Source organism: Gobio gobio (genome assembly GCF_949357685.1).
Source record: "Gobio gobio genome assembly, chromosome: 7".
Taxonomy (NCBI): domain Eukaryota; kingdom Metazoa; phylum Chordata; class Actinopteri; order Cypriniformes; family Gobionidae; genus Gobio; species Gobio gobio.
This window is the reverse complement of record NC_137103.1, coordinates 52,658,864-52,803,042: the sequence shown is the minus strand read 5'-3', so window position 1 is coordinate 52,803,042 and position 144,179 is coordinate 52,658,864. Positions and strand designations below refer to the sequence as shown.

The window sequence follows — 144,179 nt, the reverse complement described above, 5'->3', positions numbered from 1 at the left end:
GAAGGTGTGCTATGGTATCTGGCACCAAGATGTTAGCAGCAGATCCTTTAAGTTCTGTAAGTTACGAGGTGGGACCTCCATGGATTGGGGGTCAGCATGGGCACCTTGTCTAGTCTACGCCAGATACCTTTCTATCAGAACCAGCATTAACTTCTTGAGCAGTTTGAGCTCCAGTAGCTCGTCTGTTTGGTCGGACCACACGGGCCAGCCTTCACTCCCCACGTGCATCAATGAGCCTCGGCCGTCCATGACCCTGTGGCCGGTTCTCCACTGTTCCTTCCTTGGAGCACTTTTGATAGATACTGACCACTGCAGACCAGGAACACCCCACAAGAGCTGCAGTTCTGGAGATGCTCTGACCCAGTCGTCTAGCCATCACAATTTGGCCCTTGTCAAACTTTCTCAAATCCTTATGCTTGCCCATTTTTCCCGCTTCTAACACATCAACTCTGAGGACAAAATGTTCACTTGCTGCCTAATATATCCCACCCACTAACAGGTGCCATGATGAAGAGATAATCAGTGTTATTCAGTGGTCATAGAACACAGAACAGACATCTAGCAAATCAGAAATCCCACCCTGCAAAAATATAATATATTTTTAGTATGAAAATATAATATAGTAATATAAAATAAATTATAATATAAAAAGTATACAAAATATGTGAATTGGTATGTTTTGTCTGGGCACAAAGAAATGTAGAGCTGAGTGTCCTCAGTGAAAACTAATGCCATGCTTCCTAATGATGTACAGGATGAAAAGCGACGGTCCTAGCACTGAGCCTTGTGGTACTCCATACTGAACTTGTAATCGATATGACACCGCTTCGTATTGATTGCAGTAGTTCAACACTTATGATTACAGTAAGTACAGTAGATTGTGGAACCATTGGCCTCTACGATCAACTTAGCTCACGATTGAGAAACACAGCCCAGGATATTTGAGGACTATCTCTAAGTCCTCTGCTGCTTGCTGTCAGAACTCCTCTCGCAGCTTTAGGCTAAGAGTGCTGCTGTATCCCTCTGTTTGATCTAACAGGAGAAGAGAAAGATCCCCGCGGTGCCTAATGGAGAGCTGGCAGAGGCAGAGGAACATGGTGGACACGGAGGCCCTGAGCTGCAGCGCACCGGGAGGTCAGTCTGGAGTGTGTGTGTGTGTGTAGACACATCAGTTTGTGTGAAACCCGTCGAAAATAAAAAGCATAAATTAGATCCCTTTTAGAAGGAATGGAGATGTTTGCAGAAGTCTTCTGCTTTTTAGATATTTTTTCCTGTGTCCAGTTTTCAGAAGAGATGTTAATATAATCTTGCACTGCACTGACACTATCGCATGAGAACATTCGTGTACTGATAATGAATGACCGTATTGTCTTTGGTAGAGCTGCTTTATAGCTCAATCAAATTAGGTTCATACCTGACAAATTTTGCGACTAACTGTTATCGAACTGAATTGAAACATTGAACTTATTCGAGCTGAATAACAACACTGTTGTCTTCTGTAGAGCTAATTATAGCGGAATTGAACTTATTTCATAATTGATTAATTTTACACAGTTATTGAACTGAACTGAATCAACACTGAACCGAAATGAGCTGGATAATGTCCTTTTTGTCTGTTTAGATCTGCTTTACAGCAGAATTTATCTCATATTTGATGAAGTTTGCATCATTGATGCAACACATTGAAATTTAAAAAGCATACATAAATTCAAAGCACAATGAAATAAAGCCACAACACAACGGAAATGCTCCCGGCCACTAGGGGGCTCTCAGAGTGTGGTAAAGTTAGTTTTCCTTGCCATTGTTCTATAGATTCGCCAATCTTACAAATATATAAACACTACGATCAGTTTTAAGTGTGCAATTGTATATCGACATAGAATATTAATTCAAAATCACCTACGTGCATTATAACTGCATATTTATATTTGAGAGCGCTTTTACCCGCTACCACGGCACATGATGCCTAAGGGAACGTCTGCTAATTTCACCATGTGGTTGAAACATATAATTTGTATGAACTAACATTAGTTTTTTATTTTCAAATTCCAATGTTGTGTTGTGCATTACTGAGTCAGTTTTACCAATACAATCAAGCTGTGGAATTTTAACATGTTTTTAAATGTTAAAAGTAATTTTAATTCATACAAATTATACGTTTCAACCACTTGGTGGAATTGGCAATATAAATATGCAAAAATATGCATAAATATTTGAATATATATTCCATGTCGATATACAATTGCACACTTAAAACTAATCGTAGTGTTTATATATTTGTAAGACTGGCGAATCTATAGAACAATGCAAGGAAAACTAAGTTTACCGCACTCCAAGAGCCCGGGACTGGTCGGGAGCCTTTCCGTTGTGTTGTGGCTTTATTTCGTTGTGTTGTGAACTTGTGTATGCTTTTTAAAGTTCGTTGTGTTGTGCCCTACTGGGCCACCGTAGTATTGTATAAAGCGTCTCGATAATAATTCACATCAGATTCTTCACAGCTGTTATTCACTTTTTGTTGTCTATTCTCCTATTTCTTTAAATTAATATTAAGATAATACTTAAACATAACACAGCCATATTTCCACTAAGTCTCATGAACTATGAAAAAGAGAAATTAAATGTTCTGGTAACACTTTATAATAACCATAGTGTAATAAAGTATTTTACAAATAATTTGCGAATAATGAATTAATCGTTTATAAACTGCATTGTCACTGTAATTAACAAAGTGTTATTGTTTAATTAACTCATGTGTAAAAAGTGAAATAATGCTTTGTTAATAACTTAATAACTAACAGTAAATATTTCTCACTTTAGATCAGGTCACGGAAAATAGGAAAATGACATTAATCAAGTGCTTTAAACCAACATTTATTAGACATTAATTTCATTATTATTAATAGAGTTCATTAAAATGTTTAGAAATATATCCAAAGCTAAACACAACCACTTAAAAATAAATAAATCAATTTAATAAATAACGATCACGTTGTTAAAATACACCTGTAAGGATTAGGGGTAGGAAATACATTTTTTTTTTTGCAGTATAAAACTCATGGAGAGTTCAGGAAACTGTGTGTGTGTGTGTGTGTGTGTGTGTGTGTGTGTGTGTGTGTGTGTGTGTGTGTGTGTGTGTGTGTGTGTGTGTGTGTGTGTGTGTGTGTGTGTGTGTGTGTGTGTGTGTGTGTGTGTGTGTGTGTGTGTGTGTGTGTGTGTGTGTGTGTGTGTGTGTGTGTGTGTGCTTAATGTATTTATAAACATTTTAAGAAACACTAAATATGAATGCAATTAATGTCTAATAAAGGTTGGTTTAAAGCACTTAATTATTGTCATTTTCCCATTTTCCATGCCCTAATCTAAAGTGAGATGAATAAATTGTTAACAAAGCATTATGTAACTCTACATATGAGCTAGTTAAACAATAATAGTTTCTTAATTACAATGACAATAAATGAAAAACTCACTATTTGTATATAGTCTATTAATGTAACTCTTAACTATAAACGAATAGTTTGCAAATGATTTGTAAGTACTTACACTATAGTTACAATAAAGTCTTCCCAATGTTCCTCTCAGAGACCGAACGAGTGTAACCGGCTCACCGTTGTGTTCATAATGACAGGTAAAGGACATACAGTAATAATGCAGATCAGCTAGGATGATGGTTTGATTGTCTTCTACAATGTAAGAGCCGTGCCACTGAAGACCAGGTTTTCAACTCTCCAGTGAACTGGACAGATGCCATGTTTGACATTTGGTCACACTCTTCCTGTTGAGTGACAGTTTTCACAACTTTGAGTGACTTTCTCTCTTCTCACAACAATAATCCCCTTCTGTTCTCAGATGGCTCTTTTCTCCCAAATGGTCATATCTGATCAGCCCTAATTAATATTTCTTTCTGGGTGAAGAATTCTGCCTTATATAGTATGTGTATGTGCACAATATGTGGATTATCTGTATGCATGGAGTACCTGGACGGTGTGCTATGATTTCTAAATTGTCTTTCTAAACGACAAATGTGCACAATACTGAACTGCTCTCGACTTGACATTACATTTCCAGTGTGACAAATTCACTGGACCTAATATCTGCTGTGATTTTATCATCTCTTTCTTGAACTGGACCGCCAAATATTTATACAAAATTAAAAGTGTTTTTACCATTTTATCTTTTCACAACACAGATTGCTTCAAAGCAGCTTGAAAATTAATCTAAAATAGCATTTAAAATAAATAACAAGCATGATTTCATCTCTTAAATGTCTTATTGTGTGTTTTGGTCATAATTTAGAGTTTTTCAAATCTAGTTTCAGCTTTGTATCTCATAATTAGGACTTTTAATCATAATTTAGATTTTTAAGTCATAATTTTGACTTTAAATCCAAAATTTTGAATTTGTATCAGAATTTTTAAAGTCCTAATTTCAACTTTTCATCTCACAATGACATTTTGACTTTTTAATCTAATAATGAGGACTTTTAAAATCATATTTTCAACATTTTATCTTATAATTATGACTTAGCATGTCGTATTTTTTAATTTTTATCTCACTATTATGACTTTTAACATCAGATTTTTGACTTTTGATTTAATAATGAGGACATTTAAAATCATATTTTCAACATTTTATCTCTTAATTATGACTTTATGATAATGGAAATGAGCTGATCAGTAATATAGTTGAATATTTAGTGTCCCCAACTGAGCAAGCCAAAGCCAACATTTATACTACATTGATTTCAGTTTGTATATATTTATACATCATTTAATTGTGGTAAATTTTGAAGGTTTACTGTTATATATTCTTACAGACAATGAAGTTGTATTTAGCATGTACTAAAATAAAATTTAAAAAAAAAATATATATATATATATTTTGTCCCTGTGACAGTGCAACTGTTTTTTCATATGCAAGATGTGCCAGACTTGCTGTGAAACAGCACTTGTCAGAAAACCTGTGACTTATTGAGAGGAATATTCCACATATGTGTCGAAACATGGAGAGAAAAAAAATCCATCCTCCAGCCATCCTATAGATAACATTATTTTTCTGCTTAGGAAAATGATGGTAGATGACGCGTGACTTGCAAGAAATTCTTTACACTGTAAAATAAAGAAGAAAAAAGAACAGAAATAATAGTTCGATTTTTTTTATATTTTTTAATACTGTAAAAATACAAATCGGCACTGGTCAGAAAACCGTGGCTTAATGCAAGGAATATCCCATGTGTCGAAAACTGAGAAAAAAACGCCAGCCATCCCATAGTTAGTTTTTTTGTTGTTTTTTTACCTAGGAAAATACTGTTAGCTTTGCAACAAATGATCTGTAATTTTTAGGTGCATTAATGGATTAGTTCATCTCAAAAGGAAAATGCCCTGATAATTTACTCACTCCATCTTATCCAAGATGTTTATGTCTTTCTTTCTTCAGTCGTGTTTTCGGAAGAAAACATTCCAGGATTTTTCATCATATAATGCTTTTCCATTGCTACCAAAATGTTGCTACCAGAATGTCGTCCACATCAATGCAGTTTCAAAGCGCTTTGAAGTGCTTCAAATGGTACTGCGCGATCCCAGCTGAGGAATAGAGTCTTATCTAGCGAAACCATCGGTCATTAAACCCCTTAACTGTCACCGTACCGCTGGCAGGACACCTGGAGCTCTTTTTTTGATCGCCTTTTATCCGTATCATATATTTTAGTAATTGTCATAAATTAGGTATCATTTGAAAGCTTACGAACTCAAAATTCATCCTGTGAAAATCTTTTTGAAATCAGACGTTGCGTTACCATGGAAATGGTACTCTAAATTCTTCTAGTGGGCTCCTCCCCTAGTGGGCGGCGTCATGTTTCGTACAATTATTTTAACTACTTTAGAATCAAAATCTTTTCTAATCTTGACAAAACACATATCGTCGAAAAGGTCTGTACGAAAGGTATTTGGTGACTGTTCTGTGATGGAAGTGATATTTGGACAGAAATTTACAGGAAACTGCATCAAAAAAACAATCAATGGAATGTGACAACCGGTTTTAGTTTTAGCTTTAAGTTTGGATAGTGCATTTTCATGACTTCTCAAAAAGGGGGGTGACAGTTAAGGGGTAATATAAATAAAATTAATATATTTATTTTTATACTTTTTAACCTAAATTGTTCATCTTGCGTAGCTCTGCGAGGTGCTAAGATGCGCAAGATGAACAATTTAGGTTAAAAAGTATATATATTGGACAGTATGGAAAACGCAAAATAAATTTAAAAAAAGAAGTGATTTCTAAATTTACTTTGACTTGTATTTCATTGCAGACAATATGAACACAAAATATTTCATGTTTTGTCTGGTCAACTTCATGTCATTTGTAAATATGCATCCTTTCCTGTCATTCAGACCTGCAACACATTTCAAAAAAAGTTGGGACAGGAGCAATTTAGGGCTAGTAATGAGGTAAAATGGTTAAATAATGATGTGATTTGAAACAGGTGATGTCAACAGGTGATTGTAATTATGATTTGGTACAAAAGCAGCATCCAAGAAAGGTTTAATCCTTTAGGAGCAAAGATGGGCCGAGGATCGCCAGTTTGCCAACAAGTACGTGAGAAAATTATTGAAATGTTTAAAAACAATGTTCCTCAAAGAAAGATAGGAAGAGATTTGGATATTTCACATTCCACAGTGCATAACATAATTAAAAGATTCAAGGAATCTGGAGGAATTTCAGTGCGTAAAGGACAAGGGCGCAAGCCTAAGCTGAACAACCGTGATCTCCGATCCCTGAGGCGGCACTGCATCAAGAATCGTCATTCATCTATAAGCGATATCACCACATGGGCTCAGGACTACTTTGGCAAACCTTTGTCAAGTACCACAATACGTAGTTATATCCACAAATGCCAGTTAAAACTGTACTGTGCCAAAAGGAAGCCCTATGTTAACAGTGTCCAGAAGCGCCGTCGACTTCTCTGGGCTCGGAGGCATCTGGGATGGACCATCACACAGTGGAAACGTGTACTGTGGTCAGATGAATCAGTATTTGAGTATTTTTTGGGAGGAATGGACGCCGTGTGCTCCGGACCAAAGAAGAAAAGGATCATCCAGACTGTTACCAGCAACAAGTCCAGAAGCCAGGGTCTGTCATGGTATGGGGTTGTGTCAGTGCCCTTGGCAAAGGTAACTTGCACTTCTGTGAAGGCACCATTAATGCTGAAAAGTACATAGAGATTTTGGAGCATAATATGCTGCCTTCAAGAAGACATCTTTTCCAGGGACGTCCATGCATATTTCAACAAGACAATGCAAAACCACATTCTGCACACATAACAAAGTCCTGGCTGCGGAGGAAGAGGGTTCGGGTACTTGACTGGCCTGCCTGCAGTCCCGACCTGTCTCCAATAGAGAATGTGTGGCACATTTTGAAGCGCAAAATGCGACAACGAAGACCCCGTACTGTTGCCCACCTTAAGACTTGTTTGCAGGAAGAATGGGACAAAATTACACCTGAAACACTTCATCACTTGGTGTCTTCAGTCCCTAAACGTCTTTTAAGTGGTGTGAAAAGGAATGGCAACATTACAAAGTGGTAAATGCTTTACTGTCCCAACTTTTTTTGAAATGTTTTGCAGGTCTGAATGACAGGAAAGGATGCATATTTACAAATGACATGAAGTTGACCAGACAAAACATGAAATATTTTGTGTTCATATTGTCTGCAATGAAATACAAGTCAAATTAAATTTAGAAATCACTTCTTTTTTCTTTTTCTTTTTTGCGTTTTTCATACTGTCCCAACTTTTTCTGATTTGGGGTTGTATATATATATATATATATATATATACTGTATTTAAGATATTTTGCAATCTGTCTCAATAATTGTGACAATATTTTCATGAGAATTAAGCGCATTTACCCTCCAAAACTCCCATTACTGTCATTCATCTCAATATTTTATATCTGAGTATCTTTTTAATTCCCATTATTCTCATTAATATACTGTAATAACTGAAAACTGTGGCTTAATGCAAGGAACATTCCATATTCCTCCAGCCATCCCATAGTTAGGAAAATATTGTCAGAAGTGTGATTTGCAAAAATAAATTGCACTTTAAAATAAAAAGGAAATCGTTGGAAAATGAAGCCTATTTTTTAGGTGCATTGAGATTGTTTTGCAATCTGTCTCAATAATTGTGGCAATGAGAATTAAGCTCCAAATTTCCAGTAGTCATACATTTTGATATTTGACATTTTCATTTCCATTATTCTCATTACTGTAATACTTCCGTAACAATACATTACTGTAAAAATGACAATTTAAGTAATACAATTTGTAAGGAAAACGTGTTTAATTGTCATGAAAATGATTGTGTGTGTACTGTAACGCGGCTCTGATTTGAGTGTGAGCCAGTTCTGCAGCTCAGACGGCAGTAATCTCGTGTGTCTGGTGTGTTTTGTCAGGTTTTTTGGTGGATTTGTTATGGATGTGAAGAGGAAGGCTCCACACTTCCTGTCGGATTTCACAGATGCGCTCAGCCTGCAGTGTTTGGCCTCGTTCCTGTTCCTGTACTGCGCCTGCATGTCCCCGGTGATCACTTTCGGAGGGCTGCTGGGAGAAGCCACTGAGGGCCGCATAGTAAGAGCACTGCAGCTTCTTCACCTGGGTCTGGGTCTGTGTTTCGTTCAGAATCATAGAAACATGTTCTCTCGTCTTCCCAGAGTGCAATTGAATCTCTGTTCGGAGCCTCCATGACTGGGATCGCGTACTCTCTGTTCGCGGGACAGCCTCTCACCATCCTGGGCAGCACTGGACCCGTCCTGGTGTTCGAGAAAATATTATTCAAATTCTGCAAGTATGTGTAAAGCCATTGCTCTGCTCAGTGTAAACGCTTTATTCAAATGAGTCGCACAATTCAAGAAAACCATTGATATTGATTGGTTTTGATCATTTCGTTCTATTCTCTCTGTCTCTCGTTCTGTCTGACGCTGGCGTTATATCTCTCGTTCTATCTATTGTTTTATCTGTAGTTCTGTCTATTTATTATTCTATCATTTATCTCTCATTCTATCGTTTACCTCTCTTTCTATGTCTATCTATCTATCTATCTATCTATCTATCTATCTATCTATCTATCTATCTATCTATCTATCTATCTATCTATCTATCTATCTATCTATCTATCTATCTATCTATCTATCTATCTATCTATCTATCTATCTATCTATCTATCTATCTATCATCTCATTCTATTGTTTTATCGTTTATCTCTCGTTCTATCTATCTATCTATCATTCTAGCTTTTTATCTCTCGTTCTATTATCTAGCATTCTATTGTTTATCTCATCCTATTTATCGTTCTATTGCTTATCTCTCATTCTGTAATTTTATCTCTCGTTATATCTATTGTTCATTCTTTCTATCCACCCATCCATCCACACATCTATCCATCCATCCATCCATCCATCCACACATCCATCCACACATCCATCCATCCATCCACACATCCATCCACACATCCATCCATCCATCCACACATCCATCCATCCACATATCCATCCACACATCCATCCATCCATCCACATATCCATCCATCCATCCACATATCCATCCATCCACATATCCATCCATCCATCCACACATCCATCCATCCATCCATCTACACATCCATCCATCCATCCATCCATCCACATATCCATCCATCCATCCATCCATCCATCCATCCATCCACATATCCATCCATCCATCCATCCATCCATCCACACACCCATCCATCCATCCACATATCCATCCAAACATCCACCCATCCATCCACACACATCCATCCACACACATCCATCCACATATCCATCCATCCATCCATCCATCCACACATCCATCCATCCATCCATCCATCCACACATCCATCCATCCATCCACACATCCATCCATCCACACATCCATTCATCCACACATCCACCGATCCATCCACCGATCCATCCACACATCCATCCATCCATCCACACATCCATCCATCCATCCATCCATCCACACATCCATCCATCCACACATCCATCCATCCACACATCCATCCTCACATCCATCCACACATCCATTCATCCATCCATCCACATATCCACCCATCCATCCATCCATCCACACATCCATCCACATATCCATTCATCCATCCATCCACATATCCACACATCCATCCATCCACACATCCATCCATCCATCCACACATCCATTCATCCATCCACATATCCTCCCATCCATCCATCCACACGTCCATCCATCCATCCATTCACACATCCATCCATCCATCCACACATCCATCCATCCATCCATCCATCCACACATCCATCCATCCACACATCCATCCATCCACACATCCATCCATCCATCCACACATCCATCCATCCATCCATCCACCCATCCACACATCCATCCATCCACACATCCATCCACACACCCATCCATCCATCCACACATCCATCTACACATCCATCCATCCACACATCCATCCACACATCCATCCATCCACACATCCATCCATCCACACACCCATCCACACATCCATTCATCCATCCATGCACATATCCACCCATCCATCCATCCACACATCCATCCATTCACACATCCATCCATCCATTCACACATCCATCCAACCATCCATCCACACATCCACACATCCATCCATCCACACATCCATCCATCCATCTACACATCCATCCACATATCCACACATCCATCCATCCACACATCCATCTATCCACACATCCATCCATCCATCCACACATCCATCCATCCATCTACACATCCATCCATCCACACATCCATCCATCCACACATCCATCCATCCATCCATCTACACATCCATCCATCCATCTACACATCCATCCATCCACACATCCATCCATCCACACATCCATCCATCCACACACTCATCCATCCACACATCCATCCACACATCCATCCATCCACACACTCATCCATCCACACATCCATCCATCCATCTACACATCCATCCATCCATCTACACATCCATCCATCCACACATCCATCCATCCACACATCCATCCATCCACACACTCATCCATCCACACATCCATCCACACATCCATCCATCCACACACTCATCCATCCACACATCCATCCATCCATCCACACACTCATCCATCCACACATCCATCCATCCACACATACAAACTGTTCAGTACTCAAAGTACATAAGCCTGTGAACCTGCAGACTGTGTTAATGTGCCGTCCTGACTCGCGGGTCTGTCTTTAGGGAGTATGGGCTGTCCTACCTGTCCCTCAGGACGTGTATCGGGCTGTGGACGGCGTTCCTCTGTCTGCTGCTGGTGGCCACTGATGCCAGCTCACTCGTCTGTTACATCACACGCTTCACGGAGGAGGCCTTCGCCTCGCTCATCTGCATCATCTTCATCTATGAGGCCTTGGAGAAGCTCATTCATCTTGGAGAGACGTATCCCATCAATATGAACAACAATCTGGAGAAACTCACCACTTACAGGTGAAAACTCAACTCAATGAGGTACAGAAGGACATGGACACCAAGATTATATAAACAAGCAAGTTAAAGGATGCTTCTGCTCTTGTAGATGTTCCTGTATTGAGCCTGCAAGCCCCAGCAATGCCACCCTTCTGTACTGGGAGCAGAACAACATCTCGGCTCCGGAGATCTTCTGGGAGGCTCTGGAAGTTCAGGTCAGAATCCCTGTCCCAGTTTACAACTGATATTAACCCTATAATGCACACATGAGCATAAATACTACATCAAAAATGGCTGAAAACCTATTGCACTCAATTTGTGTTTGCTCATAGTTCTGAATCTGATCTAACATGGTTTTGTCAGCTTTTTGCATTGAAATGTCACTTTTTTATGAAACTTACCCACATTCAAGTGTTGATAAAAAAAAACATTTTTGTTTGTTTTGTTTAAAAGTAGAGGCTCTGTTCTTTATTTTGACATATTACATATTCATGCAACACATTTTTCTGGGGGCCATGAACATTTTGTGAAAATTATAAAAAATGCTGCTACTGGCTGGCAATTAAAAAAAAAAAAATGCATGTGGGGAAAGAGTTAAAAAAAGTCTTAATTCACCCTTACACAGATTAAAGACTTAAAAATGTTTTAACACTCTGGTGGTCTTCACATGGCGGATGGACATTTTTGTTCTTATTTCAATTAAATGGCTGCTATATTATATTTTATTTTCGATAATGTTTTTTATTTCATATTTTGTATTTTTTAGGGGATTTTATGGTACTAAATTATGTTATAATCCCTTTATTCACTTTTTGAGCATAGACCTGAAAATTTCCAACTTAAAAGGTCATAAATCTAAAGGATTAGTTCACTTTAAAATTAAAATTATACAGAAGACGGAAGATAGATATTTTACTTTATAAAGTTAAAATATGATTTTTTTTTTTTTGTACAAAAAACGCTATTGTATAGGGTGTGAAAATTGTACAGCTGTGGTATTTGTATAGGTTTATCTCAATTTAGGTTTAGGTTTAGCTATATATTTGTGTTTTAGCTCAAAAATGGGTTGAATACATGCGGTTCATGTCTTCTTTAGTCGGTTGGCGCTTTAGGTTTTTTACTGGCACACGTCACACACACATTTTGCACTGCGGAGTGTTGAGACATATTTGTGCCCATATGTACATTTTATGTCTGTATGTTTTATTTTTAAATTAATATTTTCAAAAATTGTATGATGTTTTTGTAGAGTTATTATTACACAATACTTTTTTTGATCTTTTTGAATCTTGCCCCCCTGACAAATAACCCAAATTACAAAAAAAAGACTAAAACTAACACACTGTAAAAAAAAAAAAAAAAAATCAGGTCTCGAATTGAACATTTTCTAGTGACTGATCACATCTACATTTTTCAGTTGGCCAAATTGAATCTCTGTGAATTGATGCAATTTAATTCAAATTAAATTTTAAATTAAATTTGGCCAACTAAAAAAGCAAACGCACTTTAAAAACGAATTAAAACTAAAACGAATTTGAAAACAAAAAGTAAAAACTAATGAAAAATGCAAAACTATAATAACCTTGACACACACATTTTAAAATATTAAAAATAAAAGGATTCCTCTCTGGAGAAGCGTACAGTCTTTCCGTTCGCAAAGTCCGCCATGTAAATAGCGAATCCACCATGGTGCGAGTGCAACTGGCTTTTAAAGGGAATGGGAGATGAGACTCTGATTGGTTTTATTGCACGTTATGCCCCAAAACACACCCATGACTCATTAAGAGACTAGGGACAACCGTTTTAGACCATGTGCCTGGTTTACCGACCGTTATAAACTATAAACTAGCAAAAGTGGATTTTTTTGAGTGCACTTGCGCCGTCCGCTTTAGACCATGTGCTCAGATCATTAAAATAGGGCCCTATAAGTGTGACTATTTTTTCTGGACCATTTAACCTTTTCAAATCATTCCCATGATTTTTTTGGTGTTCACACAGTAAGTGTTAAAACCTTTACTAAGTTTTGTACCATTTCGATGAAGTTTGTTTTTTGTCCGAAGAACACCAAAGGGTTAAACCAGAGTAAATTAATTAAATTCATAAAGTTTTGTCATTAAATGTTGCATACACTGCAAAACATAAATATCTTCCTCTGTATTTTTGTCTTGCTTTCTAATAATAATATCTAAACATCCTTTAATCAAAATAAATTTACTGACATGCAATTGTAAAATGTAGTTTTGTTTTTTTAAACAAAATTAAGTAAGTTTATGCCTAAAAGAGCAAATATCTGTCGAGTTGAAAACTTCAATTCGATTTTTGAGCTTATTGGCAGATCTTTGTTCTTGTTTTAAAGTGCTGGGCATCGATTTAAAATTTTTTTAATTTTTCCCAATTTCAACATTTATTAGGCTTTAAAAAAACAACTTTTAATTTAAGTGAACTTAAAACAATCTTTACATAAACCCAAAATAATAAATGTTATATTTACCCATGGCCTTCCCTGTTAGACATATACAGAAATGTAATAGTTATCAAACACCTTTCTTACCTGCATAAATAATAAATGAAATATAGATGAATCATCATTAAAGCTACACTTTTCTCTGTTCCCGTTGTTCTGTGATGAACATTAATGACAGGCATCATCAGTGCTGCTGTCACTTTAAGAACAGCCGCGGATCTCACGCTGTCCCGCGCATCTCATTCCTCACAACTCTTTAAGTTCATTTAAGATGTTTTTTAACTAATTTAAGACTCCTGATATGAGAATACTCAAAACCCTCTGTGTTAATGTTTGTTCAAGAGCAAAAGAGAACTCGATGTGAGCAGGAAACTGACGAGAGTCTATCTATGCGTCGAGTGTGTGTGTGCGTGTGTCTGAGTGTCCCTTGATTAGCTGACATGAGACGCACACACAGACAGGACACTGACTCACAAACACAGACACACACACACACACACACACACACACACACACAGACAGGACACTGACACACACACACAGACACAGACAGGACATTGGCATACAGCGCGCTCTCTTGTGTCTTGTCGCGCTTGGATGCATTTACATGAATAAGAGCGTGATCATGTAACGCTAAGCTGAAAAAATTAATCGCCCGCGTTAACGCGCTAATTTACCCAGCCCTTTTTTAAACATAAACTCATTTTGATGCGTTTCACAGAAAAAGACACTCTTCATATTTTGTCATTTTGCATTTTAAATGCATCTTGATTTAGGAATCTTTTTTTTGTAAAATGAATGAAAGAGAAATTGATGTCTGATGGAAGTTATTATTGTGTTTCTCCCTACATTAAGAGAACATATTGACATATTGTGTCCCTTCAATTTATCCCTTAAAATGTCTTTAGTTGGTCTTAAATGTACCTTCATAAAACCTGCAGAAACCCTTTTAGTATAACTGTAAAACATCCATTAAAAATGGCATTATTTTTTCACATGTCAGGCTTTACAGGGTTAACATCGTCTCAGGCTCTCTAACCAGAACACTTTTTGCAATGTACATATCAAACGCATAACTTTGCATAACACGTGTGCTTTATTTCAATGGGAGGATCTCTGGTTTGTGACTATATACAAAGATAAAATCATCAAAATCCAAATATTCACAAATGTGTTGTTTCGAGAATAATGCTCATTGTTATTTTAGATTGCATCAAATTCACATAGTGAAAAATGTCTCATTTGAGACTGTGAAGGAAATGTGAGCTGTATTCGACAGGATTACATCTGTTAAATCATCATCAAAGATAAGATCATTGCTGCTGCTGGTCTTTGAATGGGCAAGAGTGGCAATAACAGCATGTGGAGCAGATGCCTGTTCGTGTTTTGGAAATTCATAGCATTTAAAGGAACAGCTCATCCAAAAATGAATCACTTGTTACCATGTATTCATCCTCATGTTGTTGTGAGTGAACTATTCAAGTAAAGAACAAGTCCTTTTCATTTCAGGACTGCATTGAGAAGAAAGGAGAGTTTGTCGGGTCAGCCTGCGGGCCTCATGGTCCGTACGTTCCCGATGTTCTCTTCTGGTCTGTAGTTCTCTTCTTCTCTACCGTGGCCATGTCAGCGTTCCTCAAAGAATTCAAGACCAGCCGCTACTTCCCCACCAAGGTACAGCATTCACTGCTCGACGGCTCTTTGTACATTTGTGGATATTTGTAGCCTGGCGCCCTCTAGTGTTAGTGTGAGGTGTGTGCGGCTGCTGAAAGAGGGAAGAACATTTGTAATCCGTGTTTCCTCCAGGTCAGATCCATCATCAGTGACTTTGCAGTGTTCATCACTATTGCTACGATGGTTCTGGTGGATTACGCTCTAGGGGTGCCTTCAACCAAACTACAGGTCCCTAATGAGTTTAAGGTCTGGATCTATCTATCTATCTATCTATCTATCTATCTATCTATCTATCTATCTATCTATCTATCTATCTATCTATCTATCTATCTATCTATCTATCTATCTATCTATCTATCTATCTATCTATCTATCTGTCTATCTGTCTGTCTGTCTGTCTGTCTGTCTGTCTGTCTATCTATTTCTGTGACTGTCTGTCTGTCTGTCTGTCTATCTATCTATCTATCTATCTATCTATCTATCTATCTATCTATCATCTATCTATCTATCTATCTATCTATCTATCTATCTATCTATCTATCTATCTATCTATCTATCTATCTATCTATCTATCTATCTATCTATCTATCTGTCTGTCTGTCTGTCTGTCTGTCTGTCTGTCTGTCTGTCTGTCTGTCTGTCTGTCTGTCTGTCTGTCTGTCTGTCTGTCTGTCTGTCTGTCTGTCAGAACTTTTGGCGGTATTCTATTCTTAAAAGTAGATGTATATTACAGTTTTTCTCAGTCGCTTTGGTACATTTCTCAGATCAGAATTGAAATTCTCAAAGCTACCTGTTCAATCTTCACATCATTGTGTCACTTGTGCACATCAAAAAAGCAGTTTCTCATTTCTTTGAACAAGTTGCAAATGCTTTGGTACATCCATGCAAATGATTATGTACAATTCTCTGCTGTTTCCTACATTATCAGTTGCTTATGTCATGTTGATCAAAATGTATTATAATGGGTCTCTGTTGAATAGTCTCACCCCTCACAACATTTAGGCATTAGTTCATAGCAGTCTTTACATGCAAAATGGTTGAACAAGTTGTCATAAAATGTCAAGCATATTTCTATACATTTCCATTAGACGTTCACATTTCTACTTTTGTTTTTTTCTTCTTTTTTTTTCTTTGTGCTATGCAGTGCTGTCTTTTCCTTTCTGTATCACAATGACATGGTCTGTCAGCAAATTACAGTACAAACAGTAAAAGCATAAATGTGAATCTTGTCCAGTCTCTTGCATTCAAACTCCCACATACACTAAGGTGTAACCCACAATTTACAATAATTGTCATCAAAACTTTAGCCATATTTACATCAGAACATCCCTCCAGTGTACACGGTTATATTGACAACATGACTAAGCAATTTGACCATCTTAATTTGACACAATGACACAAGGACTTGTCATTCTGATGGCACTGACATGTTCATTGACACAGATATTTACTTTTGAGAGATGAACTAAGGATTTTGAGCAAGAGACTGGCTTTTGCAGGTAATCCATGGTGTTTTGCTATTTGTACGAATTGTTTTGAGAAAGGCACTTGCTGTTTTGCAAATGTCGAGGATGATTCGAGAAATGTACCAAAGCGACTGAGAAAAACTGTAATAGACTTGATAAGAATAGATGTTGCCAATTTAATTTATTCTTGCAATATGTTTTCAGCCAACTCGTGACGACCGTGGGTGGTTCATTAACCCTCTGGGTCCAAACCCGTGGTGGACGTGTGTAATTACAGTTCTTCCCGCTGTCCTCTGCACCATCCTCATCTTCATGGACCAGCAGATCACAGCTGTGATCATCAACAGGAAGGAGCACAAGCTGAAGGTGCTGCTACTTTCATCTACACAAGTTTTGCAGACGAATTAAATGAGTTAACCCTTTTGTTTAACGTCTTGTTCAAACAGAAAGGCTGTGGCTATCACCTGGACCTGTTCATGGTGGGCGTGATGCTGGGCGTTTGCTCTCTGATGGGGCTGCCGTGGTTCGTGGCAGCGACGGTTCTGTCCATCTCTCATGTCAACAGTCTGAAGCTGGAGTCCGAGTGCTCGGCCCCCGGAGAGCAGCCCAAGTTCCTCGGGATCAGAGAGCAGCGGGTCACCGGCCTCATGATCTTCGTCCTCATGGGCTGCTCCGTATTCATGACCTCAGTGCTGAAGGTCAGGAGCTCAATGATCAACATACTTTCAATAAAATTTAGATTTATGGGTGATCTACTTGTGATCCGGTCGACCAAAACACACCATAAAGTCCCACTGAAGTGCCCTGAAATGCTCAGTATTATTCAATGTGTTGATGTAATTTCACTGAAACAGGAAGACAGGGCGGGGCATATTGAATAGCTCCTCCCCTTTTTTAAATAGCCAATAGCGTTTCATTTATATCACAGCTCGTCCAGAGCCATTGAGCTCTGTAAAGCCGCAGTTTCCTCCTAATCTCTAACCGTTTCTCCTCCTGATATTCTCCATATCGCTTTAAAATATAATTCTGTGCAGAATTCGATCACATGATCCGCTCTGTGCTATCGTGTCTCTGGACCAGAGCTGCAGCGATTCATGTGACGCTAACCAGACTTCATTCGCCTCAATGGAAAGCATATTTACACTGTCTGATCGTTCCCTATCTCCTATATAGTGCACTATGTGCCATTCACCATGTAGAAAATAGTAAATGTGTGAACAAGTGACCGATTTCAACCGCAGCTTCAGCATCTACAGTGAGGAAAATAAGTATTTGAACACCCTGCTATTTTGCAAGTTCTCCCACTTAGAAATCATGGAGGGGTCTGAAATTGTCATCGTAGGTGTATGTCCACTGTGAGAGACATAATCTAAAAAAAAAATTCCAGAAATCACAATGTATGATTTTTTTAACTATTTATTTGTATTATACAGCTGCAAATAAGTATTTGAACACCTGTCTATCAGCTAGAATTCTGACCCTCAAAGACCTGTTAGTCTGCCTTTAAAATGTCCACCTCCACTCCATTTATTATCCTAAATTAGATGCACCTGTTTGAGGTCGTTAGCTGCATAAAGACACCTGTCCACCCCATACAATCAGTAAGAATCCAACTACTAACATGGCCAAGACCAAAGAGCTGTTCAAAGACACTAGAGACAAAATTGTACAACTCCACAAGGCTGGAAAGGGCTACGGGGAAATTGCCAAGCAGCTTGGTGAAAAAAGGTCCACTGTTGGAGCAATCATTAGAAAATGGAAGAAGCTAAACATGACTGTCAATCTCCCTCGGACTGGGGCTCCATACAAGATCTCACCTCGTGGGGTCTCAATGATCCTAAGAAAGGTGAGAAATCAGCCCAGAACTACACGGGAGGAGCTGGTCAATGACCTGAAAAGAGCTGGGACCACCGTTTCCAAGGTTACTGTTGGTAATACACTAAGACATCATGGTTTGAAATCATGCATGGCACGGAAGTTTCCCCTGCTTAAACCAGCACATGTCCAGGCCCGTCTTAAGTTTGCCAATGACCATTTGGATGATCTAGAGGAGTCATGGGAGAAAGCCATGTGGTCAGATGAGACCAAAATAGAACTTTTTGGTCATAATTCCACTAAACGTGTAAAGACCTAAACCCAATAGAGAATCTTTGGAGGGAGCTCAAACTCTGTGTTTCTCAGCGACAGGCCAGAAACCTGACTGATCTAGAGAAGATCTGTGTGGAGGAGTGGGCCAAAATCCCTCCTGCAGTGCAAACCTGCTGAAAAACTACAGGAAAACGTTAACGTTTGACCTCTGTAATTGCAAACAAAGGCTACTGTACCAAATATTAACATTGATTTTCTCAGGTGTTCAAATACTTATTTGCAGCAGTATCATACAAATAAATAGTTAAAAAATCATACATTGTGATTTCTGGATTTTTTTTTTTAGATTATGTCTCTCACAGTGGACATGCACCTATGATGACAATTTCAGACCCCTCCATGATTTCTAAGTGGGAGAACTTGCAAAATAGCAGGGTGTTCAAATACTTATTTTCCTCACTGTATTTATAATGAAGGGGCGGGGCTTCAGATTCTAGAGAGCATTTGATTGGACAGAAAATCTGATGAGAAGCTGAAGAGGGATGTCATCAAGTCATTGATCCATATTGGCGGTTTTGAATGCTTATATCTTCTAAATGTGAATTTTGTCATTGTTTTGGAGCACACTAGCTTATAGATAACAGTAAGACAAACATATTCATACTAAAAGCCAAAAAAACTTGATTTCATGGGGACTTTAATACCATGTTTAAACGGGGCCAAAACTAAATTATGACTCTTTTTTGCACAAAAACCTGCACTAATATAATAAGAGGAGAAAAATGAATAGTAACAAAAAATGTTGTATATTGTCTCCTTAGTTCATCCCAATGCCGGTGCTGTATGGAGTTTTCCTTTACATGGGCGCATCTTCACTGAGAGGAATACAGGTAAAAACACTACAGACAATGTCTGTTTATCTAACACTGTCCTAACCAGAGGCGAAGTGATGCTGCGGCGTGAAAAAACAACAACATCTATTTCATGTTAATCAGAGGTTTTGCCCTAACCAGCTACAATTCCAACTTTTTAAACTTGAATTGAAATTTTACTTTTTAGTTGTTAAAAGCTCCACAGCAATATTCAAAGCAGTTTGTTATTTTTGATATTATCATTGAGATAAATAGTTTTAATCATATTTCCATTTTGATTTTTAGAAATAAAAATATTATTTAAAAATAAATATGCAGACTGTCATGTACACAGGAGAAACCATTAAACTTAGCATATGTGACCAGTCACGGAAAGTAGGGACACAAGTCAGCAGCACAACTTTCGAGCTAAATGAGAAAGAAGCATTTTTTTTTCTCCAAAAAATATTAAAAATCGCTTTTTTGCAGAATCTGTTAGTTGAGATCACGAAGAAGCCTCTCCGTGTTTGAGATAGCAGTATTGGTATATTTAAAAGCATACACTTTGAGGTTGAAATCTGTTTGTTTTTCGGAGATTCTAGCATGCAGCAGGGGCGTGTTTCTTTTGTTATTACCCCCACCCTCCAAGGGAAGCGTGGCTCAGTGTTTCCAGGTCCGCAGTTGGGCTACTTCAACACTGTTACCGCGGGCTGTTTTTCATGTCCGCAGGTTGAAGCGACCCCAATTATGTGATATTTAGCCCCGGGAATGCAAATTTTACCGGAGAAGCCCCCCTGAAACACGATTGGGCTTGTTTTGGGCTAGTTTTCAGTAGCAATTGTTTGGGTTTTGTTGTGAAAACCTGGCAACCCTGGTGGCTGGCCGCGCAGAGATCTCTGCTGGCAGTGCTAAAGCAATAACGAGCAGCTGATACGAAGTGCAAACCTCCCAAATGATAGTCTGAAGCAGTAAAGAAGCAACACGATCATCTTTCCCTTGTGCAGAAAGAGAGGGCTGTGTACAACGACATGACTGAAAATAAACATACATAGGTCCTTGAAAGTGCTTGAATTTATTTTGTGCAGGAAGTTTTCTGGAAGAAATACCATATTATTCTCTCCGGTCCGATAATGTGTTATTTCGCCAACACTTCGTGGACTATGCTTGATTTACGTTTGTTGCATTTACGGGTTACGTTAAAGGGATCCCATGGTGTTAAGACATGTGTGGCTTAATATAACATAAATTATGTATCTTACTGAAATATGTTGTAGAAAACCCATGAAACATCTGCGTGATTTTATATTTGGACCATGGGCGGCGCCATTTTGTTTGCGCTCTAGGTTGATGACGTAGAATGGTTGCACTCTGCAATCCATTGGCGCTACCCATAGCTATTCTTACCACAACACACCTCGAAAAATGTGTCAGAGTAAAATAAAACCAATTAATTGCTTTGCAATTGCATTTAAAACACACTCAAACACACATGTGCACACAAACTCTCTCTCAAAAACACTCATACACACCAACAGATTGGCGCGCGCTCACACACACACACACATCTGACAGACTGCTGTCTCAATCGAGATCGCGCACGCGCCCAAACACACACACACACACACACACACACACACACACACACACACACACACACACACACACACACACACACACACAAACACACACACACACACACACACACACACACACACACACACACACACACACACACCTGACAGACTGCGCTGTCTCAATCGAGATGTTATGGGCTGCCCTCGTCAGTCTCCACGACAGGGGCTGAATCTGAAATTGCCCCCTAATTCACTATTCCCTAGTCCACTATTACAGTTCACTTGATGAGGGAATGAAAACGAGTGAGTTAATTCGGACAGCTGTTGTGTGTACATCGGCTGTACACTCGTTATTGCGTTGCAGTGTGAGATTGAATGAATGCACTCAATAACCACTTTCGGACACCACTAGCTGTCCCCTCAAATATTCCCTATTTGAGGGTATAGCGCGATTTCGGATTCAGCCAGGTAGTGCTGGCCTGCCGAGTTGGAACCAGGTGACAAAACTAGGCAAGTCAACCTCAAGTATAACATTACAGCTGTTTGAGTGTGTGTGTGCGCGCACAGTGCGTGGATGTGTGTGTGTGTTAGCGCGCGCGCCGATCTGTTCTGTGTGTGTGTGTGTGTGTGTGTGTGTGTGTGAGAGAGAGAGAGAGAGAGAGAGAGTTTGTGTGTACGTGTTTGAGTGTGTTTTAAATGCAACCACAAAGCAATTAATTGGTTTTATTTAACTCTGACACATTTTTCGAGGTGTGTTGTGGTAAAAATAGCTATGGGTAGCGCCAGTGGATTGCAGAGTGCAACCATTCTACGTCATCAACCTAGAGAGCAAACAAAATGGCGTCGCCCATGGTCCAAATATAAAATAGATTTTTTTAAATAACGCAGATGTTTCATGGGTTTTCTACTACATATTTCAGTAAGATATATCATTTATGTTATTTTAAGCCATACAAGTCTTGACACCATGGGATCCCTTTAAGTGTTTCCCAGGTGAGGTACTTTGTGTTGTACGTTGCCATGATGTTCATGTGCGCACAAAACTATACTGTACCTCAGCGTTTCACAGACACACCGTGAAATATTGCAAAAATAGACTGGTTACATGAGCCTAAGCTCTTTTCAATAAAATCCATGCAAAAGTTAATATCAGACCATTTTAGAATACAGTATAGGATGTACCGAATATTCTTCAGTTTTATGCAAAACAGAAATATGACAAATAAAATATCAGACCTCTGTCATATGGCCAAAAATAAATGCAAAAAACCCCCTGGAAAATCCTTGAAAGGTTCTTGAATTTGAAGTTAACCAAGCTGTGGGAACGCTGTATTAACAACTATCCAAACTGTTTTAGACCTCAAAGAGTCTTTGTAGGCCTATGTTACCCTTAAATGTCAGAGAAAAGAACAAAATATAGAATAAATATAAAAAAATATATAGAATTCTATATTTTATTCTTATAGAAAATTGTACTTTGCATATTATACCATAAAAACACATAATCATAGTTGATTTTAGTTTGTCATAGTTGATCATAGCTAGAGATGAAATGGCATGAAAATTTCATTTCATGATTATAGTGACCAAAATGATCACGGTTATCACAGAATCCTGTTCAAAAAGTCCTAATGCTACACAATGCATCCCGTTGGGTCTGTCGTTGCTATGCAACCATGCAGCTTTACAGGAGGGAGCTTTACAGGGGGTATGGCTTATCTAAATGAGATGTAAATGAGCCCTATTGTCACTCCCAGCAGGTGAGAACAGGTGAGAACTGCAAAATGTTTAGAGGTCGTTTTCTCACTAAGGCCTGTTCACACCGGGGCGATTTTCGCACGCGTTTATCGCCGACGTTTAACGCCTCGGGACTAAACAATGGGCGCCAATGTGAGTGTTCACACCGACGCGCAAAACGCCAGGCGTAAAAGCGTAATTTTTAAAAAAACGCCTCGGGTTCGTTTTTTTATTTTGACGCGGCGCGTAAAAAACTGTCCGACCAATGAGATCGGCGCTTTTGTTCACGTGCCTGGAGCTGCTGAAGTGACAGTAAAACACGACTTGGTGGCGCTCAAGCACAAAACGGTCTTGCCGAGCACACATTGATACGACGAAGAAGTAGTAAGTAGACAAAGAAGAAGATGAACTGCTAATGCTGCTTGCCAGTTAGCAAAAAGTGTGAGAATGGTTTTGTCCATATACATAATATGTCTATGGTTTTGGCAAGCACGTAAATACTGTCTCTCTTCTCCTTCTGTGTGACAAGCGAGTGTCAGAGGCTTAAAGTGTCGCAGCACCATCTTGTGTACCGGGAGCGCATCGACTGAATGTGCACGTTCACTCGGCGCAGCGCCAGTGAAAATCGCTTGGGTGTGAACACTCAAGACGCGCCGAAAAACGGCACGAAAAATGCTGGCGATAAGCGCGCGCGATATTCGTCCCGGTGTGTAAAGGCCTTTAAGGTTTTTTGAGTGCCTACTTTCAAATGGCCACACTTTCTCCAAATATTATCAGATTTCCATGTGTTACACATCATTGGAAAGCTTGGAGACTACACTTTCAGAATCTGTGAATAGCTCAAAATTCCCCATAACCGACTTGTGTCCCTACTTTCCGTGACTGGTCACATATAGGAAAATGCACATTGAGCCACCCATTGCTCCATCAGCCCATTTCACAGTGTGATTGCTTGGCCGCCACAGAGAATGCGTTAAAGCAGACCTGAAGCCTTTAAATATGATGCACTGACCTGAGGAAAGCCAAATTTTAAACACTTTTTCACTGTACCAGTCTTTTTTATAGACCCTTGAACTTGGCAAATAGGACAATACAGACAGCCATATTGTGCCATCAGCCCATTTCGTGTCATAGTTTCACCGCCACCAAAAAGGATGCATTAAATTGGACATTAGGCCTTCATATTAGAGGTACTACCCTAATGAAAGCCCAATTTTGAACACTTTTTCACTGTACCAGTCTTTTTTATAGACCCTTGAACTTGGCAAATTGGACCATACAGACAGCCATATTGTGCCATCAGCCAATTTCCTGTCATGGTTTCTCCGCCGCCACAAAGGATGTATTAAATTGGACACTAGGCCTTCATATTAGAGGTACTACCCTTACGAAAGCCAAATTTTGAACACTTTTTCACAGTACCAGTCTTTTTTATAGACCCTTGAACTTGGCAAATAGGACAATACAGGCAGCCATATTGTGCTATCAGCCCATTTCCTGTCATGGTTTCTGTCTGCCGCTACAGAGGATATATTAGAGGTACTACCTTAAAAGCCAAATTTTGAGTAAATAGATCTCTATTAATTCATGAGCATCCATGCTCTCGTTTTCTTCATAGTAAAATGGCAGTGACACACAAAGGAAATAGGTTATAGTATCTAAAACTAGAAATTGTAATGTGTAAGCGTGCAAAAAATTCCTGTGTGCATGTGAATAGTTTCTCAAGGGCACGAAAAAGTTCTGTGTGTGCATGCAAAAGTCTGTATATTTTTTATTTATTTATTTTAAAATGGCTCAGGCTCTGTATGTTGTCACTTCAAGAAAATCAATGAGAAAAACATATAAAACAAATAAAAATATTTACAGATTACTGTACTATATACCAAATATAAAGCTGAAAATAAGAATTATTTATGTGAAATATGGTCTGAAAATCAACAGAGAAGTTTGGAAATTTGAGTCTAGTAAAGTTATTTTAAAATGTAAAATGTGTAGGAACCCCTTTGGATGTTTTTTGAGGCCCTCTGGTTGAAAACTGCTGCTCTAATATACATATTTCTCATCATCTTAGTTTTTTGATCGTTTGAGGTTGTTCGGGATGCCGGCCAAACACCAGCCAGACTTCATTTACCTGAGACACGTTCCGCTCCGAAAGGTTCATCTGTTCACCATCGTCCAGCTCAGCTGTCTGGTTCTCCTCTGGGTCATCAAAACCTCCAGGGCTGCCATCGTATTCCCCATGATGGTAAACATTTGACACACTAAACCTTATTATACTATTGTTAATACTTACCACAGTATGCAAGTGTATACAACTCATTTTATCCATCGTTCTGTCGATTTCTGAAAAGCTTGGCAGAGAATTCTTGTATCAAACCAAGTTTATTTACACTACCAGTCTGGACATGTATATATATATATACACAATCTCCTCCTAATCCATTAAAAATGTATAGTTTTAGCTTTGTGAAGAAATTCACAGGCACAGAACTAATCAGAAGGTCATGAAAGCATCTAGTCAGTCAAGCTTGTCTAAATGTTTCTCTGCTAGTGTAATTGCCTCTCTTAACTGTTTTGATTAATGTTCTTCCTGTAATATGTGATAATTGAATTAGTGATCTGCTCCTGGCAGGTGTTGGCGCTGGTCTTTATTAGGAAGCTGCTGGATGTTTTCTTCACGAAGAGAGAGCTCAGCTGGCTCGACGACCTCATGCCCGAGAGCAGGAAGAAGAAACTGGAGGACGCTGAGCATGAGGTGAGCTTCACCATTTATTATCTCATTGTAACATTCACTGTGAACATGCACTTGTAATTTGGATGCAAGCAGCAATTTACAAGGTCCATAACAGAACAGAAAGAACCAATGAAATACACAGATGTGCCATCGAAGAGTGGGATTTTAAAGGCAACGAGAGTCCTTTGTAACAGTTGAAGCGCCAGCTATGGCCTGATGTACATAAAAGTTTCCATGCTTCTTTAGAATGATGTGAATCATGTGCACACTCAATTTTGTGAAGTTCTACGCAAAACAGACAGGAAGAGGGCCCTTTCAGCCATTTCATGGGATTTGCCATAGAAATACAGTATTTTTACATCCTTTTAACAGTTATAGCGCCACCTATGGGCTAATCTCTATAAAAGTGTCCAAGCTTCTTTAGAATAATGTGCTGCATGTGATCACCTGAGTTCTGAGGTTTCGATTTAGGAATGATAGGGTATTGGTTAGACTTGGCCAATCTCGTTCTCTAATGCTGCGTTCACACCAAACGCGAATAGAGCGTCTGGAGTGAGTGATTTCAATGTCAAGTCAATGGAAAGGCGCGTTGACGCGCGTCTGGAGGTCCTGCGGCGAGATAGACGCGTTTCGCGCAATGCAATGGACGCGATTCCGCCTCATTCACGCGTCCAGTTCACGCGAATTGAGCGTCTATCGTCAGTCAAGTTCTCTAATGCTGCGTTCACACCAAACGTGCATAGAGCGTCTGGAGTGAGTGATTTCGATGTTAAGTCAAAGGAAAAGCACGTTGACGCGCGTCTGGAGGTCTTGCGGCGCGATAGGCACGTTTCGCGCGACACGATGGACGCGATTCCGCTTCATTCGCGCATCCAGTTCACGCGAATTTGACGCAAATTGGGCGTCTATCGTCAGTCAAGTCTATCACCACTCACGCTTGTTACGCGCGAGTGGTGCTTTTTGTGCATTCACGCATTTGAAGTGAATTTGCGTCTGACGGCCTAGATGAAAAATTTTAACTTTGGCGTCAATTCGCATCACGTTAACCAATCAGGAGCCTGCTTGCTGCTGTCACGTGGTAAATTTACGTGATTTGAAACCCTGCATAATTTAAAAATACTACTAGTGTCAAAAAATTTAGTTTTAAGACTTTTTCAGGTGAGAATGTAGTTTAAAGCTCAAATCTGTGGTTTATTTATAAAGAGAGCGCCTATTTAAAAAAAAATTATCTTGTGTTTTTGGAGTTGAGATCCAGGCGATCACTGGGCGCTCAGCGCTCATTAACCCCGGCGAGGGCAGCCTTTCCTCTGCCAGTCCTTCTGGCGTCTGCCTCTGGCTCTGATGTTAAACATGAGATATAATTCATCTTGTGTAGATCTAACGGGCGATCTTTGGTGTCATGAATCTATCATTTGTTGTCTGCCAAATCGTTTTGACTGAGGGCAAAGAGAAGTTTCATAACTTAATTTTTTAGGATATTTAAATATACATGCAGTGAAGATAATGTAGGTAGTGCATTGCCTGGACCACATTTGTGTGGCTATTAATGTTTAATATTTTTTTTTAATGAAAATTAAAAGAGGCAGAGTGGTGTTTAAGACATCTATTTCGCTTAAAACGCTCGATTTATACGCGCGACCAATTTGCGCAGCCAAGGTTACATTTTTTTTGATAACTATTGACCTAGAGAGTCCCGAGAATTGTGTGGTTTTATCGAGACTGAGCCAAAAACCTAGGACTAGTTCGCAAATATTCTCCAGTATTTAACGAACATTTTGATTGACAGTGGTGGTCCCAGAGGCAAAGTTGCTCAGAACAGGAGTTCTTCCATGTGGTATGAAGGTTGTGGGGGTGTGCGAAGAATCGTGTGGTATACAATCTTTTACACACATGAAAAACACGAAGGTGCCCCCTGGTGGCCGATTTCTTTCAAATTTCTCACAGGCCATGATTCAAACAGGCCCAGTGAGTTTCGTTCCAATCGGCCTCCGTTAACCTTGTCTGATAGCCGCTTAAACTTCATTGGCCGCTATTTTTCAAGATATGCAAATGTCCTCAAAGGCAGTCTAGGCACCTTGGATGAAGACGCAGCATACCAATTTTCAAGTAAATCAGACTTAGGCCCCGTCCACACAGAGACACGTTTAGCTGTATACGTAAAAATGTTGTATCGTATCAGCATTCGTCCAGACGGATCCGACGTTTTGAGAGCCTGAAACCAATATTTTTTTAAACCGGTTCCCAGAGTGGATAAATCTGAAACCGACACCCTTGCGTTTTCGTGTGTACAGCCAATCCGTATATTTTGTGAAACGGTGATGTCATCACACCACGGCTGAGTCCGAAAATCTGGAAAATGCTGCCTTCGGAGGACACATTTCAGGGCAGGAAGGCACCAAGGCACGTCCAAATATAATGTTAGCTTCACTTCCTTTCTCCTGAGAGACCTTCATCTGTTGATTTTTGAAGGCAGCATATTTGTATCCTTCGCTGCCTTTGATATCCCACAATCCTGTGCCTTCCATTCGGTGACAGTTGAGCTGGGAAAAAAAAGATGGCATCCGAAAGTTGCGTTTGCTGGTCAGTTTGTGTGTAAATGTAAATTTTTTTTCCCAACATTTTCTACTTCTGATGTCATTTCTAGAGAGATATTGCTAATGTAGTAATTAAATATTTGTTTAGTTCTCACCAAAGCTCTCTCTATTTTGCTGTAGATCATTAAACTGTTACACTGCCTTAAAAGTCTGTCCGAAATCAGTTTCGTGAGGTGCCTTCATGCACAAACGCTGCCTTACAAGTCATTGTCTGGTAAGGCAGCGAGGCAACGAGTCACTGCCTAGGTTTTCGGACGCAGCCCATGTCTCGCGCATGCTCCAACTCTTCTTCTCCGCTTTTAGTGTATCTCTGTGGCAGAATTTCAGCACCACATACTGGTCTGGCATGTATACTACATCGTTTTGAGTTGGTTTCAGTGGTTTCGTGTGTCAGATATTTCCTGAGACGAGGGGGAAAAAAGATTGGATAGGGAAAGCTCTGGCTTTGTGTGGATGTGGCCTTAAGGTTGCAGAGTTAAAGCCGTTTTAATGTTTTTTCCATGTTATAGCGCCAGCAAGTGGCCAGTCTCTGCGTCCTTTTTCACTCGACCACAGAATGAGCTCTTACATATGTGTGCCAAGTTTGGTGAAAATATCTATAGCGTCATAGCGATTTTAGTAAAAGTGGCTAAACCCACTTATAATGTTTTGGTGGCCCTTAGGGACCGTGAACCGAAATTTCAACTATTGACAAGACATTTCAGAGAATCTTGCTGCACAGGTTTGATGCTGATCCTTGGAAAATGTAACAATTACAAAAGGGTTTCAGTGCTAAACGCTTGAACCCCTAATAATAAGCAGACCGGACACACATTCATATTCACGTTGATTAGACATTTTTCTTGTCCAATTAGTAAAAAACAACAAATACAACAATGTTAATGAAATACTCTTTAATATTTGTCAACTATTCCTTCACATGTAGTTAGTTACAGTGAGGAAAATAAGTATTTGAACACCCTGCTATTTTGCAAGTTCTCCCACTTAGAAATCATGGAGGGGTCTGAAATTGTCATCGTAGGTGCATGTCCACTGTGAGAGACATAGGGCCCTATTTTAACGATCTGAAACGCAAGTGTCAAAGCGCGAAGCGCAAGTAACTTTGTGGGCGGGTCTCGGCGCTGTTGCTATTTTCCCGGCGGGATAAATGGCTCTTGCGCCCGGCGCAAATCTAAAATGGGTTGGTCTGAAGTAGCTTCATTATTCATAGGTGTGGTTTGGGCGTAACGTGAATAAACCAATCCGAGCGTCATCCAACATTCCCTTTAAAAGCAGGTGCGCAAGTTCCATTATGAATTGCTATTATTATGGCGTATTTACCAGGCGCACACCAGGAGCGGTTCACAGCCGAGGAGACTGATGTTCTTGTAAGAGCAGTGAAAGACAGAGAAGTGAAGTCGTAATGTTGTACATTATGGTAAAGGTGATTTCACAGTCATTTTTTTTTCTTCAGTCTTTCAGTTTTTTCAGTTTTTCAGTCGATTTTTTTTCCTGGTTCTTGACGGACAAACCAATTTGTCAGATGTCCTTATATACATATATGTCTTGCCACTATTGGGCAAACAGGTCTTATCCTTAATTATTACAATTAGCCTGAATCATTTGTAAGCTAGATTTATGCCTATTTTTTAACATCTTCGTGGCACACCACAATGATTTCCGTCATCTCATGTGTTAATATTTTTTTAGTGTAACAATTTATGATTTGCAAAAATAACTGTTGCATCTGTGTAGATTACATGAGCAAAGTGTATGCGCGTTGTGCACGCTATACATTATGGTCAAGCATGCGCCCTTAAAATAGCATAATGAACAACGCGCAACGCGCCACTGACTTTAGACTAGTTTTTTTCTGGTCAGTGGCGCAATTGTTTAATGGAACAGCAAAATAGCACCAGGGATTGTTTGTGCCGGAACACGCCTCCTTTTTTGCGCTGAACCGCCCAGGTAGCGCAAGTTCATTCACTAGTTTAGCGACGTGCTTCTGTGGAGGGAAAAGCGCGCTTTGCGCGGGTGCAAAATAGGAATGACACATGCGTCGGTGTACAAAGTCAATTGCGCTGGGTGCAAGATAGGGCCCATAATCTAAAAAAAAATCCAGAAATCACAATGTATGATTTTTTAACTATTTATTTGTATGATACAGCTGCAAATAAGTATTTGAACACCTGTCTATCAGCTAGAATTCTGACCCTCAAAGACCTGTTAGTCTGCCTTTAAAATGTCCACCTCCACTCCATTTATTATCCTAAATTAGATGCACCTGTTTGAGGTCGTTAGCTGCATAAAGACACCTGTCCACCCCATACAATCAGTAAGAATCCAACTACTAACATGGCCAAGACCAAAGAGCTGTCCAAAGACACTAGAGACAAAATTGTACACCTCCACAAGGCTGGAAAGGGCTACGGGGAAATTGCCAAGCAGCTTGGTGAAAAAAGGTCCACTGTTGGAGCAATCATTAGAAAATGGAAGAAGCTAAACATGACTGTCAATCTCCCTCGGACTGGGGCTCCATACAAGATCTCACCTCGTGGGGTCTCAATGATCCTAAGAAAGGTGAGAAATCAGCCCAGAACTACACGGGAGGAGCTGGTCAATGACCTGAAAAGAGCTGGGACCACCGTTTCCAAGGTTACTGTTGGTAATACACTAAGACGTCATGGTTTGAAATCATGCATGGCACGGAAGGTTCCCCTGCTTAAACCAGCACATGTCCAGGCCCGTCTTAAGTTTGCCAATGACCATTTGGATGATCCAGAGGAGTCATGGGAGAAAGTCATGTGGTCAGATGAGACCAAAATAGAACTTGTTGGTCATAATTCCACTAAACGTGTTTGGAGGCAGAAGAATGATGAGTACCATCCCAAGAACACCATCCCTACTGTGAAGCATGGGGGTGATAGCATCATGCTTTGGGAGTGTTTTTCTGCACATGGGACAGGGTGACTGCACTGTATTAAGGAGAGGATGACCGGGGCCATGTATTGCGAGCAGGGGCGGACTGGCCATCTGTGTGATCTGGAGAATCACAGAACGGCCGGTACTCCAGGACGGCCGGCGGGCCAGCCCACCACGCACCACACACGCATTCATCACCTGTTTTTTCCCCCCACTAATCTGTTTCACACTCCAGTACTGTAGATGGCAGCAATGCACCTTTAAGTTGGATGCCAGCTGCATTGGCCGTGGCCGCCAAGTAAGGAGAAGACGAAGTGGAAGAGTAGGAAGAAACCAACAGCAAAGATAGAGTTAGATAGAAGAAGCATAGAAACAAACAAACAAACAAATATGCATAATGCGGCCGTGGGTAAAAAACGTAAAGAAAAGGGTGGGGCTGAGAAGGCGAGAGAAAAAAAATTGCGGAATTTAGATACTGAAGCCGCTAAATATCGCAAACTAACTGAAATATTTAGGAAGTGATATTCAGGTTGCTACATTTTGAATAATTACAATAGTAAAAACAGCTTAACTTCAAAATTTTAGCTGTAAAATGCCACACGCAGTAGCTAATATTAAGAAATATGTTGTGCTTTTACTTTTAAAAATGTTGGTAACGTTACAGTTAATGCTTACAAACTTTGAAGATTTTGAATACAGAAGCTACATTTGTAATGGTGTATTTTCATTTAGATCTGGTATTATTATTTGTGCAGTAAGATTAATTACTGCATAAATTAATTAAGATTATTAAGTAATAAATTCATTTTAAGACAGCATGGAATAGATTGTATAATATGCTGTTATATTGGAATAAAACTGTTTTTTTTTTTTGCTTTTTTTTAATCCATTCCATCATTTGTTTATTCAGGTTGAGCTTAGACCAAGAGCAAAGAAAGACACCCACTCCAGCTCAACTTTAAATGACTTTAAATTAAAGTCTTGTGACACTCATGCCAGGCGTTATTGTTGTTGTTGTCGAGTTTCCGCGCGCCGATTGCTTTGGGCCGGGCCTAGTCAAAGTCCAGGGCCGTCTTTTAGTCCCAGTCCGTCCCTGATTGCGAGATTTTGAGGAACAACCTCCTTCCCTCAGTTAGAGCATTGAAGATGGGAATTTTTTTTAAAAGATTATGTCTCTCACAGTGGACATGCGCCTACGATGACAATTTCAGACCCCTCCATGATTTCTAAGTGGGAGAAATAGCAGGGTGTTCAAATACTTATTTTCCTCACTGTATATATCCAGATAGCATGCAAATCATGTTTTAAACGCTCCCCCCAAAAAATCCAGGAAAAGAGCTGTGAAAAAGAAGCATTTCACACACAATTTCTCATCTGTCACTCAAACTGGCCAGCAGTTCTGAGCACTTATTTTTTATATGGTACTTTTGTTGCTAGGCAGCGTTAAACCATCACATAATTGAGATTATTACATTTTGTCACTGAAATAACCCCCATGCAGAATTTGTTGACTTTTTGCCACACAGCGACAAAGTCCTAGCGGTTTGTAAGAAGAAAAATAGATAATAACCTGCGACGAAAACATCACTGTTTGGACCCCTAATAACTCAAGTAATTAGTATTTGGAAGAGGTTTTCTATATAACTGAATGATACTGTACAACATGACTGCTGGTTGAGTTTATTTATATAAGCTGAATGAGAGGAAAAGGCTGAGTTTTTTGAGATCTCGCGGAGGTCCTGCTTTAATGAGGAGATCTGATTTGTGCTCCAGTTTTACAGTTTGTTTTTCCTGCATTCAGAGACTTTCTGACCCCCTGGCAAATAATCTCATGTTTTACTCTTGCTAAAATTGCCATGATACGTTTCTTATAGAGAGACCCCGATTCACCCACCTCAGTATCTCAATGCATTCATTTCATGCCAAACAAATGGAACATGAATTGATCTGCCAAAATGTCCTTCAGCAAAGTTATTTAATCTCAAAGGGTCTCTGAAGTTCTCTTTGGCTGGACGGGAATAAAACTCTCTCTCTCTCTCTCTCTCTCTCTCTCTCTCTCTCTCTCTCTCTCTCTCTCTCTCTCTCTCTCTCTCTCTCTCTCTCTCTCTCTCTCTCTCTCTCTCTCTCTCTCTCTCTCTCTCTCTCTCTCTCTCTCTCTCTCTCTCTCTCTCTCTCTCTCTCTCTCTCTCTCTCTCTCTCTCTACTCCTTCTCCCTGTGTTTACTGCCAGGAGGAGCAAAGTATTTTGGCAGAGGAAGAAGGAATCGTACAAGTGCCATTGGAGGGACATTACAAGTATGGACCAGATTTTCCTAACTAATTCTCACAATAGCAAGCAATACTAGTTTTTGTTGGCTTATTAAAACAGTAAGGCCGTAGTTACAGTGATATCCATGGGTTCTGTAAAACACGACTTTGAGTGCAGTATTTTGTTTTGTTTAAAAAAAAAAAAAAAAACAGCAATAGAATCAGAATGTGCACAAACACACACTCTTCAATGAGGTTCAATATAGAACTCTACACTCTAAAAAAATTGGGTTGAAAATGGACTAACCCAGCGATTGGGTTGTTTTAACACTAGAACCGCCAGGGGTCGCTGTATACCTAAAACCGCCAGCGGGTAAAATTTACCCATGCAGATTATTACTGTATTGATACGGCTAAAAAACGTAATATATCACTGTCTTCACAAAGTAATGTATAGAGTCATGAAATGATTATTTTTAGTCATCAACTATGTTTTTGTCTTGTTGTTTTATGCTATTTTAAGCAGACTACACTAATCACTTTTTGGTGACTATAGGCTAAACCAGCCGGCAATGACGACGAGAATTAGATGGAAATAAATACATATTTGGGTGGTGTAATATTATAATAAAATGTCATTAATCGCATATTAAGATAACCCATGTTATTTAAATGACTAAAATACCCTAAATAGACAATGAAGAGCAATAATAATTCACAGCACTGCATAAGATGCATGACAACTTATGATAAGGATAACATCCGAATTCAAGCGCACAGTTTGACCTAATTCATTATTCATTTGTATAGTTATATCATTTATAATTTGAATAAGAGAACAACACCAATAAACTTGGGATAATCATGAAAATTGTTTTATTCATTCCATCATATCGTTTTTTTTTTTTTCAGGAAACGGGTAGACTTGAATAAATAGCAACACAGTAGCAAACAATACTCAATACAAAATTGCAAAACAAAAATTTATAATTAATCCAAAGTTTGAACATTTATAAATAGGCTAAAACATCTTTATTTGACGTGCGTTGTGTGACTGTTTACAGTAAGCCGACGCGTTGCTCAAACACAGCACGAAAATAGAGGAGTTCTATAGGGGTAAATTTGACCCGCTGGCGCTTATAGGTATAAATGCCCCGTTTTTAAATCTGGTTTTATCTAAACAATTTTTAACAACAGGGGATTTTAAATAACACAGTTTTAGTAAAAGCCAGTGACTGGGAGACTTGGATATTTTATTGGAAATCTGTTATGTACATTTGAAAAACAGCCATGGGTAAATTTTACCCATTGCGGTTCTAGTGTTAAGCAAACATTTAACCCAACCGCTGGGTTAAAACGACCCATTCACTGGGTTAAAACAACCCGATTGCTGGGTTAGTCCATTTTCAACCCAACTTGGGTTTTTTAGAATGTAGTGTTCTTGACTCCATTTTAAAGAATCCTTGATTGAAAAAAAGGTTCTATATAATGAGTAATGTCTTAAATTGATGCATACTTTCATTTTAATTGGCTATTTAAATGTTTTATGCTTATAATTCATTAAAAAAAAAAAAAAAAGATCCAGTGGGATGTTCTACTGTATATATGAAGTGCCTGACAAAACCAAATCATAATGAAAAACTGCCCATGTGCAGACTCAGCGATTGGCTCTTTTATTTAGAAGGCGGGGCTTATTCCGCCACTTGTGCATCCCATTCATAGTAATGTTAGTGCATCGTCTTTGTATATCTAAAGCCTTTGCTATGAGTTCCAGACGCTCTAGGCACTTATAGTACATACATATTGTACATACAGTATATACACACGAGAATGGAGAGAAATAATAAAAAATTTGAATTAAATAAAAACGTAATACCCCAGTTTCACAGACAAGATTTAAGCTAGTCCCAGACTAAAATGCATGTTTGAGCTGTTTTAACTGAAAGCATCTTGCACTGATATATCTTAAAATATGTCAGTGCCATTGTTTCGTCTCAAGATACACACCATAGCACGTTTATAAAAACACTTAAATGTCCTAATTTAACTGAGGCCTAAATCTGGCTTAATCTAAGCCCTGTCTGTGAAACCAGGCCTAAGTAATATAAATCTATAAATTAGATAGAAGTAGAATTAAGGTTGCAAATCGTCAAGTAATATGTTTGAAAAAAACCACAAATGATAAATATTAAAGTGCCCCATTATGCTATTTTAAAGGCTCCTCATTTGGTTTTGGAGTCTCCTACAACAGGTTCACTCATTTTCTCATAATAGACATTGCACATCACCACAGTGTTCAATGATTCTCAAACAACTCGTCTGATGAATCAGTCGCTCTAAATCCCTCCTTTCCACGAGTCTACTCTGTTCTGATTGGCCAGATGGCCCAGTCTGTTGTGATTGGTCTACCGCATACAGCACGTATTTCGAAAAAAAACGCCCATTATCATAACTGAACTTCAGCTCCGGAGGCTTCCTGAAGCTCAGCGATTGCACACCCTGTAAAGATATTAATGATGGCGTGGATTTTACCACATTAATCCGAACGCGAGTCCGATGATGAAACATTGAAACTAATTATTCAACCCGAACCTCCATCGCAAGGACGACTTGAGCAGGAGTTTCTCAGTGATACGCTACTCATGTTGCGGTTCATTATGAGATGTTGCAGCTGTAATTCCTCACCATCAGCATTAACAAGAGTACGTCCATCAACAAACCCATGTGTGTATTTCTCATTTATTACACTCAAAACAATTATTTATGATGCTGTTCACTTTATTTAAGCAATTCATCTTGATTTAACACCATTATATTAGGTTTCTGGTTCAAATGTAATTGATTCATGTTAAACTGACTTAAAACCGTTACTCTTTGACATAACTTGATGTTTTCATTTTGAAATAACATGTTTCAATCAAGTAACCCAAAGAAATAAGACTTTCACTTCCCATCATGCTTTGCAAAGGGGCTGAATTCGGAGACTAAATGTTTAAATAAAGTGCAATTTGATGCATTTTTAACAAGATGAGGAAATTTAGAGACTTTTTAATGCTTAATATTTTGTTATGTTGGTATTTAAAAGTTTGTGTTATGTTAGTGTTTTTGGAGGTTACTATTGTGGTGAAGTGTAGAGCATGTGTTTGGGGTGAGAACCTACTAATAACTATTAAAGTTGTTTTAATCATTTTAAAAAACTACTCTGGGCATGCCACGGATGTAACAAAACCATCTTCTGGCTAGCCAATAAAATCTGGTAAAAGGTTTTGTAAATGCTCTCAAAAGCTATTTTTTGAATTAATGTAATTAAATCATGGAAAGGATTTCCATGTGATTAAATGGCTTTCTTTCAGCATTAAGCACTTTTGTTAGGCTAACCTAAATAAATTAGTTGGTCCAAAAAATTGCAAATTAGTTGGGCTGACACTATTAAATTAAGCTGTGCCTAACCATAGTAAATAAGTTGAATCAACCTTAATAAATTAAGTTGACCCAACGTAAGTACATCAAATTGGAATAAAATAATTGCATAATGCTGAAATAAAGCAAGTTAATCATGTGGAAATACTTTCCATGATTTTTTATGTTCATTCAAAGAGTTATTTTTTTGAGTGTTTGGTGCACATGCGGGAACTCTAACAACAACAGCGCATACGAATCCCGCGTTGAACTCTGAGATTTGAGAAGTAGACGTCAGTAAAATGACGTTTGAGGGCGGGTCATGTTGTTCGCAAACAGGTGGGCATTATGCGAATGTCTTTTCTAATGAGGTAGAACCGTAACGCTGTGAGATTCGAAACACAAACGACTCATATAGACGGTTCAGAGTCGATTCTTTTGGGAGACAATAACTTTATTTATCGCGCACTTTCGACTTTACAACTCTGCACAAACCGCTTTATTACACACTGCATGAAAGGGAATATTCGAAAAACCATAATAGGGGCTCTTTAATAATCAGACTAAGCAATTGTCAAGCATTCACTATTATGTTACAAGTTTTGAGTCGGAATTTTGTATTTTATGAATGTTTTCATGCACACACCAGAATATTAATGTTAGATTTCATGTTATGTTTATGATGTTTTTATTGGACATTTTCAGAGATGATCCTTCTACTATCAACATTACTGATGAAATGTCCCGAGGCTCCTTTGGAAGTACTTGGAACACCGTCAACTCCAAAAACGACCCAAAAAGGTTCTGATTCGTTTTCATGTGAAATGTTTTTCTGCAACCACATGATTTGAAGAATCATTCTGGTTTATGGCACTATGAGTTACATGCTGAAGTTTATGATTTATAATCAGTCCTTTATGACTGTTGCTTGTCAGACTGTACTAACATGATCCCCCCATCATGTCACACTGTGGGATCTCAGTTTGTACTGCAGTCGGTTAAAAATGGACACATGCAAGAAGACTCATCCCGAGTTTAGTTCGGATGGCAGCATAAACCCGCCCACAGGTCCAATTCTCGGCGTCCAATGGCAGGGGGAAGGTGTCTCTGCGTGTCACTGTCTTTCCTTTTTCTGCAACAAAACAAGATTCATTTAAATACATTTCTTTTATATGTGTTTACCTCGTTATTTAATCTGACTCCATTAATGAAAAGATTTTCCAAATATGTTTAGTAATTTAGAAATCTGAATAAACGTTTGGAATTATTCTGATTTACTCTGACATTATTTCTCTCAAGTAGATTAAGTGAAGACGTACACTCACCTAAATGATTATTAGGAACACCATACTAATACTGTATTTCAGGGGTTTTCAAACTTTTTGTGTGTGTGGACCACTATTTGTAATCAAAAAATTTTGCACAACATAACATAACACACATAATAAAATGTCTACACACAGTTCTACCTGAATTAATCCGCACCTCTAAATAGGCTTACTAGCACTTAAACTAACTAGTCATCACATCAGTACAGCAGGCTTGTTAAAAGAAAGTTTACTGCACACAACGGCTGCCACATATTTAATTTATTTATTTACTCAAGCGCCCGAGGGCATAATCAGGTTAATTTGAACAACAGGCTTATTTCCATAGCAATGGAAAAGAACACTTGGATAGTCAACATTTCAAAACCTTTGGCATTTCTGAAAAAAACATTTCAGAAACACGAGATCAAGAAACTAAATGGAAATTGAAATAACAGGTCTTATTCATTCCATTTATAAAACTGCCTATAAAGGCTATGCATGTGATGTGACGGTACTAGACTTCTACTGCTTTAGCAGTAACGTAGCGCCACCTACAGATGTCGATTCTATTACTTTTTTGCTTGTGCAGTATTCCTGGAGCTTGCTTTTGAAAAACTCGACTGTCTTGGACTTAAATTCCCCATGCCTGGTTTCCAAATGCCGGCGAAGATTTGATGGTTTCATGCTCTCGTTAGCCAGTGCCTCGTAGAAACAAATGCAAACGGGCAACGGCTCGTCTTCGGGGCCGGTGTAGCTGAAACCTAATGCTAAACAGCTTTCGCAGTATTTTCTCTTCACCCTCCTTTTCTTTGTTTTTTTATGATGAATCTGGCTCATAGATGCATCCGACTCACTGTCAATCTCTTCATTTTTTGTAACTTCTGCCTCTGTCTCTTTTCTCTTCAGAGAACCTGTTGCTATCCACCGATCCATAATGGCACTGAACTTTAACGTCACGGCCGAGCGCCACTAGCCTATTTTAGTAATCGCACAATAACTTGACAATTTAATACAAATGTTATATCAATATAGGCATACATATTCTGTTTACTTTTTATTTTTTTATGGGAATTTTCTGGTAAAATGAAGGTAAAAAAAATATTATTTTATTTTATTTTGCCTTTCCACGGACCACCTGCAGTACCCTCACGGGCCACTAGTGGTCCGCGGACCACAGTTTGGGAATGACTGCTGTATTTGACCCCTTTTCGCCTTCAGAACTGCCTTAATTCTACGTGGCATTGATTCAACAAGGTGCTGAAAGCATTCTTTAGAAATGTTGGCCCATATTGATAGGAGAGCATCTTGCAATTGATGGAGATTTGTGGGATGCACATCCAGGGCACGAAGCTCCCGTTCCACCACATCCCAAAGATGCTCTATTGGGTTGAGATCTGGTGACTGTGGGGGCCATTTCAGTACAGAGAACTCATTGTCATGTTCAAGAAACCAATTTGAAATGATTCAAGCTTTGTGACGGTGCATTATCCTGCTGGAAGTAGCCATCAGAGGATGGGGACATGGTGGTCATAAAGGGATGGACATGGTCAGAAACAATGCTCAGGTAGGCCGTGGCATTTAAACGATGCCCAATTGGCACTAAGGGGCCTAAAGTGTGCCAAGAAAACATCCCCCACACCATTACACCACCACCACCAGCCTGCACAGTGGTAACAAGGCATGACGGATCCATGTTCTCATTCTGTTTACGCCAAATTCTGACTCTACCATCTGAATGTCTCAACAGAAATCGAGACTCATCAGACCAGGCAACATTTTTCGAGTCTTCAACTGTCCAATTTTCATGAGCTTGTGCAAATTGTAGCCTCTTTTTCCTATTTGTAGTGGAGAAGAGTGGTACCCGGTGGGGTCTTCTGCTGTTGTAGCCCATCCGCCTCAAGGTTGTGCGTGTTGTGGCTTCACAAATGCTTTGCTGCATACCTCGGTTGTAACGAGTGGTTATTTCAGTCAAAGTTGCTCTTCTATCAGCTTGAATCAGTCGGCCCATTCTCCTCTGACCTCTAGCATCAACAAGGCATTTTCGCCCACAGGACTGCCGCATACTGGATGTTTTTCCCTTTTCACACCATTCTTTGTAAACCCTAGAAATGGTTGTGTGTGAAAATCCCAGTAACTGAGCAGATTGTGAAATACTCAGACCGGCCCGTCTGGCACCAACAACCATGCCACGCTCAAAATTGCTTAAATCACCTTTCTTTCCCATTCTGACATTCAGTGTGGAGTTCAGGAGATTGTCTTGACCAGGACCACACCCCTAAATGCATTGAAGAAAACTGCCATGTGATTGGTTGATTAGATAATTGCATTAATGAGAAATTGAACAGGTGTTCCTAATAATCCTTTAGGTGAGTGTATGTTACCACAAATCTGCGTCAGGCTGAGTATCAGACCAAAATACAGTTGAGTGGAGCGTAAAGCACACTAACTGAGATTCTGGAACTTTTGGCACTAATTCAAGTGTACTTAGACTGTGAAGACTAAAAAGGGAATTTCCGTTTAGGACAACAGTAATGTTGATTGACCAACCTAAATAGGGTGAGTCTTACCTCTGTTTAAAGTAAAGTTATTCTAGCTAAGTGTACATGGGAAACCATGTCATGGCCATCCCAAAACTACTATTAGAGAAAGTATTGGTCGACTTATAGCTATAGTAGTGGCCGTGACCTCTGACTAGAGATAATGTTACTTTAATTTAACTGTACACAGATCTATGGGGACTAAATAAAATACTTTCAGAGAAAGCGGCACTCTAAACTATAGTCAATTACCTCTGTTTTAGTGACCGAAACTGACGAGTTTGCGATCGTGAGACCCGTGTCCGGCCGGCACGAGGACCTCAAAGCGACATAGATTCCTAATGAACGAGTAAAATATTGAGTAAAGATAAATAGAGTAATCAAACGTTTATTCAGATTTCTAAATTACTAAACATATTTGGAAAATCTTTTCATTAATGGAGTCAGATGAAATAACGAGGTAAATACATATAAAGAAATGTATTTAAATTAAAGGGATAGTTCACTCAAAAATGAAAATTAGCCCATAATTTACTCACCCTCAAGTCATCCTAGGTGTATATGACATTCTTCTTTCAGACGAATACAATCTGAGTTATATTGCAAAAGTCCAGGCTAATCCAAGCTTTATAATGGCAGTAATAGTTGCTCTGTTTTTGAAGTCCATAAAAAGTGCATCTGCCCATCATATAACTGCTCCACACGGCTCTGGGGTGTTAATAAAGGCCTTCTGAAGCGAATCGATGCGTTTGTGTAAGAAAAATATCCATATTTAAAACTTTATCAAGTAAACTTTCGACCGACCGCCTTCCATGTTCAATTTATAGAAAAAGTGTTGAAAGTTCCCCTGCCGATCGAAAGACTAACACAACCAGGTCCGCTCGACATGACGACACGTACACATCTTGAGTTTCACTTTCAACATTCAACACTTTTCCATGGAAGGCGGTCGGTGGAAAGTTTACTTGATAAAGTTTTAAATATGAATATTTTTCTTACACAAACGCATCGATTCGCTTCAGAAGGCCTTTATTAACACCCCAGAGCCGTGTGGAGCAGTTATTTGATGGACAGATGCACTTTTTATGGACTTCAAAAACAGAGCAACTATGAATCAAATTCTAATGCTTGGATTAGCCTGGACTTTTGTAATATACCTCCGATTTTATTAGTCTAAAAGAAGAATGTCATATACACCAAGGATGACTTGAGGGTGAGTAAATTATGGGTAATTTTCATTTTTGGGTGAACTATCCCTTTAATCTTGTTTTGTTGCGCAAAAGGAAAGACAGTTACACGCAGAGACACCTTCCCCCTGCCATTGGACGCTGAGAATTGGACCTGTGGGCGGGTTTACAGCAGCGTTCACACTTATTCAAATGAACCGCACTAACGGAGCAATCGCACCAGGGCTCGTTTTAATCCAACCAAACATGCCAAGTGTGAACACACCCTTAGTTTTCTGTGCATTCACTTTTAAAAAAAAGGAAACACGTGTGTGCAAACATGTTACATATTGGTTTTTTTAATCCATTTATTCTGCGTGATAATAATAATGTATTCTTTCTTTTCTCTTAGTCCCCTTTCCTAAGCATGTAGATGCTGAGTCCCCAAAGGTAAGTGTTCTCATAGCAACATCCCACGTCACTTTAGGATCTCATCCCGTCTTTCTTCGCATGGCAACAAGTATTTTGACCAAATTGGCGGCGTTGATTGTAATCCATCTGGAACACACATTTACCATTATGTGTCTCTCCAAGAATGTTTGAATTCACCCCAATTTTCCCACCCAGTTAGTCAGTCGAAAACAATAAATCATTCACATCTCTCGGTATGTGTCAGACAAAGATAGACAGCATGTGATCGTCTTTTGTTGTTGTTGTTGTTTTTTACTACTTGGACAAGAAAAAAGTCTAATCAGCCGTGAACATAAATGTGTGTCCGGTCTGCTTATTATTATCATTATTAATTATTATTAAGATCATCATGTGCAATGAATTCAGATGGAAATATTCTGCACATCAACTCCCTAAAAATCACCAGTTGTTTTCCCCTTTCGTTTTCTTCATAGGCAGTTGAACATTTTCTTCAATAAAACGTTCTGATGCATCAACAAAAACCAGCCAGCTCCAAGATAAATCAAAATATTGTAAACTTTGATTTGAAAACAACAACAACAAATGCATAAGACTTACATTTGTATGAGGAAATGAACTACATCCAACGATGCATTGCATGTGACTATCTAATTAGCAATGAGGGAACAATATAAAACCATTGACTTAATGAGTCTAAAATGCCACATATTTGAAGTGCATTGCACAATATAGAAAATATGTAAGCATCCTTCCCTCGGGTCATTTCGACCTGAAACTAATTTTTAATTTAAAAAATATATATTTTAGTTTAGTTGATTTGTGGCGTCTACAGGAAGACTCATAGCTAATGATTGAAAGGTTATTATAGCATAATTAAAAATCAGTTTTTCTATGGAAGAATATGGTACGTCTAGGAAGAATTGGATTTTCCAAACTGATAAACATTCAATTAATACAATCATCACACACCGAACAGTTGCTGTTTATGTTAATTTGGGGAAACTAATGATCCTTTTGATGTTATTTTGCAGCCTGTCTAATAAGAGAGTGCACAAGGAGCGTCGATGGAAAGAAGAGATATGGGAAAGTCTTATCTGATACACTGTGTACACACACACACACACACACACACACTTGCACGTACATACTCTCTCTCTCTCTCACACACACACACACACACACACAAACACACACACGTCTGGTTTACTATCTTTGTGGGGACTCTCCATAGATGTAATGTTTTTTATACTGTACCAACTGTATACTCTCTCCCCTTACACTAAACCTACCTATCACACAAAACTACAGGCATTTTTACATTTTCAAAAAACTAATTCTGTATGATTTATAAGCTTGTTTTCTCATGGGGATCTCAATTTAGGTCCTCACGGTGATACGCGTCCCCATGAGTCAGTGTGCATTCAGGTTGAAGTCCCCACCGGGATAGAACATGAACACACACTCACTCACACACATTCTTGTACATCTATCTTTGTGAGGACATTCATTGACACAATGCAATCTCTAGCTCTTTACCCTAACCCTGCCCATCACAACTAAGTGCCTAACCCGAACCCTTTCCCTAAACTTACTCTTAACTATAACCGTATCCCTAAAACCAAGTCTTGACCAAGCGGCAACCTCCCGCAGTTTCTCTTGAAGCCAATACAGAAGTGACTTAAACTGCAATTCATCGCCTGGCCACTAGAGACAGACTCCAGAAGGAGCAGAATCTCATTGAGCTCATGTTAAAATGCCCAACTTTACAGCAGAAAAAAACATGTTTACAGTCTGGGACAAACTGTGGTTTTGGGCTATACAGCTAATTTTGCCCTTCATTACAACTGTGAGGGGGGAGAATTTTTTATAACTCATTCGTTTACATTATTTAAAGCATTACGTTTCTGCATAATTAAGGGCGTGGTCACTTTGAGTGACAGGTGGATTGCTGTTTGTTTGCTGTCTGTTAGTCATCACGTCACCTCAGCTCCACCTACGTCCCGCCTTTTTGCCCATTTTCTGTTATCTGTCCGGAAATGATGCGCTGCCAAGATCAACCCTACTCAACGCTTCAAAACTGCCCTTCAGAACCCTATGAGTGACGTCACGGACACTACATCCATTTTTTTTACAGTCTATGGTCTTGACCCTCAAACAGGCCTTTAAAGAGAGCCATTCCTAGCCTTATTCCTAAACTATTCCGAACATTATACCTAAAACCAAGTCTTGACAGGCCTTTAAAGGGCTCTCAGAAAGTGAGGACCGCCAGAATGTCCTCATTTTACTCTCTTTGTCTTCATTCCTCTGGGCTAAAACTCAAACCGGTCCTCACAAAGATAGTTGAACACACACACACACACACACACACACACACACACACACACACACACACACACACACACACACACACACACACACACACACACACACACACACACACACACACACACTAGGAATAGTTCATAAAAAAGAAGAAAAAAAGACACATTTTCCTTTTTAGACGAACTATTCCTACATTGGTGAGTTGCATTAACAGCTACTATGTTAAGACCTAGAACTAGGGCTAATCAGTCTTACTTTCCTTATTAAAATTAGACCAATCTACGACTTAAAAAGTTATGACCAGTCCAATTTGTAAGACTAGTCTAAGCAACCGGCCACAGATATAAATAATGCGAAAATACCCCCGTACACAAACTCCAGCCCGAACCCAACTCCTGAATGAAAACCTCTCATTTGGTGTTATGCTAAAAACATTATTTGCTTCATGAACAACTTATCCATGAGTTTTTACAGATTTAACTAACGTCTTGGGACATTACCCAGCATTTTCGTCCTTAAAGTATGGGTAGTTTACATATAAAGCTCCTGGTCTCGTCTTGTGTTTCTGTATTTTTAAAGTGCATCACAATGCTAAGCTTGTTAGCTTCTAGGTATAAAGCCTGTACATACATAATAGTATTACCAGCAAATAAAGCGGAGACATTGATTGCTTGTGTGTGTAAGATGAGGAGTACGTGTGGCTGGATTTTAAACTTTTATTTTAAATGCTCTCTGATGTATTTTATATGTTTTGTATTTTTGAAAAAGTGTTCCTGCACGACTTTCACACCCCTAAAGGTGCAGTTTTAAACAAACGTGTAGACAATATCTACAGTAGGTGAGAAATTAGTTCATTTACAGGTTCACTGTAAGGCGATATATATCTAAACCAAGGATATTTTTCGGCTTTTTGACGATATATTTAGACGAATATTGACACCATTGTGTCCTCAAACAAGACACTTCACTTCTCCAGGCTCAATATTCCTGCAGTCACTGTACTTACAGTAAGATACTTGAATAAAAAGCATAAAAACGTAAGTTATTGATATACCTGCAAGTATCATAAAATTGCTGTATTTTGCTATCTTTGCATTTATGCAATTGATAATTAAATCTTAATCATAGAATATAAATTTTAGCGAATAATATTTTTTTTGCAATTATTTGTACTAAGAATGCTGCTTGTGTAAATATTATTTCCATCTGACTTGTCAAGAGTTCATACCTCTATTTTGAAAGGCTGTATGTCGATACCCACAATGCCAAAGTGTAGATGTGTTTTCATGCTAATAATGACGATGGAAAGACATGTGAAGTCATAACAGTAAACTGTCCCCTCGCAACGATTGTCTGTATTATCTCTTAAGCAATTGAATGCATTGATGCTGTACTGTAAATGCGTCTTCAGACACAGATTGCATTCCCTTTTCATAAGAAAAGCAATAGAGTTTTAGAAGTGCGGGTCCATCAAATAATGATTTGTTGCATGTTGAGTTGCGCACACAATGACCTATTTCCATTTAAAAACCTGTAACTTCTGCCATTTATATTCCTATAGAATCATGCACTGTAATATTATAACCATACATTGATTCTTATGTTTTGCTCTTATATTTGTTTTTTATGGATTATACACTCTAAAAAAAATGTTGGGTCGCTTTAACCCAGCGTTTGGGTTAAAGGAACACTCCACTTTTTTAAAATTAGCCTATTTTCAAAAAAAGTGCCGCGTTCCTTTAAATGTTTGCCCAACCTGCTGGGTAGTTTTATTTAACTCAACTATTGTTCAAAAATTACTGTATTGCTTGCTTAAAATGAACCCAGAGCATGCTGTAAATTAACATTTATTGATATGTTTAATGTTAAATGAACAGTACACTCTAAAAAATGCTGGGTTAAAAATAACCCAAGTTGGGTTGAAAATGGACTAACCCAGCAGTTGGGTTGTTTTAACCCAGCAATTAGGTTGTTTTAAGTAAACATTTAACCCAACCGCTGGGTTAAAACAACCCAATCGCTGGGTTAAAACAACCCAAGTGCTGGGTTAGTCTATTTTCAACCCAACTTTGGTTATTTTTATCCAAGTATTTTTTTATAGAGTTTATTAATAAGTTTAATGAAAAATAATTAAACAATTCACATTAAATTGCTTATCAATAAATGTTCACCTTTTGATTATTATTGTTGCCTCTAGTAATTATGTCTGATTTTTCATTTCAATTGTACATTTTGGGTTCATTTTAAGCCAGCCATATAGTAATTTTTAAACAATAATTGGGGTAGATAAAACTGCCCAGCAAACGTTTAACCCAACCGCTGGGTTAAAACAACCCAATTGCTGGGTTTGTCCATTTTGGGTCTTTTTTAACCCAGCATTTTTTCGAGTGTAGCTTCACACTCTTGGTTTGATTTTATCATGCTAATATTTTCACAGTTTATTCTGACTAAAGCTCAAGTCCTATTATATTAATGGAGTAACACGTCTAGTTCTTTTGACTGTGTTGATGTTTGTGTAAATTATCTGGAAAATCACTATATCCTCTGTGTGTCTGCGTGGCGTGACTTTGGGATCTTTTAACTGTGCGCTTTAATTGTTTTTAGGGGGATATGGCATAAGTATCCTTCATTTGCACTTGTATTTCATGAACTGAGAACTGGATGTAATTCGATTTTTCTGAAGTTTTTGTTCCTGCTATTTCTTCTACAGTGAAATAAACAGCTCTGCCATATGGATGTGTCCCTGCATGAAGTATATCTCATACCATGTTTCCGTTATTTACAGGGAGAAGAAAAATGCATAACAGTAGAGTCAAAATCATATATCAGTCTGACATAATCTATCGCTTTTTCTCCACTTCTCACATGAGACGGCTGGAAATGACATAGTGTTACTATTCTCAAACACTGAGATGAATCTTTAATAAAGTCAAATACACAGACATTTCCTCTCTCTTTCACTCTCTAAAAGTGTCTTAAACATACCATGCCAATAAATTACTGATTTTGCTCATTTATTCAGAAAATAAAAGTTTACATTTTTACTTTAAAGATATTAGACATGCAGTATCAGAAGGCATTACATCTGTGAAAAAAAATCAACATACATTTGTATATAATTAAAACAGAACATGATTGCTGATGTTACATTCACACACAGCAGCTGAATAAATGAATGTAGGCCTATATAAAAAATGATATATCTTATATTTATATATATATATATATATATATATATATATATATATATATATATATATATATATATATATATATATATATATATATATATATATATATATATGTACATCGATATATATGTAACCGTTGCAATATGTAAAAGACTCTAACTATAAAACTATAATGATATAGTGAATGTAGCTTATGTTCAAATGTTCTGTAACAGGATCAGGCCGCCCATTTACCTAATCAGAAAGGCTCACTGCCTGTCAATCATTTAGCACCTCGTGTTTGCTGGCATGTGTATTTGGAGGCGGGGCTTGCAGAGGGCGTTCCCCATTGGCTAAATGAGCCGGAAGTTAGCACCACCTGTTACCTGTTACCTTGCTCGTTACTGAAGGAGTTTTGTTTGTGGAGTGAGAAGACAATTTAATCGTTCCTGTACACTTTAAATCACGAAGGTGAGTTGCAACTTGTTGTTATGGTTTCACAAAGACAATATATTATTATTGGACAAAATGTGTTTGGCTTACATTAAATTCCATAACATACAAATTAAGGTAACACTTTACAATAAGTTTCATTAGTTAAATACATTAGTTAACATGAGCTAATAATGAACTGCACTTATAAAGCATTTATTTATCATTGTTAATGTTAATTTCAACATTCACTAATGCATTATTAAAATATTGTTAACATTAGTTAATGCAACATGAACAAACCATGAACAGCTGTATTTTTATGAGCCAACGTTAACAAAGATTAACTAATGCTGAACAGAGCTGTTGTTCATGGTTAGTTCATGTTAACTAATGCATTAACTAATGTTAACTTATGCAACCTTATTGTAAAGTGTTACCAAAACTAAATTTCTGAATGTCCCATAGACCTGCCAAGCTACATTCACTACTGAACAGCAAATGCATACATATATACAAGCTCTTTAACGTGCTTTAAAGGGTTAGTTCACCTGATTTACTCACCCTCATGTCATTCCAAACCTTCTGAACACAAATAAAGATCTTTTTGATGAATCTGAGAGATTTCTCTCCCTCCATTTGACTGAGATCATGAAACGTATCCTTAAGAACTGAGCGGTTTAGTCCAAATATTCTGAAGAAACACGATGGCTTTATATGATGAACAGATTGAATTTAGGATTTTATTCACATATAAACATTGATCAACTCACACATCAGTTGTGGTAAACGGAAGCTCAAGCATGTTCACTTGACTTGTGAGAACCAATGAGGTTCATTCTCGTGTTACGCAGCACTTTTTTAGCTTCTGTTTCTGTTCGCTGATCAATGTTTATAAGTGAATAAAAGCCTAAATGCAATCTGTTCATCATATATAAAACGATTTGAGTCTCTTCAGAAAATTTGAAACTAAACCGATCAATTCACATGGATTAGTTTGGCAATCTCTTTATGAACTTTTTGAAGCGTTAAAGTGGTAGTTGCGTAGCTGTCTGTGGAGAGACTGAAATCTTTCAGATTTCATCAGAAATATCTTCATTTGTGTTCCGAAAATGAACGAAAGTCTTACGGGTTTGAAACGACATGAGAGCGAATAAATGATGAGAGAATTTTCATTTCTGAGTGAACTATCCCTTTAAGGTAATATCAGGGGTAAAATTATAAATAAATATATCTATTTTATTTCTCTCTCTCTCTCTCTCTCTCTCTCACACACACACACATACTCACAGATATTGGGTTTTCATGTTTTATGGGGACATTCAATAGACATGATTTTTATATACTGTACAAACTGTATATTATATCCCCTAATCCTTCCATCATAGTAAACTTTCAGATTTTTTTACATTTTCATAAAACATCACTTTTTGATTTATAAGCTGTTTTTCCACATGGAGACTAAAGAAGTGTCCCCACAAGGTCAAGGATTTCGGATATTGCCATCTTTGTGGGGACATTTTGGACCCACCCCACACACACACACACACACACACACACACGCATAAGTATTATAAAAGTAGTTCGCCGTACATCAGTCCTATGTAGCTTGAGGAGTTTTTAAACTGGCAGGCAAGATTTTGTCATGACGAACAACCAGCGTTACGTGTATTGAGTATATTTAGGTTCTTCTCTTTTAAAAGGGGTGATTGTGTTGGCTTGATATTTAATGTTTTTTTTGGTGAACAGATGGTTTGTAGCATCAGCTGACAGCTCAGAGAGAGACCTGCTCCCAGGACGGACTGCATCTCTGGCACCAGTGCCGTTTCTCTCCTCGCTGAAGGACCGGAGACGTGCGGCCCCAGGATGCCCGACAGTGCTGGATAATTGACACATTTCCACAAGGCTTTGGTGACTCCCATCTTCTGTCAGTGTCATGTTAGATACGCTAAGGTAAGCAGAAGTGACACATCGGGCCAGTTTAGAGCGCTGAGGTAAGTTCTCCTCTGGGATTGTGGAGGAAGATCATTGGAAAAGGTAGTTCAAGCTTCACAGAGAACGCCGAATTCTGTTTGTTATACTGACAGAATGATTGAAGCCGTTTGACATGTGGCTATTCTGTTTGATTGCAGTTGTTTTCCCACATGGATTGTGTTTGATTTGCAGCATTTGCTTGCATGTCATCTTGACAAATAGCGTTTTAACTGCTTGTGACGTCTGATTGTTGTATGTTTTCTCAAAGGGACAGTGAGGTATACGTGTCTATGATTCTTTTCGTATGCTGCCTTTTAAGTGAACTAAAGGTTATCCTTTTAGACTCTCTCCAGACTCAGTTTTTACATTGGACATCAAGTGCCAATCCAATACAGGCGCAAAATAATTTATCATTAAAACTAAAGTAAACGTCCTAAACTATATGTAAGATTATTACCATGACATAGATTGAACAGAAAATTGACCATTTTGGTTATTAAATATCTTGATATTTTAAATGTCTTAAATTTTCAAGTATTAAATAATACCAGAAAGCCAACAACTGAATACACAATGCTTGTTCAATCCATTTTAACCACTTTTATCCTCAACTGAGCCTGGGTTTTTTTACGTCGTCTAGGTTGTATTTTCGCTCAAAAACCAACAGACCATGTGCTTCATTTGAAGAAAGATTTATTTGCATGATTGGATGAAACTGACAGCACTTGTCATTTATAAAACAGAGTATCGTAGAATATCAGAGTTATGCAGGGTAGTGTTTATTTCGTCCTCACTGGCGTTGCCCTCTCCCCGTTTTCAGCCAGGACACAAACTCTTTTGCCGCCTGGTCCTGCAGGTAGGAGCTGACATCACTGGTGTATGTGCCGTCTGCGTGGCGTCTCGTGGGAACTCTGGGGGAGAAAGGATGATTAGTTGGAAAGACTGATATTCTTTGTGTCCAATAAAAAAAAAAAAGATATACAGCTGTCAAATCTAACATAAAACTGTTATTTATATATATATATATATATATATAATATATATAACATCAATGGAATCAGCTTTTTTATTCAGCTTTCAGATGATAAATGTAATCTTATGACTGGTTTTGTGGTCCAGGGTCACATATACATATACATATACATATACATATACATATACATATACATATACGTATATGTGTGTGTATATATTTGTATATGTGACCCTGGACCACAAAACCAGTCATAAGATTACATTTATCATCTGAAAGCTGAATAAAAAAAGCTGATTCCATTGATGTTTGGTTTGTTAGGATAGGACAATATTTGGCTGAGATACAACTTTTTAAAAATCTGGAATCTGAGGGTGCAAAAAATTCTAAACATTTCTTCTAAACGAGAAAATTGCCTATAAAGTTGTCCAAATGAAGTCCGTAGCAATTCACATTACTACTAATAATACACTGGGTTAAAAACAACCCAAGTTGGGTTGAAAATGGACTAACCCAGCAATTGGGTTGTTTTAACCCAGCGGTTGGGTTAAATGTTTGCTTAAAACAACCCAATTGCTGGGTTAGTCCATTTTCAACCCAACTTGGATTGTTTTTAACCCAGCAGTTTTTAGAGTGTACCTTTTTTTTAAATGTATTTACAGTAGTAAATTTACAAAATATCTTCATGGAACGTGATCTTTACTTAATATCCTAATGATTTTTAGCATAAAAGAAAAATGAATAATTTTGACCCATACTAAATTATTGCCACAAATATACCCTTGCGACTTATGACTGGTTTTGTGCTCCAGGGTCATGTGTGTGTACACACTACTATATTTATTTACACACACACACATATATATTGTAAAAACACAAACGTTTATGTTCGATGCAATTATTCGTGATTAAATGATTTGATAGCACTAAACAATACCCATTTATACTTCCGTTCGAAAAGTATAACAGTATAGACATTTATAATGTTACAAAATATTTCTATTTCCAGTAAATGCTGTTCTTTTGAACTTTCTATCCATCAAAGAATCATGATTGTTTTTTTTTGCGGTTTCCATAAAAATATTAAGCAGCACAACTGTTTTCAACATTAATAACGATAATCATAAATGTATCTTGAGCATCAAATCATCATATCAGAATGATTTCTGAAGGATTATGTGACACTGAAGACTGGAGTAATGATGATAAATTCAGCTTTGATCACAGGAATAAATTACATTTTTACAATATATTCAAATAAAAAGTTATTTTAAATTGGAATAATATTTCTCAATTTTACTGTATTTTTAATCAAATAAATGCAGCCTTGATACTTCAAAAACATAACTTTTGAATGAGTGTTAATTTACTTTTATTTAAATGAACACCATTTGGTAATTTTATTTTCAATACAAAGCATTGTTAACCATTCTAATGCTGCATTCATGTCATATGGGAATTCATTGAATCCCCAATGAGTGAAAAACACATTTTTCTATTTTCATAATTACATTCATGTCCAACTTCTCATGCTCGACGATTGAAATGTCACGTTAAACAAAATGATAATACTTAAAGTTGTTGTTAAATATTTAGCAAGAGCGTCTGAACTCACCCGCTCCTTTTGGAGTTCATTAACCACTGAACGAAGTCTTGTGCTCTCCTGGTCTCCAGGTATTTACTGTAATCGTTTGAGAACGTGCCTTCTGAATGTCTCTTCATGTTGTTTACTTCTCTTGGGTCGTTAAATAGTGCGTCCTCGGACATAAAGCTGAAAGTCAATGTCAAATACGTCATTCTCCAAAAAGAGCACGCCTGGGTCACATTTCACCCCAAATCAAAAAGAAATAATGCATTCACAAATGTTTTGCACTATTTATATGACATTTCACATAAAATGTTTGTTGAATATTTATCTGGGATGTAATAGCCTGTGGAGCTATACAATTGCACATTTCACAGCATAATTAGAAATAGTTTATGGCATTTAGTTGTCATTTTTGAGGTTAATTGTGCCCCAGGTTGTGTTTGATTGTAAAGGGAACCATCAAAAATTGCTCTCACCTGGCGTTTTCTTCCGTGTCTTGTATGGGAATCTGCAGGCTGCTCTGGATCAAGATGAGAAGTAAAAGTCCAATGAAGGCGTAGATCCGTACCATCATCTTACCTGAGGATGCAGAGCGAACAGACACTCAGTAAAGCGTTCATGCATTCTACCTGTAAAGAGACCGAATGGTCTCGGGCTCACCTTGATTTTTGTTGGGTCGTCACGGAGAAATATACTCAACGATTTTGATGTTGTCTCGCTGATTTCACCTTCTTGGCTCCCAGTGCGATTTCACAGTCCCAGCCTGATGTTCGGAGTCTTATATAGTGATGCCCAGGTGGCATGATCCACACACACACGCACACGCGCTCTTATTAGTTTCAATCCATTAATCTCAATGCATCAGTGTATTTGCACTGTGAACCTGTTTAAAAAGAGAGCTTGGGAAATGGTCAAACAAGCCAAAAAGTCACTTAAGGGAAAAACCAAACATGATTTTGTCCTGTTTTGGAGAAGTGCAAATAATTGCACAAGTAGGCTTCTTTCAGGATGAGACGCATCCAGTCAGATTTCCAGGAAGTGATGTTTGTGCTCTGCAAAGATTTATCTTTTTTGTGAGAAATCAATTGAAATATCCTTTCACAATACAGGGAATTTTACACCATATTTTTATATTTAGGAAAATACAGTGGCTCCAAATATTTGGAGATGTAAGTCACACTTAAAAAGGTCTGAATGGCATTGCATTTGATAACAAAATATGAAATAAAATGCTGCAGGATAGTTTTTGTGTCTATATACCTTTTAGGTTTTGTCTATCATGATCTTTAACTGTGTAGAACATCAATTCTGTTCTATTTGTTTTTTTTTGCATATTTAAATTTCTTTATGCTATGCATTGATAATAGAAATGTTTATCATAAACTAAAGTTTTTCACTGAATGTCCTTTTTAAATACTTCCTAAATTCTTTGGATATTAAGTGTTAGTTACCGTAATGTCTCACCGAGATCAATGCAATTACATCTAACTCTATTTTATTTAAAAAATAAATAAATAATAATTTAAATATTAAAATGAATAAATAAATAAATATATATCTATTTATTTATTTACTTTTACTTTTTTCTTTTGTTTATTTAAAAAATAAAATGGAGTTAGATGTATCAATATTAAAATAAAATAAAATTTATTACATAGGTTTAAAAAAATATTTATAAAATAAATACAATTTAAAAATAAAATTTAAATATTTTTAAAATATAAAAAAACTAAAATGAATAATTTAAAAATATTATTTTTTTATTTTATTTTTTTACTTTAAAAAAATAAAAATAATTGTATTTCTTTTTTACAGTTCATTCCTCTGAGGATTCTAAATAAAACTAACAGCAACATTATGCTTTGGTCTGTTTATTGCACCACCGATTATGCCTTCAAAGTAGTTACGCACACACACAGTGGTTTAGGTCCAAAAAGCTGGAAAAAATAAATAAATGTAAATATTGATTTGAGGAGACGGTGAAGAGAGAGAGAATTAGCATTATGTTGAAAACGGGTTTCTTAGTGGAGCGCTGCCTCAGACAATGTTCATTATGCAGAAATATATTAATATTTGACTGCTAAATGATGCAATTAATCAGCATCAATCATTCCAGAGATCCATGTAATATCATATATGATCAGATAATGACCACTAAACTGATTTCCAACATAGATGTGCTGTGTAAAACTCATAGTATGAAATTGTCGCATAATTAAATAAATGAAACTCAAATGTTTTGTCTTTATTTATTCGTCGAGTATAGCTCTGTAAAAAGTGTCACCGAAGGTCCTGGTTTTGCTCTCATGATTGGCTGATTGCACATTATTTCATAATGTCTCTTGTCTTAATGTATGTGTGCTCTATCTCTATCTCTATCTCTATCTCTATCTCTCATTAGTAATCTCAAATTCAGAAAATGTTTGAAGACATTATCTGTGCTCTCGGGCAACATCCATATGGCATACATTTCAATAGTTCAACCAGCAGGTGGCACTGTTCACATACCATGATATGTATGAATACACAAAGTCTAATGTTTGAAATGAAACTCAAGGATTGTCAAAACAATGAAATGAAACAAGAGATAGAATTATGCAGTGAGTTTCATGAGAAACAAATTCAGTCCAAACTTTGGTAGTGTATAATAATTTATAATACTCAATGTAGCATGTTGGTTGAATGTAAATTCACTCAAAGTTGTCATAACTCAAAATAATTGACGCAAACTGTTGTTTTTTTTGTTGTTGTTGAGCCAACATTATTTTTTAGAGTGTGTAAAAATTATTCTGAACTGTTATGAATGATATAACAATGATTTGATATACCATTTTACTTTATGCAATATGCGTGAAAATAGGGCCATAAATGCCATTCCCATCCTTTGCAATGCATCTCTAATTTGAATAGTAATGTGTTCTTGGGGCAACATGTAATGCAAGATTATGTGTAAGAGTTGGGAGTAATAATTGGGAATAATTTTAAATAAGAATATCTCATATTTCATAGGAATATTGGTATATAATTTCTTTCCCTATTCACTTCTTGTCTCCCTAAATGCCTGATAAACATGCTTTGAATCCTGGTGCCATGTTGATTTATGACACCATTTGAAAATTAGTCTGATTTAAATGATAATTACAAAATATGATCATATTTCGATAAGAGTGCTATATTTGATCATTCAGTACATTTACATGGACAACAATAGTCCGATATTAACCTGATTAAGACAATGCTCTGATAAAGAAACTACCATGTAAACAGTGATTTCTAATGATCTTAATCTGGCTGAAGTCGAAGTAAACACAAATCTAATTAAGACGTGGAGTATTTCTATTTTAGTTGCATTATCGAAGTGCATTTTAGACATTTTTCATCATTGTCATGCTTAAACACGGCCACTGTTCTCGTAGCTTTTAAGTTTTTAGAGAACTCCATGGATTCAAAATACTTGTTCAGTGCATTTTAGACATGTACACACCTTAATCACACCATTAATGTCGTGTAGGAGTTTTTGCGACAGGACGCATACGCACACGGCTGTGGTCAACCATTTGACGACACCAGTTCTTACTTTGTACTGTCATCCAGTAGCTCCGAGTTCGTCGCGGTGGCAGAGGAGGCCCATTGCTGGAGAATTTGTACCTGCCGTCGTCTATTTGCACGTAGAGCATGACAAATAATGAACTGCACTTGAAGCTTTCGCAAAATTTTAAAATCAAACATTCAAGACTGAATATGGTACCATAACTGGAGGGAACGTCGGACTGTGTTGCATGGGCACGTAATGACGTGTGCCATTAATCGATCCATGTTCTATAACATGTAAAACGGGAAAATGAACGGAATATTCTAAAAGCAACTCATGTAAACACCTTATTCAGAATATTGTCTTATTCAGATTAAAGGGATAGTTCACTCAAAAATTTGAATTAGCCCATGATTTACTCACCCTCAAGCCACCCCAAAACAATGGTAGGGGAAACACTGTGTTCTACTGAAGAAACAAAGACACCTACATCTTGGATGCCCTGGGGGTAAGCAGATAACCATCGTTTTTGGGTGAAGTATCCCTTTAAGGTCCATGCTGTCCATGTAAACGTAGTAATTTTTAAAGACCAAAGAGGAGTTGTCATGGTTAAACCTCCAAACATTTGGTATCATTTTGGTAAAGCCCTAAATGTGCTCTTTACAGGACAGCCAGACTTAAAACCATGTCAGAGAAATTGGCTAAAATATAATGTCCTCTACAGAGGAAAAAACTCCATTGCTGGATCTCAGGAGGATATAAAAATCATCCAGACGTAGAGTTCCTTCACACACAGAAGTATTTTTAATTTTGTTGAGTTTTCAGGATATATGAAACTTGAGTCAGAAGAATAAGGCATCCAAATCCAGAATATTTCAGTTGATCAGTTTTCTTACAGACATGCTCAAATCACACATTGAAGTCAGTGCATAAACACAACCGCATAAACTCTATGGATTCCACAATCAGTTTGTAAATGTAGAAATATGAAACGTGACAGAAGACTACATTCATATCACTTTACATTCATGAAGCAAGTTATCACAGCAATGTGATTTTAAAAAAACAACAGCTAATGAAAATATCACATATAAAGCAATATAAAAATAACAATATAATCAATGTCATTGACTCTATACAGACTAACATGTAAAGCATCTTTCATCAACAGTGTTTTGGGTCAATGTAAGAGGAACATGTTTACATAATGCATCAATATGTTCATTTTATTTTTTCTCAGCGAAGCAGTTCTGCAGAAAATGGTTCAAGTGTGTGTAGAGGTGGTAACGTGCTTTACCAGACAGCCCGTGATCCTTATCGGTGTACCACTGAAAAACATTGAACAGTTAAATATGAGTACATTTTTAGAGCTCCATGTTTCTCACCTTCATTCACTAATACTCACCATTGCTTCAAAGTCCACTTGATTGTCCACCAGGGCCTTGGCAATTTGAGCAGCCTGCTGAAAGTGGACGTTATCTGGAGTAGTCAAAACAGCAAGAATGTCAAGAAAACCCTTAAAATGCTCTCAGATAAAAAGGTACAAAAGCGGTTACTGAGGCAGAACCCTTTTAAAAATGGTACCACTCCCAGACCCGGTTCTACGGTGCTAAGCACCCTCAAACGCAAGCAAAAGCACCCTCAGTTGATACTGTAATAGTATACTGGCGAAGCAGATTTGCAAATTTGTGTCCGAGCTCTGGAGTGTCAAATGCATCTATTGACTGTGTGTTTTTGCAGCGGTGAGATAATGTAGCCGATGGCAGATAGTTGTTGATCTCTCGAAATCGATTAGAATCTGCCAAAACAGAGTCAAACAGAGTTTTTAGGCTATTCAGTGCTGAGTTAATAACGATACTAAGTCAAGACACGATGTAAGTAAGAGATTTATTGTTGACAACTTCATTTTTATAACGGAACTTTGTGAGATCGCGATGAACTGACAAAGCAACAGCATTTTAGTGATCGTAGCGATCTTGGCTCGCTTTCGAGGCTACATAACATTCATTGGATAAAACTATTGTTGCTAAGAGGACCGACGGCCAATTGCATGCTGCAACGTTTCGGAAGTTACGTCTAAATATAAATGCCACTGCACAAGACAGAAATATCCTCCTGAGACCCAGAATAGAGGTTTTGCCTCTGTAGAGGACATTATATTTTAGCGAATTTCTCCGACAACATGCACAGTTTTAAGTCTGGATATTCTTATGAAAATATTATTACACGTCTTTTTACATGACATATCGTCCAACAACAAATTAGATGGTGTATAGATGCATTGCCTAGAATGGGGATGGCATTTATGGCCATGTTTACACGCATATTGCATAAAGTAAAATGGTATATAAAATATTAAAAAAAAACTTTAAGCATAAAAATTGATTGGTAAATGAAGAAAAAAAATCCTGTTTGGCTATTCGTGCCTTTTAATTTTCTCAATAAATGGGTTCTGGTGTCCTCTACAGAGCAGAGGATTTAGCATATAACATGGGAATGAAAAAATATGTATCAATTAGTTTTTTATGTTCAAAACAGTGTAATGACCGGAAAATGACCTTTTTTTTTCTGGTTCTCAGGAAGATGACATGTTAAAATACTTGTAACGTATTAAAGCAATGTAAAGGCAGACTAATAGATTCATAGACAATTTGTAGCAAAATATTTCTTAAATTCCAATTATTGGTAAAAGTGATGACTTGTAAATAAATGATCTTGCATTTCTCACTGTACACTGCTATGGTTGCTTAGCCTACATCTGCACTTTAGTAGAGCACCCTCAGTAATTTAATTCTGTAACCGGGCCTGACCACCCCAATGACAGCTTGTACCTTCAATCTGACTCTAAATGCATATCTGTAAAGTTCACATTGCTGTTTTGTCTTGTCTATTCTCAGGTTTAGATCAAATTGTGTTTACCGTCTGCAGTCCCGTGCACCAACATGTATTGACCCGGCTTGAAATTGTGTGCCCTGTCGGTCACTGTTGAATTCTGCAAACAAGCAAATCAACCAAATAAAAATGAACCAAAACTATTGATCACTATTCACAATCCGAGCATGTGTTTTCCTACAGATGAACTTACTTTATATCTTTCCGCGTTCTCCTGTGGACGATGCATGTATCTCTCTGTATACACGGCATCTGTGAAGAAAGCAGTGTGTGAGTTACGTTTGCTAAATTGTTTGTGGTTAATCTATATCATAAATCTGAAAAATCCATACCATAATACTCCCACTTTGCAACGGGAGCCACAGCAATTCCACATTTGAACAGTCCACTTCCTGATCCCAGAACCATGGACGTCACATAGCCGCCATATGACTGAGCAAGACAGATGTTTCAGAATTAGTGTGACGGTTATTTGACCTTAATGAGAAAACCGAAGTTCATCAAGACGAAATTTGAATGTTGGTTTTGATATAATTTTATGAAAGTTTAAATCTGTTTTAAAGACTATTGACATTTGAAGCTCATTTATGTCGTTAAAATACTCCATTTAAAGGGTGTGTGTGTGTGTGTGTGTGTGTGTGTGTGTGTGTGTGTGTGTGTGTGTGTGTGTGTGTGTGTGTGTGTGTGTGTGTGTGTGTGTGTGTGTGTGTGTGTGTGTGTGTGTGTGTGTGTGTGTGTGTGTGTGTGTGTGTGTGTGTGTGTGTGTGTGTGTGTGTGTGTGTGTGTGTGTGTGTGTGTGTGTGTGTGTGTGTGTGTGTGTGTGTGTGTGTGTGTGTGTGTGTGTGTGTGTGTGTGTGTGTGTGTGTGTGTGTGTGTGTGTGTGTGTGTGTGTGTGTGTGTGTGTGTGTGTGTGTGTGTGTGTGTGTGTGTGTGAATTTTAGCGGCATCTAGTGGTGAGGTTGTGTATTGCAATCGCTCACCCCTCCCTTTCTAAGCACACATAGAAAAACTACTGGGGCCGACACATGACAAAGATGTCGTCGTCTGAGACAGCAGAGAGTATCTAGCATTCTGTAGAGAAGTGTGTCCCTTTAGGGCTACTGTAGGAACATGACGGCGCAAAATGGCGACTTCACTGTAAGGGGACCCGCTGTGTATGGAGATAGAAACGCCTCATTCTAAGGTAATAAAAGCATAACGCCTCATTATGTAAGGTCTTTATACACCACTGAAAACATAGTTATGTATATTATATTGCACTTCTGTCAATATATCCTCATAAATACTACACACTGCACCTTTTAACGGTCTAAATGTTTTGGTAAAATACTTGACTCTAAATGCTACTAATGCCTGGGGCCTATACCATGAAGCCGGTTTAGCTGGCTAGCCAGATACGTTTAAGCTTAGTTTGTGCTAATCCTAGGTTTTAGGTACCATTGAAGTGGTTTAGCTTTTAGCAGTGTTCCTCTCCATAGTAACTTATACTCCATGGCTAACCTGCTCCAGGGCAGGTTATGTTCTGGATAAGAGATCTCAAACTGAAATTAGACCAATCAGCTGTGAGCAAATTGACACACCTCTGATGCAATAAAGTCACTCCCCCTGTTTCGTCTGACTTCTAACAATGCTTATTTATAGTAATAATATATTTTTTTTTTGGGTATCATTTATGTAATTATTTTACCCTTAATCAATAACATGTATCATTTTAGTTAATCAATCATTAATAGGCACTTAGTTAAAATTAAGATACTGTAAATAGCCTATATAAAGGTCATACAAATAAGCTTTAAAATCAATAAATAAAGTTATAAAAATGACTACATGTGCGCTTCAATGTTCAATTCTCTATATATCAACTAACTTCATAACTTTTACTTGCACTGACATAGTAAGATTTTTCTTTAAAGGTCCCATGGCATGGCATTTTTCTATTATTTATAATGTTTCCTGAGGTGTACTTATATTGTTAGTATGAATTTTACATCATAAAATTTCATAATTTAGAAATAAAAGGCATTTTTTCTATACTGCTGTTTGCCCTGTGGCTGAATGCCCTGTTACAAGAGGCGTGTCTGCTGTGAGACTTCAGTAAAAACGCCCACTGTTGTGATTGGCTGACATATTTGCATTTGAAATGAGCAGAGGGGGCGTGGTTTAACGAGGTCTACGAGGCACGAGCTGCTGCCAGAGAGACGGATGGACCTGAGTTCACTTCACATCAGTTCTGTCAGTCTCCGTTCAGTGACTGTTGTAGTTACAGCATATACTTCAGGTTATTAGTCTATTTCTAGTCGGAGGGACTGTCACTCATGTCAGAAAGTTAGTAACTTTAGTAAATTATGGATCAGCACTGACTGGAGACGCGAACTGTTTAGAACGATTCAGTCCGATTTGGTGAACTGATTCGGTTCACTAAAAAGAACTGGTTCAAAAGAAAGATCGTTCGCAAACCGGACATTACTAATGTACCAGAGACTGAGCTCAGCGATTGCTAACAAAGTTATTTATAGTAACTACTGAGTTATGAGAGCGATGTCAGCGCGAGTTTATTGTGTTTGTATTTGAGAGTTCTGAATAAACACGAATCCCAGTCACACCGAGTCCGTCTTCATCATTACCAACTTTGTAACACATGCAAAGTACCATTACAGCTGTCGAGATGAACGAGTTACGAGTAAGTGTTGATAATAGCATTATTTTTAGATATGTTCCTATTATATGGAAAGCGTCAGTGACGCGCATTGAGTTCACAGCGCAAACAAAGACACAACAGCAGTAATCGAATGTAATCCAGTTTATTGTGGGAATAGCTGGCTAGCCTAGCCGGATACCCTCACGCTTGCCCCCTTCTGCTTAATCTCACGCCGCGTTTGGTGGCTCCGCTGTGGGCCAGATGCAGTACTGATGTTGGAGGCCGAGCCTCGGCGTGTGTGAGGTTTATCTCTAAAGATGTTACTCTGCTGATGTTGAGCAGAAACGACTGTATGCACATTGTAGAACAGATAGACGCGACGAGGACGTACAAAAACACTGACTCACAAGATAGAAAACACGAAAACACCGTTCTATCGGGAGAGAGAGAAGCCGCAGCATGTGCACGAATAATAAATAATTAGCTACACATAAGAAATCACTGATCACAGATCAGAAGGAACTGAAAAAAGACTTCTGTTTTCATTTGTACATCCAAACACTGAGAAACTGCCAGCGTTCACTCGTTCACAACCCATGATCTCTCGAGCGCTTGCATGGGCGTGCCAGATTCTCTGGGTGGAGGAAAGGGAGGAAACCGTTCCTGCTTGGACGTCAAACCAGGAGACTTCAGGATTGGCTCGTCTGGCCTGTCATTTTCTCAAAGGCAGAGAAAGACAGCCAGAACTCGGGTTTACACCGAGCAACATTTCTATCCACTTGGGGACAATATTCAGGCTAGGGGAACTCATATTAATGTTGAAAAACCTCATAAAATGAAAATTTCATGCCATGGGACCTTTAAGTTGTCCTCTTTCGTAGACAGCTCTTTTCTTCTTTCTGTGTTAATTTCTTTAAATTCTTAATATTTTTCAATCATGTAATATTCTGCAGAAGAGAGAAATGAATCTCGCTGCTTCTCTCGCAAGAAGTGAATCGGTTTCACTGATCCACAGCATGTGATTGGCTGTTCACTACTGATGTCACAGCTAAACTCAGGATCAAAGCCTGAGTAGACAAAGAAAGCTGATGATCAGCATATGGAACCAACAGAGCCTGAAAAGATCGGTTTGGTTTTGTCGAAACTAATTCTGTAACCCTGAGTTTGTTAAACTACCATCATGGTACAGGCCCCTGGAGTACTTGGTTTAGTGTGTTTGAGGATTGCTAGGGTGTTTTGGGCTACTTCCGGGTGGTTGGTATAATATACTATGACTTTTACTATGGTATACTATACTAGACTGAAAATTTGTGCAGCGTTTGTTAGATACACTCTACTGGTCAAAAGTTTGGTTTTTTGAAAAGTCTCTTCTGCTCACCAAAGCTACAATTTCAAATAATTGTTTTCTATTATAATATAATTTTAAATGTAATTTATTCCTGTGATCAAAGCTGAATTTTCAGCATCATTACTTCAGTCTTCAGTGTCACATGATCCTTCAGAAATCATCCTTTGATGCATGATTTGATGCTCAAGAAATATGAATGATTATTAATGATGAAAACCGTTGTGCTGCTTCATATTTGTGTGGAAACTGCCATACACTACCATTCAAAAGCTAGGGGTAAAGTTTTAAAAAAGAAAATAAAAATAAATTAATATTGTATTCAGCAAGGATGCATTAAATTTAGCAAAATTGACCATAAAGTAATTTTGAATGCTGTTTGAAAGAAAGATATAATAATTTCTGTTCAAAGAATCTTGAAAAAAATGGTTTCCACAGAAATATTAAGCTGCAAAAACATTAACCCAACCTTTTCAACATTGATAAATAAAAATCATTATTAATAATTGAACACCTATAATAATTAGGCAGTAAATCATATTCAAATGATTTCTGAAGGATCATGTGACCCTGCAGACTGGAGTAATGATGCGGAAAATTGAGCTTTGATCACAGGAATAAATTACATTTTACAATATATTCAGACAGTAAACAACAGTTATTTTGAATGGTAATGTCACTATTTTTCTGTGTGTATATATTATATATACACTCACCTAAAGGATTATTAGGAACATATTTATGCATTATTCATTAATGAGAAATTGAACAGGTGTTCCTAATAATCCTTTAAGTGAGTGTATATATAATATATATGTAATGTAATATATATATTACATTTTATATATATATATATATATTACATTTTATATTACATTTTATATATATATTACATTTTATATATATATTACATTTTATATATATTACGGCTGGGTATTGACACACATTTCACAATTCGATTTTGATTCACAAGCTTGCAATTTGATTTCGATTCAATATTGATTATATAGGGAACAATACATGGCAAATTTTCTCAAGGAAAACAAATCTCTTAACTAATGTTGTAAACTATGGGAGTCAGTTGTATGATATGTAGGCCATACAAACATTTAAATTAAACATTTATATATATATATATATATATATATATATATATATATAAAAATAAAACCTTGTATTAAAAGTTTCACATCTCTTCCATGGTTTGGCATTTTAATGAAAGCATTGCACTTACCCAACCCCACATTGCAATTCTGTCTTTGTCAATGAAACCCATCTCAATGAATTTTCTGAAAAGAAACACAGTCACAAGAAACGCCATTATTGAGATATTCCAAAACAAAATGAAGACATTTGGTATTCTACATCTTTTGTAGGTGACAGTTTGTCACTTTTCAAGTTGCTTCCAGTCAACTGAACTAGTGCTTGACCTCTATCAACCTCATTTGACACATGCTCCATGACAAGCTTGTTCCCTCTTCGACTCGCGTCTGCCTCGTATCTCTCATCCGTCTGTGAGTGTTAAATGATTCTACATCATCACCGCCTGAATCACGAGCGTGTGCACATCGTTCCCCTCCGCCTCACCTCACGGCCGAGATTTGATCTTCCACCTCGTACGTTCCCAGCCGCTCGTAGATGGCGTGCATTATCTCATCACCCTGGAAACCACTTCCCCTGCCGTCAAAGCTGGCGATGACCACCTTCTCTGTGCTGCACAGGTACGTGGCCCACTCCAGTCGAAACACATAGTCTATGTTCTGGCTGGCTGGTCCGCCATAACTTTAATGTGACAGAAAAACACAGAATTAGACATATGCTAAAAACACAATGTCACGAATCAAGATTTTTTTTTAATAAGGCAGCAGCTGTTTGGTGCTATTTTAAAGGTGTACTGTGTAAATTTTAGCGGCATCTAGTGGTGAGGTTTTGAATTGCAATCGCCCACTGTTCACCCCTCCCTTTTGAAGCGCATAGAGAAGCTATGGTGGCCGACACAGGACAAAGATGTCGTCGTCTGAGACAACAGAGAGTGACTAGCGCTCTGTAGAGAAGTTTGTCCCTTTAGGGCTACTGTAGAAACATGGTGGCGCAAAATGGCGACTTCACTGTAAGGGGACCCGCGGTGTATGGAGATAGAAAGGACTAATTCTGAGGTAATAAAAACATAACGCCTCATTATGTAAGGTCTTTATACACCACTGAAAACATAGTTATGTATATTATATTGTATTTCTGTCAATAGATCCTCATAAATATTACAAACAGCACCTTTTAAGTGCAAATAGCAATAGAGAAGTGTAAATGGCATGTTTTTGTTAGCGATAACTGCTATTTACACTAGGGGCCATATTTACTAAACAGGGCAAATTGAAGCAATTCCCAAAAAAAACATAGATTACAGTGAAAAGTTCTGCGTGTGATCTACCGACTACCAGTCCCTCCAGAAAAACGCGATTGTGCGATCGCGTGATTTAACGCATAATCAGCCAAAGTCCGCATTTTTTCAAATACGCCGCACTTTCGCCGCATAAATTGCCTATTTCCGCGTGCAAAATATGCGGGGCTATCATGATTTCATAATCCCCGCATTTTCGTTGCAAAAAAAGTAATGTATATTAGCAGAAAGTTGAAAAATTTTCGTTTACTTCACACAAGAGCCGCCATTTCCGCCTATTGCCATGGGAACGTTTTGAAGTGACGTGATTACCCGACGCGAACGTCATCGAAAAGCTTCAAACCCCGTGGAGAAACCATAGATACCGGTGAAACCATGAAGCACAAACTCCCATTGGCCAACAAAAATAACAGCAAAAGAGCAAAGCAGTTTCCCTGTGTGCTGACTGATTTCAAAACACAGCTTTGAAGCATTATGAATCAATGAGTTGATTCAGCGGTTTGAAGTGTTATGAATCAATGAGTTGATTCAGCGGTTTGAAGCGTTATGAATCAATGAGTCGATTCAGCGGGTTGAAGCGTTATGAATCAATGAGTTGATTCAGCGGTTTGAAGCGTTATGAATCAATGAGTTGATTCAGCGGTTTGAAGCGTTATGAATCAATGAGTTGATTCAGCGGTTTGAAGCGTTATGAATCAATGAGTCGATTCAGCGGGTTGGATCGCCAAAGTCCCGTATTTCAGCAGTTTGACACGCGATCCGAATCATGAATCGACTCGATGATTCATAGCATCATGATGCTGTGTTTTGAAATCATCACTATATAAGTCGTTATTTAGTTTTTTTTGCACACAATAACTATTATCGTCGCTTCATAAAGTTATTGTAGAACCACTGTAGTGAGATGGACTTTGTAACGACGTCTTTAGTAGGCTACCTTTTATGGGTCTTGAGAGTGTACATTGTGCCAATGGAGGCGTTTCTGAGCCATCGGAATTCAACTAAAATATCTTAATTTGTGTCCAACAACATAAAGGGAAGTCATTAATGACAAAACTTTCATTTTTAGGTGAACTAACCCTTTAAGAGATTGCACTTTGTGCATTGGAAGCACTCAAATGTCTGTTTTGTATAGCGACATCTGTAAAACAGGAAGTTATTAATTTTTTCAGAAGTTGTAGCATATTCCTTTTGTAAAGCTACAGAACTTGATTGACTCAATGTTTTGTAAATTTGAGCCATTATTAAGGTCTTCAATAAAACAAGATGAGAACTTAAATATTCCAGCACTTTCTGTGATGTAGTGCTTTTTTTCTCTTTCTCATCAAACCGCAGTTTTTGCAAGTTCCCGCAATTTTATCGCATTTTTTAAGAAAACGTGCCGCATAATCAAGGATTTTTGCCCGCAACAATCACAAAAAAGCCGCATTTTTCTGGAAGGACTGGACTACGTGCAAATTAAAGAAGACATGGATTATTTCCATAATGACCAACACAAACTACCAGTTAGCATCTGGTTTAAGTCGTGCTTTTTTGGGGCGGTAAATAATGGCACAAACATCAGTAACTTGACGAGTAAATCCTTACCTTAGTAAATCACCATGCATGATTCATTTAAATGCATGATTCATTTAAATATTCTTTAGATGGTAGCTTGTATGAGCTAATTAAAAAAAAAAAATTTGTTTAAATTTGTAAATTATTATATCCACTACTGTTTTGAAGTAGTTTTTTTAAAATAAATTAACAATTTTATTCAGCAAGGATGCACTAAATTGATCAAAGTTGATGGTTTCTGCATGCTTACAAAAATTATATTTCAAATATATGCTAGCATTCTTAAGCTAGTTTCCACATTAAGTAACACAACTGTTTTCACCATTGATAATACAAATAAATGTGTCTTGAGCATCAAATCGTCATATTAGAATGATTTCTGAAGGATCATGTGACACTGAAGATCAGCTTTGATCACAGGAATAAACTACATTTTACAATATATTCAAATAGAAAAGTTGTTTTAAATTGTAGTAATTCATATTTTTGATCAAATAAATGTAGCTTTGGTGAACGTAAGAGCAAAAAAAACTTGCAGAGCACAAACCTTAGAAGGGTATGAGCTACGAATAATTTAAAGAAAAAACACAAATGTCCATTTATAGGTTCCGTTAAAGGTGCAGTTTGTAATATTTATGAGGATCTATTTACAGAAATGCAATATAAAATACATAACTATGTTTTGAGTGGTGTATAAAGACCTTACATAATGAGCCGTTATGTTTTATCACCTTAGAATGAGCCTTTTCTATCTACATACCGCTGGTCCCTTACAGTGAAGTCACCGCCATGTTTCTACAGTAGCCCAAAAGGGACAAACTTCTCTACTGAGCACTAGTCACTCTCTGCTCTCTCAGATGACGACATCTTTGTCCTGTGTCGGCCACCGTAGCTTCTGTGTTTTCAAAGGGAGGGGTGAGTGGTGGGTGCTTGCAATTCACAACCTCACCACTAGATGCCGCAAAAATGTACACACCACACCTTTACGTATTTTTTAGGCCAAAAATGTAACTCACACTTGAATTAGAAGAGGATACTTTTTGGAGGAGTCAAAATTTGGTGGGAACATCATCTGATACCAGAGGTCTGGAGAGAGATAAACAACACAAACAGCTTTAGAAAAATATGATACGAAATCCTGTTTACTTGGAATACTTTAAAATACTGGACATACTGAATCCTGCGATGTTCATTGTGGCACGTTTGATGGTTGGCATCAGAAGCTCAGTAGTCAGAATTTTTTCCAGTTTCTTATTGTCCTCAAGGACCTGAATCTCTAATAACGATACAATATATATATACATCAGTTTCAAAACATTGGAAAAATAACAGCATACTGTACGAGTTTGAACAACTAGAAGAATATTAAATGAAGACCGATATGTAATTTATGTCAACTCTTCCTTTATGTAGCTCATGTTGTAAAGGGGTTGCATTAAAGCGATACCAGCACAAACCTTTAGCAGGCTCTCTGTTGTCCATCAGTGTAAACAGCGGAAGCCCTGGCCCTGTGAAATCAGCAGCATACAGTTACCTCAGTCACCTCAGATCAACCACGGTATCGTTCAGGTGTTTGTTTTGAGTGAATCGCACAGGCGTGAAAGCCTGTTCACTAACCGTAGCAGTCCATACGGAAGAAAGAGGCGTTCAGGCTGAAGTAAGCCGAGTTATACTGACACCTGTCCTGGTACAGTGAACAGGTGAGGCACTCGGGGGCAGAATGACCACTCTTGCTTATAGAAATCCTGAGAAAATACGTCACTGACAATTAGTAATGGGAGCCATTAGACAATTCAGAACAAATTGATTCTAGTAGCTTGTTCTGTTTTATTTTCACTGTGTTGTTGTTGTGTGGTCTTGTGCTGTTGTATTAGCTATATACAACACACCGATCAGACTTCCTAATATTGTGTTGGTCCCCCTTTTGCTGCCAAAACAGCCCTGACCCGTTGAGGCATGGACTCCACTGGACCCCTGAAGGTGTGCTTCGGTATCTGGCACCAAGATGATAGCAGCAGATCCTTTAAGTCCTGTAAGTTACGAGGTGGGGCCTCCCATGGATCGGACTTGTTTGTTCAGCTCATCCCACAGATGCTCAATTGGATTGAGATCTGGGGAGTTTGGAGGCCAAGTCAACACCTCAAACTCGTTGTTGTGCTCCTCAAACCATTCCTGAAGCATTTTTGCTTTGTGGCAGCGCATTATCTGCTGAAAGAGCCACAGCCACCCATGAAAGGGTGTACATTAGTGATGTGCGGGTCGTCTCATAACCCGCGGGTGACCCGCGGGCGGGTTAAGCAATTTTCACTTATTTGCGGGGTGGGTTGGGGCGGGTCATTAAAAACTAAATAAAAAAAAATCGATGTATGTTGCCTGCAATAGCCTATATTAAGTAATGACGATTTCAAAACACGACCTCATGAAGCTTCGAAGCGTTATGAATCAGTGAGTCGAATCCGCAGTTTGAATCGCCAAATTTCAGCAGTTTGGCGGTTTGACAGGCGATCCGAATAATCATTCGGCTCACTGATTCATAACGCTTCGAAGCTTCATGAGGCCGTGTTTTGAAATCGTCATCACTATATAAGTCGTTATTTAGGGGTTTTTTTGCGCACAAAAACTATTGTCGCCGATTCATAAAGTTATTTTAGAACCACTGTAGTGAGATGGACTTTGTAACGACGTCTTTAGTGCCTTTTAAGGGTCTTGAGAGTGAACCGTGCCATTGAGCCAATGGAGGCCTTTCAGAGCCATCAGATTTCAACTAAAATATCTTCATTTCTGTTCCGAAGATGAACGGAGGTCTGACGGGTGTCGAACGACATGAGGGTAAGTAATTAATGACAGAATTTTCATTTTTGGGTGAACTAACCCTTTAAATATTTGAGAGTACAATACGAAGGCCATAGCAACGTAACTTGCGTGATGTCCCCACACGTCATCAAAGCTGCGCGCCGAGCAGCTCCCACCACCGGCAGCCACGACAACAAAAACGGAGAGTTAAAAGTGAAGATGGAAGACGAGGTGCGGGAGAATCCACAAGCCCATCAAGGCGAGCGCACCTTCAGCTGCTGGCCGGGTGCTGGAGTCTAGCTGAAATAGATTAAACCCCGGTACAGTGGACGCCATTCTTTTTTTGCACAGCGAACGTAAAAACGCTAGATTAACATTTCCGTTTAGTGGTTATGTAGCTTAGGCTGTAAACTGCCTTACAAATCTGAATTAAAAAATAGTTAAGCCTATTAGATACAAACGCTGCTTTGTTGAAAATTAAAGGTTGAAAATTTTTATCATTATCTTGTTATTAATATGACCTGATTTATGGTTCATATTCATAATAATCGTATGGTGTTGCCAGTTTACAGGGCGATGTTTCAAAGCACTTTCAGAAATAAAGGCTGTTTTCATGTACATTACAATGGTTAGTATGTCTATTTAATGGTCGCGGGTGCGGGGTGGGTTTTAAAATGGTTACACTGGTGCGGGCTGGGGCGGGCCAAATCATTTCATAAAAGCGGGACCCGCGGGTTGGGAAAAAAGCCGACCCGCGCATCACTACTGCATATGGTCTGCAACAATGCTTAGGTAGGTACCACGTGTCAAAGTAACATCCACATGGATGGAGGACCCAAGGTTTCCCAGCAGAACATTGCCCAAAGCATCACTGCCTCCGCCGGCTCGCCTTCTTCCCACAGTGCACCTGGTGCCATGTGTTCTCCAGGTAAGCCACACACACGCACCCGACTATCCACGTGATGTAAAATAAATGTGATTCATCAGATCAGGCCGCCTTTTTCCATTTCTCTGTGGTCCAGTTCTGATGCTCACGTGCCACTGTTGGCGCTCTCGGCGGGACAGGGGTCAGCATGGGCACCCTGACTGATCTGCGGCTGTGCCGCCCCATACACAACAAACTATCAGAACATTTCTATCAGAACCAGCGTTAACTTCTTGAGCAGTTTGAGCTCCAGTAGCTCATCTGTTTGGTCGGACCACACGGGCCAGCCTTCGCTCCCCACGTGCATCAATGAGCCTCGGCCGCCCATGACCCTGTGGCCGGTTCTCCACTGTTCCTTCCTTGGAGCACTTTTGATAGAGACTGACCACTGCAGACCGGGAACACCCCACAAGAGCTGCAGTTTTGGAGATGCTCTGACCCAGTTCAATCTGGCTCTTGTCAAACTCGCTCAAATCCTTACGCTTGCCCATTTTTCCTGCTTCTAACACATCAACTTTCAGGACAAAATGTTCACTAGTAGCAATTTCACTTCAATGCACTTTCTCCTACCTATACTTTGCATTAGTTTGTTTTTGAGGCATGTCGTTTGTGCCATATCTGTGCAGAACGTGTCAAGCATTCTTTGATTGACACATCATCAGAGGAATGTAGACATTCCAGAACAACTAATGAATACATCCGTCATGAAAAATACAGGAATTGTAAATAGCAAGTGGCTTGAGGGTGTTGTGATACCATTGTTGAAGTATAGCAAAACAAATGACTATTTTGATATTTAAAATATTCAAATAAAATCCTGATACAAGGGATAAAAGGTATTTTACTTGTAAAGGTTTCTCTGTCCAGGTTTTCCCATGTGTTCATTACTCACGTAGTATCTGTGGAAAGAGCAGATTTTAGATGCGTGCAGGAAAGTTTGTGCATGAAGACACGTGAGAAGCTTGTGACAAAACATACGCATTTCATACGCACATGGAATCTTTGGTTACTTTTGAGACGTATATCACTTCCCATTTGCCTGAGGTGACGGGTGTGGCTGTTCCCTTCAAAGAAAACAACACAGTTGGTAGACCAACAACTTGCTAAGCTTGTACTACAGTGTTTCTTTGTCTATGCCTTTTAACAGTTATTGGCCAAAGGATATAGCACATTATAACCTGTAAAACAATGTAAAGACATCTGGAATTTGCACAATAGATCACAACAGTGACCGTCTACTCTTTCAGCGGCATTCGTTCTAGATGTATTCATTCGTTCTCTCCTTGGGGATTTCATAATACTTTTCAATAAAGAGTTCAAAGACATGATGATCCAAAACATCCAGCTCTGAGATTATTCACAACAATCTTCCTTTTGCATTTATATAATTACAACCTCAGAGCTCATGGTTGGTCTGTTTTTGAAAGGTTAATAAAAAAAATAATACATTACTTACAGCATTCACATAGTGGAGATGTTTATAACCCTTGTCATTGCTCATAACTTTGTAAAAACTCTTGTTATTTGCAGCAAAGTAAGGAGCTGAAGGAAAGTACTGTGAGGGGAAACAGAGCATTATGTATTATAAGGTTTCATGGCAGCATCTTTAGTGTAAATCAGGACAGATTGAAGAACTCACCCGTCCAACCCATCCAGTTTTGCTTTTTTGCTCAAATTTCTGTAAAAAAAAAAGAATACTTAGTTAAATCCCACTATTCAAATAGCTGGATCGGCTTGAGGTCATATTAGGGCAGTTGTTCTTAAAGTTTATTAAATGACGTGTCTGTAGATACGTGTGTGTAGTCTCTTCCCTTACTTATAGTTGAGTTCACAGCACTTTTGTATGTATGACTTGTGTGTCAGGGATGAACTTTTCATGAATAATGAATCAAAAATCAATCTGTTTCTTACAAAGTGCTATAATAAGGCTTCAGAAGATTAAAATATATATATATATATATATATGTATATGTATATGTATATGTATATGTATATGTATATGTATATATGAATGACTGAATGTTTGGAATGGCATGAGGGTGTGTAGACTTTTACTGCTATATTATTTATCAAAATTGAGAAAAAGGAATTAATGCAGTTCATGTTTTCACTGTTGCTGCTGAAAGAAAATGCATTTTTTTCATTATTATTAAAAAAAAAGGATAAAATTACTTAATCTATTTTTTTAACCCTATGCCAATGTCTGCAACAATCTGATTAATTCATAAAATAAAAAGATTGTACAACAAGATTGTCAGTGATTTTTGTAAATTCGTTCTAACCTTTTATATATCTGATAAAAGTACAAAGAAAAATTTTTTTCAGCTGCCAAATTAATTGTATTTTGAAAATATATAAACAAATTTTGATTTTGATGGCTGCCACACACTCCAAAAAAAGTTGGGACAGAGGCAAAATAAAATAACTTATATCTAGGGTTGCCACAATTCTCAATATAATATTGAACCGTTTGTTACGGCATTCACGGTTCGGTTTTGCATTTAATAATAATTTTTTTTTTTTTACAAATTCTATCATTTGCCTCCATCCCAATATACTGAACAACGCAACATACATTCAAATCACACGTTAGTGGTGGAGTTATACTCAGGGAACACTATAGTTATTCACAATCACCAAAGTTCATTATTTACATGCGTTTTAAAGCCTTGCCGGTTAAACATTTCATTTGCGTGCTTATGCAGTTTTAACATGCGCCTGTCAAACACGTGATTACTGGACTAAGTAGTCGTCTTACTGCGCTAATACTGTCAAATACACACAAGGTTAACATAAACACAGTCGGTTATGTCTAAAGTGAAAGTAAAATCGCGTGTGTCTATATTAAATTGACAGCAGCAGCCTAGTGAACACGCTGTCCTTAAAGGCACAGTTCACCTCTAAAATTGTATCATTATTTACTCCCTCTAATATTGTTCCAAACCTGTATTCATTTTTCGATGACAGAATTTTCATTTTTGAGTGAACTATCCCTTTAATGTTAATACAACAACAAAAGTCAAAGAGAAAATCACTCACTGCTCTCGACTGAAAAACGAATACAGTAGCTTTAATAAGAATCAATGTATATTTTATAGTGAAGTCTATGTAGTGTTTTATTTTTACATTTATTCATTCAATTTCATACTTAAATGCTGCTGTACAGCTCTGAGCAGCCAGTGTAAATCTTTATATATATTTATTTTATATTATCCAATACACTAGGAATGTGTACAAGTTTTTTTTTGTTAAGTTTAAGTAAGGTTTTTCAATTCTTTTAAGTAAAATAAAGAAATATACAAAAAATAGTCTTTTTTCTCCTTAACCTCTTGCTGTTCCTCTCGCTTAAGAATAGAATAACAAAAAACTGATGTAACAAGCCATCAGAACCAAACCGAACCGAAAACCATGGTTAAAAACCGAGGTATGTATAGTTGCAGAGAGAGTTTCAGGCTTGCAGCCGACAAATTGTGTTGTGGATTTACCTGTGTGATTAGCCATGGTTCTGTGTGTTGTAAAGGGCTGTGATAGTAAGTCGAAGGTGTAACTACCACCATGTTTCACACAATACCAACCAATCATTGCGCCGCTGCAGCCATGGTACGGCCGCGAAGATCCGCGACTATTACGCAGGAATGAGAAAGTAGTTCCTAGCCATATAGGTGTAGAAAATCGCAACTTTTTATTTTCTGTTTGTCTTAGCACACAATGTAACTGTAGAAGAGTCAAGTTTTAAATAGGAAAAATATTGAAAGTGTCTTTGGTCATTTTTTGAATGAAATGCTAATGGACTGATTAGAATCAATGATGTATGCTAAGCTATGCTAAAAGTGCTACCACCAGATACAAAGATCGGCTGAATGGATTCAAAAACGGTAAAACTCAACTCAACTATTTTGCCTAATGAGCCTATTTTCAAAAAAAGTGGAGTGTTCCTTTAAATATAGCCATAGTGCTTGGGAGTAGAAAACCTTTGTCACTTTACTCAGTCTGCCTCTGCATCAAGAAATGCAACTTCAATCTCTTCGATCAAGCTAATGTCAATTTTCTACAGATGCCACTGAGTTCTCTGGGCCCGAGCTCATCTCAGATGGTCTAAAACACAGTGGAAATGTGTGCCGTGGTCAGATGAGTCCACGTTTCAGCTTGTTTTAGGGGAAAACTGACAGAGTTCTCAGTCCCAAAGATGAAAAGGACCATCCAGACTTGCATCAGTGACAGGTGCAAATGCAAATATCTGTCATGGTGACTTGCATATGTGTGACGGTATCATTGACAGAGAGGCATATATTAGGATTGTACAGAGACATTTACTGCCACCAAGATGACATCTTTTCTGGGAAGCAAGACAATGCCAGACCTCATTCTGCACATGCTACAACACAGTGCTTTTCGGTGCTCTACACCTGCAGTCCAGATCCGTCTCCTATTGAAAATGTATTGCTCATCATGAAAATGAGAATCAGACAATGACGACGTCTTGTCTAGCGATATTGAGCAAAAATTCAACATGCAAAACTGCAACAACTAGTATCCTCAATTCCCAAACATTTAAAAAGTGTATTAAAAGGAAAGGTGATGTGACCGTGGTAAACATGCCTCTGTACCAACTTTTTGGGAGCCTTGCAGCCATCAAAGTTTGTTTACATTTACAAAATACAATTAAGTTAGTCAGTGAAAACATTTAAAAACTTTTCTTTGTACTTTTGTTGGTCAAAGAGAATTAACATCACAGATTCTTGATTGTATTACATTTTACAACATGTCCCAAATCTTCTGGAATTGGGGTTGTATTATATCTTTGCTTGGCCAGACCAAAAATAACCAGAGAATCACTGCCTCAGGCAATCACAATGTTGATTCTCACCAAGCTTTCTTTCCAGTTGGTGCCATCGTAGTCGTAGATCTGCAGAAGGACCCGGTCCTGTCTGCGCGGCAGCCATTGAACAGCCAGTCGCTCGTCTGTGACCCAGGTGACTGTGCTCAGATAGTGATCGCTGGGAAAAGAGCAGAATAAAAATGTCATTACGCTGAACTCTAATGCTTATGTTTCAGATGTGAGGCTGTGGCAAGCAGGGCGGGGCCGAGAGCCGTGGGAACGGAGCAAGGGCGCAGGCACAAGTGCTAAAAATGCAGAGTTCACACTGCCCGATTTTGACTTGCGAAATCGCCCACAAATGCCTGAAATCGTAGGCAAAACAGTGCTCGTTCACGCGAGTGACAATCACGCAGTGTGAATGATCAAAGACGCGTTCAGAGAGACTCGGCGACGAGTTGCAGACACCCGTGAGATATTTGGCATGCTAAATATCTGGACCTGTCGGCGATTCAAACTGCTGTGTTAAATGTGTTCTGACTGAAAAATACATCGCCGATGACCTAGAGCCAATGAGAGAGCAAGATGCAGGGCAACTGGAGGTTCGGGGAGGAGTTATAGACCAGAATATCTTTATTTTAATAGATATATTTACAATTATATCAAACAGAAACAAAGCAGAAACATTTGCTTGACCAGCCGCAACAGCAGCACATTGCAAAATTATTTATTTACCTCCAACTCTCTTTGCAGAACGCACAATCCTTGCTCCCCGTGTCTCCCCAACCATTTCCTCCGCCATAATTTTATTTCATAATTTCGCTGCAAATCAGTGCACAGACAATTTGGATCGTGAACTTTCTGCTGTCTATATTTTTAATAACAATTCCAGTCTCGTGTGAGAACTCCGGTCTGACGCATGTTATCTTGCGTTGTTTCCGTGTCACTTCTCGCATGTTTGATTGTGTAACATAGTTTGCGGGCGGGACGGAGTTGTCGGCGATTCTTCCTCTTGTACAGTTATGCAGTGTGAAACCTCCTGTCGCCGATCCATCGTGCAGTACAGTGTGAAGACAGCAGTGACTGAATGCTACCCCAGATAGTCATGCAGTGATCTGAAGAGTTTGAAAATCGTGCAGTCTGAACTCGGCATACGCCTCACCTGCCCGTCACACCATCTCACGGTGGAGCTCCAGAAGTATAAAAGGAGGAGTAACGACAGTGGAAGACAAGAGAGGATCAGGCCTGGATTTGCCAATGTAGCAAAGTTCGTTGATAGGGGAAGGAGGCGGGAACCGGCAAGCGTTCAAAATAAACTTTAAAGGGTTAGTTCACCCAAAAATGAAAATTCTGTCATTAATTACTTACCCTCATGTCGTTCGACACTCGTCAGACCTCCGTTCATCTTCAGACACAAATGAAGATATTTTAGTTGAAATCTGATGGCTCTGAAAGGCCTCCATTGGCACAATGCACGGTTCACTCTCAAGACCCTTAAAAAGGTACTTAAGACGTTGTTACAAAGTCCATCTCACTACAGTGGTTCTACCATAACTTTATGGAGTGACGAGAATAGTTTTTGTGCGCAAAAAAAACCTAAATAACGACTTGCATAGTGATGACGATTTCAAAACAATGCATCATGAAGCTTCGAAGCGTTATGAATCAGTGAGTCGAATCATGATTCGGATCGCGTGTCAAACCGCCAAACTGCTGAAATCTTGCGATCCAAACTGCTGAATCGACTCACTGATTCATAACGCTTCAAAGCTTCATGATACCGTGTTTTGAAATCGTCATCACTGTGCAAGTCATTATTTAGGTTTTTTTTGTGCACAAAAACTATTCTCGTCACTCCATAAAGTTATTTGTAGAACCACTGTAGTGAGATGGACTTTGTAACGACGTCTTTAGTACCTTTTAAGGGTCTTGAGAGTGAACCGTGCATTGTGCCAATGGAGGCCTTTCAGAGCCATCAGATTTCAACTAAAATATCTTCATTTGTGTTCTGAAGATGATCGGAGGTCTTACGGGTGTCGAACGACATGAGGGTAAGTAATTAATGACAGAATTTTCATTTTTGGGTGAACTAACCCTTTAATATCAAAATAAATAACTACAAAATGAGAGTAAACAGGCAGCCCCTCATGGAAGATTGCCGCATATAAACATAATAAACGTGACAACATAAAGTCCAGGCCTGGTCCTCTTTTGTCCTTCACTGTCGTCACGTCAACCGTGAGACTTGAGAACAGTGTGTGGTGCAGGTGATGCTCATTAACACTTGCTCCATTCCCACGGCTCTCGGCCCCGCCCTGCTTGCCACAGAGGTTTTGTGTGAAAATGAAACTAGAAACATAAGAGGGACACACCCTGATATGACAGATTTTGGTACTGCCACTTCTGATTGTTTGGATGGATTTTCGACATCAACCACAAACAGCTTCGCTCTGGGAATAACAGAGCCTGCCTTTGTAAGCAGAACAACAGTTTAGTAACAAAATTAGATTTTGAATGAAACTGTAATACAAGAACAACAGAGATCTATTCCATGCAGTTTTTTTGAATACTACATTTTATCATACAAGGTAAAGGTTCTTTATTGGAATCGATGGTCATCAATTTGCACAGAAGGTTATTTAGATTTTTCTGATTTTATTTTTAAAATGTTCTTCCCACTAAGAAAAAAAGGGTTCACTTAAAGGTTTTATGGGGAACCCAAAAAGGTTCTTATATGGCATCAAATGAAATGTATAGCAACTCATAATGTAAAATCTGCACATAATGTAATTTGTAGTACATTGTCAAAATGTAAAAAAAATGTTAAGCTCATAATGTAATAACGATTTTTCACATAACCTATAGTTATTGTATGAGAAATTGTAGCAACTATAGCAACTTATAATGTAATCACAGTTCATAAGGTAATGCCAGAACATAATGTTAAAGTTAAGCAATTACACATTGGCATGCAATTACAATTATGGCATTGCATAGGTGGTAATTTCACATTAATTGTGCAGAAGTTTTTTTTTTACATCACAAAATCAAGCTGTTTTAACAGGGGTGTGTAGACTTTGTGTAACCACTGTACATGTTTGTACGTTTAGGTTTTGATGCAACTTGTATTAAAGTGAAGAAATGTTTGCGCTCCATGCTGCCCTTGGCTGAAGCAGATAACGCAATCTACACATTTCTATATTGATACTGTGAGGTTTTTTTTGTTTTTGTTTACAGCATTTGTACACAGTTGGTATTTAAAAGTATGTATCATATATAAGTGGTAGTATCAGAAATCTACACTGTAAAAAAATATCCCTTGGTTTTACTCAAAAAAATCAAGGCAACTATTTGCATCAGACTTCTAAGTATTTTGAACTAATCTAATTTGTGTTTGACCAAATAGACTTTACATGTTTTCAACTTGCACCCTTAAAGGGTTAGTTCACCCAAAAATGAAAATAATGTCATTTATTACACCCGTATGACGTCCGTTCATCTTTAGAACACAAATTAATATATTTGTGTTGAAATCCGATGGCTCAGTGAGGCCTGCATAGCCAGCAATGACATTTCCTCTCTCAAGATCCATTAATGTACTAAAAGCGTATTTAAATCAGTTTGTGCGTACAGTGGTTCAATATTAATATTATAAAGCGACAAGAATATATTTGGTGCGCCAAAAAACTAAATACTGACTTATCCAGTAAACGATGAGGAATTCCAACTTCTGTTTAGATGCTCTCATGTTTGGGTCTCCATAGGAACACAATGTCAAAATGGGGTTAAAAGAGCGTCTGAATTAAATAAACAGAAACTTTTTGAACATTACTAAAAATAAAAATGTGCATGGTTCAGCTGTGCTGTTGTTGACTGCTACATAACAATAAACTGAAAAAATTCTTGGAAAGTACGTGTTTTGAGCACCAGTGAATCTGAAGAGAATGTCCATATATGGCACCGTATGCCTTGCATTTTATGCTAGACTGGCAAGAGAAAATGAGCATGGCTTGCAGCACTTAAGGTAAAATACTCCTAAAATAAGGTATATATATTTATGTGCTCTAATCATTTTGAGGACTAAATCCCACGAACTTCATCCCGATCAGGAGCTGCTTGTAGGATATGAGCGCTCGTGTTTTCAGTGCAGGCAGAGACCTATACTTGGCTAACTTCGGAGAGCTTTGTCTCTTCTACACACTCATTAAACTTTGACGGTTGAGGCACTAACAAAAGAAAGTCATTGCTACACTGTAAAGTGGTGGCACTATGGAGCCATGTGCTTTTTAAACCATTTTCATTGGTATAACATTACATTATCAGCTCGGGAAATACGCTAATTTGACTAGAAACACAGAAGAACGGAAATGTAAAGCATTATTCCAATATTAGTCGGGCGAGATTTCGAAACACTGCTTCATGAAGCTTTGGAGCATATTGAATCAGCGGTTCGAAGCGCCAAAGTCACGTGATTTCAGCAGTTTGCCGGTTTGACACGCGATCCGAATCATGATTCGACTCGCTGATTCGATACGCTCAGCAGTGTTTTGAAATCGGCCATCACTATACAAGTCGTTATTTAGTTTTTTTGGCACGCCAAAAATATTCTCGTCGCTTATTAATATTGAACCACTGTACACACATTAACTGATTTAAATATGTATTTAGTACATTAATGGATCTTGAGAGAGGAAATGTCATTGCTGGCTATGCAGGCATCACTGAGCCATCGGATTTCAACAAAAATATCTTCATTTGTGTTCCAAAGATGAACGAAGGTCACCAGGTGTGAAATGGCATGAGGGTGCGGAATAAATTACATTATTTAAGTTTTTGGGTGAACTAACCCTTTTAAGTAATTTCAACACAATTTTCCTCGTAAATACAACTCAAATACTTAGTGTAGCAGAAACATAATTCAACAAAGGGCCAATAAAATTAGATGTAAAACTAACTCAAGTGAATACACTTATACGACATGCAATAGTTCTATTTCACTATATGTAATAAGCAGTATGCAGTAGAGACGAACCACAATACTGCTATAAACAGTTTCTGATTGAGCAAAGCAATTCATGTGATGCACATGCCTAACTTCAGGCTCCACTCGACACCACCACAGTAACCCACATAACGCCAACATGACAATTACGTTTCCAAATCCCAACTTAATAGAACATTACACAATAATAACAAGCCATCTGCTTAATTTATCTTTCTTAAAAACATATGAAGATAAATAAATTCAAAATTTTTCTCTTCCAATTAAATCTCCCTCAAAGCATTCTGGGAACTAGAAATCTCCTTGCCCCCAGTAAGTAGATTATACACAATAAAATTAAGTTGTGATGAAATGTTTGTTTAAATATATAATAATGATCAAGCAGCAAACATCCTTGAAACAACAACGGTCACGCCTGATGTAGACTACGCTGTTATAAAATTACTCTAAAATATGAAATGTGAGAAGAATTGCTTGATTTATACGGAAAAATACGTCATCACCACGTGAAAAGCTTCATTGCATCAGCCAAACCCAGCAAGTATATATAACTTAAATAGTATGTTGTCTACAAAGCCTTGTCTACATCACTCAGGATAAGAAGTGCGATATATAATTATAAAAAATAAGTTTTTGCTACAAATCCAAATTAAGTGAGCTACTCAAATTATCCAAGTAAAGTAACAAACAAAGATTTATTTGTAAAAAATAATTATTTATTTTGTTACACTTACAGCCTCAATGATTCATTTTTATGGTGTATTTTGTAGGCGGGTTAAGACTGAATTTTTTATATTTATATACCAATGCTTTGTTTAATAAAATATAATAATAATAATTGCATGAATATTTAAATGTTGTATTTCACAGGTAGTTTAAGACTAATAAAGATTTTAAAAAATGTACTTTAATGGAATACTAAAATGTTATGTTTTGAAAGCTACAATTATGATATGAAAAGTTTGTAATGCAATACATTTAGTAAATACATTTAGTTAATAAAGCTCAAGATTTTATGTTTTGAGAAAATTATTCATTATGAATGTTTTATAACAATAATAATGTAATACTTATTACATTTATGTGCAGTTATTACATTATGAGTTGCTACAAACACCCTTTTAAGACCTTTATTCTTAAGAGTGGCATTGTAAAGAGAACTTTAATATCTTAAATGCTCAGTAAAATTATCTTTGCATGAGAAAAATAAGAGTGACTGTTTCACTTTGTAATTAATTTTTAACTAAATATATAGCAAGATTAATAAATAAATAAAAAAGTAAGCCCTGTATTTTTTCTTCCTGGCTACAGATTTTGAATTAAAATGTTCTAAAAGTTTTGTTATATGGTAAGGATACTTTGATACATATAACGAATGGTCCTTATACTAAATGATAATGGGTAGATTTGTAGTAATCTGTAAATTATCAAGGAAAATTAGAAAAATAATGACCATTGGTGGTTTTCAACGTCATACAAAAAAAGTCATGAAACAATTAAGTGTCATTGTTGGACAATGTGAAAATCTATGAAACAGTTGGATATTTACTTTTGGGTAGGGGATGAATTCTGTGGTGGGGTACTGGTCATTTCCATACAATGAGTATTCAATGGTGTGAACTCCAGTGTCATTAATTTGTAGATAAGCCAGATATTTCCCCTGCGGAGACCACCAAATGGCTTCGTTGGAGGCAAAAACCTCCTCTATTGAGTAAGAAAAGATGCAGATGGATTAGAATGAATGCATAGACACATAAGAATATGTGTGTGTGTGTGTGCATTAGATGAAATTACCTTCATAGACCCAGTCTGGTACTCCATTGAGAATTGTATTGTATTTTCCATTTTGTGTGACTCGTACGGCCTCAGCAGTGGCATTCGTTTTGAGGTAAATATTATAATCCCAGACGTAAGCCTGTGGGTGATGTATGTCATTAGCATTCACAATATCATGAAATGATTAAAATCAGTTGAATGTTGATTCCGTTCAATAACAGTGTCAAGTCCTCATCGAATGGTGTCAATGCAGTCAATAGTATTACTGGTTATTAAAGGGATAGTTTACCCAAATTAAAATGTCATTAATTACTTGCCCTCATGTCGTTCCAAACCCGTAAGACTTTTTCATTTTCATAACACAAATTAAGATATTTTTAATGAAATCTGAGACCGACAACTACGCAATTACCACTTTGACGCATCAAAAACTTCATAAAGAAGTTGTAAAACTAATCAATATGAATTGAGAGGTTTAGTCCACATTTAAACATTCAACTCGCACATCAGTTGTGGTAAACGGAAGCTCAAGCATGCTCGCTTGACCTGCGAAAATTACTGAGGTTCATTCTCGAGTTACGCAGCACGTTTGAGCTTCAGGAGAACCAATGAGGTTCATTCTCGAGTTACACAGCACGTTTGAGCTTCAGAGAGAACCAATGAGGTTCATTCTCGTGTTACGCAGCACGTTTGAGCTTCAGGAGAACCAAAGAGGTTCATTCTCGTGTTACGAAGCACATTTGAGCTTCAGTGAGAACCAATGAGGTTCATTCTCGAGTTACGCAGCACGTTTGAGCTTCAGAGAGAACCAATGAGGTTCATTCTCGAGTTACGCAGCACGTTTGAGCTTCAGCGAGAACCAATGAGGTTCATTCTGGTGTTACGCATCACGTTTGAGCTTCAGGAGAACCAATGAGGTTCATTCTCGAGTTACGCAGCATGTTTGAGCTTCAGAGAGAACCAATGAGGTTCATTCTTGTGTTACGCATCACGTTTGATCTTCAGAGAGAACCAATGAGGTTCATTCTCGAGTTACGCAGCATGTTTGATCTTCAGAGAGAACCAATGAGGTTCATTCTCGTGTTACGCAGCACGTTTGAGCTTCAGGAGAACCAATGAGGTTCATTCTTGTGTTACTCATCACGTTTGAGCTTCAGAGAGAACCAATGAGGTTCATTCTCACACGTCAAGCTTCTGTTTATGTTTGTTGATCAATGTTTATATGTGAATAAAAGCCTAAATTCCATCTGTTCATCATATAAAGCGACCGTGTTTCTTCAGAATATTTGGACTAAACGCTCAATTCATATGGATTAGTTTTATGATCTCTTTATGAACTTTTTAAAGTGGTAGTTGCTCAGCTGTCTGTGGAGGGGTCCGAGAGCTCAGATTTCATCAAAAAGATCTTCATTTGTGTTCCGAAGGTGAGCAAAGTATCCAGCGACTCATTGGTTCTGGATACCATCAACTAGCTTCGCTTCACCTTCTTCGCTGCTCTGGTTGGTTGTAGCACTATCCTATTGCGTGCAGAGGGAATTTGAAAGCCAATCGTTTATCCCGCCCCTCGGATTGAGCCCTGCCAATGGTACCAACATCTTGACGTGGGTCTGGCTTGTCAGGCTTAACACTTAATGACATTTTAATGACAAATTCAACTTGTACCACTGAAACAAATTCATGACATTATAATGGCCGCAGTCAACATCCATACCAACCACATGACAGTTTAATGTTAACCCTATAAATCTAAAAAAAGTAGTTTCTTAAATTTGATTATTGATCTGCTATGTCATGTTTATGACAGATTTATGACCGGTTATGTTGTCTTGGTAATGTCAAGTTGTCATGACAAAGACATCTCAATGTCATATTTGCATTAAAAATGACATAATTGAGCGAATGACACTTAATGACAGTTGTCATAAACATGCATACAAACTCCTTATATTCATGACGTGTCATGTCATGATTATGAAGGTGTCATGTCAGTCTTATGCACACCCCTTCAAGTAAAGTGTAACCATGTTGGCTAGTAATGGTAGGGTTATACATCGACAATTATTGTAAAGTGAAAATAATAAAAGATGCATAAGAAATAAAATTAACAATAAACAGTAAAAAAAAAAAAAAGAATTATAATTTACTATTTGTAACTCACCAGTTTGTTTCCTGTGGGTGCACAAACTAAGAGCTGTGTAACAGGTGGAATCTGAAACTTGGAGAGAAATTCCCTGAATCCAACAGAAAACAAGACACGTCAAAGTGAGTATAACAGTTGTTGGAAGTAATATATTAGTAAAGTAGTGTGCTACAGTGTTCAGTGAGATAAAAAAACGATGAGTGTTTGGTGCTTCAGTGGTTCTTCAGAGGTGCTACATAGCAACTTAGTCAAAGAACCGGTGAAGATGGTGCTATATAGCACTAAAAAAGGTTCCCCTATGATTACGAGCCAAGAACCATTTTTTGGTGCAATATAGAACCTTTTTTTTTTTAGAGTGTATACTGTTAAAAGCTGTTGAAATGTTCAGGACTTTCCAGGGGCGATTCTAGGATTTCAGCCCCCAGTGAGGGTATGAAAAAAAAAATTGGTAAGACTTTAGTTCAGGGTCCAATTCTCACTATTAACTAGTAGCTTATTAGTATGCATATTAGGATATTGGCTGTTTATTATTTTGTTTCGGGGGCATGGCCCCTTGAGAAAATGTTGATTTCTATGATCTACATATGTGCATTTTAAAATGTTCTGAACGCCAAAAAATTAGATAACAATAGCTTGAAAACCATGGCAGATATGACTGATAAAGTTTTTCCATTTTTGTCAGTGAAGAAAGTAAACATATGTTTAACTGATATTTATGTTTTATGAATCATTTTCTAAGGCTAACAGGAAAGCCAGGTAACTCATTCAATTAATTCACAATATGCACACATTCATTACTATTAATCTTATGTCTCATCTGAAGAAAACAACTTTGTTAATATTTCTTGTTTGTTAATTATATTATAAATGACATTACATGGGCCTATTTCAAATCAAAATGGAAATTAGAAAAAAGTTTATTAATTTTTCTGAATATTTTGTCATTTGTTTAACATTTCTGACATTCCAGTTTCATATGTTTGAACGGTTAATCACACATTTTTTAGGGGGGCTGGACAGAAGTTTGAAGCCCCCCTAAAAAGGGCCTAGTGACGGCCATGGGACTTTCCCAAGCAGTCACAATGATGTTTCCAAGTTTTCCATATATTGTCCTATATTCTGACAACCCTATTATAGTAATGTAATACTAAGTGAATAATTTCCAAAGCTACAGCAAATAATCTTTACTCACTGAGACTCCATGTTGTAAATATGGTAGGAGGCGTTGAAGGAGTGTCGCCATTGCTGTTGAAGCATTTCAAGCATGAGATGGAAATTTCAGCAAGAATCTGCACAGTATTAATGTCTTTGGGTTATTTTATAACTGCAGTCAATTTACCTTTGAGTAATTGCTCTCAAAGATGACGTATTTTCTATCTGCTGACAGTATGTAATCTGTGGCATCCACTTGGGCCTGTAAATCAAATCACAGTAAATGAGTTGAATTTCATGCAAGTTAAACATAAGAAACGAGTGGCTGGCAACATGAAACGATATCTGAGGCTCTTTAATGAGAATTTAAAGAAGGACGACTTTGTGAAGAGACATTCAATCACTCAAACATAAGGCAACCTACAAATGTTGAGTTGCTCAGGTACATCAAGCTTTCCTTCGTTTCAGCATTGTGCAAGTAAATATGGCCTTCGTTGGTTTTGTGGAGGTATTCATTGTCTGTTGGAAAATGAGACATGCAGTGTATGTGTCAGGGTGATTTAGAGGTCATTACAAAAAAACAGGGAGCATGTGAAGTGGCCTCGGGTGTCGTACCTGATATCCAACGGAGGTTGTATGTTTTATACCTGATGGTATCATTGTAAAAATCATCAAAAGAATAAGTTCTCTTTAATGCAGAGTCATCTCCTGAGAACACAGTCAAGGAAAACAGAGTGTATGTTTCAGTTTAAAAATGTAAAATATATATAGATATATATTTCAGGTTATGACATTCCCACAATTTCTTTGGTATTCACATGGGGGCGCTAAAGATTTTTTTTCTTTTCATTGAAACCATAGAGTTTGGAAACATGACTTTGTACTGTTTTTGAAAGGAAGTCTCCTATGCTCATCAAGCCTGCATTTATTTGACCAAAAATACAGAAAAACTGTAATATTCAGAAATAGTATTACAATTACTTTTTAATAAAACTTTGTAATTTTTTCCTGTGATCAAAGCTGCATTTTCAGCACCATTACTTCAGTGTCACATGATCCTTCAGAAATCATTCTAATATAATTTATTATCAATGTTGGAAACAGTTAATATTATTATTTTTATAACCTATGCTTTTCCCAGGATTCATTGATGAATAAAAAGTAAAATAAATAAATAAAAAGAACAGCATTTATTTAAAATATAAATATTTTGTAACAATATATTGTTCAAAAGTTTGGGGTCAGTCATTGTTTTTCTTTCTTTTTTTGAAAGAAATTAATACTTTAATTCAGCAAAGATGTGTTAAAGTGATAACAAGTAATGGTAAAGATTTATATTGTTAGAAAAGATCTCTGTTTTGAATAAATGCTGCTCTTGTTTTTTCATCAATGAATCCTGAAAAAAGTATCACCGTTTCAAAACAATTATTTCCAACATTTGATAATAACTGAGTATCAAATCATCATCATATGATAATGATTTCTGAAGGATCATGTGACACTGAAAACTGCAGTAATGATGCTGAAAATTCAGCTTAGATCACAGAAATATATTCCATTTTAAAGTAAAATAGTAATATCACATTGTAATATTTCACAATATCTACTGTCTTTTTCTGTATTTGTGACCAAATAAATGCAGCTTTGATAAGCAGAAGATCTTTTAAAAACATTAAAAATAGTAATTATTCCACACTCTAAAAAATGCTGGGTTAAAAATAACCCAAGTTGAGTTGAAAATGGACTAACCCAGCAATTGGGTTGTTTTAAAGCTACACTGTGTGATATTTTCCCCCATCTAGCGGTGAAAAGGTATATGACCATCCAGTGAATATTAGTTTCTGTTCCTCTCAATTCCGATTTCGTTTTAACTCCTACGGTGGCCGATTTAGTCCAAGATTAACATGGCTTCCAGTTCGACCTGGTCCACATTCGACACGGTGCCATCGAGTGTTAAAACGCGAAAGGCGAAGCTTGAATTTACGGGTATGTCCCTCTTTGGCTAATGTACTTTCAAGATGGAGGGGCAACATGGTGACCTGCATTCGAACCCCTCACCCGTATGTATTTTCAATGGCATATTATAAACTTACGAGAATACTTTATTACTTGAAAGAAGTAAATGTACATTAATGAGCACATATTTATTTTTTGAAAGAACTAAGTGTTTTAGCTAAGAATAAACTAAAAAAGTTACACAGTGTAGCTTTAAGCAAACATTTAACCCATCCGCTTGGTTAAAACAACCCAATTGCTGGGTTAGTCCATTTTCAACCCAGCATTTTTTAGAGTGCAGAGACATGTTAAGAAATTGAAGAAAAAAAACATTATGCAGGAGATCGACACCCCTCAACAGATGGTGCCTTAGGAAATTACCTTTACAACAAACTTTTGACATTAGCATGACTATAATCTTACAAAAACACCAAGGTTTTCCCCCGTTTGAGGTATAGACACACCATACTTGCTTTTAAGTGATGTTTCTATTGATTATTTCAAATAGAAGCAGATGATGATCCCACTCACTGTTGACGTAAATGGCCGTGGGAATAACGATGAGCGTGATGACGACAACCGCCCCGATGAGCGCCACGCACACCTTATTACAGCCCTACAGGTGAGGAGAAAAACACATTCTGGTCAAAATCACACTGTAATTGCTCAGGAGATCACACAAGTTGCGTTTAAACAGACACACCCAGCTGTTTCTTTTTTAACCCAAGTCATTTGTTTGGTGCAAAACGCCACAATCGTGAGGAAAACAACAAGTAGTACTGACCATAATTGCGCAGGAACTTTTAAAAAGCGCATCCAATCTCCAGGAATCCGCCGAGTGAGTCTGCCCTGAAGCTGAACCGCGTTAGTGCACGAGTTGGACAGACAGCTTCTCTTTATTCCGTCCGTTTGCAATTTTCCAGGTTATAAATGTACTTCCTCCGATGCATCATTGAGTCTGGAGCGAGGGAACGGTGGCGAAACTTCCTCAGAATCCGCATTCCGCGCAACTTTCCATCGGAGTGCGTTCAGGACGAGCTTCTCTCCGCGAGCGCCTGTGAAACTCTGTAGTGTCGCTGCACAGCTGCACACACACACTCTATCGCCTCTCACTGACTGCACCACATCTGGAGGGACACATCCACACTTTCATTTCAGGGAAATATAGTGAATGCAAAACAAGGGCGAAATTGTCAATCACACATTGGGGGGGAACAGCTGTGGGACCTTTCGTGGTGGCGCATGCACACATTTTTTTTAATCAAAATAAAATAAAAGTCAGAGTTTGAATGTTTGTAATTGTGTAACACAACAAGGAATTTTCTTACATCTGATCGTCAAACCAACGTATACTCACCCTGTAATGATTACAGCATCAATTACAAGCCTGAATTGACAACAAAGCGGCCAGTGATCTCTCTCTTATATTATTCTATAAACATATAGTGGCTATAAACATGTTGATTAAATTACTGTTACAGGATAACAATATTCTAATATCAACTCTTGAGCAATGATAGTAAAACAGTTATCCACTTTTCAATATTATATTCAATATCCAGCAATATTCTCACCAGTGTTCAATCAGCTTTGACATATGCATATTTGTGATATTTTTACCTTTTATAAAGGGCATTTTCCCCTAATCTTATTAAATATAGGCTATGATTCAGATTTCCTTTTATATTCTTAAATTGGATCAATAAATTAAATTAGAAGACGACATTGGCTGTTACCAGTCAAATTAAATAATTGACACTGAAAAATTACAACTGTATTAAATAATGTTAAGAGATTGTTTTAAATATTTTTTGAATATAAATATAAGAAATAAGATTTTTTACAATATGCATAATTATATAATATTAAATAAGTGTAATTATAATTCTATAATAAATAAATATCCCATGTGATGTGATGTTTTACAATATGCATAATTCTATATTAAATAAATATTATAATTAGAATTCTATAATAATAAATAAATATTACGTCATATTTTTTACAATATGCACAATTCTATAATATTAAATACATATAATTGTAATATTTATTATTATATGTATTTAATATTATAGAATTTTTATGCATATTGTAAAAAATCTTATTACATGCAATATTTATTAATTATTATTATTATTATAGAATTATATGTAAAGATTTTTTACAATATGCATAATTCTGTAATATTAAATAAATATTATAATCCTATAATAACTAAATAAATATTACAGGTAATAAGATTTTTTACAATATGCATAATTCTATAATATTAAATAAATATAACTCTATAATAATAAATACATAAATACATATTACAGGTAATAATTTTTTTTATAATATTCATAATATTTCTATAATATAAAATAAATGTTATAATTATAATTCAATAATAATAAATAAATAGATATTCCATGTTGTTGTTTTTTTTTTTTTTTTTACAATTATGCATCATAATTCTATAAAATTACTGGATGATGATGCATCAGTCAATGTGTTATTATAGGAAATAATTAGAAACATTTGCCAATTTAGTTGTTATAGGACAAAATGTAAAATTATTCAAAGAAGCCATCTTAACCCCCACTCCTTACATATTTAACAGCCCATATTTTATTTGAAGATGTGTCACAATAGCAACACTGAATGCAAACTGAGCGATTTCACTCAACTCACCTAAAGATGTGCATCTGATTCATGGAAATACTAAATAGTAATTACAGTAATATGTTTAAAAATAATAACACATGCCACTTTATGTGCCAATTATAGATTTGTACTTAAAAATATAAACTATAACTTTTACTCCACAAATCGAAAAACATTGATAACTTTATTCAACATAAAACAATGTCATAAATCACTATTATCCAGAGACACAAAATTATATCAATTACCGGTTCGGCTAACTAAATCTCACAAATGTTTATTTTCAGATGAAATGGCAAAATTAAAAGTAACGTAGCCATTCATCAAAAGAGAGATGAGAGTTTGTGGCATCTACGGTGGTGGTGGGGGGGTTCATCTTACCCCGACTTGCCCTAGGGTAAGTCTATATACCCTATACTTGATACCCGTCAAAACAAAAAGGAAGGTATAGGTGTCGTGTGTCCAAATATGTGACTACTGCCGAATGTGTTTGACGAATGCATCAAAGCGTTTGTCAGGTAAGGAAGTGCTTCGACTCCGGAAAAACTTGTTGAGCATTCAAGATTTGTCATGCATAATGAGAGGCCGTTTCCTGACAGGTTTTCTCAGGTGATGTTTTCTCAAAGGGAGCCCGTGTCTTCCTGAGAACACCTGAACAGGTGTGTGTGAGAGAGAGTGTCACGCTCTTCCCTGATGGTCCATCTCTGTTTTTCTCCATGAATGCATGATTCATAATCAAAGACTGGTCATGCGAGAAATAGAAAACAGATGACACATTAAGGGTCTTTTTAATGCACAGTATTTATAGCACATTGCATGACATCCTCTAGAGTAAATCCGTACGGAAACTCTTGGGAGAACTTGTGACAGACTGCGTACATGCATTACATGTATAAGACTGTAAAATCGATCAGTGTCTTCATTCAGTGCAGTTTTAGTGGATTTTTGGCTTTGTTACAAGACGTTAAATCAAGAAATTACACAGAAATAAATATGTAATCTGGTACATTAGAACCAGAATTTAAAAGTGCCACTTGAGGTTAAATAAATTCTAGAAATGACAGATTTCATTGACGCCAGTGCCAGTGCTCGCAATGCAAAACAGACTTTGTAGATGAAGCATTGTTTTCCAGGTGATGACATTTGATTGACTGTGTCAGAGACGAGTTTGAATATCTTCAGCTCTTTATTTTAAGGCGAATCCATGTCGTCTTCCTCCGAGTCCTCGACAAAGAGATCGGCGTGCTGGGTGTAGTCGAATGCAGGGAAACTTATGGGCAGCTCGCTCCATTTGCTGAACGTCTTCTTCTTAGAGCCGCAAGTGACCACAAAGTTCTTGATATGGAGGCAGGGACACTCGATGCTTTTATACAGCATCATCGAGCCCCATTGCTGCGCAGGAACGAGACAAAACAGAAGATTTAACACAAATCATACTAAAGGAGATGCATACTATACTGTACTGTCTATTTGCTTTAATTTCTTGCTAGTATTTTGTAGAAAACATTTTGAAAGTACTTGGCTATCAGTTTTTGCCATCATCAGTTTCTTAAATATATACATGCATGTGTATTTATATATAGCCTACATAATAATTACACACAGTAGTAGTAGTACACACACATATATTTTATGTAAACACAAACTTTAATTTTGGATGTGATTTAATCACGATTAATTTTTCCGCAGCACTAAAAAAAGATTAATACGCGAAAAATCTTACATATAGCCACTTTAATCATGTTATTTTAATCATATATTTATAAATACACCGATCAGGCATAACATTATGACCACTGCCCGTTACCAAGAGCCAAATTGTGACGGCTAGACGACTGGGTCAGAGCATCTCCAAAACTGCAGCTCTTGTGGGGTGTTCCCGGTCTGCAGTGGTCAGTCTCTATCAAAAGTGCTCCAAGGAATGACCAGTGGTCTCAATCCAATCGAGCATCTGTGGGATGTGCTGAACAAATAAGTCCGATCCATGGAGGCCCCACCTCGCAACTTACAGGACTTAAAGGATCTGCTGCTAATATCACCAATGTGCCAGATACCACAGTACACCTTCTGGGGTCTAGTGGAGTCCATGTCTCAACGGATCAGGGCTGTTTTGGCAGCAAAAGCGGGACTAACGCAATATTAGGCCATAATGTTATGCCTGATCAGTGTATATCGCCTAAGCCTGTGTTTAAATACAATATTTTTCCTAAGAGTGTTGTTGTTTCCTTGCATAATGTGATTCTGTGAAGTTTTTCGATTTGAATTTGGCCAAAGTGCTGTTATGATCAGCTGTAATGCAAACACGTTTATTTAAATGGAAGAGCTGACGTCTGCACGCACCTGTCCGCAATTTTTGCATGCAAGGACTCCGTTGGTCTCATAGTCCAAGAGTCGCTCCTGTAGGGACGTATTCTCTCGGACTGTAAACAACTTACTGCAAATGACAGCATTTATTTTTTACTGATATTATTCATCATGGAGAACAAACATCACTTGCATCACCAGTATTCATATTTCTGAGTTTTCTGGGAATGCAAAAAAAAAAGTATTTGTGGCAATCAAGACTGTGAGTTTTTACCCAAACTGCTCTGTGACGTTGACATGGTGCATCCTCTCGATGATCTCAATGTGTTCTCCAGAGCACACAAACACACTGCACTGCCTGCAGCTCAGGCTGATTTTAGATGGCGATTCCTTCATCATTCCCTTCTGCTGCTTCTTCTTTATCTTGACCCTCTCCTCCATTATGGCCTGGATCTGAAACTCTCTGATCTACACACAACCAAATAACGTTTATTTTGCGAGGCATGTTGGAGAGTATTTTTCTACGGTCACCGAAGTAGATTCTCACTTTCTTCTCGTAGTCGGCTCGATTCATCTTGCAGATTTTGGCGATGGCTTTGCTCATCATTTTCTCCCTGTATTCGTTAACGCTCTCTCTCTCTGCCACCCCAGACCCGGTCTCCGCCACCAGCGTGTAACTGCTGTCCTCCGCTCTTCCTCGACCACGGGCCTGCGGAGAGCCAAAGATGCCACTTCTATCATCTTCATTAGAAGAATGCTGATCACAGACACTTCAGCACGAGAACGCAATCAGCAGTGTTCAATTTGTAAGTCTCTGATCACTTCATTTGTCATTTTAAGTAGTGAGAGACTGAACTCTATCAGACAATCAGACTTGATTGCCTTATTATGAGAAATGGTAATTTAGCCTGTTCAAAAGTATCTTTAGAAATGTTCATCTAAAATCATACCTGAATCATGGCGACCTCGTTGGTCACAAGGCAATAGCGTATGACGACATTACACTCAGCGATGTCCAAGCCCTCCTCTGCCACAGTGGTGGCTATTAGCAGATTGATCTCCCCTTTACGAAACCTTTGCAACACATCCTTCTGCTCTGCCTGAAGACAGAAATATATCATTTTATTGAGATATTATGCCTCAAAATCAGCTCATTCAGTTCAAAGAATGCCGAAAAGGACACATTACTCAGTGGTAGGGGTGTAACGGTACACAGAACTGGCGGTTCTGTACAGCAGTATTACACATTTTGTAATTATTTTTATTAAACCGTGGTTTACTGAACAAATTGTGTCTGTCCTTAAATGAATTTAATTAGAAATAAAAGTTTCTTAAAGATAATGCTGTAAAGTATATTTAGGGAGCCCTTAATAATAATCAACCCTCAAATAACATATTGTTTGCAAACATGTAAACTTCACATAAGGCAGTTTTTGCATTAACTTCTAAATCCAATAAAATAGTTTTCTCCAATTCGTTGCTGAAATATAATCATTTATACACCGTGTCTGTAATTTTCATGACAGATTTATTTAAACATACATTAAATAATCAAGACAGCACTAACAGGTTCACTAATGGGTTTTTCCTGGGGCAAAATGGTCTTTGGTGGCTGACAGACATGGTCAAAAAAAAAAACACGCACACGCACACGCACACACACACACACACACACACACACACGCACGTACCCTTCCCGTGTGATCTGTGAGCCCAATACTGACGATACGTTTTAAATAAGCAAAAAAAAAATCACACTTTCTTTGCATTTATCTAATTTTGATATCTCATGTTAAGTATGATCTCTTTATGTTTGTTCCTCATTTATACAGTTTACATCGTTTATTGATAACTATTTTGTTATACAATCATATCAATATTAAAAAATAGCATTAACAAATAGTCTAATTTTCTACCATATACAATTTAATAAAATGATCAGCTAGCTTGCTTTGTTCTGGTTTCACCTCACTCCAGTCTAATCTAAATATTTGTTTTAGGTAATTTACAACACATTATCAATAGAAAAATACTCAAAATAAACTCATGAAAATACTGTGGATTATTAAGACTAATTCTTACTAACCACTCTTGGTAAATGGGGTAAGCACTTGCGTTCTCATTTGAGAAGAGTTCTGAGTAAATGAATACACACCTATTCGTGAGTTCAGTGTTGGACAGATTAGTTGTTTAACCAGTCATTAAAATTAATCGTTCAAAGGAGTCATTAGGTGAATCGGACATTAGCGGACATTGTGTGTGAAACAAGACCGTTAGAACAACGCAAAAGATTTGTGTCAACATAGAAAACACTTCATAAGGATATTTTTCAGTTTATTCGAAAGTATGGTTTATGTCAGCTGCATGTGCGAAATGCCTGACAGAGAAGAGGCAATGTTTTTAGAGCGCAATATATACCCAGCGGTTATTGAGGGAAAACATTTTCCCAATGCGCCACGTGCAACATGGATTCGGTCTTCCAACCTTTTACCATTGTGTCAGTTCAGTTGATTTTGATTGATATGTGCGATTGAGAAAGAGCCAGTGCTAAGTTTGAAGAGACTCACCCTGTCACAAGTCATCTACCTCAATTTATAATAATAATATAATAACCCATCCAATAAGGCTTTGGCAGGACAATTTATTTTTGGTGGCCGCCAAAAAATGTTCAATGCATGAAAAACCCTGTAAGTAGATTATGATGAATAGGCTAATATAGTGCATATATTTAGTGAAAGAGTTGATTTCTCTAGTGAACTAACAGCTGTGGACACTGAATGACTTCTAAGGTAAATGTGATGCTACGTGACATTGATCTCAAGCTGTTTTATTGACGTCTTTCCGCTGTTGAAACACTGAGCGATTACACCGCATATGATGCATTTCAGTAAGTTGTAATGTATCCTTAACACATTAAGATATAAATTCATGTTTATTCTTTAGGAAGAGATGATCGCGTTCACTCGCGCACCGCCTATACAGTGATCAGTTGCGTCACATTAAAGAGCGTCAAAACGTCATTTATCGTTTGAATTTCGTGATAAAATGGACAGAATGCTTGATATGTTTGTGTGGGAACTGGGAGTATCCGCGTGTAAAACAAGCCGACTGTTAACTGTTAAAGATTGCATTTGCAACCGGACACGTGCACCGTACCGAAAGCCCTGTACTGAAACCGTTCGATATGAATACGTGTACCGTTACACCCCTACTCTGTGACTTACAGCGGTCATGGGTTTCACCACACTCTGATCTCCACCGCCGATCAGATAGCTGGCACTGACTCCCACTTCAGCAAACTTGGGGTTTTCTTGAATCCACTGGCAGAGAGCGATGGCGCTGACGCGCGTCCGGGTGAATATGATGCCTCTCGCCTTCTCTCTGGTGGTGAATTCCTTCAGGATGTTGGTTTTCAGCTGGGCCAGATTATTATTTTCATACTCTGGCTTTCCCATCAACTCCTGCAGCTTCGCTTTTTTGTCTGTTGTGGATCAAGCAGGGTTTTTATAGTCAACTAAAACCATAACAAACATTTTTTAGATATATATGATATATATATATATGATTTATGTACTGTGTATATATACAGTGCATCCGGAAAGTATTCACAGCGCTTCACTTTTTCCACATTTATGTTACAGCCTTATTCCACAATGTATTCAATTCATTATTTTCCTCAATTCTACAAACAATACCCCATAATGGCAATGTGAAAAGTTTGTTTGAAATCTTTAATTAATTTTTTTTTTTTTTTTTAAACCGATTGATTGGGGGAGAAGGGCCTTTGTCAGGAAGGTGAACAAGAACCCGATGGTCACTCTGACAGAGCTCCAACGTTTCTCTGTGGAGAGAGGAGAACCTTCCAGAAGAACAACTATCTCTGCAGCTCTCCACCAATTATCAGGCCTGTGTGGTAGAGTGGCCAGACGGCACATGTCAGCCCACCTGGAGTTTGCCAAAAGGCACCTGAAGGACTCTCAGACCATGAGAAACAAAATTCTCTGGTCTGATGAAACAAAGATTGAACTCTTTGGCCTGAATGGCAAATGTCATGTCTGGAGGAAAACAGGCACCGCTCATAACCTGGCCAATCCCATCCCTACAGTGAAGCATGGTGGTGGCAGCATAATGATGTGGGGGTGTTTTTCAGCGGCAGGAACTGGGAGACTAGTCAGGATCGAGGGAAAGATGAATGCAGCAATGTACAGAGACATCCTTGATGAAAACCTGCTCCAGACCGCTCTGGACCTCAGACTGGTTTGAAGGTTCATCTTCCAACAGGACAACGACCCTAAGCACACAGCCAAGATAACAAAGGAGTGGCTACGGGACAACTCTGTGAATGTCCTTGAGTAGCCCAGCCAGAGCCCAGACTTGCACCCAATTGAACATCTCTGGAGAGATCTGAAAATGGCTGTGCACCGACGCTCCCCATCCAACCTGATGGAGCTTGAGAGGTCCTGCAAAGAAGAACGGGAGAAACTGCCCAAAAATAGGTTTGGCAAGCTTGTAGCTTCATACTCAAAAATACTTGGTGCCAAAGGTGCTTCAACAAAGTATCGAGCAAAGGCTGTGAATACTTATGTACATATTTTTTTTTCGTTTTTTATTTTTAATACATTTGCAAAGATTTCAAACAAACTCCTTTCACGTTGTCATTATGGGGTATTGTTTGTATAATTTTGACTTGTACTGTTCACGGTCAAAAATAAGCGCAAGTGTCGTCTTTGAAAAGAGATCAAACTTCAGTCTGTGCCCTAATGTAGAGGTCTTCACGGAGCCCCCGAGACCCGTGGACCCGGGACCCGACCCGGGACCCGTACGGGTTCGGGTCTATATTTTAAATGATCAGCCGGGTCCGGGTCGGGTCCCAATCTATTACTACGGGTCCCGGGTCTGTTTAACATTGTGTGCAATACCCGAGTCGATCCGGACTCGGAGAACACCTGCCCGTGATCAGAGTCAGTCAGCACTGCTTGTGTGTTTTTTGTAACTTGCAACTGTAAAATTAGGATAAGAAAAGTGTGAGCCGGGAAATAAGGTTTAAAAAAAAGAAAGAAGAAAAACACGAGCGATCTCTCTCTCTCTCTCTCTCTCTCTCTCTCTCTCTCTCTCTCTCTCTCTCTCTCTCTCTCTCTCTCTCTCTCTCTCTCTCTCTCTCTCTCTCTCTCTCTCTCTCTTGCTCGCTCGCCTCACGCGCTCGCGCTCGCGCTCTCGCTCGCTCTCTCTCTCTCTCTCTCTCTCTCTCTCTCTCTCTCTCTCTCGCGCTCTCGCTCTCGCTCTCGCTCTCGCTCTCGCTCTCGCTCTCGCTCTCGCTCTCGCTCTCGCTCTCGCTCTCGCTCTCGCGCTCGCGCTCGCGCTCGCGCTCTCTCGCTCTCTCTGCAAGCGCACGGTAATAATAATGGTTACCTTCATGAGTGATGTGTGAAAAAAGCTAAAAAACAACGAATATAAAGAAGTTAAACCCACGGGCACCTCTTCTGTCCGGGCATCCTTCATGCATATTGTGGACAAACATGAGAAAAAAGTAAGTGCTGTCTACGTGTGACGCACTGTTGAAGTTTGATTTGAAATTATATTTAAATAATATATTTAAAATCAGCAACAAAATCTCAGTTGAACTGTCACAAATGTTTTCTATGATGCTCAAATTGCGTAAAAAAGCTCATATTTCAGGTTGCTCCAGCCACCGCGCATGGGCAGTATCAAACCCGTGTCATTTCTATGGCAACCCGAGCTTCCGCTGTGATTGACTTTAATAATAATATGAATTAACCGTCTTATTTCTTAAAGTTTTGGTGGTCAGGCTCGGCTCACAGAGATTATAGCAAATAAATAATGCGGACGTCAGCGGCCACCGAACGAGCAATCGTTATTATAGTTCAAAAAGGCAAACAGTCAAAGTTATTATGCGAGTTAACTCGAGTCGAAATGCAAATCTGCAAAGACGCATTTGTCATCCGTCACCGTGACATAAAGTGGACTTTTAAAGCTGAAATGATGAGTGAATTAAGCATGCTTGGAATAACAAGAGAGGAATAACATGGATTTAACTTTTTGGCAAGGATGTAATGAATCACAAGTAACGTTACAAGGAAGGGAGACGACGGCTAGGTAAGACAAAAAGTTATATTTTTCATAACTTGTTTATTGACTTGTTAAATATCAGTTATTGTGGAATATGTGACAAACGGGTCCAGTCGGGTCTGTGTCTTCACGCCGGGTTCGGTTCCAGCTTTTAAATAATAGACGGGTCCAGGTCGGTTCCGGGTACTACGTTTTTGGCATTTCTCGGATCTTCACGGGTCCGGGTCCAGCTTTTGAAATAATAGACGGGTCCGGGTCGGTTCCGTTAAGCACATTACGGGTCTCTTCGGGTTCGGGTATGAATTTTTGGACCCGTGAAGACCTCTACCCTAATGCATTCAAGATTTACGATAGTTTAAGTTGGAAATTTCATTTTCAGGTCTATGCCCAAAAAGTGAATACATGGATTATAACTACAGCGTAAATATAAAAAAAGTTTTTAATCTTATATTTATATTTTATTTCATTTACTTAAAGGGTTAGTTCACCCAAAAATGAAAATTCTGTCATTAATTACTTACCCTCATGTCGTTCGACACCCGTAAGACCTCCGTTCATCTTCAGAACAGAAATGAAGATATTTTAGTTGAAATCTGATGCCTCTGAAAGGCCTCCATTGGCACAATGCACGGTTCACTCTCAAGACCCTTAAAAGGTACTAAAGACGTCGTTACAAAGTCCATCTCACTACAGTCATTCTACAATAACTTTATGAATCGGCGATATTAGTTTTTGTGCGCAAAAAAACCCTAAATAACGACTTATATAGTGATGAAGACTTCAAAACACGGCATCATGAAGCTTCGAAGCGTTATGAATCAGTCGAATCATGATTCGGATCGCGTGTCAAACTGCTGAAATTTGGCGATCCAAACTGCTGAATCGACTCACTGATTCATAACGCTTCGAAGCTTCATGATGCCGTGTTTTGAAATCGTCATCACTAAGTCGTTATTTAGGGTTTTTTTGCGCTCAAAACTATTCTCGCCGATTCATAAAGTTATTGTAGAACCACTGTAGTGAGATGGACTTTGTAACGACGTCTTTAGTGTCTTTTAAGGGTCTTGAGAGTGAACCGTGCCATTGTGCCAATGGAGGCCTTTCAGAGCCATCAGATTTCAACTAAAATATCTTCATTTGTGTTCTGAAGATGAACCGAGGTCTGACGGGTGTCGAACGACATGAGGGTAAGTAATTAAATCAAATCAAAATCAAATCAAATCACTTAATCACCATCACCATCAATTAATGACAGAATTTTCATTTTTGGGTGAACTAACCCTTTAATGTAAATGTTTTATAATAACACTGATGCAATGATTGAAACGGTGTCATCATTTGCTCACTCTTATGTTGTTCCCATGCTTATTTTCTTTCTTACAGTATAAAGCATCATTCAGTTTAGAAAGTGCTCAGACATTATTGGACATATCTTATTGTGTCTCACAAAATATAGAAAATAAAACAGGAACAACCTGAGGACGAGTGAGTAAATGATGACAATCTTCTGGTTGATCTGTGGTTTTAATAGTACGCTTGGCTCCATGCATTGTTTTTTTTTATTAACAGCTTGTCACCGCATTAAAGACTAGCTTCACTGCAGACAACATTGACTCTTTTTGGGGGGAGATACCTTTGAACAAGGTGAAGAGGAATCGTTCTGTGTCCGTGATTGTAACGGCGCCATCCTCATCGGGGCTGGATTTGGTCTTCAGCTCTTCGTTGTGGTATTTGTCGAGGAAGCTGAAGGCGTCGGACATGCGTATGGTGTTGCTCTGGTGAAGGGCCTCGTTGTAATGGCGGAGGTGTTCGGCACACACACGCACCTTCTGATTCTCTTCCTTAGCAGCTGGTGAACAACACACACATCAATATTTATAAAGGAGTTCAACAATATAACTGCTGTCATCATGGAGGTGGTAATGCAATTTCTAAAAAAAAACATATTTAATTAGCTTAGGTCATTCACAGTGCATGATGGGATGAGTAGTTCATTCCCTAAATTTTTCAACTATATATCCAAATAAATCTAATTATTAAACTTAATTAACCATATAAACTAAATTACTGATCTAAAGCCCACACTGTCACTGTATGATAATTGAAATTAACTGATGACATAACCATTTTCTCCAGAATGGCTATACGGCTGATTAAAATTGTTGCGTTATTTTCCTGTTTAACACTGTAAAGCTGCTTTGAAACAATCTGCATTGTTAAAAGCGCTATATAAATAAGGTTGACTTGACTTGACTTAAAAGAGGGATATCTTTGGATAGAAGTGTCATAGAAGCATGACGGTGGGTTTGTTTGACTCGGGGCATCTACAGCCAATCACAAATCACACTACTTAGCCACGCCCCATTTTCGAGCACCCTAGCAACCCAAATCCAAAGAGATATCTTCTAATCTGAATGTCATAGAGCCATGGGGTTGGTTTATATCATTCATACTATAACAGTTATATCACAATTATATTTGTATTTTATTATATATGATATTTATTAATTAATATTTTATTTAATTATAAATAATTGCATATATGATATATTTATTAAAATGACTGTTTTGTTGTATTTATATATAACAGTAGGCTATATATTATAATTGTATCACAATTATAATTTATATTTAATTATATATCATATATTTATTAGTTAATATTTAATTATATATAATTAAATATTTAATTATATTATAGAACTTAACGAATATATATAGACATATCCATAAAAAGTCTCAAACTAATTAAGATGAAAAACACAACAAAGTGACTAAAACTTTAACTAAAATTCAAATGTTAACAGAATCTATACAAATAAAATCTAATTCCAAAATATTAACAAAAACTCTAATGGTATATCAATAATACTAAAATAGAATGAAAAGGTAGGCGTTGAGCTCGAGCATTTAAAGCGACAGACAAGCACGTGCTTAGAATAAACAGAACGATTTCATCCGTTGGTGTGATCGCTAATATAGTTATCATTCTTGGTGTGAACAGGCCTTTAAGCTCTATACTAGTATACTAGTTAGTCATAACTAGCCTTTGAGGATGCTGATTATTATATATGACTACTGAATCTGTTGAGTTATTCTGAATGTCTGAACTCAGTTCTGAAACTTAGGAATTCACAGTAATATAACAGAGGCTTCCTTTGAAAACAGGAAAGAGACCCTGTTATTACTGCGGCTTATTCAAACACATTTTGCATGAGTGCATGACTGTATATGAAATTCTTATCATGACTTCAACAATATGGTGGTTAAATCATGGTTTCTGCCTGAAGCAGAGGACGCACAGAGAGAAACCGCATCTTTAGCGAGAGCTTTGCAAACATCCTCAGCCAACCACGCAGCTCTGCTTTAAAAGAAGCATGTTGTTCGTAGTTTCTGGATTTTTACCAGAAACTCTAGGAGATTGCAAAGGCGGATTTCCATTTAAAATGCTTACAAAGAACCATATCTAGTCATTTAATACTTTACAGAAGAGCAAACTAGAAACATTTCAAGTGGTTTGGCTGGTTATCACCCCATTAGATGTCGTAAATACTCCATTTGGTCACAAAAAGACCCTTTTTCTCTTTTTACAGCCTTTTTAAAGGATCTTTGTATTCTGACAAAAGTATTTTTTTGCAAGCAACATATCCAGTGTTTTGCAAACATTTCTTTATATTAGTAGCTGATGTTTTTGTAGTGTCATCAGCCATCAATATCTCACGACCAATTTGTGTGTATTTGTACGAGGTGGCTAATTCGTATGATTTGTCTATACTGCAGTGATGGGTGGGTTTAAGGGGCGGGGTTAGGGGTAGGTCGTTCGTAAAAAATCATACAAATTGACCAACTCGTCAAATACGTTCACTTTAGCTAAAAACTTATGAATTCGTACGAGTGAGTTTGTACAAATTAGTAGGGCTGGGTATTGACACAAATTTCACAATTCGATTTGATTCACAAGCTTGCGATCCGATTCAATATGGATTATTTTGGATATATATCAGGTACAATACATGGCACATTTTCTCAAGGAAAACAAATCATAATGCTGTAAACTATGGGAGTCAGTTGGTAGTACATTAGCCTACTATAATGTTGACGGTAAAAATTAACTGATTTGTATTCAAAAACTTAAATTACACTCAATTATGTAATTTTTATAATAACGTTATAAATATTATCTTTACAATTACATAATCATATTTCTACTCCAATTTGTTTTTTGAAATAACATTTAAATGGTGGCTGTCATAAAAACTTGTCAGATTTATTCAAACATGCATTAAATATTGAAAAAACATAAACAAATTACAATGAATGTGAAATATGGTGCATATATTTAGCAAAATGCTCATCTCTAGAGTTAATTTTTCAAGCTGACTAACGAGTTTATGGACACTGGATATCGTTTTTCTGAGGTTAGTGACATTACTTGACGACTTTCCACGATTAAAACACTGATTGGGTGATTCCATGACATGATACGGATTTCGCTAAGTTGTACTGTATCTTTTAACACACTTTCAGATGCTCATTCATGTTTATTTCACACTGTAACTTGTATTAAAGCAGAAGAGAAGATCAGTTCATGTGCCGCTTCTCTTGAGCTGAACTGAGCCAGAGCGATCTCACGCAACATTGCCAAAACGGTATTTATGTTTTTGAATTTCATAATACAATGGACGTAATCTGAGACTTTCATATCAATAGTAACAAAGCACAAAGATTATTGCGATTTGTTGGATGGTGCGTTACAATGTTCCACTGATTCAACTGAAAACAGGATGACTAATCGATTCTTAGGATTTAGCATTCGATATCTGTTCGTAAAAATGAGAATCGATTTAAAATTGAGAAATCAATTTTTTTTATTTACCCAGCCCGACAACTTGGTACGAATTAGCCACCTTGTAAAATCCGTATGAATTGCTGTGACATCGGATTGCATCAGCCTATTAACATTGTTTTGATGTAATGTTATTAATCGCATGACATTTACACATTAGACGATTGGCTCTAAACAACCTACACCTGCATCGTCATAAGCAAAGACATACATGTATAAGACTTTTTCCTGATATTTCCAGGTTTTGAATGACCCATATATTTGAGAGAGTCTTTCTTTTCTCACCATTCTGCTCTTTCTGTACCGCCCACTGCTCGTAGTTCTGTGTGCCGGGCTCACAGAGGGGCAGAAGATCAGCATGTGTGTGGATCTCATCCATAATCTTCTTGATCACGTCTCCAAACGGGTCCTGTAACATGCAATAGACACAGATATTTTGAAATTATACACCTCTGAACTGAATGCTAATCATAGTAGTGTTTTCACATTTGATTGTGGACAGGCAAGAATTCTGTCTTTTTTTTGTTATCGTTTAGTCAGATTTTTCTAGAAATATCTAAACATTTAGTAAATGTGAAGTGTATAATTTCTGCGCAACTTGTGAAAAATTGGGACCGTTTTGAAACACTGAATTCTTGAAAATCAATTCCAAGAAGTTAAAAACAATGTGCAATTCTTGAGAAAATTCTTAAATTCTCAAATGTTTCTTTAAGAACATATTTTTTCCTCCCCCTTACGAAGAAAATGCTTTGATGTTTCTTATTGTATGGCTGATTGACACAAGGCTGTCTTTTTTGGGCTGACTGCAGATTACCGTAATAATTACAATAATCATGCAGACTGTTTACATTGCAAGTGGCTTGAGCGGCAAGAGTTTTTAATGCATCATCTATTTGAAAGGGATAGTTCACCCAAAAATGAAAATTCTGTCATTTACTCAACCTCAAGTTGTTCCAAACCTGTATGAGTTCCCTTGTTCTGCTGAACACAAAAGAAGATATTTAGAAGAATGTTTGTAACCAAGCAGATAGAGCAACTATTGACTACCATAGTAGGGAAAAAAATACTATGGTAGTCAATGGTTGCTCTCTCTGCTTTGTTACCAACATTCTTCTAAATATCTTATTTTGTGTTCAGCAGAACAAGGGAACTCATACAGGTTTGGAACAACTTGAGGTTGAGTAAATGATGACAGAATTTTCAATTTTGGGTGAACTATCCTTTTAAATGTTTAGGATTTGCAAACGGCTTGCTCCAGAGCAAACCCTCTTTAGGTGTTAAAACACGACTGCCAGGATTTACTAAAGACACGCAGTGATAAATTAAAGGGATATTTTCGCGGCGGATCTTATTGCATATGCATTTGTAAGACTTTCCCTTTCAGACACAGTATTTATTTATTTATTTATTTATTTATTAAGATGATTTACTAAGTTTTGCGCTCGTCAATTTACTGATGTTTGCGCCATTATTTAACGCCCCAAAAAATGCATGTCTTAAACCAGACGCTCATTTGTCCTGCTCTTGCTAGATTGTGTAGATTTACTGTTGCTTTCAATTGGGCTCTGTTTCTTGTGTGGCCGCTCTCATGCGTGCTGAAAGTTATACATTTAAAATACAACGTTCCTATTTGACTAGTTTTTCGAATTCATCATAAAAATGTAATGCAAAATCATCATGACCATTCATTGCGTGCATTATCGATGATTGGTGTCACTTCAGAGATGGTGCACCTCACTAGTAATCCTAATATCTAGGGATGTCCCGAGCCGATCTCAAGCATTTTTTGAACTGATCGTATCGGCTATCCTAAGCCTGATTAATTAATAATTGTATATATGGGGATGATTAGGAGGCCATGATGGACGGGCCAATGGCCAAATTTGGCCAGGATGCCGGGGTTACACCCCTAGTCTTTATCGAAGGACATTCTGGGATTTTTAATGACCGCAGAGAGTCAGGACCTCGGTTTAACGTATCATCCGAAGGACGGTGCTTGTTACAGTATAGTGTCCCCATCACTATACTGGGGCGTTAGGACCCACACAGACCACAGGGTGAGCGCCCCCTGCTAGGGATGAAACGGTATGGAAATTTAACATCACGATTATAGTGACCCAAATTATCACGGTTATCAATATTATCACGGTTTTGTTCAAACGAGATGAAAGTATTCAAAAAGAACAGATGCACACACTTAAAACATTTCAACAAGTTTTATATTTGAAATTCAACAAACAACAAATAACTAAAGCAGCTCTATGCACTTTTTTAAGCTTGATTCTGTGGGATTTCCTTCCTTAATGGCCTCAATAGCAACGCATAATGCATAAATAATAATAATTTATCGTAAATATAATCTCTAATATTATCTCTGTAAATATATTCTCAAGCAATATTCTCATCAGTGTTCAGCAGTGATGCATTTAAATCTAGCATGTTTTGTGTTAGAGCCCAAACAGTATCCTAGTGAAATAATGCATATCCATATTTCCATATGATTTGACAGTTTAATTATTAAATATCAAAATGTGTGCATCATACCTGACACCTAAATGATCACTTTACAGTCAGTTGTATGACTGTCATTCTCTTCAAATGCTATTGAAGTTTGAAACGTGTATAACGTTACCAATGTTGTGTTGAACTTTAGAGACGGTCCCTAAATTCGACTGCGTTATGCCAGTCATATCAGATGCGATGTGGTTCTGCTGTGTTTTAAAACAATTTTCGCTGCTGAAATAGAACAAAAACAGTCCAACACTGAATGATGAGTGAATCTCCTGCGTACATCGCACGTTTATCTCTGCTTTGAGTGCAGATTTCAGGGAGTGAGCGCGGCGCGCGCTCTGAACGCCTCTGATTATGAGACATTGCATTCATAAACTCAATATAAACACGTGTGAGTGGTTATAATGCGCAACGCGATAATAACAGACGGCGTTTGAGAAGACTATAATAAGTTCAACAGCCAGAGTGACTAGTGTGCAGCCGAAATAACTTTAACTTATACCCGCAAATGGCGGTTGTTAATGTCAAGCCCTGAATATTATCCCTTAAATGTCACCCTAGTCTTGTCTGAATTCGTTCGCTTCATATTATTTGCCAGACATAGTTTTGGTATTGAGGTCAAAGTCCACTTGCCTTGCGTTCGTAGTTTTGAAGTGTTCCCCCTATTACAGCGACTTTCTTCTGGCATGTTCTGCAGACAGGGTGACCATCTTCGATTAAGTTTCCCTCAGGACTTTTGTAAAAGGCAAAATATGACCACGCCTCAGATTTGGTCCTTTTAGAGGGCTGAACAATCTCCCGGCGCTGTCACTGCCTTCTTCCATTTCTTCTCATTCAAAAACAGCCGTGCGCTGCGCCAGACTGACGCTGACTGGACAAGATTTACCGCGAGTTTTCACAATCGTGATAATCACACGCGGTTTTAATGATAATTAAATTTTCTACGATATTACTAACCGTCACTAAATTTTATCGTGGTTTATCGTGAAACCGGTAATCGTTTCATCCCTACCCCCTGCTGGCCTCACTAACACCTCTACCAGCAGAAGCCTAGTTTTCCCAGGAGGTCTCCCATCCAGGTTCTGACCAGGCTTATCCCTTCTTCGCTTTAGTGGGAAACCAGTCTTGAGCTACAGATTGATATATGGCTGCTGGTGATTCTTTATTTTACGTCAGCTGTCATGCCGGTGTCGTGCAGTAGGTGGCGGTACTATGCATCCTCAAGTGGGTTTGCAACCTCCATTTAAAAAGAAAATAAGCTCAAATGTGTGAGAACCAATGGCTGTGTCCGAAATCGCCCCCTATACCCTTAAATAAGGCATTATTTGAGAGGACAGCCATTTGTAAAATTTGTTGATTTGTAAAACTAAAAGTTTAAAGGTGCTGGCCACTTTATGGCAAAAACAAACAAACACTATAACCAGTAGGTGGTGGCATAGGAGCACTTATTTGACTTATTAGACATTTCCACTCCTTAATATATGGAAAAGTAGGAAGTCACAAAGTCTCATGAAAAACTAAAACTTTTCTTCAAATTGTGACTGGATTACACAGAAAATAAGTATATAAAGAGTGTTCCTTTTAGTTCAGTATGATACTATAGAAGAACAATAATAGTACATTTAATAAGAGTGGAATATTACAATTTTCCATATAAAAATGAGGTTTTTGCACATTACTGTTGTTAATAAAAGTATTTTTTTTTCTGCATAATTCAAGCTCAGCGCTTCACTGTTAAATTTCCAATAAACAAACATGTACTATTATCAGTAACTGCACTTATTAACAAAACAATGCAAAACAATAGTAATTTTATGAATAAATTAACCTTATGATAAATTTTCCTCCAGCGCCACCAAATCAGGTGCTGGCGTCACCATCAGTAGAACTTAGTGCTGGTGCCACTGCTCTCAATCTCAAATGTTAGTCTGGAGCCCTGTATTATCAAAGTATTTATTTGTAATACAGTGGAAATTAGTAGATGTGGTTAGCATGTTGATTTACGGTGTGCGCCCTACATTTTCTGGTTGCGGCCCTAAAATTTTCATTTGGGGGCCACTGTGCTCCTAGTGAAAAAAGTTAGTCTGGAGCCCTGTGTATCCTCACGCAGCCGACAGAAACATAAACAAATCAGAAACTCATTCGATTTCATTTTTTTTGTATCATTACCGTTTCATATTTTGATTAGTGTTCTAAAGTAGAAGCAAATAAAGTGTGAAACGTGTGTAATTGTTTAATTACAAAAAATTAATTTAAATAACACAATAAATATCTTCCATTTGGGTATTTAAAACAAGTCGGAGGTTATCCCAGGGTTCCCACGCTTCTTGAAAGTACTTGAAAGTCCTTGAATTTCAGACACATGGTTTCAAGGCCTGGAAAGTACTTGAAAACAAACATAGGTCCTTGAAAGTGCTTGAATTAAATGTGAACTACATTTTGTTAGAGTAGCATGGTGCTATTACAAAAATTGGCCTTTATGCGCTGCCAAAGCCAGAAAAAAGTGGGAAAAACCTGAAAAAATGGATTGTGATCACGTGCAGTCAGCTCTTCATAATGAGCACATAACGTGGAGCTTTTTAACTAGCTTAGTGCCAGGGAAGTGCAAATTCAGTGATGCTTGGCTCAGTGTTGATCTACATAAAAATTGGTTTATCAAAGTTCCAACGTATAACGCTTAATAAAGTGGTGTTTATCAGCGCAGCGCTCCTTTGTTTACAGAGGTTACTGGGGAAACCAATATATTTCTGCTGTTCCATAAGCGCCATCTACTGTCAAAGAGTGAAATTGCATTTTCAGCACACCAGTTGGTTTGTTCAGACTAATGCATATTAACTCATACACAGAGTTGTAAATGTTAACTGGTGGATCGATGAGAATCTAATGTGCTTTTATAACATATCTAGAATATTAAGTTGTATTAATATATTAATATAAAGTTGTATTAGTATTAATATAAAGTAAGTCATTTTTACAGTCATTTTATGGTTTAGGATGTTTCCACAAACACTGATATCACCCTGTGCAGGTCTTAAAAGCCTTAAAATAGATTTTTAAAAAGATACCATGTACAGGTGATTAATAAATAATTTTGCATATTTTTCATGCCTAACAAATAACTTGTCCATATCTTTTCATTTAATTGGAAAATTCATGTATACAATATTATCTCTATTTTGATGTTTTAATGAAGTAATTATTTATAAAAAAAAAGAAAACTAAAACCAGTGTGAAATAAATGTTAAAAGCAGGAGTTGTTAAATGTTAAACTGCAGCTCTCTTTAAAACTCGCTCCCTCTCTTGTACACTCCACCAGCCTTTCTCCTCATTAGATTTTGAAAAAAGTCGCATGCCCCTAAAATGTATTTAGTTGTCAGTATATGCCTTAGCGTTACTGCAGTAATGATAGACACAGGTACAGTAGGTATTTGATATACTGTGCAGATTGGCAGTAACACACCCACCTTTAACATATTTATTATGCATGATTTAAAATAAAAGCTGCTTTAAAAAGTCCTTGAATCTGGTGTGCATGAAAGAGTGGGAACCCTGTTATCCTAACTTTAAGGGTTTATTCACAAGAATTAGTTTTTTTTCTTAAGAACAATTTTAAGAAAAAAAGATCTCATTCTTAAAAAGTATCTTTGGAATACAAAATATTCTTGGTGGAATTACCTGCTTCCGCTCTTCTGCTCTTGCTATCCTTTTGAACGGCGTTTTGGCCTCCTCTTCATCGAAAGTCTTTGTTTTTATTGTGAAGGCGTCCAAGTTTGCACAGATCTGCAATTCATCAAAATAACGATTTAACTCACAGTTCCAGATTGTAGATGACTAACAGATGAGCTGTGATTTTATCAATGACCCCACACACCAAGGGAATCAAACTGACCTCGACTGATTTTGACAGCAAAACTTACTTTTGCTTTAGTTTTGGCTATATATGGATGTGTTTGAATCGGTTCCAGGCTGATTTGAAATACCCAGCTCATATAAATCATTATCATACTATACATGTTTGTTTTTTGTCCTTTGAAATGCAGATGTTTTGTAACTGTTAAAGTCATGAAAATCATTCCCAATTCTTAACCCAGTTTTCTAGCACTGAGAAACGAAGGCAAAAGAGTTTCTCTTGGCCCTTTGGTGGTGTTGTCATAAAGATTTGTGGTGAAGCAGACCAGCAGGGTAATAATGTACTGCAGGGCTCAGGCTGATTCTCTCTCCTGGCTGGAGAGGCATGAAAGGCATGCGGAGGTTTATGGCTGCCTCCAGCACAGGGGCCGCGCGGAACATTGGAAACAGCTTTGCGGTGGAGAAACAGTAAGAGATGTGGAAGGGTGTGTGTGTGTGTGTGTGTGTGTATGTGGAAAAGTCCGATTAGAGACAAACATTAGGGAAGATTTGATTTGAGAAAGGAAGGAAAATCTTTTTTTTCTTTTTGGAGAAGTAAGGCATGGGTGTGCAAACACTAACACAGGGATCTGTGCGCTCTTGCTCTCAAAACATGCTGTAGGCATGGGAATTTTTACAAATGTAACTAAGCTCCTACTCGATGATTACAGTTCTTTAACAATTCCATTAAAGCTTCTTTTAGGAACTATACTATGTTTCAAATGTTTGGGGTCTGTAAGATTAAAAAAAAAAGTTTTGGAAACATTATGCTCATCAAGGCTGAATTTATTTAATAAAAAAATACAGTAATATTGTGAAAATGTTACTACAATTTAAAACAACTGTTTATAACAACTGCGATATGCGATACGATATTGCTTTAAGTAATAGTGCTTGTGTAAAATCTATTTAAATTGTATTAAAACTATTATTTAAAAACTGAGAAAGATACCATTTATGCGTTTCACATTCTTTCTGGGAAAAGAAAGCATCGCTACAACTTCTGAAAGTGACCAGCAGTGTTTTAATGTCACAAATCTGACACTATAATTTTAACATCAATGTAAACGAACAAAAAATGTAATGCCAATATTGAAATACCTTGACTGTTTGAGTGTGTAACAAGACACGAAACAGAACTGAAGGGACCACACGAGACTTTCAGAGAGTCGGCTTGTGCACACGTTTCGGTGTGTGTGTGTCAGACAGCGCGAGACTGCAAGGAGTTGTTTTTCGCAAGTTATTGCATTTAATAACTATTTTTAACGTCAAGCAAGTCACATAAGTAACAGTCGTGTGCCCAGTCTATTCTCTGATATATGCGTCGACCTTAAACGTACACTTTTCACAATGTTGAAGTAGCCTATTAAAATAATTCAGATATTGCGTGCCCTTGCGATATGCATATTGCAATATGTACATTTGTGATATTTCGATAATTTCGATATATTGTGCAGCCCTACTTCAGTGTCACATGATCCTTCAGAAATCATTCTAATATGAGGATTTCCTGCTCAAGAAACACTTCTGATTATTAAAGTTTCTTTATATTTGAAATAGAAAGCTTTTGTAACATTATAAATGTTTTTATTGTCATTTTTGATCAATTTAATCATTGCTGAATAAAAGTGTTCATTTCTTTAATAAATAGTTATAAATATACATAAAGGTGAACACATCATTCTAATATGCTGCTGCTAAAGAAACCGTTATTATTATTATTATTATTATTAATAATGCTTTTTCATGACTCTTTGATGAATAGAAAGTGAAAAAAGGGCAAATTTTTTATGATAAATACACTTTTTTGTAATATTTATTAATTTCATAAATGTCTTTTCTGTCTTTTTTAAAAAGGTTAGTTCGCCAAAAATTAACATTAGCCCATGATTTACTCACCCTCAAGTCATCCTAGGTGTATATGACATTCTTCTTTCAGACTAATAAAATCTGAGTTGTCCTGGCTCTTCCAAGCTTTATAATGGCATTGAATGGTTCGGCCATTTTTGAAGTTCATAAAAGTGCATATACCCATCATATAACTGCTCCACACGGCTCCGGGGGGTTAATAAAGGCCCTCTGAAGAGAAGCCATGCGTTTGTGTAAGAAAAATATCCATATTTAAACTCTATAAAGTAAATTATCTAGCTTCCATCAGTTCGGAAAAAAGCGTAACTGGTGTGCAATGTCGTCAGACGTAGCGTAAGCGTTTTGAACTGCGAGTGGCGCTACACTTTATCCTGGATGCCAGCCGAACTTAGCCCCGCCCACAACATTTTAACTCGGGCAGTTCGGTCTGGACTTGATCCGTAGAGGAGTAATTATGCCTGAACAGAAACTGTTCGGACCAATCAAATTGTCAGGGCGGGCTTTAGACGATGATGGACAGCTGATGAACAGTAACGTAATCATCCACGTCATCAAAGAGGCTTGGGTTGAATTTTTTTTTTCTAATCCTAAACGGAGAACTTGTTCGTATAAATTCACCTTTACTATTTCTCTCAGAAATGATGATTGTGTTGGTAAGTACTCTGTGTATCCTTAAATTCTTCTTTTACAACACTGGCAAAGATCATTAACACATCTTTTTCTTATAACGTTACTTATTCCAGCGTGCGTGCAGACAGGGTTGCCAAGTTTTTACAACAAAACCCGCCCAATTGCTACTCAAAACTAGCCAAAAACAAGCCCAATAGCACTCCGGGAAAAAAAGGCATTTGGGGGGTAAAATATGTGTTATTTTGCCAGGGCTGGCTGCTAAAATTCCCATTCCTGGGTCTGTATATCACATAATTGGGGTCGCTTCAACCCGTGGACTTGGCAAAACAGTGCAGTTGAGTTCTGTTGACATTTGACAACTAACGTTATGCGTCGCTCCGTTGCTCTGATTGGTTGTAGGTCTATCCAATTGAGGTCTTGAAACACGCCCCATAATCACAGCCCAACGGAGCAGATCAGACTCATATTCTGACTAGAATTGAGTATGACAACATCAGGCTAGCTACACTTTTTCCATAAGTTGAATAAGGCGATCTGGTGTAAGCTAGATCATTTATTTTTATAAAGTTTTAAACTTTTTCTTACACAAACATGCCACTTCGCTTCAGAAGGCCTTTATTAACCCCCCGGAGCTGTGTGGAGCAGTTATATGATGGATAGATGCACTTTTATGGACTTAAACGACAAAATACATTTAGTTATGAATTTATGTGCCTTTGCTAAATAAAAGTATTAATTTCTTCCTTTTCCCACCTCTTTTTTAAAAAAAATCTTACTTACCCCAAAGTTTTGAATGTATCATGACTTCCCAAAAATAAAACATTAAGCAACTAAGACTTTCAACATTGATGATAATAATAATAAATGATTATAGAATCATTTCTGAAGGATCATGTGACACTGAAGACTGGAGTAATGATGCTGACAATTCAGCTTTGATCACAGAAATAAATTACATTTCAAAATATATTTCAACAGATACCACTTAATAATATTTCACAGTATTACTGTTTTTACTGTATTTCGACCACATAAATGCAGCCTTGGTGAGATTAAGACATTAAAGCATTAAGAAACAATGTTTCCAAACTTCTGACCGGTAGTGTATTTCAAAATCCACTGGTCATGATGCATATTGTGCAATGGAAAGATGTTTCCTTTCTATTGTATTTTCATGGCACCCCATTCTCGTTCATCACTTAAATTACAAACCGCAATATCACAACTGGCCTAACACATTGTTTTCCGTTGCTTCTTCACTGTAGATAACAGATGGTCGTTTACCTGGAGAATGTGTTGCTCTGCCATCTGCTGGCTCATCGCTCCTCCCACACCAGGTGAGGCCGTCAGACCCAGAATCTGAGGGATGGCAACTGGACATTTGTCCTGCTTCTTCAGGAGCTGGTTCTTGTGTTTTTGCTTTAGGTAGCGAATCATGATGTGGTTATACGCATTCCCCTTCTTTGTGTGGTGGCATTCGTCAATAACCATCAGGGTGAACTCTGCAAGTGTAGGAATTGAATAAATATTGAAAATCATATTTACCATAGATATATTAGATTTAAAATATACAAGGTGTCCGTGTTATGATGTAATTATGTATTTAAGTACTATGTAATAATAATAAACTACATATACATACTTGAGGGTTAGGATTTGGGTTTAGGGTTAGTTGCATGTAATTATGCAGAATTTATAGTTATTACAGTAACTACATGTAACGTGTAACAATGACACTGTAAAATAGTGTTACCAAATATTCTTAAAATATTAATATTTACGTCCTTCTAGTGCAATAGTTCTTTACATTATCTTAATTTTATTGTATCATTCCAAGTTTAATGTGAATAAATGACTCCTTATGGCACTATAGCCAAAACCATAGCTTTTTCAGACATTGGTGAATTTTAAGATTTTGAACTTTTACTTGTGTCTTATTTTAGACTATTGGACAGAAACATCCAAAATACACATTTAAGTGTTTCGTTTATTGCACTTTATCTATTTGCGTGTCTGTAGATTTAAATTACAATGCCTATATTTAAACTCTGTTTTATCTTTCGCCTGGTTTATGTAACATTGTAAAAATATGGTGACTTTTTTTTCTGGTTGTTGACATTTTGGAGTGATAAAAAGAGATATCAAAAAACCTTTAAAGGGATGGTTCACCCAAAAATGAAAATTAGCCCATGATTTACTCAGCCTCAAGTCGTCCTAGGTATATGTTTTCTTCTTTCAGATGAATAAAATCAGAGTTATATTACAAAAGTCCAGACTCTTCAAAGCTTTATAATGGTAGTGAATGGTTCTGTCATTTTTTAAGTCCATAAAAGTGTATCTATCCATCATATAACTGCTCCACACAGCCCTGGGGGTTAATAAGGGCCTTCTGAAGCAAAAGCCATGCGTTTGTGTAAGAAAAATATCCATATTTAACACTTTACAAAAATTTACAGTTTGTAAAGTTTTAAAGGGGTAGTTGATTGCCCCTTTTTTACAAGATGTAAAATAAGTCTCTGATTTCCCCAGAGTGTGTATGTGAAGTTTTAGCTTAAAATACCCCACAGATAAAATTTTCACTTTTTGAGGGTGAGCAAAAACACAGCGTTTTTGTGTGTCCCTTTAAATGCAAATGAGCTGCTGCTCCCGGGGCGGAGCTTCAAGAACTCCAGTCAGCAGCTCTGATTACCTCATGCGGAAAGGCAATGAATTTGCTCAGCCTTTTATGTTCAAACCGGAGTCGGACAATGATGGAGAGACTAAAGAAAAAGTGACAATATGTAGAATGCAACAAGATTTTCCTGAATGGTTAGTTGATTAATTTAATGTAGCTGAAGTGGAGTTAACTATCTTCAAGTCATTGATTAGCATATTCTGTCATGATAATCTCATCCCCTTTGTTGCGTGTTCTCAGGGGCGGGGTTTATGTAAATTGCAGGGTTAGTGATGTCAATAACCTGGGGGGAGCTTGTGTAGTCCACACCAGTCGTTTGTTGTAGGCCTAGTCCTTAAAAAGCCATTTCTTTAAAAGTAAATATCTCCCTTTGCTTTGAACTTTGAGCGTCGTAACTTTGCAGATGTTGTTGCAGATCAACCATCCCTTTAAATATGGATATTTTTCTTACACAAACGCATGGCTTCGCTTCAGAAGGCCTTTATTAACCCCCCGGAGCCGTATGGAGCAGTTATATGATGTATAGATGCACTTGTATTAACTTAAATAAATATTCAGAAACAGCCATTCCCTGCATTATAAAGCTTGGAAGAGCCAGGACATTTAATATAACTCCGATTTTATTCGTCTGAAAAAAGAAAGTCATATACACCTAGGATGAGTAAATCATGGGCTAATTTTCATTTTTAGGTGAACTATCCCTTTAACTTTAATATGTCAACAGAATTAAAGCAAAATTATAAACCTGCTTCATCCAATGTTAAGATTTCTGTTCTGGTGCAAATTAGTGCATATAATTATTCAGATTATGCATCATTTACATATTTAAACATACTATTTCTGAAAGCTTGTAATACAAAACAATTGTCTTAATGACTATTTAAATATAGTGATATCTATTAGTTAATATATACACCTGTCTTGCCCTAAAGGGGTACCCAAAAATGAAAATTCAGATAAAAATTCCTCTCACAGGTTTGGAACGACATGAGTCAGAATGTTAAATTTTGGGTGAACTATCCTTTTTATTTGTATGACAATTGATCGCCAGCCAGAATTTGTGATCGTGACAGCACTGTATATACAGTACATGAAACGCATGTTATTAATCGTTCATAGTCCTTTTATACAAATAGCAAAAGCTCAACACGTGCATTTTTTTTTCTAGCATGTGTTTCTAATCAACAAAGGCGAGTGCTGTAAACCTCCAGTCCATTCTCACCGGCTAAGTTTACAGATTTTGTGCCGTCTTCCGGCGCTCCCGGGGGACTCGGGGAAGGGGGAAAAAAAGGTAGTCTGCATTTCACACACTGACAGAGGCGGTGGGTGATGTGGCCACGTTTTACAAATCAGACTTTAAAGGTGCCTGTTTGGCCCCTGAGGGCTGGAATGGGCTCTGAAACTCTGAAATGACAGCAAATCTCCACTGAATTTGATCAGCCAGACGTGTGGCCCATGGACCAAAAAATAAAAAAATAAAGGGTTTAAGAGTAAAACTGTGGGGGGGGAGGAATCAACAAACAGCATATGCCACAGAGGAGGAATCCCACCTTGCGGTGGACGCTGCCAGAGAGACTCACAGGAGAGCTGAATCTGCCAGCAAAGACTGATGGGGAAAAACACTGTCACATGAAACCTCAGAGGAGGAGCTTTGGTCTCTTTTCAACATCTAACAGAAGGTGAACCCATTTGACTGGACTCTGACTCACCCAAAGTGTTGAAATAATTCTGTTTAATGCACGGGGGTGAAGGGAAATGTGACCTACGTGATAATTTGATTCCGTCCTCTTCGCCATTCTTGGCTTTGGCTAAAGAGTTTTCCAGAATCTGTGCGGTGCAGATGATGATGTCATTTTGCTCTATGATTTGTGGGAAGGTGATTTTGAGTTGCGAGGCTCCGCTGACTCGCTCGACTGAGTAGTGGTGCTTCAGAAACCGCCCGAACTCGGCCTTGTAGTGCTGCTCCACCAGGGGAACCTGGGAAGAAAAGATTTCGCATTAATACACGACTCTCTGAAATGCTGGATTCTGATTGGTCATTCCAAGGCCAGTTTTTCCCCAACAGTTTTTGTGCAATAGTCCCGCCCCCTTTTTCAGCTGCATTGGTTCCAGAAGTATATTTGTCATTCGTTTTTCCCATAGAGTGAATGAAATAAGAGAGTTATAAGCCATGAACCAGGTGAATCATAACACTACAAACTTTGATTTGAAGCAAAAAGGTTTTGAAAATCGGACAAAAACACAGATACAGCACTGTGTGCTTAATGGCTCAGTCAGGGAAAGAACTACAATCCCATGAAGCATTGCGAACAGCATAATCGAATTAAAAACAATGGGGAAACCTAAAACTACTCATTTATAAATGTTGATTATAAATATGCATATCTATACTAACATTTCAGTATTTTGAGAGCATAGAGAGATCGATTCGATTACGTGATTTGCGGGGTTTCATGGGAGTGGGCGGAGCTAAAGAGCTCTTTTGGAGCATGTTTCTTTTTTGACTCTGATTGATTTCTGTACAGCATCATGGGTAATGTAGTTTTCACCAGGAATTCCACTGTTAAACATGATTATTTAAAAAAAAAAAAAGTTGAAATACGGTCTGACGGCTTCAGCAGAAGCAAATGCCATCGATTAACAACCTTGCAGCTCACAGTAGGTCTGTCTTTAAAGGTTTATTAGTTATAGTTCAAAATCAATTGCCTTATGGAGAAAATGAATGACGTTTTAACTTCCGTTTTAACTGACATTCCGAGGCCAGTTTTTCCCCAATAGTTTTTGTGCAATAGTCCCCGACCCCTTTTTCAGCTGCATTGGTTCCGGACGTATATTTTTCATTCATTTTTCCCATAGAGTGAATGAAATAAGAGTTGTAAGCCATGAACCAAGCCAATCGGCAACGAGGTGAATCATAACACTACAAACTTTGATTTGAAGCAAAAAAGATTTTGAAAATCGGACAAAAACACAGATACAGAACTGTGTACTTAATGGCTTCAGTCAGGAAAAGAACTACAATCCCATGAAGCATTGCGAACAGCATAATCAAATTAAAAACAATGCAGAAAGATAAAACTACTCATTTAGAGATCGATTTGATTACGTGATTTGCGGTGTTTCATGGGAGTGGGCGGAGCTAAAGAGCTCTTTTGGAGCATGTTTCTTTTTTTTGACTCGGATTAGTATAATTTTCGCTCACACTTTAGAATAATGGTCATTAGTTAACATTAGTTAATGTATTAACTAACATGAACTAACCATGAGCAGTACATTTGTTACAGTATTTGTTCATCTTTGTTAACGTTAGTTAATATAAATACATCTGTTCATGGTTTGTTCATGTTAGTTCACAGTGCATTAACTAATTTTAACAAGATTTTAATAATGCATTAGTAGATGTTGAAATTAACATTAACAAAGATTAATAAACGCTTTATAAGTGCAGTTCATTATTAGTTAATGTTAACTAATGTAGTAAACTAATGTTAACTAATGACCATTATTCTAAAGTGTTACCTAATTTTCTGTACAGCATCATGGGTAATGTAGTTTTCACCATGTTAAACATGATTATTTAAAAATAAAAAGTTGAAATAATGCAGGCTGACGGCTTCAGCAGAAGCAAATGCCATCGATTAACAACCTTGCAGCTCACAGTAGGTCTGTCTTTAAAGGTTTATTAGTTATAGTTCAAAATCAGTTGCCTTATGGAGAAAATGAATGGAGTTTTAACTTCCGGAAACCCATCTGTTGCACTCTCTGAAATTCTGGATTCTGATTGGTCAGTCATGACATTCCAAGGTCTGTTTTTCCCCAATAATGAGCTCTCGTATCACATCACAGATGCGCGCTGTCGCTTCATTCAAACACAGCCTCAGTTATTGAATGTATTTATTGTAAAATGAAACTGGAGGATTTCTGCATTAACACTAGGCCTATGGTAATATTGTTCAAGTGTTTACCTCGAAGCTAGAATGATGGTTTTGTACACTGTAATGGATTAAAAAGGTAATAAAGTCAGATTTTAAAAAGGTTTCTTCTCAAATGTGGCATGTAGTAAGAAAGATAATGTACATCCAGCCGATTGTTATCACAAAAAAGGTGGTTGGATGTACACTATATTGCCGAAAGTTTTGGGACGCCTGCCTTTACATGCACATGAACTTTAATGACATCCCATTCCTAATCCGTAGGGTTTAATATGGACCCTTTGCAACTAAAACAGCTTCAGCTCTTCTGGGAAGGCTTTCCACAAGGTTTAGGAGTGTGTTTATAGGAATTTTTTTATCGTTCTTCTAGAAGCTCATTTGTGAGGTCAGGCACTGATGTTGGACGAGAAGGCCTGGCTCTCAGTCTCCGCTCTAATTCATCCCAAAGGTGTTCAATCGGGTTGAGGTCAGGACTCTGTGCAGGCCAGTCAAGTTCCTCCACACCAAACTCGTTCATCCGTGTCTTTATGGACCGACGCTTTATGCACTGGTGCGCAATCATGGTGAAACAGGAAGGGGCCGTCCCCAAACTGTTCCCACAAAGTTGGGAGCATGAAATTGTCCAAAATGTCTTGGTATGCTAAAGCATTAAGAGTTCCTTTCACTGGAACTAAGGGGCCAACCCCTGAAAAACAGCCCCACACCATAATCCCCCCTCCACCAAACTTTACACATGGCACAATGCAGTCAGGCAAGTCCCGTTCTCCTGGCAACCGCCAAACCCAGACTCGTCCATCGGTTTGCCAGACAGAGAAGCGTGATTGGTCACTCCAGAGAACACGTCTCCACTGCTCTAGAGTCCAGTGGCGGCACGCTTTACCCCAATGCATCCCACGCTTTGCATTGCACTTGGTGATATAAGGCTTGGATGAGCTGCTCAGCCATGGAAACCCATCCCATGAAGCTCTACACAATGATCTTGAGCTAATCTGAAGACCACATGAAGTTTGGAGGTCTGTAGCTATTGACTCTGCAGAAAGATGGTGACTTCTGTGACACTCAGCATGCGCTGACCCCACTCTGTGATTTTACTTTGTGGCTGAGTTGCTGTTGTTCCCAATTGCTTCCACTTTGTTATAATAGGTGGCAACCTATCACGGTACCACGCTTGAGTTCTCTGAGCTCCTGAGAGCGACACATTCTTTCACAAATGTGTGTAGAAGCGTCTGCATGACTAGTGCTTGATTTATACACCTGTGGCCATGGAAGTGATTGGAACACATGCATTCAATGATTTGGAGGGGTGTCCCAGAACTTTTAGCAATATATAGTGTATATTATCCTGCTTATTAGATGGCAGCTAAGGTTTTTTTGGTGGTCACACGGGCATTGCATGGCATATTTCACTTTAAATAAATGGTTATTTAGGATTCCTGCTTATTTTCTCCTTTCAGAGGAAGTCTGGACCAACCAAGTTGCTGAGTTGTAGGTTTAGCCACACTTCTGCTGATGAAGTTTTATGATTCAGAGAGACAAAAAGTCCCTCTGCTCTTACAGCAAACACTAACGTCATCTCATTTCTGTTTTTCTTTTGCAGAGACTTGAAAATAACTCCCATTCACTGCCTGTTGAACGAATCGATCATACAATTGGGCGGAGGACAGTGTTATTGCTCAATTTTCTAGCTTTAAAGACACCTTTTCAAATGTTTCTCTTAAATTGTTGACAGTTTAGGGCTGTGAAATTAATATTGCTACCAAATCATTTAGTCTTGCAAGAGTTTTTATGAGGAGATTGATTTTTAATAAAACAAAATAAATAAAAATGGGCAAATCTGAGCACAGTTTGAGATATCTCAGTAGTTGAAATCTGTTTTAATAGTAGCAGAGTGAATCAGAAATAGTATTGTAGTATATTATTTTTTTTAATTATTACATCTAATGATGTTTTGCTATTTATAATATTGACTGCTACTATATGTTACAGGTGAATTTGTCATATTTGTAGATGATGGATGGCAGTGATGCACCTTGTTGACCAGAACGACAACTTTCCCCGCTTCTCCCATCTGCTTCTTCCTCTCCAAATGTTCCTTAGTGATATACACAGCGACCCTGGTTTTGCCACTTCCTGTTGGGAGGCAGATGATGATGTTCTTTTCCTCCAGAGCTGGTCTCGCCACCTCCATTTGATAGTCTCGCAGTTCAATTTCCCTCTTACTCGCTGAGAGAGAGAGAGAAGGAGAGAGAGAACTCAGGTACAGTAGGAGGGATTGTGCGTCTCGGGGGGGCGGACGGAGGGTCAGCTACTGCAATTACAGCTGTGTTTTCTTTATCCCCTCTAGTTAGAATAACATTGTTGTTTATTACCCACTCTAAAGCTGGACTGTCTATAAGCCTGCTGTGAGTCTCACAAAACCGGTGAAGAACCTCCAAATCAAAAGAAAACACACTGAATTATTTTAAATAAATAAAATAAACATATTTAAGTACTATTATGAACTCGGCAATCTGTTTTTTCTCATATCTAATGTGGGAATTTTTTTAAATAAATTTGTTATATAATATTTATATAACATTATTAAAGCCTTTCAGTATTCAGATTCTAATTAGAATCTGCTTTGAAAATAATCAGAATGACTAAAAACCCAAAAGTAAAACATTTGGATGCATTATGGTATGTTGTAGGGTCGATAGAGCAATATATCGCCGTCCTTTTCCATACGAAGCGATAATTGATACGTGATTGATTTTACTTACTACTTCTACCATCGCTACTTCATGGCTCCTTGAGGTGTCGCTAGTTAACTAGCCTAAGAAAAGATTTTTTAATGGGGAATTTTAGTTTTAATTTTAAAACGTAACTTTTAATTTTAATGGCAGACGGTACTGCGAGTACAATAATAGATGCCCCAGACACTTGAGTCCAAGGTCTGAACTGACTTCGGCTTTTATACTTTGTATGGGACAAACAAAATTGACAAACGGTACACGATTTGCAAGAACTGCATGGTAAAAGTAAACAACATGGGTAATACCACAAACATGCAAAGCCATACACAAAGAAAAGTTTAAGCTTTTAAAAAGTAATAGCATAAAATGTGTAACCCCTTAACTGTCACCTTCCCGCTCTTTTTCGTATCATATATTGTAGTAATTATCATAAATTAGGTATCATTCGAAAGCTTACAAACTCAAAATTCATCCTGTGAAAACCGTTTTGAAATCGGACATTGCGTTACCATGGAAACGGTACTCTTAATTATTCTAGCGGGCTCCTCCCCCTAGTGGGCAGTATCAAGTTTCATATTACAACATTTATTTTAACTACTTTATAATCAAAATCTTTTCTAATCTTGACAAAACGCATATCGTCGGAAAGTTCTGAGTCTCAAGGTTTCATATTTGGTGAAGTGATATTTGGACAGAAATGTGCAGGAAAATGCATCAAAAAAACAATCAATGGAATGTGACACCCGGTGGCTATTTTTGGTACAGCGCCTAAACAAAATCTCATGGGAACTTCAATTTTTGTGATATCAACTTCAAATTTGGAACACAACTTGATTAGACATAAGGCTTTGATTTTATAGGAATTTTAGAGTTTTTTTTTTGTAATATATATATATATTTTATATAAAATATTTAGTTCAGTATTTTTTATATTTAAACTTCCATAACTTTTTCATAATTTCATATTTTGAATTGCTTTCACTTCAGCAATAATCTGCCTGGTGTCTTTAAATTAATTTATATTCCAAAGCATTCTTGAATTACAGCCCTTTAAGTTTGGATGGTGCATTTTCATGTCTATTCTCAAAAAAGGGGGCGACAGTTAACGGGTTAAATTACTTCAAAAGTTTTAATTTAATTTAGACTTTTTTTTTTTTTTTGCTGTTTTCTAACGGTTTGGACCTGCACTTAAGTTAGACAGATATTGTGAAATATCATTATATTATAATTATTGTCTAGCAATATATTGACTATCGCAGAATTGCTGTATCGTGATATTACTGGTATCGTGAGTCGTGTATTGCATCGTGTATAAATATGCATAATCGTAAAATTAAAAAAAAAATCATCACAATGCATATACAGTCAAAGCACTGTACTTTATATCAGACATTTTCTCTCATTATCACAGTTTATTCACTATAGTTTAGAAAATGGCAATAAAATATGACAAGATCTCAGAACAAATTCCTCTTCATAATGTCAAATAACTTTGATAGAAAGCTGTGTAATTAATTAGGGTGGATTAATCCGCCAATCAGCTGTTAAATTTAAGTACACAATTAGATAATACCAATTTAGGTCAACCAATGACCAAGCAAAGCTTCATTTTGTTCAGTCTGTGGTGTCAAAGGTCGCATTAGCAATTCAAGAAAAAACACTTCAGCAAAACATGCTCAGCTCAAAGTGTCTGAATCATTTTAGTCCCAAACTTTATCAATTTTACTGGTAGTCACTGTATGAAAATTTTTTGGGGTATATGTCACAGTTGACTTTATTTTGCTATCCTCACTTACATAAATTAACTATTGTGTCCTCCACCCACTAGTAAAACATTATATCTGGTGTCTGAAATTTTTGGTTTGACTATATCAAATATTTATTTTTATATGAAATAAAATAAGAATACCCCCCCCACCCCCCCAAAAAAAACATTATTTTCCTCTTTGATTTTGGGATGAAATGTGTCTTGGATATGTTTTTTTTGTGAGATTCCTCTTGTAAACATTATTTTATAGCCTCTAGCGCTCAGTACTGTTTAGACTAATGAATCCACATTATTCAAACACAAGGACACAGATATCGTGCTAGGGCCTATTAGTCCATTTACACTTCTTTAAATGGTTTCACTTACAGAAAGGCAGAATTCAAAATGGGGTTCCTAAAAGAAAGCAGTGTGTTTCAATCTGGGGGAACGATTACCCTTGAAACGTGAAGTGAGAGGCAGGGGACAGATGAGCCGGAGAACTGTGTTTTCATTCACGTGGCTTGATGTGGAAACTTGATGAGATCTGCCAGTATTCAACTTTACTTTAGTCTGTGTCAGCATTATCACTCCAATTACAGAGCATTAAACTTGTTTTTAGCTGCAAGATAATTCAGCATTGGTGTTCTCATGAATTTGTGGTTAACATTACTTGAAGGGACTTGCATGTTTTGTCTTGTGAATTTTGTACTTTAAAAAAATACATCAGTCCAAAGAGTTCAGTCTGTAAACTCACATCCTTAGAAGTTGCAACTTGCAATGTTTTTAAAACACACCTACTATATATATATATATATCTATATTATATCTCTATATCTATATCTCTCTCTATATATATATATATTTCTATATATATATATTTCTATATATATATATTTCTATATATATATATTTCTATATATATATATTTCTATATATATATATTTCTATATATATATATTTCTATATATATATATTTCTATATATATATATTTCTATATATATATATATATTTCTATATTATATCTCTATATCTCTATATCTCTATATCTATCTCTATATCTCTATATATATCTCTATATATATCTCTATATATATCTCTATATCTATCTCTATATCTATCTCTATATCTATCTCTATATATATCTCTCTATATATCTCTCTATATATCTCTCTCTCTATATATATATATATATATATATATATATATATATCTCTATATCTATCTCTATATCTCATATATTTATATTTATATTTATTAGGGCTGTCAAAAGATTAATCGCATCCAAAATAAAAGTTTGTGTTTACATAATATATGTGTGTGAACTCTGTTAATTATTATTTATATATAAAAACACACACAAGCATGTATATATTTAAGAAAAAAATATTATTTTTTTATATATATATAAAACATTTATTTTTATATATATTATAGATTATATAAATGTATATACAGTATATACATGCAAATACTACTTAAATATATACATGAATGTGTGTGTATTTATATATAAATAATAATTAACAGAGTACACACACATATATTATGTAAACACAAACTTTTATTTTGGATGCGATTAATCGCGATTAATCTTTTCACAGCCCTAATATATATATATATAAAAAAAAATTTTGGTGTGTTTTTGAAAGGAATGGTTTTTGATCAAAAATACAGAAAAAATGAATATTGTGAAATATTACAATTTTAAATATTGTTTTTCTATTGTAATATATATTAATGTAATTTATTCCTGTGATCAAAGCTGAATTTTCAGCATCATTACTCCAGTCTTCAGTGTCACATGATCCTTCAGAAATCATTCTAATATGATTTTTTATCAATGTTGGAAACAGTTGTGCTGCTTAATGTTTTTTTTTAACATATGATACTTTTTTCAGGATTCTTTGATGAATAAAGAGTTAAAAAAAAGACCAGAATTTGTTCAAAATAGAAATCTTTTGTAACAATATACACTACCATTTAAATGTTTGGGGTCAGTAACTTTTTTTCTTTTTTTAAAATAAATTAATAATTTTATTCAGCAAGGATGTGTTAAGTTGATACAAAGTGTTGTATAAAGATTTATACTCTATTATACAGTAAACGTTTATATTTTTTATAAAATATTTCTGTGTTGAATAAATGCTGTTCTTTTTAACTTTTTATTCATCAATGAATCCTGAAATGATCACAGGTTCCAAAAAAATATGAATCAGTACAACTGTTTCCAACATTGATAATAAATCCTATTAGAATGATTTCTGAAGGATCATGTGACACTGAAGACTGGAGTAATGATGCTAAAAATTCAGCTTTGATCACAGAAATAAATTACATTTATATTCAAATAAAAAGCCATTATTTTAAATTGTAATATTTCATATTTCTGTATTTTTGATCAAAAAAGATTAAGCCTTGGTGAGAAGACGAGACGACTTTCAAAATATTAAAAACAGTAATGTTTCCATGTTTAGGTTATAATCTTTATGGATTATCTTTATAATGCCAGTTTTTGGAATTCTAAGTAAAATATTGTCTGTGGTAAAAATTACTTTTTATAATTTACTTATAATAAATAAAGGGAACCCATAGCGACAGAACATGATTAGGCCATATTTCACCCCAAAAACCTAATAAATAAAAATAATGCAAGAATCTTTCTTATTTTAATAATAATTAAACACAATTATATTGATGCAAAAAAATCCCATTCTCATTATTTCACTTTTTTTTTAATAAAGAAATATAAATATTATATGCAAATGTATATTATTTCAATCATAAAGCATGGTGCTATGTGTTGTGTAGTATTCATTATTTATTTTTTTAGGGGTAAATATGGTGAATTGTAATAAATGCAACAAATCTTTAAACTCAAACCTTTCAGATATTCTGTATCTGATCTTATATAAATGTCTTCAAGTAATGTTCAACACAGACCTTATTTTACTTGTAAAATGTAAAAAACTATACAGTAATTCGTATTTTACATACAAATTGACGTCATGGTTAAACTGTTCAATTTCACATAACATTGGAAAACTGAAAAGTAGAGAGAAACTGGATCATGGGAATATATCAAGCCAAATCCATTTGATAGTTCTGTACATCCATTGAACTCTGTGTCTCATTTATATAATTTGACAAGGTTAATCCACATGTAAGCTCTGTTTTAATCTCAGAGGTCATCATTCATAGTCAACGTGTTATAGCGAGGCAAAAAGAGTAATAAATACCAAAAGGAATGCAATAAATTGCAAATCATATTGAATTTATCAGTCAATATTAAGTCAAGCTCTCAGGCAACGCCGACCCTGTCCAACCTGACCATTTGATTTATGAAACCGTTTGTAGTTTATGGAATTCATTACACAAGAAGGAAACAAGAAAGCAACAAATCAGAATCCCGAGTGACATTTTATTGCTAGAATGTTGTTGTTTTATAACTCGACACTTAATGGATTTCTCAGTTACGTTATGCAAGTATCAACTTTTCTCTTAAAATAAATAACAAATGAGGCTGTTGCAGTTTGGGGTCAGTAAAAGGTTTTAAGAAATTAATACTTTTGTTCATAAATGATATAATAAATTATATATATAAAAAAATAATAAAGACAGTTATAATATTACAAAAGGTTTATATTTCAAATAAATGCTGTTCATTTTGAGTTTTCTATTAATCAAAGAACGTATCGAGGTTTTTCCACAAATAAATGAAGCTTTGATAGTAATGAGAACGTTTTCAAATCTGCATAAGGATCATGTGACACTGAAGACTGGAGTAATGATGCTGAAAATTCAGCTTTGATCACAGGAATAAATGACATTTTACAATATGTTCAAATAGAGACTAGCTATTTTAAATTGTAATATATTTTAAAATTTTTGATCAAATGAAAGCAGCTTTGGTGAGCAGAAGAGGCTTCTTTCAAATGCATAAACAAATCTGACCTGACCGAACATTTTCGTTTAGAGTTGTGGACAGCAGCTCAGTAATATATAAATATGTTTGTTCATTTAAAAATATTAAGACCTTTGATTAGTCTGTATTTTTATTGTCCTCCAATTTATTTATTATGAGAAAATATGAATGAAATCTCCATTGTGATTTTTCTTTCCTACAGATCCCGTCCTCCCTGATTGTGACTTGATGGAGTAAATAATGGAGCGGACTGGCAGATCTCCAACCTCTTCAACATCTGTGAGCATACGGAACATGTTCTCAATGCTAATGCGCCTGAGAGTCATTGAGGCTCTCTCATCCACACACAATCTAATGCACTAAATGCATGTGAATTTTACTGGTCTTGTAAATCTGCCACTGTGGTTTTCTCAATGGATGCTGGTTGGTGCGACTCTTTTTTTTTACACACTAACAGGAAACTTACCAAGTGTTTATAATTCTCTGAGAGTATGACATTCCTAGAGAAGTCATCGATCTGGACGAGTTGCTTTTATAGGCATGCGCGATCGCTGATTTGTTAAGCTAATAGCATTTTTGGCCGGAGGACAGAATGCACTAAACAAATCATTAAAATGTGGTCAGAAATCACGTGCATCCAGGAATTCCTCAGCTGTGAATGAAGGGGTGAAACACCTGAAGTCTGTGCATCAGGTTTTAAATGCTGCAGTTGCATTACGCTTGCCATTTTTCTTTGCAATGTATATTTGAAACAATACTTAGGGCTCAATGATATATTGCATATTAATGGGGTGGTAAACCACGAGTTAACTTTTCTAACTTTAGCTAGCGTGTAATGTTGCTGTTTGAGCATAAACAACATCTGCAAAGTTACAACGTTCAAAGTTTAAAGCAAAGGGAGATATTTGCTTTTAAAGAAATCAATTTCTAAGGACTACAGCAAACGGCCAGTAGGCGACTACTAGACATTCCTCCAGGGTCTCTGACATCACCAGCCCCAATATTTACATAAACCCCTCCTCCGAGAATATTAAATAAGGGGGGGTGAGGCCATTTTGTATCGCTGCGGGGAAGCGTTGGAGTGTTGTTGCCGCAATGCCGACGAAACGCTGTTATTTTCATCTGGATTGCAGGTCCACTTTGTTCAGCCTTCCTAGGGACGGGGGTGCGTTGCAGTGCGTTTAACATACCACGTTATATGCATGTGTGTATGAGACAGAGGGGAACAGGTCGCATTTGCAGCAGATATATGCTGCCGATCATAAATCAAAGCACGAGACAGACAGGGGTCGGAGGAGAAGACCGGAAAATGTGACATAATGGACAATATTCGTCTGTATTTGCAATACACGAGCCGCGGTTCAGCTGCGCGAGACTAACGCTGCCAGTGTGAATGCACAACAGGCGCACGTGCACATTTCACGGAGGAATTAGCTTCCATAATCTTCGCGAGTTCAATGCAGGATTCACACAACGGCTTGTCCTGAAAGCTGGATTTACAAACAGAAGCTGTTTACGGGCCACAATCTGTAAGTCTGATTTATTTTTCATCGATGTGTTTTCCTGTAATAGGTTGTAGCAAGGAAGTAAACAGATGACAACGCTGTTCTGCAAACCAGTCTGTTAAATGCTCATTCATACTTAACGTTATCCGACGAACACCTAACGTTACAAACTTTTTTAAAATCTCAACAGTGAACTTGGCATTAGTGTAAATGATTCTTTGATTAGAGATTTTATGTATTGTTTATCTACAGGCTTGCTAAACATGGTTCTGTGTGTGATTTGGCTACTAGTAAAGCCAATGTTTAGTGTTCGTTTTGGGTTAATAGTTCGACAGATATTTGGCTATAATCCTTCTAAAAATACAAAAGTAACAGTGCCATTCAGTAGCGATCATTATAGATCCGCAGTCTTTACTCTTGAGGAATGAACAGGTTCTGCTCGATCATCTTCACTCAAATGTTCTGGGTCTGATTCGGGCTCAGATTGGTATGGTTTTATTGACGCCATTGTTTCTAATACTGACCAAAGCACAGCCTCCGGTAAAGGTAAGGGGCGTGACGTTTCCGACAAACGTGCACTAGGCGGTTAGCGAATCACAACACACTGGGCCAGCTAACCACTCTGAGCCCATTGTGTATTTTTGAGGAACCGGCTTCATACAACCCGGAAACCATCAGACCGTTTTTACAAGGAGGACAGAGCAGTGTAGAATAAAGGTAAAATATATGAAAAATAATGCCATTTTTTTTAAACGAAGCATGAACATGTTACAGTGAACCCCACAGACACAATCAAGCCTTTGAAAGAATGTGTTTTACCACCCATTTAAGGGATTCAAGCACGAATTGCTGAAGGATTTTTATTATTCTTCCACCGTAAAACTGATCGTGCAGACCAAACTGTAAAGGCATTAGTTCACCCAAAAATGAAAATCCTGTCATTAATTCCTCACAATCATGTCGTTCCAAACCCGTAAGACTTTCGTTCATCTTCGGAACACAAATTAAGATATTTTTGATGAAATCCGAGAGCTCTCTGACCCCTCCATATACAGCCATTTAACTAACACTTTCAAGGCCCAGAAAGGCAGTAAAGACATTGTTAAAATCCTCCATGTGACTATGAAGCGACGGGAATACTTTGTGCGCATATTCAACAATTTCATGACGCATGCGTGTGATGATGACTCAGGAGATGCACTGTATTTACAACGTAAACTGTGTAAGAGACTGGCACAGACGAGAAGAATTTGTTGAATAAAGTCGCTATTGTGTTTGTTTTTGTGCACTAAAGATATTCTCGTCGCTTCATAACATTAAGGCTGAACCATTGGAGTCACATGGACAATTTTAACAATGTCTTTAAACAATGCCATTCTGGACCTTGAAGTGTTACAGCGATCAAAAATGTGAAACTGCTTATAACTCCACGAGGGAAGTTTATATGGACAGACCCTCTTCATATCTACTTCATGTGTACACTTCAGGCAGCTCCATATACCACAATGCAACACGAATATGACGTCACAGCATATCACGTTTAATTTACCCCACCACAAACAACTATATGATATTTTAATTATTTTTAAAAACATTTAAAACAACCCAAACACACCTCTATACATATAGAATGCTGCATTAAACAATTTCGTAAAGGAAAAAAATAAAAAAATAAATTAACTCCAAAGTGGATTCGAAGGGATCAAAGGGTCCATTGCAAATGTTCCGCCAGTAGTGGGCACTCATGCAACGTAAGCAATGACGCACATCCGAGTGAACGAGATGGAGGGAAGTTAGCGAGTGAAGGGCATAAAGAAAACCAACTGGAACGCAGCCCTAAACCGTTTTGAATTTTGTCCAAAACCTACTTTTGCGAACTAGTCCTAGGGTTTTCTCCTGATCGGAACCAAACCAGTGCAGAAATATTTTCTGGAGTCTGAATATCAATAATCAATCATTTAAAAAATGAAATTTATTCACTGTCGCTAAGTGGCGTCAAAATGTTCGAAGAGTTGGCGGGCCACTTTTACTAAAATGGCTATAGCTCTTGAACGAAATGAGATATTTTACCCAACCTTGGTACACATGTGTACGGGCTCAGTCTTTGGTCACATGAAAAATGTTGCGGCAATTGGACACTTGGTGCCACTATAACAGGAAAAAACTGGAAAATGGCTATAACCACCCAACCGTTAATCCGACTGACTTGGAAATTGGCATGCAGTGTTTTTGTCCAAAGTGCCATGATTGTCTATAAGGACATTGACATATCTCTAAAAACATGTCCGCCATCGGCCAATGAAGTTTGAGCATCTATTAGACAAGACTAAAAGAGGCCGATTGGCACGAAACTCTGTAGGCCTGTTTAACTCATCTGTGAGAAATTTTTTAAGAATCAGCCACTAGGGGGAAATCTCGTTTTACGAGTGTGTAAACGATTGTATATTGCTCATCATATTCATATCATATGTTAGATCTCCTCATTCTGAATAACTTTGCCTCAAGAACCACTGCTGTCAATCGAATCGTTTGTTAAATATATCTGATTATTTAAAAACCCTACTTTTACAAACTAGTCCTAGGTTTTTTACTCGACCTCAATAAAACCACTGCAGTACAATTATCTGGACTCCATAATTATACTCAATAATAATAAAAAAAAAAAAAAAAAAAAAAAGTACTTTACCCTTTGGATAGCAAACAGGGCAATTTAGAAAAGGGGCGTGGCAAAATATACTCAAAAGCCTATAAATCCTAAACGAAATCTGAAAACTTCACGAAATCAGGTGAGCACATGCGACATATGATTTTAAACAAGCATGAAAAACCTTAGCGGTATAACTGTTAAAAAGCTTTAAAAACACATTTCCTTAGTAAATTGCCTGTATTGGCTGTAAATAGTCTTTACCATCAATAATCTAAGTGGTCTAATGCTTGCTAAATCAAACATAATACCTCTTTACGCATTGGCTTAAAGTGCTTGAACCCAGACATTTGCTGCTCGCAGCTATATTACAATGATCATGCTAGCAATATCATGACGAGTGATTTATTTAGCCATTTCCTTTAAAACTTCCTTTTTATTAAGCCTTCCTGTCTCTGGAGAGCATTATGAAAACAAGACTTCTGTTCCACAGTAATTCGCATATGCATATTCACTCATCTCACACATTTCCTCTCTGTCCTGCAGACCATGACCCGACCCGTTCTTGATCACTTCAATATGCGCTCATGTTAGCGGCAGGCCTTGGTCTGGAACAGGCGTCTTTGCTGAACTCTTTTTTGAGGAGACGAGACTGGTGAACTTTATGCGGTCGAGGGAAACGTCTCACATGTGGAGCACTAACAGAACCACCGAGAGTCAGCTCAACACAACTAAGCCATTCTTTTCCATACGCTTTTTAATAGCAACTCTTTGAAAATTTCTGGACAGTTAATTGCTCGCAGGAACGTTTCTCAGGCGAAGGCTGGATTATGGGTCATTAGATGTATCGCACAAAAGAACTGTGCTGAAATGTCAAAGGGTAAAGAGATTTGATGCCTTGTTTCCTTTGAACTGGACAATGATTGAATGTACAATTAAAGACATGACCAGTATTTAAGCAGGGCTCATTTGAATAACTCTGTTAAATAGGGGTTTGTGTGATTTAATTCACTTACTAATTTCAAGGTTCACTTTTTGACCAATGAATTTCTATGACAATTGTTCATTATTACTGGAGAAGTGTTGGTCAAAATTCATAATTGCGTGTCATTACTATGAATTTGAATTGAAATGGCCAGATCACACAGTATGTACAAATTCAATCAATTTTATTATTTTGAAATGTATAGTAATTAAATGCACATTTGGTATCACTCTACTTGAAGCCTTTATATATAGCGTATTATAAATAAAATGTAATGCATTAATTATGCCTTGTAATGCACATTAATGCATTGTAGGTAGGGATGCACCGATCCACATTTTTTCACTTCCGATCCCGATACCTAAATTTGGATATCGGCCGATACTATTCCGATACCAGAGCTGTGTTTGCTTTAATATTATTATTATCATTATTGTTGATTTTATGATGCTGAAATAATCTCCTCTCAACAGGCAAGTATGATATGTAAGTATTAGGAATGAAATGGTATGGAAATTTCACATCACGATAATAGTGACCCAAATTATCACGGTTATCAATTTATATTTGAAAATCAACAAACAAAAAATAAATCAAGCAGGGGCCCGTTCTTCGTACCTCGCTAACTCAGTTAGCTGGATTTGATTGTTGACGATTTGGCATGATCTCGGATTGTTTGGTTCTTCGAAGCTCATCCTGGACTTGCTGTCATAGTAACAGGTCCGTAAGCTTAAACCTGCTTGCGAGCGGCTTATTTCATGTAAACAGGATTAGATTGCATCTTGAGGTGATGCTTAAAATCTGTCCCAGCCACTGCTACTTTATTACAAGAGTTCATTACTGAACCAGGGGCAATAATAATCATTTTAAATAATAATAATAATATAAAAATGTTATATTGTATATGTATATGAGAATGTATATAATATTATAATGTTGTATATAATAATATAGACACAGCCATTTGATTGAGCGATTTATTTGTGATGGAATAATAACTTTATCATTTTATTGGAGGTTTACACACATGTTGTACAGTTAATATGAGCCGTGCATTAATTTAAGTGATCACAGATATTATGGGAGTGGCTTCATGCAGCGCAAGAGATGCAGAGAATTTGATCTTGATCCTTAAGAAACTTTAATACTGTCACGTTACAAATCTGCTCCAAATTGAATTAAATTAAATTACAACATTGAAATAAAAATGTAAGGGGTGTACAAATACTGTATAAAATAGTGAATATAAATAACTAGTAATCATGTAAAAAAAAAAAAAAAACATTTATAATTTATCTATAATAACTTGTATGTTGATTTGGTGGTTTGGCTGTTTCCTTATAAAGGTCCAGAAATTCGTGGGGTTTTTATAGTCAAGTTTTCTGCCAGGTGGCTTTTTTAATTATATGATGTCATTACGTTGCTCTCTTGACGCCAGCCAATCGCTGCATTGCTGATCATGGTTTCGAGTATCGATGCATCTGCCCTCTTCAGGGAACACAAGAACGCGCAGTGATCTTAGATCATTTAATCCAGATATTTTAATCCAATCAGCAAATTCGTTTGAAGAACCAAATTAGCCAGAGATCAGTTATCACGATTAAAAGATCTGGGATCTGTCAAATCATCTCAGATGTAATAAGCAACGTACGAAGAACGGGCCCCAGCTCTAAGCACTTTTTTTAAGCTAGATTCTGTGGGATTTCCTTCCTTATAATGGCCGCTGTCAATGGCAACGCATAATGCATAAATCTCTAATATTATATCTCTAATCTCTAATATTATCTCTGTAAATATATTCTCAAGCAATATTCTCATCAGTGTTCTATCAGCTATGACACATTTAAATCTAGCATATTTTGTGTAAGAGCCCATACAGTATCCTAGTGAAATAAAGCATATATTTTATTATGATTTGACACTTTATTTCATTAAATATCAAAAATACAAAAGGTGTGCATCATACCTGACACCTAGATGAACACTTTACAGTCAGTTTTATGACTAAGTCATTCTCTTCAAATGCCATTTAAGTTAGAAACGTGTATAGCCTACCAATGTTTTATGTAACTTTAGAGACGGTCCCTAAATTCACGAACGTCAAGCCAACTTTGTGCCAGTCATATAAGATGCGTTATGTTCTGCTCTGTTTGTTTGAAACTATTTTCGGTGCTGAGATAGAACAAAAACTGTCAATCACTGTATGGAGAATGAATCTCCTGCCGTGCATCGCACGTTCATCTCTGCTTTGAGTGTCGATTCCAGTCAGTGAGCGGCGCGCGCTCTGAACAAAACTAAGCTAATCTGAACGCCTCTGATTATTATATCCATAAACGCAATAGAAACACGTGTTCAGAAACAACCGATTTCAGATGTAACAAGGAATCTGCAAACTTAATGCATTTTAACTTTGGTTACAATTAAGCAATAATACATTATAACATGCATTATGAATACCTTTTATAATGCATTATACATAAAGGCTTTAAGTAAAGTGTTACTGCACATTTCTATAGCAGGCATTTTGTTTATGGAAACACAGAAATTGTGAATGGCTAACAACCCTACTGGATCTTTGAAAAAATATATATTTTTAGAGATTGCACTCAGAGCAAGTATGGTTCTGAGATGGGCATATCCACAAACTTAATCCCTGTACTCCATCTTTTACAGTACACTAATTGCTGGGACTGTCCAAACTGGAGCAAGCAAGGGATCAAGATTCAAGAGCATACACCCTTTCAGTTTGGATGAAAGTCATTTGACTGTACCTGGCGGATCATCATCTTCTGTAAGATCTCCTTCCTCTTCCTCTTCCTCTTCCTCTTCCTCCTCGCCTTCTTTGTACATGTCGACATCTGTGAGAGAATATATGCTGTTAGTTTGGCTTGTGCCATGGATTTGAAACACTGTCTTTGGTCTCTCATACTTTTGCATTGCATGTGTCCGTCCAGCCTTTGATGTTTTTCAGATAGGATAGTGATAGAGTTAAAGTAATCAGATTACTTTTTTCAAGTAACTAGTAAAGTAACGCATTACTTTTAAATTTACAACAAAATATCTGCGTTATCTTTTCAAATAAGTGACGCAAGTTTTCCATTTATTGACTGACAGCTCTCCTGTCCACATGTTATGACTTAAGTATCAGATGTAAATCAGACGCAAGTACAGAAGCGTTGTGTGTAAACATGATGGTTATTGTAGTTCTAGACTAAGGCCCAATCCGATCACGAGTGGCAAAATCACTACACTCATTCGAGCAAGCACGGTAGTCTGTGTATGAAGGGAAACTCCTCATACCCCTTCGTTCGAAGTGTGGTCCTGAAAAATCTTAGTTTGAAGGGCTATCTGGCCCTTCCCCTTACCCCTACCACTCAAGCCAAAAGAGAATCGAGACACCCCTACCCCTTCACGTGAACGCGCAAAACTAAGGGGTAGGGGAAAGGGAAGGGCAAAGGGGTAGAAATGGGATTTGGCCTAAATATGCGCATGCATTTACTAATCTCACGTGCACAAAAAAAGTTCCTCAAAATGAATCAAATGTAAAATCTGAATACTATGCAAACCTCCAATAATTAAATATGTTAATATGTTAAAGGTGCACTATATAACTTTTCCGTCCACTAGAGGTCACCTATTCAAATCAAAGGTGTAGTTTGATGACGCCATGTTTGAGCGCAGAATCTTGGGACATGTGGTCTTCACCTCACAGCCGGTGGGAAAGAATCGGGACAGGACTCGGGCAGAAATCATGTTCATGGATGTGATGATTAGCGTTACTGTAGTCTGAAGCAGAGCAGGAGTGAGTGTTGTGGAGCTGAGGAACCACTGGAGCAATTGTTAATAAGATGAACGCAACACACGCCTTGCGAGCAGCGGGACTTTTATTATAACAGTCGCCAACGCCACTTCTGCTTTTCCGGTCCTGAGTCTGAGGTAACGCAGCTCTGTTAATCATATTAGACACATCTGAGTGTGTTGAAAATTATGACGTTACTATGTGCGTTCTCTCTGCGGCTGCTATGACACTTGTTCACACTGCAGTGAGAGTAAAGCGTTTCTGCAAAATAAAACCAGAAACTGAAGGTATCGCAGATATGACTACATCAGCAGGCGTCTCCCTCACACGTGCCGGTTCCTTGGTTAAAATAGCAATTTTCACACCATTTACAAATAGTTGGAAACATTTGGGATATTGTAAGTACTCAACTGAACAAAATATATAACACTGGCCTAGTGGTTTTTGGATATACATTTTTTGGATAAAATTGACATAGTGCACCTTTAATGTCACTTTGACCAATGCACTTGCTGCTGACCTAATTCAGTTAAACCAAAAGCAAAAATGTATTTAGATTTATTGTTTTTATTGGTGAAGTAAGTGTTAAACTTTCTTCTCCTGCGTCCTGTTCTTCTGCAATCCAGAATGTCATTGAAAGGATTTGTTTAAGCTGCGCCTTGTACAGGCATGAATTTGCATTTCCTTCAGACTTAGTTACGTTTTTGCCCAAAATGTTTGGCAAAAACAAGCCCAACCCAAATGAGAAAAAGTAACACAAAAGTAATGTAACGCATTACCTCTCTTAAAAAGTAACTAAGTAAGGCAATAATCTAATTAGTTAGATACAGAATACATTTATGCTTTTAGCATACACCTTTTTATCCACTTATCGACTATAATATATGATCAATATATGAGCAATTCACTCACAGAGCCAACAATAACAAAAACAAGCTAGATTAGGAGTGGTTGATCAGGTGGTTGATTTCATTTTTTTGACTTGTGAAAGGAAAAGCTTCAGAAATTCACCTCCATTTTCAGCAGACGCACACAGACCGCTGCTGTCCACACTGCTGTCCAGGTCCTCTGACAAAAGCGAGCTGTTTGCGGAGAGAACCGGGTCCGTCTCCTTTGTGGCGGCTAAACACATCTGTTCTCCCTCCTCTACAGTTCTGATCTCGTGGGTCTCAACTGCCATGGGCTCTGTAACACACACAGGTAATCAGCACGGTTGAATTCAGTGCAGCAGCTCATTGTAATTCACTCTATGCATAATAAAAATGCACTGAATATCTGTCGACATGCCATTATGGTCAAAATCAAACATTACAGAATGAATCTAACGTGCCATGTTTCTAAAGAATTGTTAAATGACCTGTGCATCATCTGTCCCTGGGAATCGAGAAATATTTTTTTAAAAACACAACAAATGGCATGATCAGTGACTGTTATCAACGGATTCTTATGATAGGAATCGTTCAGGAAAAACTCAAATTCATGCTTTTTGTTTTGACATGCTCTAAAGCTTACTTATTGAACTGCAGGTCATTACTTTTGTTCAATTTAGAACATTAACACACACTAATGTTTAAATGTTTGGGATAATAAGGTTTGTTCTTGCACGTCAAGCAGGTTGGGTGAGAAATTAATCACATCATTTTTTACTTTTGGGTGAATTAACCCTTTAAACTAAGATTTATTTGTAAGAACGTAAACAGATTGGCCAATTATTTGAGCGTTCCTCAAAAAGGTACTAAAAGTTTGTTTTCCCTACATGTTTCTTTAAGGGACCGTTCACCCAAAAATGAAAATTAGCCCATGATTTACTCAGCCTCAAGCAATCCTAGGTGTGTATGACATTCTTCTTTCAGACGAATAAAATCTGAGTTATATTTAAAAAGTCCAGGCTAATCCAAGCTTTATAATGGCATTGAATGGTTGCTCTGTTTTTGAAGTCCATAAAAGTGCATCTATCCATCATATAACTGCTCCACACGGCTCTGGGGGGTTAATAAAGGCCTTCTGAAGTGAAGTGGCGCGTTTGTGAAAGAAAAATATAAATTTTTAAAACTTTATAAAGTAAAGTATCGGCCGATCGCCTTCCATGGAAAAAGTGTTGAAAGTGTCTCTCGCTGTTCAAACTGGTAGCGTAAGCATTATGAACTGCAGAGGCACTTTAAACACTTTTTCCATAAATTGAATACGGAAGGCGATCGGCTGAAACTTCACTTTATAAAGTTTTAAATATGGATATTTTTCTTACACAAACGCATAGATTCGCTTCAAAAGGCCTTTATTAACACTCCAGAGCCGTGTGGAGCAGTTATATGATGGACAGATGCACTTTTATGGACTTCAAAAACAGAGCAACAATCACTGCCATTATAAAGCTTGGATTAGCCTGGACTTTTTTTAATATAACTTAATATTTTATTCATCTGAAAGAAGAATGTCGTATACACCTAGGATGACTTGAGGGTCATTTTCATTTTTGGGTGAACTATCCCTTTAAGAATGTGAAAAATCAGCCAATCTCAAAACAACCATCTTTTTTAAGACCTGGTTTGGTTTGGGATATCCAGAAACTAACAGCGGGGTTGGTTTCCAGGCTAGTCTCAACAACAGAGTGACGTTTGACCTCTGCTGGTTTCCTGTTTCCAACTACTGTTTTTCTAAGAGACCTGTGACAGCTTGATGAGAAAGCAGCACTTATTTATCAGTGGCTGGAAATGATTTGTGCAGAAAGGTTTGCTCCTCCGGATGACCCTCACCGCCCTCGTTGCACGGCTCTCCCCGCAGCTCGCGCATCAGCTCATGGTGTTCAGTGTCCTCCAGAGCCTGAAGGAATTTGGAAAACCAGCCAGTTTCATTTTTCACCAGCCTTTTGAGGAGCACTCGAGCGCCGTTTATGTTCCCATGATTCTCGGTAGCTTTCATAATCTGCAGGAGTTATAATGAACAAACAGTTAATGCATTTAATATGAGTGACCGGTTTGGACAGACACTGAGAGACAGACAGATTCAGTTAAACTCAAGGGTTAAACTCAAGGGTCAGTCTAGGGTCACACTTTAGATTAGGGACCAATTCTCACTAATAATTATGACTTTTGCCTCAATAAAATCCTAATTACTGCTTATTAATAGTTGGTAAGGTAGTTGTTAATTCTAGATATTGGGTAGGATTAAGGGATGTAGAATATGGTCATGTGCATTAATATGTGCTTTATAATAAACAGCCAATATGGTAATATGCATGATAATAATAAGCAACTACTTAAGTGTGAATTGGACCCTAAACTAAAGCGTTACCAATAATAATAATTGTTATTAGTAGTATTAGTAGTAATAGTGGAATAATAATGCAAAAATAAATATAAAATATTACTAGTAGTACTACTATATGTAATATAAAATAATAATGACTTTATATTGCATTTAATATACTACTACTACTAATAACAATTTAACCACATCAGTACATTCACAAATTATAGCAAATCTGTATCTGTTTGGTTTATAGCGCCCTCTACTGATAATGTTTTTTACATATCTATCTATCTATCTATCTATCTATCTATCTATCTATCTATCTATCTATCTATCTATCTGTCTATCTGTCTGTCTGTCTGTCTGTCTGTCTGTCTGTCTGTCTGTCTGTTCCGATCAGGCATAACATTATGACCTAATATTGACCTGTCGAGGCATGGACTCCTAGACTCCTGAAGGTGTGCTGTGTTATCTGGCACCAAGATGTTAGCAGCAGATCCTTTAAGTCCTGTAAGTTGCGAGGTGCAGCCTCCATGGATCGGACTTGTTTGTTCAGCAAATCCCAGAGATGCTCGATTGGATTGAGATCTGGGGAATTTGAAGGTCAAGTCAACACCTCAAACTCGTTGTTGTGCTCCTCAAACCATTCCTGAACCATTTTTGCTTTGTGGCGGCGCATTATCTGCTGAAAGAGCCACAGCCACCAGGGAATACCATTTCCATGAAAGGCTGTACATGGTCTGCAACAATGCTTAGGTAGGTGGGATGTGTCAAAGTAACATCCACATGGATGGAGGACCCAAGGTTTCCCAGCAGAACATTGCCCAAAGCATCACTGCCTCCGCCGGCTCGCCTTCTTCCCATAGTGCACCTGGTGCCATGTGTTCCCCAGGTACACGCACACTCACCTGACTATCCACGTGATTTAAAAGAAACAATTTTTCCATTGCTCTGTGGTCCAGTTCTGATGCTCATGTGGCACTGTTGGTACTTTCGGCGGGACAGGGGTCAGCATGGGCACCCTGACTGGTCTGCGGCTATGCCGCCCCAAACACAACAAACTGAGATGCTCTGTGTATTCTGACACCTTTCTATCAGAACCAGCATTAACTTCTTGAGCAGTTTGAGCTCCAGTAGCTCGTCTGTTTGATCGGACCACACGGGTCAGCCTTCACTCCCCACGTGCATCAATGAGCCTCGGCCGCCCATGACCCTGTGGCCGGTTCTCCACTTTTTCTTCCTTGGAGCACTTTCGATAGAGACTGACCACTGCAGACCGGGAACACCCCACAAGAGCTGCAGTTCTGGAGATGCTCTGACCCAGTCGTCTAGCCGTCACAATCTGGCCCTTGTCAAACTCGCTCAAGTCAAATCCGCTCATTTTTCCTGCTTCTAACACATCAACTCTGAGGACAAAATGTTCACTTGCTGCCTAATATATCCCACCCACTAACAGGAGCCGTTATGAAGAGATAATCTGTGATATTTACTTCACCTGTCATTATGCCTCTATCTATCTATCTATCTATCTATCTATCTATCTATCTATCTATCTATCTATCTATCTATCTATCTATCTATCTATCTATCTATCTATCTATCTATCTATCTATCTATCTATCTATCTATCTATCTGTCTGTCTGTCAGGGATTCCCAAACTTGTATAGTTGACTTTAGATTGTTTTAAATGTTTATGTATTTATTTGAATGTTTACTTTTACTTTTTTTTACTATAGCTTCTCATCAATTCACGAACTTCTTGTAGTTCTCTCACAAACCTCAATTTTGGGAAACCCCAAATATAAATATGTAAATAAATGCAAAGTGTGCTCGCTCACGTTCTCATGGTCCTCTTGTGTCAGGAGCCCCAGAGAGACGCATTGCGTGCACACGTCGCGGGTCTTCATGTTGAGCAGCGTCAGCTTCATGAGGTCGATCAGCCGGACGCAGCTGTCGTGCTCGGCCTCCTCCGTGGGGTCCGGCAGGCTGTTCGACACATAATTCACCGCGTTTGTGCATCCGACAGTCTCCAGCGCGGTGACCAGCGCTCTCGACCATCCTTTCTCGCACTGTGTTTTAATAATTTCGTCGATCAGAAGTGTCGCGGCGCTTATGTCGCCGTCCGCGCGCCCCTTGGCTCTTATTCGGTCCTTCTGATCCGGTTCGAGGAAATGCAGCAAATCCAGAAGTGGCTCGACCAGGATGATCCGCTTCAGTCGGTCTTTGAAACACTCCAGAATGTGACGCGTCTCGACGTCCTGATCACTGCTCATTTTTGATAAGACTAGATGAGATATCGCCGAGAAGTTCTGCTTGAGTTCACCGGTTATTACACGCCAATGAATCCGTGTTTAACTTTCGCTGGACTCGGTAACTCTCGGTGACACTCGGTTACTTTCGGTTTCGTTTCTTGTGTTGGTTTCCCAACGTCATCAGTCGGCGCGTCGTGCTAAAATTATCAACGGTATTAAAGCAGCGATTTATCAATAATTATGTTCTTTCTTTCTTTATTTTCATGAATGATTATTTATTGTTAGAATAACAATAGAATAGCGGGCATTGAAACATTTTGTACACTTGTTTTGGAGTCTTGAATAATCACTTGATAAAAATAATAAATACTAACGTCAGATGGCGACATAATCCCTTATGTATTATAACTTCCTGAAAATAAAATAACAAATAGGGTGACTTCAGGGTGATTGGGACACTTTTTTCAAGTCATCTCGATGGCAAAAAGTGTCCCAATCACCCTGAAAACACTATAGCCTATATATATATATATAATAGTGATAGTGTAAAACAGTGTGTGTACATGTGTTAAATGTAATTAGGTTAAGCAGGGATTATTATTAGATTCATAAATCTGCAACATTTAAAAAATATTTTTTTATCCATTTATTTATTGACTTATATTATTATAATTATTATTTGATGTTTAAGTAATATTATTTGAATTATTTGTTAGGTATTATGTGTAGTTATGAGAGTTTTATATATATGTGAATGTTAACTTTTTATTTTATATTTATTTATTTTACTTTTTTGATATGTAAAAGTATCTAGTGGTGGGTATCACAAAAAAAATGGATGGAAAAAAGAACAATTACTGGGAAAAACAATATGACTTTAAAGGAAATGTTTATTTGTATAATTGTGTTAAATGATTTTTTATGAAAAGACAAACATATAAATACATTATGTATTTCACAGTGCATCTGTGTTCTTGTTAACTATAACTATTTTTGCTATTGAAAAGGCTGAAATATGTTGCTTGGCAACTAACTGAAATAAAATAATAAATAAATTAAAACTGTAACTACAATTACAAAAACAAAACAAAAAAATATAAATGCACATAAGATGACTAAAACTAAAAATATAAAAATAAAAGCTTATTCTAAATATTAATAATAATGGTAAAATATATATATATATATATATATATATATATATATATATATATATTGCACACAAAATGACCAAAACTAAAAATATAAAATAAAAGCTCATTCTAAATATTAATAATAATGGTAAAATATATATATTTTTTTGCACAGAAAATGACCAAAACTTAAACAAAAAAAGCAAATTCTAAATATTAATAATAATGGTATAATATCTTTTTTTTTTGCACTAGTGACCGACTGACTGTATCATGCTCAGTACTGGTTACTTATTAAATAAGTACATAAATATAATAATAAATACAATAAATATTTATTTTAATATGTGCTACAATGCTCTATTACAATCATTGTTATCGTACGTATAGCCCTGTTATCATGTGTACTGATTTTATATAACAAACAGCCACAAGAACAACAGTGAGCACAAAACTGATATGCGTTCCTTTTATTTATATGCTTTTTGTACAGTACACTTAGTCAAAAATTGCCTAAAGCAAATGCATCAAATATAATAAATCTTTAAATAACAGACACATTCAAAACACCTGTAGAGTATTGTGGTGTACAAACTATACAGTGCAAACTATAAAAAACAGTCCAAGTGAAACGCTGGGATAAAAAGTTGAAAGTGTTACGTGCAAACGTTTGCAGTATTAAATATATTCCCAAATAAAGAAGCCACCTCTGCTTCTGGCGGCCTCCGATATATGATTGTTATGCTTGGGACA

At 37.4% G+C, this 144,179-nt stretch overlaps 4 protein-coding genes across 4 annotated transcripts in view; 1 reads left to right on the top strand and 3 right to left on the bottom strand.

The window, feature by feature from the left end:
* The window catches only part of slc4a10b (solute carrier family 4 member 10b), a gene marked incomplete at its 3' end in the record, with an annotated part of 71,308 nt that extends 20,847 nt beyond the window's left edge, over positions 1-50,461 (top strand). The window contains exons 6-20 of the mRNA XM_079820725.1: positions 1,040-1,134; positions 8,445-8,619; positions 8,703-8,836; positions 11,252-11,497; positions 11,586-11,691; positions 15,450-15,611; positions 15,744-15,857; positions 17,282-17,443; positions 17,524-17,775; positions 19,987-20,055; positions 25,399-25,572; positions 25,960-26,082; positions 33,786-33,850; positions 37,907-38,002; positions 50,320-50,461. Of these exons, the coding sequence (XP_079676851.1) occupies positions 1,040-1,134; positions 8,445-8,619; positions 8,703-8,836; positions 11,252-11,497; positions 11,586-11,691; positions 15,450-15,611; positions 15,744-15,857; positions 17,282-17,443; positions 17,524-17,775; positions 19,987-20,055; positions 25,399-25,572; positions 25,960-26,082; positions 33,786-33,850; positions 37,907-38,002; positions 50,320-50,461 (2,115 nt within the window). The remainder of the gene's footprint in view (positions 1-1,039; positions 1,135-8,444; positions 8,620-8,702; positions 8,837-11,251; positions 11,498-11,585; positions 11,692-15,449; positions 15,612-15,743; positions 15,858-17,281; positions 17,444-17,523; positions 17,776-19,986; positions 20,056-25,398; positions 25,573-25,959; positions 26,083-33,785; positions 33,851-37,906; positions 38,003-50,319) is intronic.
* Positions 50,462-51,334: 873 nt separating this feature from the next.
* Positions 51,335-53,679, bottom strand: gcgb (glucagon b; the record flags this gene model as incomplete). Its single annotated transcript, XM_079821113.1, has 3 exons — positions 51,335-51,455; positions 53,133-53,288; positions 53,582-53,679. 3 exons carry the CDS (start codon positions 53,677-53,679, stop codon positions 51,335-51,337), a joined length of 375 nt encoding a protein of 124 aa, XP_079677239.1.
* A 3,735-nt stretch (positions 53,680-57,414) lies between these two features.
* fap (fibroblast activation protein, alpha) lies at positions 57,415-89,235 on the bottom strand. The gene is made up of 26 exons (XM_079821320.1): positions 88,851-89,235; positions 88,598-88,682; positions 86,687-86,779; positions 86,496-86,590; positions 86,259-86,333; positions 86,112-86,164; positions 84,938-85,010; positions 82,798-82,918; positions 82,553-82,707; positions 78,374-78,471; positions 76,053-76,182; positions 72,825-72,863; positions 72,642-72,740; positions 72,179-72,249; positions 72,031-72,084; positions 69,085-69,212; positions 68,925-68,975; positions 68,642-68,743; positions 68,484-68,553; positions 65,100-65,294; positions 64,747-64,801; positions 59,862-59,961; positions 59,723-59,781; positions 59,557-59,629; positions 58,043-58,116; positions 57,415-57,965 (listed from the first exon to the last, which is right to left on the bottom strand). The coding sequence occupies exons 1-26, from the start codon at positions 88,851-88,853 to the stop codon at positions 57,864-57,866; spliced, it is 2,253 nt and encodes a 750-aa protein (XP_079677446.1). The 5' UTR covers positions 88,854-89,235; the 3' UTR covers positions 57,415-57,863.
* Positions 89,236-90,666: 1,431 nt separating this feature from the next.
* On the bottom strand, positions 90,667-142,458 carry ifih1 (interferon induced with helicase C domain 1). Its single transcript, XM_079821425.1, has 16 exons — positions 141,880-142,458; positions 139,545-139,713; positions 137,803-137,976; positions 135,764-135,850; positions 121,486-121,679; positions 117,291-117,501; positions 114,135-114,352; positions 110,139-110,243; positions 104,238-104,361; positions 100,740-100,955; positions 96,244-96,500; positions 93,970-94,119; positions 93,567-93,728; positions 93,294-93,487; positions 93,056-93,149; positions 90,667-92,107 (listed from the first exon to the last, which is right to left on the bottom strand). The coding sequence occupies exons 1-16, from the start codon at positions 142,312-142,314 to the stop codon at positions 91,907-91,909; spliced, it is 2,991 nt and encodes a 996-aa protein (XP_079677551.1). The 5' UTR covers positions 142,315-142,458; the 3' UTR covers positions 90,667-91,906.
* Positions 142,459-144,179: the final 1,721 nt, after the last annotated feature.

What these genes read in the sequence shown, in the direction of transcription:
- fap (XM_079821320.1), bottom strand. An exon ending in CAACCTCCGTTGGATATCAG is followed by an intron (nt 86,591 to 86,686) that starts GTACGACACCCG and finishes ATTTTCCAACAG; the next exon opens with ACAATGAATACCTCCACAAA. An exon ending in AATTCATCCCCTACCCAAAA is followed by an intron (nt 78,472 to 82,552) that starts GTAAATATCCAA and finishes CTGCTTACAAAG; the next exon opens with GCAGGCTCTGTTATTCCCAG.
- ifih1 (XM_079821425.1), bottom strand. Translation starts at nt 142,314, where the DNA reads ATGAGCAGTGATCAGGACGTCGAGACGCGTCACATTCTGGAGTGTTTC. An exon ending in CACAAGAGGACCATGAGAAC is followed by an intron (nt 139,714 to 141,879) that starts GTGAGCGAGCAC and finishes TAACTCCTGCAG; the next exon opens with ATTATGAAAGCTACCGAGAA. An exon ending in CCTCTTCACCTTGTTCAAAG is followed by an intron (nt 96,501 to 100,739) that starts GTATCTCCCCCC and finishes GATCCACAACAG; the next exon opens with ACAAAAAAGCGAAGCTGCAG.